The 144,179-nt window shown below is 34.5% G+C and overlaps 6 protein-coding genes and 1 long non-coding RNA gene across 10 annotated transcripts; 3 read left to right on the top strand and 4 right to left on the bottom strand.

Annotated features, from left to right (window-relative positions):
- Positions 1-12,403: 12,403 nt before the first annotated feature.
- LOC109815342 (uncharacterized) lies at positions 12,404-13,522 on the bottom strand. Its single transcript, XM_083064245.1, has 2 exons — positions 13,107-13,522; positions 12,404-13,037 (listed from the first exon to the last, which is right to left on the bottom strand). Exons 1-2 carry the CDS (start codon positions 13,520-13,522, stop codon positions 12,404-12,406), a joined length of 1,050 nt encoding a protein of 349 aa, XP_082920371.1.
- A 19,076-nt stretch (positions 13,523-32,598) lies between these two features.
- Positions 32,599-41,432, bottom strand: TRS120 (transport protein TRS120). Of its 2 annotated transcripts, none has more exons than XM_020380035.3 (10): positions 40,953-41,432; positions 39,794-40,000; positions 39,458-39,640; positions 38,407-38,510; positions 38,187-38,246; positions 37,539-37,830; positions 36,534-36,829; positions 34,987-35,864; positions 33,175-34,128; positions 32,599-33,095 (listed from the first exon to the last, which is right to left on the bottom strand). In XM_020380035.3, exons 1-10 carry the CDS (start codon positions 41,361-41,363, stop codon positions 32,875-32,877), a joined length of 3,606 nt encoding a protein of 1,201 aa, XP_020235624.2. In that variant the 5' UTR covers positions 41,364-41,432; the 3' UTR covers positions 32,599-32,874. The 2 variants fall into 2 exon arrangements, with proteins under 2 accessions (XP_020235624.2, XP_020235625.2); XM_020380036.3 differs by having other exon boundaries at positions 37,539-37,827.
- A 29,869-nt stretch (positions 41,433-71,301) lies between these two features.
- ALF4 (aberrant root formation protein) lies at positions 71,302-77,830 on the top strand. Its single transcript, XM_020380060.3, has 14 exons — positions 71,302-71,450; positions 71,696-71,872; positions 72,321-72,470; positions 73,281-73,353; positions 75,049-75,218; positions 75,328-75,387; positions 75,578-75,728; positions 75,831-75,890; positions 75,997-76,268; positions 76,385-76,456; positions 76,617-76,694; positions 76,786-76,989; positions 77,149-77,200; positions 77,505-77,830. The coding sequence occupies exons 1-14, from the start codon at positions 71,361-71,363 to the stop codon at positions 77,723-77,725; spliced, it is 1,830 nt and encodes a 609-aa protein (XP_020235649.1). The 5' UTR covers positions 71,302-71,360; the 3' UTR covers positions 77,726-77,830.
- Positions 77,831-98,468: 20,638 nt separating this feature from the next.
- Positions 98,469-103,460, top strand: LOC114916978 (uncharacterized). Its single transcript, XR_003805673.2, has 6 exons — positions 98,469-100,524; positions 100,925-100,976; positions 101,075-101,732; positions 101,893-101,954; positions 102,050-102,272; positions 102,473-103,460. It is a non-coding gene; the product is annotated as an uncharacterized LOC114916978 (long non-coding RNA).
- A 9,106-nt stretch (positions 103,461-112,566) lies between these two features.
- Positions 112,567-112,932, bottom strand: LOC145952024 (uncharacterized). The gene has a single exon (XM_083064244.1). It carries the CDS (start codon positions 112,930-112,932, stop codon positions 112,567-112,569), a length of 366 nt encoding a protein of 121 aa, XP_082920370.1.
- An 8,225-nt stretch (positions 112,933-121,157) lies between these two features.
- LOC109815341 (putative receptor-like protein kinase At1g80640) lies at positions 121,158-128,494 on the top strand. Its single transcript, XM_020380051.3, has 10 exons — positions 121,158-121,455; positions 121,911-122,081; positions 122,435-122,685; positions 122,777-122,909; positions 123,043-123,106; positions 123,494-123,590; positions 123,711-123,813; positions 124,634-124,752; positions 124,828-124,917; positions 128,004-128,494. The coding sequence occupies exons 1-10, from the start codon at positions 121,314-121,316 to the stop codon at positions 128,187-128,189; spliced, it is 1,356 nt and encodes a 451-aa protein (XP_020235640.1). The 5' UTR covers positions 121,158-121,313; the 3' UTR covers positions 128,190-128,494.
- Positions 128,495-128,939: 445 nt separating this feature from the next.
- Positions 128,940-133,497, bottom strand: ASP5 (aspartate aminotransferase 5). 3 transcript variants are annotated; one of them, XM_020380054.3, is made up of 12 exons: positions 133,359-133,497; positions 133,161-133,235; positions 133,023-133,091; positions 131,915-132,109; positions 131,728-131,766; positions 131,550-131,639; positions 131,310-131,418; positions 131,112-131,221; positions 130,574-130,717; positions 130,259-130,425; positions 129,544-129,808; positions 128,940-129,380 (listed from the first exon to the last, which is right to left on the bottom strand). In XM_020380054.3, exons 2-12 carry the CDS (start codon positions 133,233-133,235, stop codon positions 129,249-129,251), a joined length of 1,395 nt encoding a protein of 464 aa, XP_020235643.1. In that variant the 5' UTR covers positions 133,359-133,497; the 3' UTR covers positions 128,940-129,248. The 3 variants fall into 3 exon arrangements, with proteins under 3 accessions (XP_020235643.1, XP_020235645.1, XP_020235644.1); XM_020380056.3 differs by having other exon boundaries at positions 133,429-133,489; XM_020380055.3 differs by lacking the exon at positions 133,359-133,497 and adding an exon at positions 133,340-133,358.
- Between the last annotated feature and the right edge of the window lie 10,682 nt (positions 133,498-144,179).

The raw sequence follows: 144,179 nt of genomic DNA, 5'->3' as shown, positions 1-144,179 counted from the left end.
CTTTGTGATGATACGTATGAATGTTTGAATATGATATGACATGCGTATATGTTCATATGAGTATGATTGTTGATCATGATGGTGGGCAGACCATTATGATGTATGATGCATTATTGCATGTGATGTCTTATGACATGTGTATGATTGTTGATCATGATGGTGGGCAGACCATTATGATGTATGATGCATGATTGCATGTGATGCCTATGGCATGAGTCTAGCCTAGGACTTGAGGAGAGGAAAAATATTTTCGAACTGGAAGAGCTCACATAGAGTCTCTTGAGAGTGGTGCTTGGATAGACCACTGATATATGAGAGTGGTGCTCTGGGAGGCCACTGGATTTGGGAGAGTGGTGCTCAGATAGGCCACTGGGTTGGGTGAGTCTCCTCTAAGTCCTTAGCTAGTGTTGGAGCGGGGTATGAGGTCGAGGGTTATTCCCTTAACCAAGTACTCGGGAAGGTGCGTGGATCCTTGCGGATAGTCGGTGGGCGAACTCCACAATTGACTTGGTTAATGCATGCCAAGGTCGTGGTAAGCCCGTACCCAGCTGTGCTATACCTGACGGTGGATCTGGACTTCCAATTGTGTAAGTGACATCATCCGAGTAAACCCGAGGGAGGATTATATATCCTGTTTAGCTGTGACCGAGCGGGCGCATTGGGCGTGAAAACGGTTGGGGTGGTTTCGGTAGGATGGAATGTCACTTATACAGCTCTATTGTTGTGGAGATCTCCTAGGTGTATGCGTGACGACGCATTAGATGATTGATATGCATTGATATCTGTCATGAGATGCATTTATTGTATGATTATTAATATGATGAAGTGTGGTGTTTGACTTCATGATTGGTGGATTGTATTTTATGCATGAGTAGTATTGGATAGAGTGTATGGTGTGACTCTATGAATACGATTGTGTAATATAGATTATTATGATTCATTTGTGAATTCTAGCTTACCCTTCTGTTTCCATGTGGTGGAACTGCGATGATCATACTTGGTATGGGAGCAGATCAGGGCTAGCTTGGAGTCGAGGTGACCGCTGCAAGACGGGGAGTTTGATCCTCGTGTTAGGGTTACCATTTTGGGTAACGATTTTTGTCTGTTTGACCGGCACTAGGAAATATTATTTTTGGGATGACTGTACATATATGGCATTTTATTTTGTATTTAAAGAATTTGGTTATTTTTATTCTTATCTATACCTGTATGTATGAGTTATCCAATTTAATATTTTCCTTAGTTCACTAGTAGTAATGCGATTCCACTAAGTGTAGAGACCATGGCGGGTCGTTACACTACTATCCCAAGTAGCTCAACAACAAAACAACCATAAAGGAACATCCGCTCCGCCGGTCCGCTGAAGACTCACCACTAGACACCCACCTATCCCTGCTCTGCTCCCATACATAGTATGATCATTGCAGTTCAAACATCATGGAAACAACAAAGGGTAAGCTAGTGTAATTAAAAATCAACATACAATTATATAGCAATATAATATACACCAGCTACACTTATTAGCACACCTATACAGCTTATACCTCCTAACAATATCAGCACCGCAATGCGGCAATATCAGCAATGCTAAGCAGCAATCACAGCACCACTCAAGTGGCTATAACAGCACCGTAAAGCGGCAACAACAGCACCGACTTAGCGGCTATAACAGCACCACCTATGTGGCTAGTAACAGCACCGCCTTAGCGGCTAAAATTAAAACTAAAATTAGATAATAGTAACATGACTATTTAATATATATATATATATATATATATATATATATATATATTATATGTATGTGTGTGTTTTAATATTGAATATTAAAATATGATATAATAACAAATATTATTTTATTTCTCTTAATAACTAAAAATTCTCACATTATATAAAAAAAATAGAGAAGTATTAATAATATATCATCTAATGCATCACGATACATTTTAATTATTGGTTAAAATTTAGTAAAACTATAAAATCACAAATAAACTATATTGAATGAGAAATGAGACATACATAATTTTTAAACTTTTAATAAATTTTACTTAACAGTAAATAATAATTTAAAAAAAATGTATTAGATAATACTCTATCCAGTTCTTATTATAAGACATTAATATAAATAGTTAACTTAACCAAATTACATAAAATAATAAATTTTAATTGAATCACGCAGATTAATATAAGTAATTGTCTTAATTGAATTTATAAAATAAAATAATAATTTTTTAATTTTATCATTTTCTTATTATTAAATTTTCATAAAAGAGATGAAAATATTGATATCTTATATCAAAATTTATACACTATTACCAATAAAAATGATAAATATGAATTGAAAAAAGTTTAAGAAATGAAAGAGAAAAATATATATATTTACAATTTTTAATAGAAACAAACAAACAAAAATTAATATTTTCTAAAAATTATAAGATATATTATAAAAAAGAATTAAAAATTATTTTAAATTATGTTTTATAATAAGAACATAAAAGAGTATGTTACTAATATTTTTCTTCAAAATAAAAAAGAATAAATCTCATCCCTATAAGTCAAATGAATTTATAATTAAGATTAAATCGATTAAAACAATCTCATTAATTAACAAGATAAATATAATTAACTTAAGCTATTGGTGATAAGGTGAAAAAACACTAAAATCATGTTAATTGCTCATTCTTATTAATTAATTGAGATAAATTTAACTATTGAGAAATACCAAGTAGGATGACAAAAATATTTTTGACATGCATATAGAAAATCTTCGGATTTTTAAATATAAATTTTTTTTATAATTAAGAGAAAGAATGAGAAAAAGAAAGGATAAGTGATTGATGGAAATAAAAGGAGAGGGTTTGTAGTTTCGTGGAGCAACCGCTATCGATGTTTGAGTAACCCAACCAATTGTCATTCGTTAGATGGGACCACACGTTTTACACGACCAAACACTAAACTTTTTCCAACTCTTTTATTCTTTTTTATTTTAACATTTTTTTTCCTAATCATTAAAGTAACTAATGGCTTGTGGTGAATAAATAATGCTTTCACTTTCTCTTTCTTCTTTTTTCTATTTTTTTTAAATTAATTATTCTTCATTATATCACTTATTTTAAAATTTAATGATTATACAGTGTAAAACTGTTATATACTATTAACTAATGACAAATTGTGGTTTTAACAAGTCAATAAAGTTTTTATATATATAAGTAGGGATGACAAAAATACCCGCACCCACAGGTATTTGTGGGTAAAATTTACAACGAATAATAAATGAATAGGCTAATTGGGTACCCGCAGATAATAGAGACGAATGATTTTTTACCCGTTTATAAACGGAGCGGGAGCGAGTATGATGATATTCATACCTGCGGGTATCCGTTTAATAATATTTCTTAATTATCGTTGTACCACATAACCCTGAAAATACACTCTCTCATCTTATTTTCTTTCCATAGTCGCACAGTCCACACATTAGTCATCACAATAAAATTTATGTATTTTAAATTGTTTACTTTCGTTTGGAATTATGAGATTGAATTATTGTAGCTTTTTGATATGAGACTTTCACTTGTAAGATTGATGTATTTTAAGTTATTGATTATCTTTCATTTTTATTATTATTTCAACAAAATTAACGTTAAATACAAGTTCAAAATTAACATTGAATTTTTATTTTTAATATTTCAATGACATTAAATATAAACTTAAAATTATTTCTAATATAATTTTTTTAATTTCTTAAAAAATTTATAAATATCCATGGATATCTATGAATATCTGTGGGTATTCAAGAAATTTATGGATACTCGCTTAATGAATACCCGCATGGATATGAGGTGGGTATGGGGTCAATTTTTATCATGCGGGACGGGGACGAGTTTACTATTATCCGCCTCCATAGAGCCCCATTGTCATCCCTAATGACAAGTTAGGATTAAACGTGGGTGTAATTTTATTTATATTGTCGGTGAAATAAGTGATTTTGTATTTTTCTTGAGTAAATTGTTTGATGTTAATGACTATACATTTTATTTTATATTATCGATTAATAAAAAATTAGGATATATATATATATATGATTTTTAAGTAATTTTTGTAAAGTTTAATAAATTTATTATATATGATAATTTACTATTAAAAGATAAGATAAATATCTTTTATATTTTAATATATAGACTATTTTTCTTAAATTATGAGTATATTTGATAATATATTTAAATAATTTATAAATTTCTTTGACCAATTTATAAAGTCGTTTAATAAAAATAAATTTGTTTAGTATGATAATTTATAGAAATTTATTTTAAGAGTTTATAGTTCGTTCTTATAAATTAATTGAAGTAACTTAATTTATATATTTTTAGTTTTTTTTTCCTTCTTTCTCACTTATTATTTTTATTAATTTACTTAAAGTATTTTTATTTTTTTTAATTTACAAACTATTTTTTCTATCATATCATTCTCTTACTCTTAATGTAAAATTCATTTTTTCATTTTATATTTATCAAATAACTTTACAAAATACTTTCAATTAGTATGAAAAAAAAATCATTTTCTAATATAATTTATGATTGGTTAAAATCATATAAAGTAATTTTTTTATATTATCAATGTATTGTAATTAAATTAATTAAAATATATTTTAATCATATGACGACGTTTAATTAACTTTATATTAATATAATTTAAAATATTAATATAAATATAATAAATTAACATCATGATATAACATGTTACAAACAAATGCTTATAGTATTTAAAAGGTTAAAATCCTAATTTGGTTCCTTATAATATTTTAAAGTTTTAATTTAGTCCCACTTTAATTTTTAGGTTCAATTTAGTCTCATCTATCAAAAATGCTTGTAATGTTTGCCTTTTGGCTAAATTTCTCACACGTCGTTTAGGAGTATCCATGTGAAAAATAATTAATTTTGTGATTATTTAGGTTATTTTCAATGTGGATTTCCAACATGGATTAACTTCTTCCTTTCCCAAAATCACGAGAGAGAAGTGTTGTTGTTGTTAGGTCTTGGAAGAAGAAGAAGCCACATTCGTTCACGATTGATGTGAAGAGAAAGAAGTCGCGTTTGGGTCGTGTTCAAATATGGTAATTGTTGAGTTTAGGGTTTTTTGGGTTTGCATTTGATTGAAGGGTCTTATTGGGGTGAGTGTGGGGTTAGGGTTGAGAGTGGGTCTGGGGTACGAGTTACATTTTGATGTTTACTAGATAGATTTTACTTTTTGTGTGGTCCCAAATAATGGATTCCTGACATTTTGTGGTGTGTTTTGGTTACCGTGTGAACTTTCGATGTTATTTTGTGGCCCCAAAGAATGTATGATACACTTTGTCAGTTAAATAAAGTAAAAAAAAATGGTTGTGTGTTGTGCATATATTAGCCCCCCACTGACTTGTACATTGTTGACTCACGTATACATGCATATGTTGCCCCATTGATACAGTGATACATTGATCCTAATTTATTTGCATATGTTGGCCTAATAATCTTCCTTTTTTTACTATGTTGGTCCATTGGTGTGTTGGTTGTTATGTATGTATGTTATGAATGTGTTACGAATATTTAACGGTTTCTATTAATTAATTATGTTTGTATTAATTTTTAACTAATTATTTTTTATAATTACAAATATGCATTACAATAGGTTAATATTAAAATATGTGCGTTTTGGATTTTATAGGAGTTACTTGATATGGATGAGTATATTTTGAGGTAGTTGTCCATCATGGGGGAAGTTTATGAATAAAGGGAAGTTAGATCATGTAGGTCATGATTCCACATGGTTCTGTCAGGCCACCCAACCCTCTTAGCCCATCCAACAAGTCCAACCATCTCACCCGATCCAGCAAACCCAACCATCTTAAGCATCTTAGGCAGGCTAGCCATCTCATACATCTAAGGGAAAAAAAATAACAAAGTCATTAGTGTCAAAGACATATAAGGGACGAAATTAAGGTTTTAACCTATTTAAAACAATAATTTCATTGTTATCAAATAAAAATTATGTTTGTGAAAATAATTATACACTTTTTTGATATCATGTTATTGATGTAAAGTATCTATCAACTTTATTAATGATTAATCTTTATTAAAAAATTAACTTTAACGAAATTTCAACTCTTAACTATTTTCCTCCGACCATAACTTTTTTATGTTTTCTCTTTTGTTTCAATTGTTTTTTTTGTTGATATTTTATAATTTCAAGTAATATTAATTATTTTTTTTCATATACCCCTATTTAAGAATTGTTTTACGTACTTCAACATAATTTTTGTTAAAGATATTAAATAAGAATATTTTGAATTCAATATATATATATATATATATATATATATATATATATATATATATATATATTAGTATTAAATATTCTTAAAAGATGTGTAAAAATCTTAAACATAAATTTATGATCTAGATGGAGTATTTTTTTTTCATCCAGAAGATTCAACCACAAAACTTAACAAAAGAAATCTAAATATATTTCATCAAATTGACTACTTGTTTGCAACAAGTATACACTTATCTCTTATAATTACTACAATTTAAAGATAATAATAAATATATTATTTTTTGTATAATTTTACTAAAATATTTCACTATCAATAAATATATTATTTTTAATTATAGTAGTTAAATAATTTATGAAATACTCCTTCCAAACTCATATATAAACACAAATATCTAAATTCATACATATTAAAAAAAGTTGTTAAGTTTATTTAATTTTTTTATTTTATATAAAAACTAAATTTTACTTTCTAAACCGCTCTTAATGATATTTATTGAAAATAAAAATCATATGTATTTTAAGGAGTATTTTTGAAATGATCGTAACATTAAATGAGGTTAAATTAATTACTATATAACTACTTTTTTTTTATTTACATCATTCATAATAATTTTTAGAAAATAATTCTATGTAAAATAACTTAATTAAGATTATGGTACGGAAGGATGAAGTATTAGTTATAATTTTATTTAAATGTTTTGATAAACATGATAAAAAAAAATATTCGTTGCTATGTGTCTAAAGTAAATAAGTGATTGATTATGATTAGGTTGATGATTCCAATAAATTTTAAAATAACAATAATGAGCGTGTCTTCGTGTCTGAAGGATTGGGTTCATCAATTGTTAATCTCATTCGTAGGGCTCCACCAACGCACAAGACGTAATTGAATTTCATTTAATTTTTTTTATTAAAACAAAATGTCACTATCTAATGAGGTTTATCCTTGCACCACGGCCTTATTTTAAATTTTAAGTGGGACCGCTCTTCATCTTCCAATTAATTGCATGGTTATATGTAATGATGACAAAAATACTCGCACCCGCAGTACTGCGGGTAAAATTTGATACGGATAATAAATGAATAGGTTAATTGAGTACCCGTAGATAATGGAGACGGATAATCTTTTACTCGTTTATAAATGGGGCGGGGGCGGGTATGATGATATCCATACCCGCGGATACCCGTTTAATAATATTTCTTAAATATCCTAATTATCCTTGTACCACATAATCCTAAAACTATACTCTCTCATCTTATTTTCTTACAAAAGTGAGGCTGATGAAGTTACTAACATGTGTTAAGCATGTTATATAATTATGTTGGATGTAATTTGATTGGACCAATAAGATTTATGTATTTTAAGTTATTTACTTTCATTTGAAATTATGAGATTGAATTATTGTAACTTTGTGATGAGACTTTAACTTACTTGTGAAATTGATGTATTTTAAGTCATTAATTATCTTGTATTTTTATTATTATTTCAAAAAAATTAATGTTACATATAAGTTCAAAATTAACACTGAATTTTTATTTTTAATATTTTAATGACATTAAATATAAACTTAAAATTATTTATAATATAATTTTTTTTTTAATTTCTTAAAAGATTTATAAATATCCATGGATATTCATGGATATCCGTGGGTATTTAAGAAATTAATGGATACTCGTTTAATGGATACCCGCGCGATATGGGATGGGTATGGGGCCAATTTTCATCCGGCGGGAGCGGGCCGGGTTTACTATTACCCGCCCCCATGGGGCCCCATTGTCATCCCTAGTTATCTGTGTTGTTATTATTTTTTTAATATATATACATATAGCGAGATCAAAAACTATTTTTTTTTTTGCAAAAAAATAAACAATATTTTTAAATTTTTTTTATTATATTACAATTATAATTAGGTTTTTTTCTATCTCATATTTTAATCAAGAGAATTCTTAAGAATTAAACAACTATAAATGTTTCACATTATAATAAATAATTACACATAATAAAATATTACAATTCTTTAACACAATTATATTGGGGGTGGGTATTAAACCGAGGATGGGGATGGGGACGAGTACGAGGCGAGTAAGTATATACCTGTATCCATACCCATACTCGGTTTAATATATCGGATTTTATCCGTACTCATACCCGTATCCGGTCAAATTGGGTATTTCCCGTTAAAGTCGGGATAGGTTTGGGTATTACCCACGGGTATGGGTTTATTTGTCATCCCTAGTCACAACATAGGTAAGATTAATGGAAGAGGTTGTTGTGGGTGTGAATCAATGTAACTATTGGATGTGGTGTAACCAGGCGTCTTTAATACCCTCTAATGATAATGATGAATCTTTAAACATGTCCTCATCTTCTATGGATGAATACGGAGATGATTTAAGTGATGTAGTGGAGGGAAACGGAGGTAGAGATGGACATCGGAGCAGTAACAGTTAAGAAGGTTTGAATTATGACATATTGAACAATACACAATGGTCCGATGGACGTGGCTATGTTGTCACGTAGTAGGGCGGCTGATGGAAAACAAGTCGAAAAGGAGAGTCATATTTGCAAAACGATACGACAAAACTTAAATGGGTCGACGGTGGGTTCATAGGATGTTGGCTTTACAGAATGGAACAAGGACTATGAAGCTCTGGTTGGAATTGGGGATGACAAGGACTTGTCGAAGAAAGCTGTCGGTGGGGAAAATGGAGCATTAAATGCAATGAGAACATAGGATGTAGGTAATGGTCACCTTGTAGTGGTAGGGGAGGCAACATTGAGTAAGGATGATAAGGTGGATCGGGCTCATAAAAACCTTAATGGGCTGGATACTTGTGACACAATGGGCATGTTAAAGGAAGGCCTAATGTGCCATGTGGAGATGGTGCAACATAACAGCCCAACACATTAATTTGACTGATGGCCCAATCCATGATAAGGAAAATAGGTTGAATAAAGACTCTCTTGTGGTAGACTTAGGTTGTGAACTTCACATCTTACACGGGCTTGATGTGCCACCCATATGCAATCTCGATCGTGGAAACAACTCATTTGTGCAACGCTCCTCTCCAATCAATAGTACAGACATTTCAATGATCAAGGGCTTTCATGTGACAGAGGAGTAACTAAAGACGATGGACCTAGAGCAAGAATGCCTTGATGAAGATAAAGGTGTGCCCCAACTCGAGGTACGTGCGCTAGTCCAAAGTGATGGACACGCCCAAAGAATGTACCCAAAGCTAAGGGGTTCAAATAATGTGGGTGCAAAGATGCTAACGGGTGACAATGAAGACATGATGATCATGAGCAAGGAATGTACCCGCACATCATGTACTATTGTTGTCAAAACCCATAGCAGAGCCTGTGATACTCAATCGAAGGAAGTGGAGTGAAGAAGGCATTCTTATATTCCCCGTAACAAGGGGAAAGGGAATTTTATGAAACCAGCTGGGAGAAAACAGGCCAGGTGTCCTCCATTTTCCTCTAGTAATTCAATCTCTGGTGGAGACATTAGAAATTGCAATAGAGCTTTTTGGCTAAAAAATGAGGTGACAGAGGCAAAGAGAATTTGGGAATTTGGAAAGGCCATAGGAGTGACTCACAACTCTGTGGAGGAACACATTTTTGACAATTTGATTGAGCTAGAAAAAAAGAGATAAAAAAGAAAAGGAAGTGGTAATTAAAAATGCTCAGATGGGTATCAATGATGGTGGTCTATGAAGATGCTAACATTCAACGTCAAGGGCTTAGGGGGAAAGATTAAACGAAGATACATTATGAAATTGGTGGGTGACGAAGATATCGATTTGTTGTGTGTTCAAGAAACTAAAAGAGAGGATATCTCCAATTGGGTTTGCCATGCTATGTGGGGTGGAATGGACTGTGAGTGGAAGTCAACCCCAACCATAAACATGGGGGGCAGCTTATTAAGCATATGGAAAAAGGACAAGTTCGAGTTGATATCTCATTTTAGAGGGTTTGCATACTTAGGTCTTGATGGAGTATGGAAAGAAAATGGAGAGAGGGTAGTTATTATCAATGTGTACGCACCATGTAATCGGGCTTAGAAGAATGCGGTATGGGAGGATTTGATTGAAAAGAAGGCAAACAGTAATGTTGGGCTATGGTGTCTAGTTGGAGACTTTAATAATATCAGGTATTCATCAAAAAGAGTTAGCACAAACAATGAGAATTTTAGTCCTGTGGATACTTAAAGGATGCTTGAAGGAGTGGAGTTCTAAGGGCATCTCCAATGGAAGCAACTCATTTGAGTTGCTTCATGCATTGGAAACTGAAAAAAGTGGTCCCTAGTGTGCCATGTCAGCATTAAGCAACTCAAACAGAAATTTATTCCAACGGTAAGAAACTTTAAGAAATTCAACTTTTAGAATTTTTTTTCAAATCATTTATGAACCAAATTAAAATTTTTATTAAAAAGGACAATTGCACTACAATAAAAGAAAATAAATTATGATAAAAAATACACAATAAATAGATATTAAAAATAAAATAAAGCAATAATAAATACATAAACATTATACGAAATTAATTTTCATCATTATTATTTTCGAAACATTCCCAAATATGTTCAATAAGATCTGCTTGAAGTTGGCGGTGTATTCGTTTGTCATGAACGTCTGCTCTCCTATGAAGGTATGTTGTTCTAAAATTGGGATGAGCACCTATAGATATTTCAGATCTTGACATGTCATCATCTACACCATCATAATCAATATAATTTTGATAGGTGTCTCGCTCGTCCTCGACAATCATGTTATGCAATATGATACATGCATAAATTATATTTTTCATTATTGCGGCATCCCAAAAACGTGTCGGACCTCGTATGATTGCGAATTGAGATTGAAGCACTTCAAATGCACGTTTTACATCCTTTCTCGTTGATTCTTGTCGTTGGGCAAATAATTTCCTTTTTTTCCCCTGTGGCATGGAGATGGTCTTGACAAATGTAGCAAAGTCTGGATATATTCCATCTGCTAGATAGTAACCCATATTATATTGGGTTCTATTCACGGTGTATTGCACTGTCGGAGCAGTTCCTAAAAGAATTTCGTTAAATACATTAGATGCATTTAACACAGTAATATCATTATTCGAACCTCCAGTTCCAAAAAATACGTGCCAAATCCACAAGTCTTGTGATGCAACAGCTTCAAGAATGATTGTTGGGTTGGCATGATCACCTCGACAAAATTGACCTTTCCACGCAACTGGACAATTCTTCCATTCCCAATGCATACAGTCAATTGAACCGAGCATTCCAGGAAACCCACGTGCCTCTCCGATCCGTAGTAGTCGTTAAATGTCTTCGTTATTAGGGCGTCTCAGATACTCACCCCTAAATATTTCACAAATTCCTTTCACGAATCTTTGTAAGCATTTCACTGCAGTGGTTTCACCAATTCTAATATACTCGTCCACAAAGTTAGAAGGTGTTCCATAAGCCAACATACGAAGAGCAGCTGTGCACTTTTGCAACAGTGATAGGCCCCTTCTACGTGTTACATCGAGCCTCATTCGAAAGTACTCATCATGATTGCTTATGGCATCTACAACTCGGAGAAACACATGTCGTCGCATGCGAAACCGTCTTCGAAATTGAGTTTCTGTGTATACTGAATTTTTAGAGAAATAGTCATTGAACAATCGTTCATGACCTTCCTCACGATTTCGATGAACTACCCTCCTTGTTTGGTTTGACCTTGTGGTGTTGGGAAGTTGTTGTTGATAGGTTTGTATCATCAACTAGATCAATTATTCATCGTTGTTGTCGTGTAGTTCCTCATCTATGAATTGATCCAAAAGATCATCTAAATTGATGTTTGGATCATCTAAATTGTTGTTTCGATCCATCACGTATCAATATAAAAATCGAAGAAGAATAGATGAGGATTTTGTGTGAGAGAAGATGTGAGAATGAGTAGGATTAGATGACAAAGTCTACATATAAATAGTTTTACAACGGCTAGTTTTACAACAACTAGTTTCATAACAACAAAATTTGAATTACAATAATAAAATAAATTAAAACTCAAATACTTCCCTAAACCCTAAAAGAAATTAAAACCCATATTGTTATTTAAGATAATTACAATACTTTTCATGAGCTTCATGTTGAGTCTCATTCATGTTGGAAGTATCCTTCATTATGGTTTCATATGCCAAACGTCTTTCTTGTGCCTCCTTCAACTCAATTAGTCTTGATGCATAGGCATTTTTCTCCTTTATTGCATTTTCTATGCCAGAAAAATCAACAACATTAGTATTGGAAGTTTCTTTTCCTTTGGCCTTCCTTTTGGCTGCCTTTTGTCCTATCAGACGGGATGTTGGCGTTGGTATCTCATATTCATCAAGTTCAATGGGTGTCTCTATGTTGGAAGACGAAGAGTAACCACATGTAGACGTTACCTTCCCTCTTTTTGAATTGTGTTGCACGAAATCAAATTGCCATTTAGGTTCATCTCTCAAAATGACCCATGCATGCTCCATATCAAATATTTTACCTGTATCTTGAGTGTAAATCTTATGTGCGAATGCCATGACATCTTTCTCCGAACTCCCGTTTTTCTTTTGACTAATTGCTTGTTTGTAGCAACCAATAAATTTTTGAACTGCAGGATGAATTCGATTCCAACGTGCTTTTAGTTGAGTCGATTCTCTCTCTCTGAACTCGCCACGGTCTTCATCGTTGTTGTATGCTTCTGTGATTCTTGACCAATATTATCGTAACGTTTGATCAACTCCTATGATTTGATCCTTCAACGTATTGACCCATGACCTCACGAGAATAATATCTTCTTCAACTGTGAATGGAACACAATTTTTTTTTGTTGACGAATTCTCTGCACTTCCATCTAGTTGAATTCCATCGAGACCAATTGGTGATTGAGGTTCACTATTAGGAGTGTCAATATTGTGTACAGGAGAAGGCCTATAACATGCATTTGGGTTGGTGAGAGGTGGTGGTTGACTAAAAAATTGTGGTCCTTGAGAATTATCACCACTAGGTGGATGTGTTGGAAACATATAATATTGTGGTGTTGACCAATAAGGTGGTGGATTTTGAGAATTTTCACTAAAATAAGATGGTGGATACATAACATATTGCGGAGGAATTTGAGAATTTGCACTCGTCGGTGGTGGTTGGTTTTGGAAAGAATTTAAAAAATTTTGATGATTGTATTGAGGATCCATTTTTGAGAGCAAAACAAACAAGATAAAAGAAGTAGAAGAGAGTTAAAGAGGTCCAAATTTTTTAATTGAGTTGATGCCTATTTATAATGATTTTTTTTCTTTTTTTTAAAAAAAAAAAAATGCCAACGGCTACTTCAAGTCTTCAACGGAACTTTCAAGGTATTTTTTATTTTATATTTTATTTTTTTATTTTTTAAATTTTTAAATTTTTAAATTTTTAATTCTTATTTCTTATTTTTTTAAACGCTCGTTTTCTTCTTCTTCTCTTCGTAAAGGGTTTTTTCATTTTTTCTCCCCCTTTCCTTTTCTTCCAACTCCACCTTCAAACACCATCTACCACCGCAGCTGCCGCTGCCGCGCGCAGGTCCAGCCAGAACGTTCACCGGCGCGCCTCCGCTGTCCACCAGCGCGCCTCCGCTTTCCACCGGCGGCAGAATGTCCACCTCCGTTGTCCATCTGCAGCAGAACGTCCACCTCCGCTGTCCACCGGCGCGCTGCCACCGTCCACCGGCGCGCTGTCGCCGTCCAACGGCGCGCCTCCGCCGTCCTCCGTCGCGCCTCCTTCAGTTTACAAAAGTAAGCAATCGTTGCTTAGTGAAGCAACCCTCTCTCCTCTGCAAGAGACTCTTGCTGCCACCTCAGCCTTCTCCAATGGTAAGAAACTCATGTTGGAGTTGCTTGATGAGCCAAGCAACTCCCATTAGAGTTGCTCTGATATCTTCCTAAATTCGCAAGTAGTTCAACAGCGGATAATCACTAACTTGAACAAGCTTGATAAAAAGGATGAGGAATATGGATTGACTGAAGAAGAGTGTAAGAATAGATCGGATTTACAGAATGAATTTTGGAAGGTACTAGTGAGGAATGAATCTATCATGGCCCAAAAAGCTAGGGTATCTTGGCTAAAAGAAGGGGACCTAAGCACAAAATTCTTCCATTTTATGGTTAATTGGAGAAGGAGAAAGAATGCCTTGAAAGGTCTATTTATTGATGGGGCATGGTCTGAAGAACCTAGGAGGATAAAAAAACATGTTAAGGAGTTATTTCAGCATAGGTTTGAGGAGCAATGTGTGGATAGGCCTACGTTGGATGGTACACAGTTCCAAACAATTATACAGGGGCATGATGATATGCTTACAACTCAATTTTCTGATCTTGAGATACATTATGCAGTATGGGAGTGTGGCAGCTCTAAGTGTCCAGGGCCCGATGGAATTAATTTCAAGTTTATAAAGGCATTTTGGGATACATTGAGTGGTGATATATGTCACTTCATTAGGGAATTTCATGGTAACAGGAAATAATCGAGGGGATCAAACTCAATGGTCATAACTTTAATCCCTAAGAAAAAAGTTCCTCAAGGCCTCAATGACTATAGACCTATTTCCTTGGTTGGTTGCATGTATAAGATATTGTCCAAAATATTGGATAACAGGTTGAAAAAAGTGCTTCCATATGTTATTAACAACAGACAAAACACCTTTTTGGATGGTAGGAATATGTTGCATAGTGTGGTGATAGCGAACAAAGTCATCAATGAGGCAAAGAGATTGAAGAAGCCAACAATCATCTTCAAAGTGGACTATAAGAAGGCATATGATTCTATATGTTCGAAGTATCTACTAGACATGTTACATAGATTGGGATTCAGTGGTAAATAGGTGAAGTGGATTGAACAGTGTTTAATAACATCTAGGGTATCCGTTTTGGTCAATGGTAGCCCATCGGAAGAATTCTCACCTAAGAGAGGATTGAGGCAAGGTGATCCATTGGCCCTTTTTCTTTTCATTGTGGCTGCAGAAGGGTTGCAGAAGGGTTGTTAGGGATGATGAGGGAAACGGAATGAAGTAATAGGTTCTCTGATGTGAAGGTGGGCACCCAACATGTCTTTGTTAGTATTGCTCAGTACGTTGATGATACTATATTTTTTGGTGAGGCAAGTTTGGAGAATGTGGTCGCCATAAAAAGTATTCTTAGATTTTTGAGCTAGTCTTTTGGGCTGAAGGTTAACTTTGTTAAGAGCAAGTTTGGTGCAATTGGTATTGAGCGGTCATTTGTCATCAACTACACTAATTTGTTAAATTGCATATTTCTTCCTATATTGTTTTCCTACTTAGGCATTCTGATTGGTGCTAACCCAAGGAAAAAAGAGACTTGGGCACCTGTTGTTGATAAAATAAGGAAGAAATTATCATCATGGAAGTGTAGAGTATTATCCATGGCCAGAATGGTGTGTCTTATAAACTCTGTCTTAACCTCGCTCCCCCTATACTACATGTCCTTTTTTAAGGTTCCAAGGGTGATTAATAGAGTGATAACCTTTATGCAAAGACGGTTCTTCTGGGGGTCTAAGAATGAGCAACGGAAGATTTGTTGGATAAAGTGAGATAGGGTGACCCTTCCTAAAAATAATGGTGGGTTGGGCGTGAAAGACATTGATAATTTCAACAAGGCATTACTAGCAAAATGGAGGTGGAACATTTTACATCAGCATAATTCAGGATGGAGCACGTTGTTATAGTTTAGGTATGGTGGCGGGTACAATATGTGTGCACAATCAGCAACAAGCAAGGATTCTATTTGGTGGAGGGACCTTATTTCAGTATGTGGTGGTGTGGAAGTCGAAAGTTGGTTTGACAAAGTTGTCAAATGGAAAATAGGGGTGGGGGATAAGGTGAGATTCTGGCTCGACAACTGGGCCAGACTCGTTAGCTTTGCAGTCACATTTCCAAGGTTATTCACCAACTCTATGCAGCTGTAGGAATCGATATCTGAAATGGGTGGGTGCGTGGATGGTAGATGGGAATGGCAGTTGAGGTGGAGAAGGAACAGATTCGAGTGGGAGGTCTCACAAGAGCATTAGCTACTTCAACCGATTGAGAATACTGACTTTCAAAGAGATCGGGTGGACTCATGGAGTTGGGAATGCGAACCTTCTGGCATGTTCTCAATCAAATTAGCCTATACAACTATATATGCTAGCTCATTGTTGGTGGGTGAAACTAATGCTCCATACTTCTTTTGGTCTATCCCTGCTCCACCGAAGGTTCATTATTTCATGTGGAGATTGGTTAACTCTGGTATCCCAATCGTTGGCAATCTAGTTAGAAGAAACATCACACTTGAGCCCCAACAAACTCTATGCTCGTTTTGCAAGTCTGATGCGAAAATAGTATCTCACATTTTCTACACATGCCCTCTTAGTGATAATGTATGGAAGCAATGCCTCTCTTGGATTAATTGTCCTTCACCACTTTCTATGCAGGTTATTCAGCATTTGAGTTTTCTACCTGGAATGTTACACTCACGAGATAAGGTGGAAAAGTGGTACATATTGTGGATGGCCACAACCTAGACTTTATGGAGGCATAGAAACAAATGCATATTTCAAGGAGGGACTTTCAATCATGATGATATAATGAGGGATATTTTGATGTGCAGCTGGAGGTTGTTGTCATCTCTCAAAAAATCATTTGGCTTCACTTTCACCCAGTGGTGTTGCAACCCTGGTCCGTGTATTTGTTTATCAGGGTACTGATTGGGGCTTGCAATCTCAAGGAAGTGTCACAACCTGTTGCCATGAAGCATGAAATGACAATACTGTCATGAAATCGTTGGAAAAACATTCAATACAGGGTCATAGGGTCGTATATCAACTGGGGTAATATGGGTATTGGTAATCTAATGTGGGGAATATGCAGTTGGTGGATTATACCAATTCTAATAGTCATATAATTTTGTATATAGGTCATGGTACCCTGTGTACCAATATAATATATATTTTATTTGCTGTTAAAAAAAAACTCATTTTCTATGTTAAATTTTAATGATTCAACCGTTAAATTAAAAAAATTTAATGGATAAATTAAGTTTTTAAATTTAAAAAAAAATTAAAAATTATTTGAAACTTTGTTTCATCAATTTAAATTAATAGATAACCATACAAATATTTTATATGTTAATTTGAATTAAAGAAATGAAATATCAATTTTTTTATAAACTAAAATCAAGTGAATATTGACTAATAATATATTTATTATTATTATTTTTAATAGTATTTGATACATAATGTCATTTTTTTAAAAATATTTAGTTACTTTTAAATTTTTATTATATTTTTAATTAATATTATTTTATAATTTTTTAATTTTTAAAATGAGACATCTTATAAATACTTAAATAATAATATATTTAAATATTTTAAAATTATATAAATATTTACCAACATGTATATTTAAACGTAATAATTTAATTAAAATTTTATTTAATATTCTCATATAATAAAAACTTATATTATAAGTACTTAAAATTCAATAAATTATTATATTTAAATATATATAATGACAAACACTTATATAAATTAAAAACACTTAGATATATTTTTATTTAACCACTTTAAGATTTAATTATTTAATTAATTCAAACACGACACTGATAAAATTGAAAATACATGTCGTAATATAAATTTTATTAACTAAAATATACAACTTAGATATTCAATACTTATATAATATATTTTATTAATACATTACGTGTAATTTTTTTTGGTAGTAATACAACTAATATATATAATATATTTTTTTTTATATTAGTAGTAATAATTTACGTATAATTTTAGTTTCGAGTCAATATATATTATAGATTTTTTTATATATTAAATAAATTTATTGTTTAATAGTTAAATGTTATTAGACTGTGTAAAAGTTCAATTTTCATATTCTATATTTTAACAACTTATTAGTATTTCCATGACATATCATCGTGCCATATTTCATCCATATATGTATCATTCGTCTAATTAAGTGACATTTTACTTGAAAGTATCATGTGAACAATATTTAACATTTAATATTGACTTAATCTTAAATAAAATTGTCTTCGATATTAAAATATAAGAGTTTGATTCAATATTTATATATATATATATATATATATATATATATATATATATATATATATATATATATATATATCAAAAGGTACATTAATTAGTTTTTGGAATTAAAAAATATTGTCATATTAGTTTCTAAAATAAGTTTTTAAAAGTGTAAATATACACTCATGTTATTCCAAAATTATATTGATAAATTAGTGTCAAATAAATAAAACATTATGCACTCATATATTGTGGGTACAATCTATTTAAGAAGAAATCTTACATTAAATTTTTACTTTGTGTAAAAATCCTTCGTACCAACAATAATCACATACAATCATGATTAATTTATAATCGAGTGACTTAATTAAATAATATTATTAGCATGTGTATAAGGACTAAAATGTTAGTGAATAATTAAATTAAAGTCATATTTAATATTTATTTGATATATTTTTTTAAATTTATTTAACATTTTTAAATTTCAAAAAATAATATAATAATTTTAAAAATTCAAAAACTAAAATGAGCGATTATTCATTCATTCTAGTTTTCACACCACCAAAGTACGTGCTATGCCAAAAGTAGTTGCCTAATTTCGTGGATGTGGGGCATGCAATGTTTTCTTTTGTTGAAAGGGTCCAATGTAGGAATTAGGTAGGGATCAATCTCGAATTCTCATTCTTTTTACCCAAACCCTTGTGTTGTGTGTGGACTCCACTTTTGACAACTATCAATATTCTGCTTCTGCATTATTAAAGGCTCTTCAACAAAAATATTTCATACACAGGCATTTAAATCGGATCTGCTAGCAGTGCCCTAAAGTAATGTCTTAAAGTTTTTTTTTTTTTTTTTTGAAGCATGTAGTGTACCCTTTAATTCATTGAGGAGCTATAAATTATTTTATTTTATTTCATATTTAAATTATTTTTAAATATTTAATAAGTGATATCAAAACTCATTTTTCTTGTACAGAAAAGAGTTTCATTTCATTGATATTCTATGTTTTACAGAGAATTGATAGTTTACTAGAGAGTATATAATATATATATCCTAAAGGGTAGACCTTAGGAGGAATACGGAATTCTAACACTTGGTATTTAATTAGAAGAGATCAAGAGTGTAGAAGTTACAAAATATGTTCGAACTTTCTATGACCTATTTATATTATCTCGTATATATGCATCATTAAAGTCGTCAAATTCAAGGTATTTTCACCTTGCTGCTCATTGAATTGTGTCAGTTTTATTTTTAAAAATATATTTTGGTGGGTTAAAAAAAAAAAAAAAGTGTTTATAAATTATCAAATTAGTATAAAGGAAACATTTTACACATGTTAAAAAAGACATTCTACATCAGTAATTGTAGATGTTGACATCGTAAAATATATATTTGATTTTTCGAAGTATAGAAAGAAAATTCATTGTAGCAACGTATATCTCTACAACACCTCCTCTCCCCTATTCCTTTGTCTCCCCCGGTAGTCCCTTGCATGTGCTTCCCTTGCCTTACTCCACAGCCACCCATGACCTCTTCCCACTAACCACGAACCTCATCTCCGCCACCCCATCTACACCTTCCTCTCTCCCCCACCCCTACCTCAAATGATGCTCAATAGAGATCGAATATGTTCAAAAGAGAGAAAAAGCCTAACAAGGAGTAAAGTGCAAAGAGAAAACTCATGAGCATTCTTATAAACAATTTTACATTGGGTGTTGTTAACCTTATGTTAAATATCAGTTAAATCAACAATCAATGTAAAATGTGATATTTACCATTTGGTGAATGACATTTGATATATTAAGGTTGACAATATTTATAAAATTGCCATCGTGTTTCTTATTGTATTAGTTGTAAAATAACTAATGTAAAGGTTTGATGTAACGTATAATTTTTGCATTGGTATTGGTGTTGATTTCTAAGTTAAGCAAGACTTTTTGACATATATATCTAAATAAAAGTGACTCTTATGATTTTTATTGTGTGTGTTTGTTTAATGTTTAACAAGTTGATGTTAGAAATACAAGATTTTTAACCAATCTTTTTGGTTTGAGTTTTATGGACCAACTACTAAATTTAATGGTATTGACCAATGTTTTGACTTCTAATTTCTCTTTAATATGGATCTAAATCCTTTAGAGAGGAATTTAGAACAATATCTTTTTGTGTATATAAAAATACATTAATTAATAATTAATATATATAAATAACATTAGATATGACTACGCTTTTGGAAATATATATGTTTTGAAGAATTTTTTACACATTAATGGTCAATTTAAATGCTTGTGATAAGTAATTCCTTGCTAAATTCTTTTTGACCATTTCCAAAATAGATTGTGACCAAATGTTCCAATTAGATATTATATCCAAACGCCTGGTTGTGGAGCCAATAATTCACTCATATACTAGTCCAAAATTATTTTTGTAATTTTGCTATATCAAATACCCTTTGAGTCAAATTAAAACATTATCTCTAAGTCATATATCAAGACTAATTAACCAAAGCTGAAAATATAGCATGTACTCGAAGCATGACCAAACCCAATTTCAAGTTATGAGCCAATCACAAAAATGCCTTAACCTTTTCTACTTCTACATCATGGGGTGAAGGGATTGGACATATAGAGACCATAGATGGCAATATTATAGAGAGACAAATAGTTGTAATCACAAACTTTACGCACTGTTTGAAAGGAACCCTAATTTTCCACAAAGTGTGTGTGCCTATGGATTTGACAATGGAGTTTGGAAGTGTCTAATTCAAGTTTACGCGTGATAATGGAAGTGCCCCCACTCAAAGGATGTGATTGCCTTATCCAAACTTGGACCGTCTTTGGATCTATCCATATTTTTCGTTTTAAAGACCATACATTATTACATACTACTTGTTTTTGCACCCATTTCGGTGTATATGCTTTTTGAGGTGCACTTTGTCGTTGAAAATGATCGTGTAGATCAAAGCAAAATGGTATCTATGTTATCGGTATGGTGCAATTATGAAGAGGGGAATATGGCTCCTTGTGGGGTAAAAAATATGACGTGCATGTGTTGTTCTTATAATAGAAGACCAAGTATTAATTGAAGATGCACTATATGCTCCATAGTTCGATCATATGTATATATATGTCTTATCATTTTAGACGAATTCATGGGAATCATAAATTAATATGAAGGGTTGGTCTTTTCCGATATTTTTTTTAATACATGTACAGATATAAGAATCCCTAATTATATGCTAAAATTATATAGTTATCTTAATTTCAACTATATATTATACCGCGTTAGCAATCTTATATCCTATTTATATGCCTTGCACATCAAAACAAATATTGATGACTTAAATAGAGATAAAGAAAATGAATTTTATTTATCTTTTTTTATTAATTGGAGGGTCATAATGATATGTCGCATTTTTTTTTTCATGTCAATAAACTATTATTTTTTTCTTTTGTAACGAAGGGGGGCAATTTATTTATTTTTTTTAAAGAAAGGAGGAGTACTTGATTCAAGCAATAATACATATCCTAATTATTTTTGAAAATTTTAAATTCCAATTTTTTATAGAGAAAAAAGAACATGATAGATAAAAATGACCCTACAATATACTACAAATATTTTTTAGTTGACCAAATTTATTTATTTAAGGTGAACCCAATATATTTCCTAACATAAAGGTTAAAATTAACCTATCAAAATATGGAATTTTGTTAAAATTTATTTATAGAGTTAACCTATCTCACCAATTATTACTATTTATTTATTTATATAAATGATATCGATATATATACATGAGGTAAAAAAACGTTTTTTTTTTTTGTTTCTATTTTGGGGTTAGAGGTTGAAAGATGAAAACCAAGACACGCTCCTTTGTTCTCTTGCCACCAATTAATGTCTCTTAATTTTGAGTTGCCTCCAAAATAGGCTTTCCTGAACTCTAGGACCACACAAGCACTTATGAGAGCACTCTATCGTTTTCTTTCAGGACCACTTAACCACTACTCTACTATCTTCTAGCCCTTGACCTCTACCTCCAACTTTTTCTTTTTTTGGGTGCTACGCATTAATTAGCATGGATAATTCATCATCCAAATTTTATCATGTGAAGAACCTCAAGAACATAAGTATTAATACCATACCCTCTTCCTATGAAACACAATATTCGTATTCAGGTTTATTGTTTGTTTGTATAAAACTTTCATAAGCACTTCTAGAAAAGAGAAAATAAGAAGGAAAAAAATGAAATAAAGTTTTTCATAAATTCAAATTATCTTTTTTTTTTTATAAGTTAAAAATTAGATTTTTAAAAAAAATATATAAAAATTTTTTAGAGTTAATTTATGTATAAGTTAATTTTGATTTTTGTAAAAATTTATTTCATTTTTTTCTTCATATTTTCTTGTCTTAAAAGTGTTTATAAAAAAATTTATATGAACACTTATCGTATTCTTTGGACAACTATTATTTTTCTCTTTCTATTATATTACACCACTTATAATATTTGTATTTTTTTTTTCCTTTGAAGTGTTGAATAGAGTTTGGTGTTACCAAACTTTTCTCTTTCAACACGTACACAACACTCATATTCTCATGTAGATGTAGCTAATGTAAAAAAATATAGAACAGGCATCACTATATTAATTAAATATAAACAACATAACTAAATTTCTAAATTGATGATCACCAAGTGTTTTTTCTTGTGTATTAACCTTCTTATGTAATGAGCCCTACCGAAACATGCTACAATACATCGTTTTTATTTTAATATTTACAATGTATTTTAAACTGAATTTATTAAATATTTGAAAAAATTATAAATTTTCTTGTAATCTTAATTAGTGTCTTTAAAGGACTCGCTTATATAAAAATTGACACTTTAAGTTTAGAATTGAAGAAGAAAAAAACTCCTTAGACACCCGATTGTTATTTACACTCAAATAAAGAAAAAGATCAACACTGTACTCTTTATGAGGATCGATTTGATAGAAATGAATTGTAGAGAAAAGATAGAAACTAAAACGGTGTTGAATAGTGTAGTATCTACAACTGAAGAAGAGTTGGTAAGAATAATTAATAAATACAAAAAATTTTATACTAGTTCAACTTAACCACTAAGACTACATTTAATTCTTAAATTTAACCAGATTGAATTTCACTAACTTTTAGCAAATTTACAAGTATTCTTTTACCAAGTCATTTATGACTCAAACAAGTGATCTTTGACTAATCTTTTCAAACAATACTCAAATATTCTTTTACAAACAAATTTCTCTAAGCTCAATCCAAAATATCCTTTTACAGTCAAGTCTCCCTAGACTCTAGCTTATAACCATGGTTATGAAGGTATTACAAGGTTACAGTTGTCGTCTCTTTTAGACGTGATTACAACAAATCGTTTAAGTACAAAATGGACTCTTGAAGAAGATATTCTAAGATATGTGTATTGTATCTCAAAATTTTTCTATATTTACACTTCTATTTTCTATCTTCTCTTGAGTTCCAAAACTTCTTATATAGTGGCTTTGAGAGAGATGACGGTCATAATTTCTTAAGTCTAATTCATAGAACTATTTCGTTATAATCATTCGTCTAATCTAGAGAGAGGAGAATTATTTATTGGTGTATTAAATGTTTCAATTAATGTCTTTTGCCTAAACATACTCCTCATCTTTTTGATAAATTAAGTTACTTATAAGATTAGAGTAGTAAAGCGGGAACAATAGGAAGCAAAGTCAGTGTACAACTAGGATGCAATCCTTTTTTCAAAGCCTTTTTCGTAAAATCCAATATCTTTGTCCTTTGTTCTGATACTCTACATGCTTTTATACACTTTTAATAGAATGTGAGTTCCAAAACAACTTCTTTCGATCTATTAAGGTATAAAACATTTATTTAAAAATTTAAAAACATCAATCACAATAAATAATGATCGTTAAGAATAGTTTATATGTTTCTTACAGATACTACTTCGTCTTACAAAGTCTGAAACACTAACTTATACAAAATATTTTCTTACTAAAAGATAATGTTTATTATTATTAAAACTTATAAAACATGAAGGATCTAATATCATTTTTTGACTTAGCATGAATTAATATCTCTTTATGCAAAAAAAAATAATAAGACAAGAAATAGAAGAGAAAAAATGTAAATGTAATAAATATTGAGCTTATTTTAGGTTTCTTTTCTTAAAAAATGTATATTTTCAATAAAGTAAGTAATTTTTTAATTCTAAACTTTAAACTATTTTTTAAAAGAAAAAAAAACAATTTCCTATTTTTTTCAGGATACAATTCCGGATCTACTTCTTAAAAAAATACTTAAAATCAGTTTTTTATTTTATTTAAACAAACTGGCCCATTGTTTTTTTTATTCAGAAACTGGTCATTGTTCACGGAATATTTACTTTACATCGAGTGTCTATGCATTTACTCTATAAATATCTCATCTCAAGCGTCTAAGTTAATAAAAACAACTTTTTAAGCAAATAATTAAGTGTCTATATTATAGAATACTCATTTTAGTTAAACAAGATATCATATTAATCTCTAAAACTAAGAAATTATCAAATAATTTTTAAATTTAATTATTTATTTTTATTTTTATCATTATATATATATTATTAATTTAACCATGCAATTTTTTGAGTTTTGGATTAATATAATTGTTAATTTATATTTTTAAAGACTCTAATTTTGACCATTTCTTAATTTTAAGAATTAATATGACAATATCTAATAAATTTATGGGTTAAGATAAGTATTTTCTTGTGTGTGTTTATCGAAATTCTAAGAAGTGTTTGAATGTATAATTCGTGACCTCATACCTCCAATTTATAGTGTGTGGTTGGAGAGAAGTGAAGGGAAAAGTAATAGATTCTTATAAATTTTTCTTGTTTAATCTAATTATTAGAAAGAAAAGAGAAAAGAGAAATAAAAAGGAACAAAACTCTTTCTTATTTAATTATAGTTCCCCTCAAATATATTAGAGAATGTCTAAATCTTCTTTCTTGTATTCTTAAATTCAAAATTATAAAATAAAAAGATAAATTAATTTTTAAAATCTCTTTTATCTCTTCTTGTTATAAATCAATCAAAAAATAATTACCTCTTCTTTTTTTTCCATTAAAATCTATTCATTCCACTTCTATCAACCAAACAAAATTTCTATTTCTAATTTGAAATCCTTTCACCTCCCTCTCATTTCCTCTCATTACATTTATATGCTTCTCTCCCTTCCTTTGATATCATAGACCTACCCCCACACAACCACAAGGAATTGTGAAGACACGCTCCAATAGAAGGCGCGTGAGAAAGCATGGCACATTTGAGGTGAATTGGTACATATAAGTTGGAACAGTAACAGCAACCAGAATAAGTAAGAGGGACCATGTGCCCCCACCAAGGCAACGTGGGTGATATGATAGATCAGGAAAAACAAAGCATCACCCAAATGCACACATTTTTAATCATATAATATATAGGACCAAGCATGCTATGCTTCATGCTTCATGCTTCTCTCTTTTATTTTCTTCCTTTAAATTTTACTTTTAACTGTTTTCGTTACTATATGCTCATTTTTGGCTCTATTGTTCTATGTGCAATTTCATATATTGTCACACCAATTTCATGTGCATTTTTGGTTACTATTGTTTGCTTTGGTAGGTTGTTGGTTTCTTGATTAAGGAAACTCACAAGTCAGAAAGAATCAACCAAATACATAAACATTATTATATGGCAGCAAGTGTTGTAAAATATTTACATCGTGTATAAAAAAAATTTGATACAAAATTATTTCAACTTAATCAGTGATCTTGAGTTTGAATTTATGTATATAATTGTTTTAAGTACTCTTAATGAGAGTGTTACCCAATAATTATATTCGATTCAAATATGGTTATATTTAGTAAATGATATATGTGATTTGTAAAAAAAAATAAATTAACATTAATAATCAAACAAAGGGTATGGCAGCATTTTACAAAATAAAAAAAAACCATGAATTTGACAATTCAAAGCCATGAAAGGACACTGGCGAGTCAATTTTGCATAGGGGGGCTTGTTTGTTTACTAAGACAAGGAAAGAATATTGGCATAGTATTGTTTTTGTTTTCTAGAGAAAATTAATGACAAAAATATATGATTCTTTGACGACTATTCAGGTATTCATGGACATATTTGTGTATGTGAATAAGAAAATACGTAAGGAGTTTGTTTAAACTATTATGGCCTTTCGATCTTTCATACGACAAAAACAGTGTGATTCTTGACTATCAATAGCATCCGTGTGAATGAATCTGGTCAATGTTGAAAAAACATGAAAGGAAGAACACCTAGGGTGTATGAAATGGAGCCAAGTGGCTAAAGTAAAGTTTAATTATATAATAATAATATTGTAGTTCATTTCATCTTAGAAAAAGCAAGCAGTATTAAGTTAAAACAAGAGGAACTTTACACTAGTCTTAAAGCTTGTTAACTCACTTAAATTTTCATGAATAAAAAACTTTAGTCTTGAAACTTGTCCATTAATTTATATAAAAGCAACTAGGGACCAGAAAAGGAACAAATTGATGGTTATGGAAACCGTTTGAATCCTTTATATTATGCAGAGAGCTAGGGCCAATTGGGCATTAAATGATTTTAAAGTGTTTGGCAAAGTAGCAATATTTTATAGGGTCACTGTCCTTATGTCCATTTAGGTAACAATGTCCTGTTTCCCCTTCTCCCAACCTGTAACACCAAGAGGGTGACCTAATTCTGAATGCCATCTACCCCTACAACCTAGCTCTCCTATACTTGACCACAAATTTAACCTCACATCACATGTCAATGTTATAATAATAATAATAATAATATAAAAAGAACAAGAGAATACCAACCCTTTCCAAATGCATTCTATGTAAACATCAAAGGATTATCCCCAAAAACAAATAAAAAATAAAAATCAAGGTAAAAGTGTATAACAAAAAAAAATCACACATAAGATAATAAGTTTTCATAATCAAAACTTTAATACTAAGTTTTTTTTATTTTTGTTTCCATAAACCGCATGTTTCATCTACGTGAGAAAATCTCGTTTGAATAATGTGAATGAGATAAAATGAGTACTTTTTTAATTTTGATATTATTTTTTTATTAAATTAAATTTTATCTCACTAATGCATGCTAATATTTAATGTTTGACTTTTTTTTTTTTTTTTAATCTACAAGAATCTAATTCAGTATAAAGACATAGGACCTTACGATAAATCAAGCATAGTATTCGACCAACTGAGTTATTCTTTTTAATGTTGACTTTTATTACTCGAATTACTATAAGGTGGAAATATAATTTTGATAACATATTATTTTTGTCTTTTTCTTAATTCCAAGTCATATTTATTTTTTCTTCTTCTCATTTTTTGTAGTCACTGGCCATTGGCGTGGGAATGAATTTATCTCCCCCTTGGGCTGAAACCAACCATATGAGGCCCAAATTAGTTAATCTAGACTACCAACAACATTATGTAAAAATAATAATAATAATAATTTAAAAAAAAAAAAAAGAAGGAAAAACTTCGAAATTTTCTGTATTTTCTTTTAGACAAATGGAATATTTCTGTTTAAGCAATAGTTTTGAAGTCCACACTATCAATGTCCAACAACAAGTACAGGCTTCAAAGCAATGAAAATGAACAATCATATCATTCAATCACATACCTTGATATCAACGTTGATATATTAGAAAATGAAAGTGGGAACACATATCAACTTTAAATTGTTATACATGTTAGATTTCCATGAGTTATAACGTTACACTCACAATGCTTTTCTTTGTTTAGTACGTAATTTTAAAGTCACAAAGAACAGAAACTTTTCTCACATGCTACTACACATTGAAATAGAAACCATATCAATTAATTATTATGCATTTTAATTATGCTTGATTACAAATGTTTCCTCCACCCGAAACTTTTCTACCTAGCTAGGGTCAAATCCCAATGATAATTGTATTTCTTCAAAGTAATGATTAACAACTGAGAAAGCAATTGAGAGATTGATTAGGTCAGATGAAAAAACATTGCACAATTACAAATTTTCTCCATGTCTAATATTAATTAATAATAAAGCTCCATGCATGGAGTACCTTATCATTATTAGCTTTAACATCAGCATCATTATTTATGCTTTTAAAAAAAGGGTATAATTGTTTCTAGAAATCCAAAATCTTCACCGGAAAAGGAAGGAAAAATTAAGGTTACGAAGTTTAGTGATGTGGAAATGTGAGCTTGTATGTATGGTGAGAGTTATTGTATATAAAATTATATATTCTCATAAAATTTTGAGATGTATCTTTTTCATAGTAACTTGTTTGTAAAATTAAGTTTTGATACTTATATGTAACATTAATTTTTTATTTATTTAATCCTATATGTAAAATAAACAAATTATTATGTACAAGATAAGGTTGATAGGTGGCAAAAATTAAAGCATGGATTAAGAACTTGTAATCATTTTATATTTTCTAATATAAAATTTGTGATTGAGATTAATTTGGACACAAATTTTAATTATATTCGATGATTAAGATTAACTAACATATTTCTTATCTATTAAAATTATAATAATAATAATAATAATTGGGTTTAAATTAAAACAAACAGCTTTTAATGTCTTTTGTGGGGAGTTTGATAGATGATCAAACTATCTTGATCATAAATATTGTAAAAGATTATTTTAGTGTAGTGAAGAAGAGGGGACTTTCTTGCATAAATTATGTACATTATTAATTAAATTTCAAACATATTTTAGCACGCTAAACGATGGATTTGATAAATAAATTGTTTATAATGGAAGAAGTACAATATATATTTTAAATATATAGGTTTAGGAAATTATATATTAAGGAATCTTAAAATTGGTACAAGGTCTAAGACTAGTATTGGTTGAATAATGTTGAATGATGTACCACAAAAAAAAAAAAATTGTATTCAGGTACTTATCATATTGACTAAATGTAAGAACATATTGAGTTCTTATAATGTTTTGACAATCTTTTTCCTTGAGTTATTTTACATATTAAGTTAGGTCAAATTCATTTGCTTTTCTAATATAGAAACATAGTCTACTTTATTCAAAAGATAAATAAACTAAAAAATATTTTATCCTAATTTACACTTTAAATGTCTAATCCAGAGTTTGATGGAGTGTATTAAATTTTCACATTACTCAAGTAAATGGTCAAAGTATTCCTTATAATGATTACCTTCTTGAACTAACTTTGAAATTAAATTCAACTTGATTTATTTTCAATTCTAATAGAAAACATACTAGCTAGGTTGATAGTAAGAAAGGATAACCTATTTGATTGAATAAGATTTTCATTACCAACATGAGCATATAATTTTGAGTGGCATGATTATGTTATTTAGAGGTTAATTTTGTAAAACGTTTTGGAGTTTTAATACATATATATTATGTTATTTTGATTGAAGATTAATGTTTTAGTCATATAATGAAAAATCTAATGTCTTTTAGTAAAATAGTATCCCTTAGACCATGATGTTTTATATACAAAACAATTATAAATTCTCTTACATCATTACTAATTTTGCTTTCGATGAGTATTGATGTTAGTTCAAATATTTTTAAAAATGGTTACAAATATAAGAAATAATCCAAATTATTTTCCAAGAATCTTTAGTGAAGTTCAATCAAATAAAGAGAGTTTAAAAAGGGATTTCTAGTTTTTAAAATTAAAATGTCAATCAAGAAGTAGAAAAATTCAATTAATACATGAATCAACTCAACAGATCAACTTGAATTTGTGCTAGATCTATCATAGACCACAAATTATCTCTAATTATGTATCAAACTTCATTGAATGGTTATCCTTTATCAACTTAAAATATCTACAATGAATTCCAATTCATTACAAGAAAATCACCTAAAATTTAACTAGCAAATGACACATAAATTTGCAACCACACAATTGATGTTTAAATATAAGTTTGTTTAGAAGATGAACTAAGGAATTTTATTAAATATCTTTAATGTCAAATCTTTTAATGATGAATTGAGATAAATCAACCAACATTAATCACATTCTCATCCAAATAAAAATCAAATTAAATCATACAGAATAACAAACCACTTATCATTCAATTTTAGACGAATGTTAAAAAAAGTGAATTTAATTAAAATTCAAAACCAAATTAATTAGAGGAAATTTCAAGAATAAAAACCATTCATCTAAAGAATTCTTTGATTATAAAACTCGAGACTTCCATAACTATCACCAGAGTAGGGAAAATTTCAATAGGGAAAGCCTAGAAAATTAGGGAATGAAAAAGTAAGAAATTTGAATTTTTTTTATTATCATCACAATTTAAATAAAAAACAAAAAACAAAAAAACAAAACAATCTCAAGACTAGAATTATTTCTTATCCTACCTTAAAAAAAAAAAGTTGTCTTCCTTTATACTTATAATCGATAATCTATTTTGCCTAATTTAAACTTGGAATGAAAAATTATGCCCAAAATTATATTTTCACCTCTCACGAGTCACGAGTCACGACCCGACTATCAACTTCGTGAGTCATGACCAGACTGTTAAAATGGGATTTTTTAAAACTTTGATTTGATCCCAATTTTTTTCCCCCCAATTTGTTAGGTCAATCTAACTTCCGTTGACTAAGTTGTAGCCCAATATGTTGTTCCACTGGTAAAGTTTCAAAACCCATTCTAATTGCACCTCTTACTTTTCTTTACGTACCTTTTTTTACACGAAAATTAGTTTTCAAAATATAAAAATACATTCTAGAAACTAGTTGTAATGCATATAAATAAATAAATAAGTGGAGGGAGGGGGGGAATGCATAGAGGAAAAGAGGAGAATGTAAATAGAATTCTCCAAGTTCCAATGTTAGCAATTAATGTTATTTTAGATTCTAAGTCTTTGGAATCTAAATTGTAAATATGAGGTTATTGACCAATATAACTATATAAGTGATTAACATGCATATGTCTTACAAAATAATAATAATAATAATAATAATAATAATAATAATAATAATAATATTATAAGTTATTAACCATCACACATGTCAAGTGTTAATTATATATATATATATATATATATATATATATATATATATATATATATATATATATATATATATATATATATATATTCAACTTTATTTTTTGAATAATTAAAATAAATAAATGTTGAATTAAGAATATTATGGATCATTGAAATGTCTAATAATAATTAATTTTATTCATTAGTAAGTAATGAATATTATTGAAATTAGTAGGATTAAGATATTTCGTGCTTCTATATTAAATTAATTGATGTTATATTTAATTTTTAAATCTTAAGGTCTTACGTTCAAGTTTTATATTTATAAAAATAATTAATTTTAATATTTTTTTTTATCATTTAATAAATTTAAAATAAAATTTTCTAAAAAATATATACACCCAAGTTATCATCTTTATATATACCATAAATTATAGATATTTAATAGTAGTTAATCATTTAAAAATAAATTTAATCATATTTATATGTTCGATTATACATATGCACACAGTGAATACAATATATAAAATCATTATATGTAAATGTATGATAAACATTACTTACAATTACAATCACGAACCTGTATGTAATTGTTCTAACTTTTAAACATTGTTATCACAATCCTGGAAACAAGGGAAAATAAAGGTCGACAAAATGTCAGAACACTTGCATGTTATTATTTTCAACCTACAAAGGTTTTTTTGATGGTAACGTCGTCCAATATGTAATTAGTTACAAAAATTTCAATCAAATTTTGCTTCACGTGAAAGTTACTTTGCTACGTGAGACTTTTGAGAACAGTTACTTTACTATAAAGAAGCCGCTAAAACATGAAATTTAAGCAAGAAAAATTTCCAAGTATTTTTCCAACATCTTAATAATATTATATCTGTTAAATATAGAAGTTACTGAACATTTTCTGTTTTCAAAACGCTAAATACATTTACTTTTTTATTTATTACTTTTCAATATAAAGTCTTTAAGAAGATTTGTTAATGATGACCAATGTCTAATTAATTAGTGTATGTCTAATAACTTTTGCAAGTCTGATACTCACTATTGATCAATTTGTAAAATAGTCAACTACCAAAAGCTGTATAAGGAATACGTACAACAACAGAAAAAAGCTCTCAGAAGTTAGAACAAGAACCAGTATTGACATAAATAAACAAAATTTCCAAAACCTCTATCTTATCAAAGTATATTCGACTTGATATACAAATAAAATGCCAGGTCTTTCAATGAATTCTTAATTTGTTGGAAAGTACACTTCCAAGAAATTTCAAGCAGAAGCGTCACCTTGTGTATAACTCAAGTGCATCATTCTTGATAACCAAGGGAAAACCTCATCAGTGTAAATCGTGAAATCTGGAAAACTTCCCAAGTTTCACCTCAGATTTATGGACAAAAACATCATGCAGACCCAAGGACACGTACATGATATGGTGGTCCACGACAGAAAATCGGCTCAGAAGCCGAAGTGGTCTTGGCACGGGCACGAAGAATGTCAGTTGCATCATCAATCACTGCAGCAGCAAGTAACGTATACTCTCCGGGTACAAGAAAATGTAGGCAGAAAGAGTGTCTAATTTGTTGAAGTGGGGGAATTTCAGTAGTTATATCACTCAGAACACCTGATGCAAGACGATACAACATTAGAAACCGATGTGAATGCAATCTGGTTAGAACAAGCAAACAAAAATAAAAAATTACCAGTCCATAGAACAGTTGATTTGGTACCATCTACACAATTTTCCCCAGCTACATCTCTGCATGTAATATTAAGACTCATTTTGATCATATCCTTGGTGTTATTACGAACCAGAACTTCCATTGGTGTCATTTCATGTGCAAGCACTGAACCTTTGGAAGCACGAGATTCAACTGAATCAGATTCTTTATCAGTACAAGGTTTTCCTGATTCAGAACCATTTCTAACTAGCGTGAAGCCAAACGTCAATGGATCCGGCAATAAAACATCCATGACTGACGTTTGGAGTGCTGCCTGAATAGCTTCCTTGATATTTAACTCTCCAGAGCTATTGCGACCTGAATGCCATTGAACCTTGATCCTAGATATAAGGTTCTTGATACAAGCATTGAGTTCAGCTTTGGTGTTCTTTTCAGAGAAGGACGCATTTTTCACTCCACCATTCCCATCTGCATGGGTGTCCTTCATAAAAAAGGAATCGTCAAGAACGGGTAATTTAAAATGCTCAAGAGGCACTAGAACCCTCGCTGAGCATTCTCTATCAATTCTTGTTTTAGGATAGACATATTCTGTAGTATCCTGATCAGGAAAATGATTGTCCTCATTGCTAGAGTTGTCCAGTTTGACAGAGACATTGATTTCAAACACAACATCTGTTGGATTAGATAACTCAAGTTCAAGAAATCGCAGTCCCCAACTTCCTCTGAAAGGATCTATTTTCACCAATCTGTCCATATTTGTCTCGGAGTCATGATGTCCTCCATTAGACTTGTTATTTACATCATCCAACTTCGGAAGATTTTCACCAACATGCGCAGGAAACTCCATTGAAAGAAGCTGAGCCTTCACAAAAGACAAACCCTGCAAAACACAAATCTGAAGGGGAACAACAAGGCGTCTACCAGGGGGCACAGTAGATCCATTTGTTGAAGTATCTTCAGAGGTTATCATTGGACCTGAAACAAATGTGGAAAAAGTATTGGTACCAGATATAAAAGAATTAGCACAAGCTAATAATGGTCCTCAGCAGCACCAGAAGCCACCAAATGAGAAAATAACCCCAAAAAAATCATTAAAAAAACATGTATCTGCACAATACTTAATTCCAATGAGCCATGAGATGGGAGCTACATGAGGAAACTGACCAAAACCACATATTTCAATTGTTCATTACAGGATCATGCAAGTGAACAATGTGATAAACACCCAAGAACTTGAGGGATCCTCCCTTAAAAGCTAGTTGTTAAGGGGGGAGAACCAAGCACTTAATTACTTTGCTAAGCATCCCATACTACTCGATGTGGGACTTGGGCACCCCATAATACCCAACTCCCTATCATAGCACCACCCTGAGAGCCATCGTCCCAACGGCTGACACTCTAGGTCACTTCACTCAGCCTTTCTAGTAAGCCCCTCCATAGGTAGTTCTTTCGAGACACCGACAACTAGCTTTGATACCAATAGATAGCACCCAAGCAGCAAGCACTTGGGGAACCCTCCCTTAAAAGTAACTAGCTGTTGAGGGGGAGAACCAAAAGCACTTAAATACTCCACTGAGCATCCCATACTACTTGGTGTGGAACTTAGGCACCCCATAATATGCAAGTCCCTATCACAATGATATGATGTAACAAAACAGGGAAAGGATGAAAACATGGAAAATTTGAAAAAGAAGCCAAATTATGCTTGCTAATTGGAATCCACAAATAAAATGTTTGATCTGAATGTATTCCAGTGCAAGGATTGCACATTGAACTTCTATGTTCATCAAGAAGAAAGCAAGAAACTTTACTGATTGTGTCTGAAGACAATACCAGCATAGTGGATCAACAGTGACGGGCTGCTTCCATCTTTGGAATGCCTCATATTGTTCCCAGAGAGAGTCTTTCCTGCACCAGCATCAGCATCCCCCAAGCCAACTTGCCAGGCTCTCAAGGTCACAGGGAATGTAACTTCAGCTCCAGGCCTTAGAGGGAGGCAAGATTTTAAAGTCTCAGAAGAATATGAAATTACAGAATCTTGATTTTTCCCTGACAGTGAAATATGGGCCTGCTCAATTGGAACAGTACCTGCATTAGCCAGGCGTATCCACACATCACGAATTTCGCCTTCATACAAAATGATGGCACCATCACCTCCAACAACATGTGATACCAACAATGGAAGTGGTTGTACTACAGAAATATTAGGAACAGATACATTTTTCAACTTGGGAGATCCACAGCATCGAAAAGGGTCAGAAAGGACCAGCCCTTGTGAAGCCCCAAGAAGCAGATTGTCAACCTCTTTAAACAGATGTTCAGTAATAACACCAAAACAATGAACAATGCACCCAGGAATTGTAACTGGCCCCACTGATGTTGGAATGCCAGACAAGGTGATCACTTTTGAAGAATTTGGTAGAAGGCTTACACTCATGGGGAAAGCATCAAAATTTCCAGAATGCACAGATAGATAAATGCTATCGACCCTTAAATCAAAGCCACATGGGTTTGCCAATTCCACCACAACTTCTACAGGCTCTCCAACAATCCAAATAAGCTCTTGCTTCTTGACATTACTAGTCTCTCCTTTATTGAATGGTGTATAAATGAAAGGACCTGAAGGAGCAGCACCAGCCCACCAGTCTTCTCTAGCTGGACTACGTTTTACTATGTCCATTTGTGATGGGTGGAGAGGAAAGGAATGCAGCCTGAAAGCAATTAATGATCAAATTGCTACTTTTGTTAGTTCTCAAACAATTGTGATAGATGAAATTAGCATTTGAAAAACATAATGATCCCAAAGCAGGGAGAGATGATTGGGATTTCCCACAGGAAAAAAAAAATCCATTTCTGGGAACTTCCCAAACATAAGGAGCTGAAAACCCAGTTCTTATTGTGATATGCTTCTTTTTAATGCTATAACAATCAGTTAGTTTATTCAAGAAAACAAATTGATCCTTCTAAAACACCTATTTGATATGACAATGTAAAAAAAAAAAAAAAAAAACATTTATGGTATATGCAACATTGCATGAGTCAGCAGACTAATTTTAGAAGTTGAATGAGTCAAAATAAAGTAAAAAGGAATGAAGCTGAAGTTTTGATAGGTAATATTTAGAAATAGGTAGTTAGAAGTCACTTATGCTAATAAGCATCACTCATCATTAACTCTAGCTTCATTTTGCTAAAGAACAAATTAACTCACATTAAAAGGATTATGAATTTATGACACAATATGACTTAGTCGTGATATACCCCACCTAATCCTAAAAGACTTGGTGGTTGTTGCTATCATCATCATCATCATTGTTATTGTTGTTGTATGACTTAAACATGATATCAGTTGTGGGAAAAGAAATATTTAACTAAGTAAATACCTCACAAAGGGTAAAGCAGGATCAGCACACCGAGTCCCTGGTGGCAGCCTCTCAGCTGAATTAGAAAGTGCATTAGCAAGGCCATTTTGCCCAGCAGGTGTTATCAGAGGATAGTAGGATCTAAGAAGTCGAGCTGCTGCACTCCATGCAGTAAGAGGGTCACCAGCACGGACGGCTGAGAGCAGAATTTCTCTCAATACAACCATCTGGAGGGTACTCCATTGAGACTCAAATAGTGAGACTGCTGATTGATGATATGTTTTTCCACTATCAGCATTATTTGATACAATTCCCTTCTGCAAAGAAGCAGCAGTTTAAATTGTAATTTTATAAATGCAAGAGTTTGTTAATAATAAAAGTTCTCTAAACTAACAAATTTGTTAGAGATAAGTTTCCATTGAGATGTTAGACATTTGCTCTCCAAACAATAAATGCAACAACAGAGCACTATATTTGCTTTGACTATAAATTACAAAGCTTAAAACATTGATCTCAAGTGAAACTTAAATACTGTATTATATTTAGTTTCATTATTCTAATCCTGACTTGTAATTTTTCATTCCTCACTATTAGAGCAGAAACCTAAGAATAATAATGCCAGTATCATTTTTGAAGCACATGCCAAATTTTTAGTATAAAGTTGAGCAATGACTCCAAGAGTTGACCAGAAAATATTCATGAGCAGTAACAAACTAAACTAGAGGTACAGTTAGAATTAAGTTTGAAGCTCAAACCAACTATAGAAAGGAGTCCACAGCATTTTAAGCAAAGAAAACCAAAACATCAGACAAGCAGCTACAGCAAGAGGAATTCTGTCTCCATTATAACCACCAATAATTTATAGTCTCAACGCAAATATGCCAAATCAATCAAAACTTTCTGCCGAATGCCAAAATTGATTATACATCCTAAGTAACAAAAGCACAAGCATGGCTTATATATAATTAGGCATATCAATCGTCAAACAAAATTCAGTATTCTGATTGGTTAGGCTTGTGAACTCACATTGTGCAAAGAATGATTGGAGATTGATGATCTACTTTGAACATGATAAGCTTTTGTTGTCATTGCCAAAACTTGCATAGCACTAATTGCAGCCAGTCTATTTTCTTGCTGCAGATACAACTGTGCAACCTGCCTGGAGAAGAATGCTGCTTTTCTCTGGTATCCAAGACTTCCATACAGACGAGCTATTTCAATATATAATATGAGCCTATCACTTGCATCAATTAAAGATTTAGCACCATCTGTAGCAGTGGTCAACAACTCCACCACCTCCTTGGCCAGCTCTCTCCTGCTGATTGAAAGAATTTAGATAAATTGTTTTAAAATGACAGAAAAATATTACTTAAAATAGTACTGCCTCTCAAATTTCTTTAAAATTTGCAAACACACTGGTAAAGATATTCAGATATATAATATCAACTGTTTTGATTAATCAGAAGCATTGCTTTTGCAAATTTAATTTATGAAGCATAAACCTAAATGTTGGTCCAGCTTGTGGAAGCCAAACTAGTGAAACGCAAAATTCATGACATGACAGCATGGTAATAGTGCATCATCTTTATTTGAGAATACCAAAGTTAGTTGCACTTCATATTCACAACACAGAAACAATACATTCACACAGTAAAAGCTCAGTAAAGAACATACCTGCAAAGAAACCTTGCTAATTTTAAAGTAGCTTCAAGTTCAAAAGTTAGGGGAGAAACCCTGCAACAAAAGATTAAAAAAGACTTGGGATTGACAACTAGTAATTGGAAAAATCTGGAAGAGGTAAAATTACAGCCAAGTAATATAATTAGAGAAAGCACAATTATGGAATGGACATTAGACAGATCAGTTAATGAAATATCAAAGCAGAGCTTTTTACCGCTGAGCATTATCTTGGGACTTCTTGTAATGCAAGATGACACTATTATAACGATACCTAACTTCGTCTTCCAGGATTGAATCTGTCTGGCCCATACGGTCAATCTGGTATGATAAAATAAATAGATATGTCAATGAAGGCAAGAATCATCAGGATAAGTCGTGGTCATAATATTATCTACAATCCTATTCTTTTCGTTGCACAGCCAATACCTCATTTAATTAAATCTATTAAAAAAAAATTTAAGTCAAGGCCATAGGTACCATGTGAGCCATGCAGTAGTAGCTCCTGAAACAAAAGTAACAACTAATTTTCCCTATAGATTCATGAGAATTGCAACAGTAAAGAATGTAGCTATAACCAAATCATATCTGACATACAACATCTCCAAGTTCAACTAATTTTGGCCTTAACCTCAGACCCTTACAATATAACCATAATCCACAGCAAAAAACAAAATATGGAAAATATTCATATGATTGCCTTCTGCACATGTAATCTTTCTCTTTCAAGGACAAAGATCTTATTTCATTGAAGTACTAATGAGAAGATAGAGACTTTAGTCATTAGATCCTTTTCTTTGGCTCTATGACCTAATAGTTGATAATTTCTAAATAGTATACAAAATGAATACTTCTGTTCTTCAAACATTGTGTGCAAGTAGATAAGCAATAAAACATTAGTAACATGCAGTTAACTCAAGTAGGTAGATCAGCAATAAAGCACTAGTAACATAGCGCATGGTCTTCAATCAGTTTTCAACTAGCAAAACTAATCACAGAAAACTCTCAATTTCAAAAAACAGTCATTTATTGAACAGAGATGGGGTTCACAAAACCCAAATGAAGAGAAGTCCATGGATTGCATGTACCATAGTAGTCAATCCCGGATAGTGGAGCTACGTGGCCAACCCCAAAAGTGGGATTACATGTACCTTCTCAGTGCTATACTCAGTCCAATAAAAGACACAACACATAGATTGCATAATCATGCAGGCTATAATATTTAATTTTAAATAAAAATAATAATGAAAGGGGAAGAAGAAAAATACCAGCAAGGCACAAACACTGCCTTCCAATGCTCCAGCATACCAGAAGAAATCACCAGTTAACCTGGAAAGTTCCAATGCAGTAGAATAATGAGCATTGGCATCTACTGGGGACCCTGCCAGCAAACAGTAATCACCAATGGTCTTCTGAGCACGCCCAAGCCTTCTCTTTTTGGCCTTGATAACCTGCATTCCAACCAACACACTCAAACATGAACCTACCAAACTCAACCATGGCGAAAAAACAACGGATCAAACACCAAAAACAAAGAATTTTCACATAAAACTGCTAAAAATGCAAAAAGTTAAAATAAAATCAGGACACCTAAACATGAACACCTCCTCTGAGCTGAGACTAGCTTGAGAATCTAAGGGCGTCTTAAGAATGGTTCCGGAAGATTCCGCCTGAAGCACCCATTTCTCAAACTCCATAAGCAACGAAGCAGCAATCTCTTGCATCATAGTGTTCAAGTGGAACTCCAACGTTGGCCGATCTGCAGGAGGAAACAACCTCAAATTCCCCCCTTTCCTACTTCCATCCTCAAGCTACAAAACCGATGAAGAACAAAACCCTTATAAGACCGTTTCATTTCAATTCATTTCTTCAATAAATTGCCAAACACAGAAATTAAAGAAAAAAGCTGTAAGACTTTCTTTCCAATCCATTTCTTCAGTCAATTGCCAAAAACAGAGAAAATTAAAGACAAAAAACCTACAAAACATATTTACAATCGATTTCATCACTAAATTGCCAAAAACAGAGAAATTAAAAAAAAAAAAAAAAAAACTACAAAGACCGCTTCTTTTCAATTCATTTCTTCACTAAATTGCAAAACCCAGAGAAAAAGGCTACAAACCTTTGTTTCAATTGATTTCTTCACTAAATTTCCAACAAACAATGAAATTAAAGAAAACAAACCTACAGGCCTTTTTTTCCCAATCCATTTCTTTACTAAATTGTCAAAACAGAGTAAAGTAAAGAAAAAAACTACAACACTCTTTCTTTTCAATTCACTCCTTCACTAAATTACCAAAAACAGAGGAAACTAAATAAAAACCAATAAGCCTGCCTGTTTCATAATTTATACTATATTTCCAAAACAGAGGAAATTAAAGAGAAAAAAAAAAAAAACAAGACTCTTTCCTTTCGATCCATTCCTTCACTAAATTACCCAATACAGAGGAAATAAAAGAGAAAAACTATAAGACTGCTTCATTTTTTATACTGAATTACCAAAACAGAGGAAGTTAAAGAAAAAAAAAACTACAAGACTGTTTCCTTTTGATCCAGTCCTCCACTAGGAAATTAAATTAAATAAAATAAAATAAAAAAAAACCTAACACATTGTTACAATTTTTATCCATTTCTTCACTAAACTGTCATAAACATAACAAATCGAATTAAACGAAAAACGTATTACATTATTTCAGTACATATCCACCTATTGCTGAATTCTCGTAATCACGCGCAATTGAATTAACAAATATGAAAGAGGACCTGCGAATCGTCAGGGCAGAAGGCGAAGCAGCGATCGACGAGGGAAGAGGGGAAGGACTTGCAGGCAATGGAGAAGTAGTCGACGGCGGCGTCGAGATCTGGCGAGGAAGGGCAGTGGACGACGCCGACGACGGCGAGGGTTTTGCGGTGCGACTGGAAGTCCTCCCAGGGGCTGGGCGGAGCGCCGCCGAGGACGAACTTGAAGCGGAGGGAACCAGTGTCCCAGGGCTGGACCGCGAACGGAGACTTCTGGTGCTCCGTGTAGAAGGAGCTGATAGCGGAGAGCGGGATCGTGTGCAGCGGGAGCAGCATGGAGTAGTAGTCCCGCAGCAGGTTCGACGGCACTGGTCCGATCGGAACCACCGCCACCTGGATCATCGCCGATCCCTCGATGCTCACTTCCGGCTCCATTGCTTTGTTTCGGAACAAAGCTCACTACTCTGCTTATACCGTAACCAAGATGGAGATCTCCGAAAACTTAAATTACTTCTATGTCCTCTCTCAAATATTCCTACTGTCTTACATATTTTGCCTTCGTTTATGAAATTTTTAGTTGTAAAGTCAATTGCATTAGTTTGAAATTATAAAATAATATGATTTAGTTAATAATAATAATAATATATAAAGTAAAGAGATATGAGGACTATATTTCTATTATTCAATATTCATTATTAAAATAAGATCTTAGTAAATATATATAACCTATGATCACATCCTTACACTTAATCTAATTAATTTGTAATCTAATAAATAAGTTATTAAGTTTAATTTCCTCTACTTCTATATTTATCTACTCGATATAAATATGAGTTTTGTATAATTATATACATCTACGTACAATAATTTATTACTATCCCTTTAAGTTGAGGCATAAAAGTTTTGAATGTTTAAGTTGTAAAGAAAATAATTAAATTTAGGTTTGTTCAGTACTTTGTGTAAAAATATGTGTTAGTTGTGTGTGAGTAGAAACATAAGATAATTATATATTATCTTTTAATACTTCATTTTTAATAATATAATAATCAATTTTAATGTGTTTAGTTCACTTGTGATTTCTTAACTATCACAATAAAATTGAGTTAGAGTAGAGTGCATTATACTTGGATTGGGCAAAATCTCTTTCAACCATTCAATTCACAAATAAATGTGGTAGAGTTAGTTTATTGAATAACTTATTGTTTATATTGAATTTTAACAATCAAACCATTAAGTTAAATGTTTTTAATGAATAAATTAAGTATACAAATTTTTACAAAATTTTAAAATTATTTAATACTTCGTTACACCAATTTAAATTGATGTATAATATGCTTTGTAAATAAATGTCAATTTGAATTTATGTAATAAAGTATCAAATAATTTTCAAACTTTGTAAATAGTTGGATTGTTAAAATAATATAAATTACAAATTAATTATATATTAAAAAATTTAATTCAACGATTAAATTATAATGTGAAATATATGTTATTAAGTAAAATAAATATAGTAAGACTTACTAAGACTTACTTTTAGAGGGTGTTTGGTATGGAGAATGTTTTTATTGAAAATTTTGGTTTCCCAAGAACCATTTTTGTCCCACTTTTACACGAAAATATTCCCATGAGGGAGTAAAAATCCAATTTTCTTTGGGGACAAATTTTATGTATGTAAAAGGATCATAATATCCCTTTTTAAAATATAAAATATTTCTCCTTCTATTTCTCTTTCTTTCTCACTCCATTCTCACTCCCCCTCTCTTTCTCTTTCTCCCTTTCCCTCTCTCTCCTTCTATTTTTCTTTCTCACTCTCACTCCCCCCTCTCTCTCTTTCTTTATATCTCTCCCTTTCTTTCTTGCACTCTCCCTCTATCTCTCTCCTTCTATTTCTTTTTCCCACTCTCTCCGTGTCACTGTCAATGTCACTCTCACTCTCACTCCCCCTCTTTCTCTTTCTTTATCTCTCTCTCTTTCTCTCCTGCACTCTCCCTCTCTCTCTTTCCTTTTATTTCTCTTTCTTACCCTCTCCCTATCATTGTCATTATCACTCCCACTCCCTCTTTCTTCCTCTCTCCCTCTCTCACATATCTCTATTTCTCTCATTTTATCTTATTATTTGTTAACCTTGTCAATTTTAATATTATTATTAGTGTCTATTTTGTTGCGGGTTGCATCAATTGTCCCGTGGCGGAGGCTAGGTGGGCCAAGTCACTGTCGAATCATGGCGCTTGGGCTGCTGCGCTCTTAAGTAAAAAGAGTTGCGCTCTGACTATCAGCTATAGCTTTTGGCCTAGTGGTAAGCGCTCGATCCAACAATTGGTATCAGAGCCAAGGTCATGAGTTTGATACCCAGCGGGGCAATTGCTGAGGGGGAGATTGTTGCGGATTGCATCAAATGTCCCGTGGCGGAGGTTAGGTGGGCCAAGTCATTGTCGAATCATGGCGCTTGGGCTGCTGCGCTCTTAAGTAAAAAGAGTTGCGCCTTGACTATCAGCTATAGCTTTTGGCCTATTGGTAAGCGCTCGATCCAACATATTTTATTTCTACAATTTACTGGTATTTGTTAACACTTATTTATTTTTTTGCTTTATTGGAATGAAATGAAATAATATATTTTTAATCCTTCTTATTTATTATGTAACATTTTTATTTATTTATTTATTTTGTTGTATTTAGTAATTAAATAATTTTAACTATACGTTTTCAACTTTTAAAAATAATTTAATGTCATGTTTGTAATAAGTTTTAAGTAAATAAATATATTTAATGAGATTATTTTAATAAATAATATTTTTATAAAAAAATATTTATATACCAATAATATACTATTGTAATCAAACATAAAAATATTTAATTTTTTATATTTCTTTATGAATATTCCCATGAGACTTTATGAGTAACCAATTAAATTTTAGTTATTCTTAGAAATCTATGATTCTCAAAATTTGTAATTTTTGTAAATCATGATTCGTAGATATGAAAAAATTTCTCTCATATCAAACACTCCCTTAGAGTAAATATATTTTTCCTTTCTCTTTGTATATGTAATTTTTTTTTTATCCCATTCTCACATTTTTCTCTTTTTGAATTCAAAGAAAATATTCTTTATGAGTTTCTTTTGATATTGTAATGATCTTTTGGAGAGCCAACTTTACTTTTAGTAGGATATTTGTTTATGATTCTGGAACTTTGTTTTTAACTTGATGTGCTTTATGTGAGCCTTTTTATGTTGTTTATAATTAAAGTCTTTTATCTAGTTAATTTCTATTGTATTCATTGTTTATTAGAGTAAATTGCACTTTTCTCTTATGAGATATAAATATTACACTTTCTTCTTTCTTAAGTTAAAAATTATAGTCCGCTTACAAATTTCAATATACAATATTTTATTTATTTTTAAAAAAAAATCATTAAAGTTGTAACGATATGATAAGTCACTACATTTAGTATAACATAATTACTACGCAACGAAAATACTAACCTTATTCAACTACCCTATGATTCTCATGCAATAGTTCCTAATCATTTATGCAATTTGATACATGTATAGGGGCAAAAAATAAAGCAATTCTTGCATATATGTGTGAAATTATAAATCCCTTTATGGGATTATATTTATACCGTGTACATATATTCAATCAACGTAAACTACACAATTGTATACAAAAATAACTTTAATTATTGATCAAATAATCTATATAATAACCATGCTACATTAGAGTAGCATCACCAAAACTGGGCCACTACCAGCATGACCCTCCACTAGCTAACCAAGTTATCCTTCTTATCTTGTTCTATACTCATATCAAGTATGATTATTACAGTTTTAACCACAAGGAAAATAAAGAATAAGCTTGTGAAAGAATCAACTCAAGATATTTCAACAAAATAATTAGCTCAAATAAAAGCTTCAACTCAAATCATTCACCAATGATTTATAGAAATAACTGAATAAAATCAACCAACAACTAATTATCACATAAACACCTTATAATGGTTGATAACAACTAATTAACTTCAAACATGTTTTAATACCTTCACAACTTCAAACACAATAGAGCAACAATAGCTAACAATTAAGCAATTATTATACAACTAATAACAATTGTTAAACAACTTAATAATAGATGCGTTGTTACGCATAACAACTAATGGAGATCTTTTATAACAATGGGGAGTAGTCTAAGTTGGTTGACCCTAATGAATCAAAACAACTGGTATAAAAAAAAATAAAATGGTTGACATGGTGACCAGAAACAATGATTCATATAAAACTAAAAACAACGGTTAACATAGATGCTAGATTAGTTTCTAATGTTTTGCTACTTAAATTATAAAAGTCTAATACTATTGTCAAGATAGAGTGACTTAGGTATGAGCCTATTACAGCCTTAGCATGCATAACTAATCCTCCTATGCACCCTTGAACACTCACACTTGACGCCTCTTATTACCATGTTGGTGTGACCAAGTTAGAGAGCTCCTAATTGACCCACGCTTGACGCTATCAATCATACGCTACCAATCATGCATTTGATGTGGTTAGGGTAGAGCTCCAAACTTGAGTCACGTTCAACGTAATGAAGGTGTGCCTAACACAATAATAATCTCCACATATAATAGAATCATCCAATGGTTCAAACCTATGGTTCAAACTAGCCCAAACAACATGAAAAATAATTTTTAACATGCACTCAACACATGTAATGCATATTTAGTAACAAACAACACATGCAATCATCAAACACCAAATTCACCATTATCTTATAATGCATCTTCAAGAACAATTTTAAAAACAACTCCATCTACTCAGATTCAATTTGTACAACCACCAAAATAGAAGATTTTATTCAATAACTAGAAATCATCAAATACTCTATAACTTAAGGGAGTATAATGTAATTTACTCTATTAATTATGATTGATAATTAGTAGGGTAGAGAATCTCCCAATTATAAATTTTAATATTCAAATTTTTATCCCTAATTTATTTTTAATTCCTTAATTGACTGTAACGACCCGTCATGGTCTCTACACTTAGTAGAATCGCACTACTACTAGTGAACTAAGAGAAATATTAAAATTAGACAACTCATACATACAGACGCATATATATATATATATATATTATCAAGCTGTGACTTGTTAGGTTTATGGAGGATTGTCTTGAGCTTTTCAAGATATTCATCTCTTTCATGGGGATCTTGAATGGACTTTAAGACATCAAGAAGAAGATTTTGCTCATCATTGTGGATAACATTGATGAGAGGAGAGTCAGAGCTTTCGTCACTAGAGGAGGAAAGGTCATCATCAGCTTGAATATCTTCGGAGGAAGACATAGGTGTATCAACATCTTCATTGCTACTATCAGAGGAGTTGATGGAATCCACCAGTATGAATTCGTAAAATCTCCTTGTCTTGATAAGACTAAGGGGTTTGAAAAGAAAACCTGGTGGAAGGATTTTTTCGCAAATCTTGTTTGGATTTGGATCCCAAAACTCGGGTTCCATTTGGATTGTAGGATAAAACCTTCCTTCTTTTGGTAGATAGGAAGATGGTTGTTTTTGGGCAACTGGCTGAGGCTGCTCAACCAAGTCTTCTGATTTGGAAATTTTTGAAATAATTGATTTCAGATATGGGTCAGGTTCTTCTGCAAGAATCTGTTTCCAGGCCTTGGGAGGTTGTTTTTGGGTGATTGGTTGAGGCTGCTCGACCAATTCTTTTGGATGTAAAGTTACCTTTGATTTGGAAATTTCTGAAATAATTGATTTCAGGTTTTGATCCCAGAAGAGGTCATTAGGTTCTTCTGAAAAAATTTGTTTCCAGGATTTGGAAGGGAGGTTGGTTAACCCACAATCCTGAAGGGCTAGAAGGGTTGGAAGTGCCATGGCATAGTCCGATGGCTTGGTTTGATGGGTAGATGACCCTGCTTTGGTTTGCTGAGTAGATGACCCAGCGATTGGTTTGTTTTGCTGAGATGACCCAGCTCGGGTTAATGACCCTTTGTCTGAGGTTTCTGAGGAAACCTTGATTGATTTGTCATCCTCAATTGAGGATGCTGATTTTGCTGGGCGATTTGGTTTGCCCAGAACGATTCCCTTTTCCCTTCCCCTAGAAGAGGATGATCGCGGCCTTAATTTAGGCGTCATTGCATTCTGTCTTTCCCTGTAGAAATTCACGGGTAAGATAGTCAGGTAAAGTGTTTGAGGTGCCTTTGATATATTCAATGTCAAAATCAAAAACACTTAAAATTGCTTGCCAGCGGGCAAAGATTTGTTTTGATGCTAAATTTTTAACATCTTTTTGCAAAATATCTTTGGCTGATTTACAATCAACACGGACTAAAAAATTTTGATTCAACAAATCAGATTGAAATTTTGAAATACATAGTACAATGGCCAAAACTTCTTTTTTAACAGTAGAATAATTTTGTTGGGCCTTGTTCCAATGTTTTGATGTGAAAGCAATGCAATTTTCAGAATCATGCATGGCTTGTTTGAGAACACCTCCATAACCAATATCAGAGGCATCAGTTTCGACAATTTTTGGGAGATTGGGGTTGGGTAGGTATAGACAGGGTAAAACTTTAACCTGCTGTTTGATCTGTCTGACCACATTGGTATGGACAGTAGTCCATGGAGGGGGAGATTTCTTGAGCCTTTCATGAAGAGGTTTAATTATGTTACTGAGTTGAGGAAAAAAATCAGAAACATAGTTTAAACAACCAAGAAATCTTTGAAGTTGTGTCTTCTCAAGAATCTGATTGGGAAACTTATCAGCAAACTCTATGACTCTACATATTGGTCGGATAGTTCCCTGAAAGATTTCATGACCAAGAAACTTGATCTTTGTCTGAAAAAGACAGATTTTGGTTTTAGAAACAGCAAGGCCATTTCGTTTAATTACCTTGAAAAATATTTCAAGATGTTTGAAGTGCTGATCAATGGATGAGGAGAAGATAAGAACATCATCAATATAGACAATGCAGAAATTTGAGTATGGATTGAAAATATCATTCATGATATTTTGGAACTCCGAAGGGGCATTCTTAAGACCAAAGGGCATCACGTTCCATTCGTATTGCCCAAACGGGACAGTGAAGGCTGTCTTGTAGCGATCACTGGGATTGATTTGGATTTGCCAAAATCCAGATTTCATGTCGAATTTAGAAAAGATCTTTGCCGAATATAATCGGGAAAGAAGATCTTTCTTGTTAGGAATTGGATATCTAATCCATTGAAGGGCTTGATTAAGTGGTTTATAGTTGATGACCAACCTAGGAGCACCACGCTCGATTTCAGAAGCCTTGTTGACATAAAAGGCTGCACAAGACCAGGGACTCTTGCTCTTCCGGATTAAACCTTTGGAAATAAGATCGTTGATCTCCTTTTGACAGTGGATGACAAGTTCATGACTCATCTGGATTGGCCTGGCTTTGGTTGGGATTTGCCTATCAATAAAATCCTTTTCATAAGGAAGGCTGACCATATGTTTCTTTCTATCCCAAAAAGCATTAGGAAGATCGGAACAAACATGACATTGAAAACGATCATGAAGACTCATAATCTTTTGTTTGATATGGGATTGAGAAAGCTGACTTTCGATATGTTTGAAAGAGATTTCCTCCTTAAGGAAATTGATTTGATTAAGCTTTCTATCAACCTGATTGATGTTACGAAAGAGGGGTTTATTCAGAAATTTGAACATGATTGTTTTTCCTAGATATTGGGTAGATATACCTTCATCAGATATCTTAATAGGGAAAATGGATTTAATGAATGGTGTTCCAAGGATTACATCATTCTTAAGATTTTTTACCAGGAGAAATGGAGTTTCAACCTGGAGATTATCATTTTGAATGATTGCAGAAGGGAGCTTATACTGGATTTCTAGTCGAGAACCACTAGCAGTCCTAAGTTTCTCGGAGGTTTTGTGGAAGTATTTGGTTGGAATGAGTCCTTCCAGAATACAATTAGAATCAGCTCCAGTGTCAAACAGAGCGATTGTTTTTAAGACAAAATCTTCGACTGAAATAGTAACATCAATATAGAATTTTTGAATGCTACAATGATTGATCAGAGCGTTGAAGAGGGTATCATCATCAGTGGAGACATGGTCAGATTCATGGCCATCACTGGGATTGTCATGGTCATGCCGAACCACGTTATCGGAAAAAGCTTCAGTTATTTGAGATATGAAAGTTTCATGTAACTGTTGCTTCTTTTTGAGGTCACGAACCTCAGATTTAAGAGAACTGATTTCAATCTGTAGGTCTTGAATTGTAACTGGCTTAGCTGCAGATTTTTCAAGGCGTTTGAGGGTTTGAGTAAGATCAAACTTATTGTTAACAAACCTATTATCAAGCTGTGACTTGTTAGGTTTATGGAGGATTGTCTTGAGCTTTTCAAGATATTCATCTCTTTCATGGGGATCTTGAATGGACTTTAAGACATCAAGAAGAAGATTTTGCTCATCATTGTGGATAACATTGATGAGAGGAGAGTCAGAGCTTTCGTCACTAGAGGAGGAAAGGTCATCATCAGCTTGAATATCTTCGGAGGAAGACATAGGTGTATCAACATCTTCATTGCTACTATCAGAGGAGTTGATTAGAAGGTTGTTAAGCTGATCCTGGATGGTAGAATCAAGATTAAGTTCTCTAACTTTAGAGGAGATTCTGCAGAATTTTGCTAAGTGACCTTTACGGCCACATTTGAAACAAGTCCTAGTTTCCCTAGGGTTTGTGGTAGGATTGAAGCCCCGAGGGGTGGGTTTAACCACAGGAGGCCTACTGGTTGTGTTAGTGATTTGTCTAGACTTAAATCTAGGGGTTCTTTTACCAGGCTTGTGAGAATTACTCAATTGGAGCCTAGAGGATTTTCTGCGTTTGGTGGGTTTACCAGAATCCTTAGAACAAGGAAGACCAAACTGCTGGCAAAAATTTCCCAAATCTTTGCGGTTTTGGGCCTTCTCTTTGGCCAATTGTTTCTGGATTTTGTCATCTTGACAGATTTTGAGGGCTACCTTTTGGACGTAAGCTATGAGGTTGCCATAACTTAACTGGCCGTAAGGGATGTCACCATTAAACTGGGATCTGATCTTCTCCCTAACTTTATCTCCTAAAGATTTTGGGAGACCAGCTAAGAATTTTTCTTTCCAGAATGGTTGATTACTATCATCCCGGGTGTAGACTCTTATATATATATATATATATATATATATATATATATATATATATAAGTAAAATAATTGAGTTTCTATGTACAAAATATAACATCATATATGTACAGTCATCCAAAATAACATCACCCTAGTGTCGATCATGCACAACCAACAACTACCTAAGAAGGTAACTCAGACACTAAGACCAAACTCCTCAACTCGCAACGATCACCTCAACTCCAAGCTAGCCCTGATCTACTTCCATACAAAGTATGATCATTGCAGTCCAACCACATGGAAACAGAAGGGTAAGCTAGAGTTTAAAAAGCGATCATACAAGTATAGAATGAGATCTATACTACACATGTATCCAAATCAAGTCCCAAAGGAACTTTGTTGAGATTTCCATTGACATTAACTTTTGTTCTTATCATAAATCGTTTTAACTCTAACAACGGACTCAAACACGGCAAGTATACTGGTCGTTCAAGTAGTAAATTTAAATCGTATCCACAGGGACTAGTAGGTAAAATAAGCATTTAATGACTATTTGTGACTAAAGAATAATTCCAATTTTTCATAGGTTGTCATGCAATTCAAATAAAAGTTACGACTATTGGAATGTTAAAACCTATAAAACTATTGTTGTTTGTGTGTGGAAGGGATAGAAATGGTATTGTGATTTTGTAGGATTGTGGGGTCAGATATCACCGAACTTTACACTGATGAATCTTTGTTCTCTTGTTACATTCATTGCCTAGTCAACCCATAAGTTTACTCAAACTTAATCCCTTAGAGCAAGAGCCTAGGTGCAGATAGTGAATATCAATTCCTTGAGTATCCAATACATACACCTGCATTACGGGTTAGGATTTAAGACTACTAATGGACCAAACTCCATTCCTAGATACATTTCCCACTAGGTATTTGTTTCAGAGCTAGTTCAAAAGGCTATTTTCCAACACCCAATGGACTCTATATCAAGCAAAGGAGAATCAATCCAAAGCAAGCATTAAGAATAGAAACATACACAACAATGAATGAAACAACATATATATCATTAATAAAGTGAAGATTACAAAAGAGTTTCATTGGTTACATCTAACCCCACAAAACAATGGGTAAAATTGCTCAAAATAATGAGGGTAAAACAAAAATAGAGATGGAAGAACCGAAGGAAAGACCCACACACGAACGGTCCCAAGCACCGGGAATCCCTTCCACAGCTCCTAGAAGTCGCCCAATGTGTGAATGAGGAAAAAATCCTCGAAGATTTAATCAAATACGAGCTGGGGGAGATAGGATAGGGTTTACACGCCCGACGCGTTATACTTCACGCTCGACGCAGGGTCTTCCAGAGAGGTAATTACTCTTTTTCTCGAATCACGCCCGGTGAGGATGTGTTTACGCCCAACGCAATGTCTTCCAGAGAGTTTTCAGTGCTCTCTGTTTTGAATTGCGCCCGTCGTGGATGCTCTTGCGCTCGGTGCAATGCTGAAGTGCAAAGGTGATGCTCTGTGTTTCTCAAGCCCGGTGCGGGTAGTCTGCGCCCGGCGCAGGTACTCTTCTCCTGCTCCTTAGCTCCTTAAATTTTCAATCCTATGGGTCTTCAACCTTAACTCTCTAACTCAATACCTGCACAAAAATGAGGTGTATCAAGGTATTGTTAAATAAATTTTGGGTTAGCTATATCTGCACAAAAATTGAATCAAAAAGAGAACAATTATATTGCAAGAGTGCATGGGGTGAGTTGAATTGTTCAATAATTCCTATCTAAACACATGTATAAATGAGACTTAACAAACTTCCATCTCAATCAATCATCCATTCATCAAACATGAAGTCAAACACCATACACTTCATCATCATAACAATCATGCAATAACATGCAACTCATGACAGATATCAATACATATCAATCATCTAATGCATCGTCACGCATACACCTAGGAGATCTCCCTAACAGTAGAGCAGTATAAGTGACATCCCAATCCTACCGAAACCACCCCAACCATTTTTACACCTAATGCGCCCGCTCGGTCACAACTAAACAGGATATAAATCCTCACTCGGGTTTACTCGAATGATGTCACTTACATAATTGGAAGTCCGGTTCCACTATCAGGTATAACACAACTGGGTACAAGCTTACCACGACCTTGTCATGCATTACCAAGTCACTTGTGGAGTTCGCCCACCAACTATCCGCAAGGAACCACGCACCTTCCCCAGTACTTGGTTAAGGGAATAACCCTCGACCTCGTACTCCGCTCCAACACTAGCTAAGGACTTTAGAGGAGACTCACCCAAACCAGTGGCCTACTTGAGCACCACTCTCACCCAAAACCAGTGGCCTATCTAAGCACCACTCTCATTCATATCAGTGGCCTATCCAAGAACCACTCTTAAGAGACCATGTGAGCTCTTCCAGTTCGAAAATGTTTCCCTCTCCTCAAGTCTTAGGCTAGACACATGCTATAAGGCATTACATGCAATAATGCATCATTCATCATACATGGCCAGTCTACCATCATGATCAATATCATTCTCATATGAACATATACACATGTCATATCATATTTAAACATTCATACATACCATTGCCAAGCATACATATGAATCATACACCACCATACATCATATATCATACATACATGATCCAACTTTCAACTTCAAACATGCAAGAGCATCATATTCAATCAAAATCATTAAGCAGACTCACACCCGACGCATTCATCTTGCGCTCGGCGCAAACTCAAACAGAGAGTTCCAAGACTCTCCCACGCCCGATGCACTCAACCTGCGCCTGGCCTAAACCCAACCAGAGAGTTCTAAAACTCATCCACGCTCGGTGGGGAGTTCCCACGCCCGACGTCCCTAAGACAGAGACTCATAAGAGTTTCTGCTTCGACGTAGCCTCCGTGCGCTCAACGCCATCCAAACGAAGACCTATAGAGGTCTCCACGCCCAGAGCGTCAACCTTGCGCTCGGCGCCACATCAGTAAAACTCCACACTCAGCCACTATTTGATATCGCGCCCGGCGTGTTTCCTCTCACGCCTGACGCAAACCCATCCAGAGACCTCCATTTCAATTCATGCCCGGCGTGACTAGCCTCGCGTCCGGCGTGAGTTTGAAATGGTTGCCTCTGATGAAGGCACGCCCGACGCCAAAAACTGCGCCTGGTGCAAATCTAAACAGTAGCCTCCAAAACTTTGAAAATTTCCTCCAACACCTGAAAATCAGCAAATCCAGCCACATGCAACCAAGGAAACATAATGCATAGGCTCCATACAACACAAAAACAAACTCAGAATCAACATGCACCCATCTGATGCATCAAAATCACCAAAAACCCCTATTTTTCTCAAAACCCCTATTTTTCCCAAAACCCCAAAAAATGAGCAAATTCTCCAATCCAGCCATGGATTCTCGACTTTAATGCATCAATTGAGTTTCTAAACTCACATGCAACTAAACAACAAACTTTCTAGCTTTCCGCACTTGAAGATTGGCTCAGAAAGCCAAGAACTGAGAAGAAGCAAAGAAAATCCTCCAAAGCTTAACCCAAGAACTTCAATCCTCCAAAAGCAAGCATTCTAGTCTGTAATTCAAGAGAAAATAGAAGGAGTTAGTGATCTAGAAGAGAAGAAGAACCATACAGAGAAATTTGGGAGAGAAAGGAGCTCACCGTCCAGAGTCCTTCTCTCTAAAACTTCTCTCTAAGTTTCTTTGAGAATGAACTTATGATGCTCCCTTCACAGAGAAACCTTTATATACTCTTCTCCCTAGAGTCAACTAAACTCTAAAATCTACTCACTACGTTACACTGACTATTGATAAATAGTAATTAAATATTCATGTAAGAGTATCAAAACCTAAGTTAAATTGTAAAAAAATGTATTAATTACTAAATACTTTAACAAATCGTATATATTGATATCCTTTAAAAAAAAGTTAGATACATGATAAATTCCTACTAAGTTTTATTGCTAGACTCCTTTCTTGCATATTAGTAGTTAAATTTTAATTATATTTATGAAAAAAATTGTATTTTAAATAATTTTAAATTGTTTTTATTCAAATTATTAAACAACAATAATAAATATTTATTTATTTTCAATAAGTTATAATTTAAATATTAAAATTATAACTTATTAAAATTTTAACTTTTTCAAATTATAACTAATTAAAATTATAACTTATTAAAATTATTATATTTACAAATCATTAAATTTATTAAAATTATTAAAAAATATATTTTTATAATACATTTTTAATATTTAATATATATATATATATATATATTGTGACGACCCGGCCGGTCACTACACACTGCTCAACAAAACCAGCTACCACTCAGAAGGAACAAGTATATATATGTAAACATCTAAAATATATACACAAGGTCCAAATTTGGGGCTTGAACAAAACAGAATACAAAATACAGCCCAAAGTAGCCAAACTAGTGGCTAAAACATCAAAACATCAAAAGAGTCAGCTCTATCTACCAGCTGCAGACCTGCCACAATCACCATCCTAACCCTGCTCTGCTCCCATACAAAGTATGATCATCGCAGTCCAAACACATGGAAACAACAAAGGGTAAGCTAGTGAAAAGAATCAGCATATAAAACATATATAAGAAATATGAACAGCTACAGCTATCAACACAACATCAGCATACATCTCATCAGCTATACAACATAAACAGCAATAAGCACACAATGCGTCGTCACGCATATCAGTTCAGAGATCTCCTACAACAGCTCAGCCTATCGGCCTACAACAGCTCAGCCTTTCAGCCTACAACAGCTCAGCCTTACGGCCTACAACAGCTCAGCCTTACGACCTACAACAGCTCAGCCTTACGGCCTACAACAGCTCAGCCTTACGCCCTACAACAGTTTATATCAGCATACATCACAGCACAACTTATAGCAATATCAACTTATGGCACGACTAAACAGCTTACAGCACAACATTATCGTCTTACAGCACATCTAAACAACTTACAACAATATACATCAAATACAGTTCAACATCATAATTCAGCATTATTAACTAATCATCACACCATATTCATCAATTACAGCTCATACTCAGCATAAAACAACATTTTATCAACATATAGTTAAACATCACCTCCGCGCCCGGTGCACTCCTGGTCGCCCCCGGTGCACTCCTGGTCGCGCCCAGCGTGGCACAACCAGAGAGCACTAGGGGCTAGTGCGCCCGGCGCAAGAGTGCCCATGCCCGGTGTGACCCAGCAAGAGATCCCAAGGCTCACACGCGCCTGGCGCAATACCAATTGCGCCCAGCGCAATACCAGGCAGAGACTCTAAGGAGTCTCACGCGCCTCGAGTGCCCTAACCCGCGTCCAGCGCGGGAAAGGCAGAGACCTCCCAAGGTCTCGCGCCCAGCGCAATTCGTATTGTGCCCGGCGCCCCCATGGTAGAGACTCCCAAGGAGTCGCCGCGCCCAGCGAGACAAATCGCGCCCAACGCAGCACCAGAAAACCCAAAACATGTCACAACTGATATTGCGCCCAGCGGTCCAAGTCACGCCCGGCGTGGGCCATCCAGAGGCTCACATTCTCAAGCTTGCCCGGCGCACACACCTTTGCGCCCGGCGGGCTTGCCTAAATGGAGCCCCCTGGTGGTCACGCGCCCGGCACGAAGAACGGTGCCTGGCGGGGGTACCTAGTAGCAACTCCCCAAGTTCAAAAATCTTGCCCAAAACCTGCAAAACTTCACATTTCCAGCACATGCAAACCAGCCAAAAGCTCACATTTTCATCCAAGAGTTCAAAAATATAATCTTTTCACACATGCAATCATCAAACAAGAAAAACCCAAATTTTCCTCCAAAACCCCGAAAACCCCAAAACTCCATTTTCAGCAATCTCAACCAAGAACCATCAAACATCAACCAACAAATGAGTTTCTAGAACTCATTTATATCCAAGATCAGCAAGACCTAGCTTCCCTTACCTCGGTGCGAAAATCCGAGCTTCCGGGAAGAGAAACGGAGAAGAATAGAGAAAGAATGAGAAGCTCCGCACGACACGGCTCTGGAAGAAACAATCACCTACTCAGCACCTTCAATCCAAAATTACCACAAGGAAAATGAGAGCATAGCCAGCAAAATGGAAGAAAAGAGTGTGAGTGAGGAGAATTGAGAGTGAGTGAGAATAGCGAGTCGGGGAGAGAAAAGGAAAAAAGGGTCTCACAACCTCCCCAACAACAAGAGTTTTCGTCCCCGAAAATAGACTTACTTGGGAAAAGAAACGGATATCGCTCCCTGGACTGCTGCTCCACCTCCCAAGTAGCCTCACCAGTAGTTGCATCTCACAACACCTTCACCAGAGCAATGGACTTGCCCCTCAGCTCCTTCAGCTTATGATCAACCACAGCTACTGGCAACTTCTCAAACGTTAGGTTCTCCTTCATCCGCACATCATCCAGCTCCACCACATGACTAGGGTCATGAATATACTTCCTTAGTTGGGATACATGAAATACATTGTGTAGGTTTGAAAGAGACGGTGGCAAAGCCAACCGATAAGCAACCGGACCCACACGCTGTATGATCTGATAGGGACCAATAAACCTCGGTGTCAACTTCCTTGCCTTCAATGCTCTACCCACACCAGAAGTCGGAGTCACCTTCAGAAACACATGCTCCCCTTCAGCAAACTCCAAAGGCTTACGCCTTTTGTCAGCATATGACTTTTGCCTACTCTGAGCAGTCTTCATCCTTTCCTGAATCAGATTCACCTTCTCAGTAGTATGTAGGATCAGCTCTGGTCCCACAACCACTGATTCACCATCTTGATACCAGCACAGAGGAGTCCTACATCTTCTGCCATACGAGGCTTCAAACGACGCCATCCCAATACTAGCATGAAAGCTATTATTGTAAGTGAACTCAACCAGCGGTAGAACCTCCTCCCAGCTTCCCAAGAGGTCTAACACACAAGCCCTCAGAAAATCCTCCAAGGACTGGATTGTCCTCTCTGACTGACCATCCATCTGCGGATGATAAGCAGAACTCAGCTTCAGCTTCATGCCTAAGGCTTGATGTAGACTCTGCCAAAATCTAGAAGTGAACCTCAGATCTTTGTCTAAAATAATACTGGAAGGCACCCCGTGCAACCGTGCTATTTCTCTCACATATAAATGCGTCAGCTTCTCCAAGGACCACTTGATGTTGATAGGCAAGAAATGTGCACACTTGGTCAACCGATCAACAATTACCCATATAGCATCACTATTCCTAGCCAACCTAGGCAACCCGACGATGAAGTCCATAGTGATACTATCCCACTTCCATTATGGAATCTTCATCTGCTGCATCAACCCACTCGGCTTCTGATGCTCAACCTTTGCCTTCTGACAGGTCAGATAGGCCACCACATATTCAGCTATCTCCCTCTTCATACCAGACCACCAGAAAGTCTTCTTGAGGTCTTGGTACATCTTAGTCATACCAGGATGTATGCTAAGTCTGCTTTTGTGGCCTTCATCCATAACAACTCTCTTCAGCTCAGCATCCTAAGGTAGGCAAATTCTGCCCTTGAACCTCAAGATTCCATCTTCGCCCAGCTCAAAACCAACAGCCTTCTCGGTACCCAGCAAACCAAGAAGCTTCACCAGATCAACGTCTTGCAACTACTTAAGTCCAACCTGCCTCAAGAACTCACTAGTTATGGTAATCATCCACAACTAATGTGATCTTGAGCTAACTCCACACAGAGATTCAGATCTCTGAACTCCTCAACCAGCTCCAGCTCCTTCACCATCATACTAGACATGTGGATGGATTTCCTACTCAGCACATCCGCCACAACATTGGCCTTGCCAGGATGATACATGAACTGGAAATCATAATCCTTCAGAAACTCCATCCACCGCCTCTGCCTCATGTTCAACTCCTTCTTATCAAATAGGTACTTCAGACTCTTGTGATCACTGAAGACGCTGAACTGAGCACCATACAAATAATGTCTCCATATCTTCAAGGCGAACACCACAACTGCTAACTCCAAGTCGTGAGTGGGATAATTTCTCTCATGGTTCTTCAGTTGCCTTGAAGCATATGCCACCACTTTCCTGTTCTGCATCAGCACACACCCCAGACCCTGATGGGAAGCATCGCAGTACACATCAAATGGTTCACCAGAGTCCGACAACACCAGCACAGGAGAAGTAGTCAACCTCTTCTTCAGCTCATCAAAGCTCCGCTCACAAGCATCTATCTAAATGAACGGCTGCTCCTTCCTCATCAGTTGGGTTAGAGGCGCTACTATCTTGGAGAATCCCTCAATGAACCTCCTATAGTAACCTGCCAAACCCACAAAACTCTGAATATCAATGACAGTTCTTGGACACTCCCATTGCAACACCGACTCCACTTTAGCCGGATCAATAGCAATCCCCTTAGCTGAGATCACATGGCCCAAGAACTTCACTTCATCCAACCAGAACTCACATTTTGAAAGCTTAGCGTACAGCTGCTTCGCTTTCAAAATCTCCAGCACCATCCTCAAGTGCTCACCATGCTCCTCCGGGGTCCTTGAATAGATAAGGATGTCGTCAATGAACACCACCACAAATTTATCCAAGAAAGGCCGGAAGATCCTGTTCATGTAATCCATGAACACTGCAGGGGCGTTGGTCACAACGGAATCACAACATATTCATAGTGACCATACCTAGTCCTGAAAGCAGTCTTCGGTATGTCACCCTCCTTCACCCTAATTTGGTGATAACCTGACCTCAAGTCAATCTTCGAGAAAATGGATGCTCCCCTCAGTTGATCCATTAAGTCATCTATCCGGGGAAGTGGATATTTTTTCTTAATGGTCAACTTATTCAACTGCCGGTAATCAACACACAGTCGACTACCTCCATCCTTCTTCTTCACCAACAACACAGGAGCACACCACAGCAAAATACTCGGCCGCACCAACTGCTTCTCCAACAGGTCCTCCAACTGACCTTTCAGCTCAACCAGCTCAGCAGGAGCCATCCTATTAGGAGCCACCGACACTGGCCCCGCACCTGGAACCAAGTCAATGCTAAACTCCATCTCCCTAACAGAAGGCAACCTAGGCACCTCATCAGGGAACACCTCAGCAAAATCTCTCACCACGTCTATCTCCGCAATGACCCTCTCGGTCTCCACACTCATAGCAGCAAGCAGAAGACAACACTCTGCTCCATCCCTCAGCAATGATTCAGCTTGGCCAGCTGAAATCAACAGCTCCTCCTCCATCTGAGGAAATATCAACCTCCTATTGGCACAATCTATAAGAATACGATTGGCAGACAACCAATCCATCCCTAAGATTATGTCAATATCAACCAAAGGCAAACAAATCAAGTTTACCTTATACCTCTTCCCATTCACAACAATAGGGCAGCCAACACACAGCTCAGAAATAACTGCCAAAGCAGAAGCGGGAGTCGACACTAGCAGTCTCAACCCCAAATCACACACAGGCACACCCAACATAGCAACACAAGCATAGGAAATAAACGAATGAGAAGCCCTAGAGTCAAACAAGAACATCACATCCTTACCAGCAGCTTTGCCCTTCCCCTTCACAAGATTAGAAGAAGTCGAAGCCTCAGCTCTCGTCAAGGCGAATACCCTACCAGCTGTAGTGGGTCTATCACCCCTCTAGGCATCACCTCTCTGCACATCACTCCTCTAAGAACTCCTCTCTGGTCTGTTTCTGGTGGGGTAGTTGAACGACTCATGGCCCATCTACTGACACCTGAAATACCAGCTCTCTGTGTGTGGACAATCTCTAATCAAATGGGGCCCAGCACACCTGTAGCATCTAAGGGCAACACCTCCACCCTGTCTCCCTCCTCTGGCAGCATCAGCAGACTGCCTAATGACAAGACCCCCTTGCTGTTGTTGGGGCCTATCATATGGCTTCCTCTGATTTTCTCCTTTCTTGGACCTAGCTGGTGCCTCAGCAGCCTTCACCATACGGTTGCCACCTTCCAACCTCTCCACTACCTTCGCCTTCTCCACTAAGGCCGGAAACTCGGTGATGGCCATAGGCACCACCACCCTCTTCAGTTCATATTTCAGACCCTCCGCAAACTTCCTGCATTTCTAGGCCTCAGATATAGCTTGCGAATAGAAACGAGCCAAGTACTCGAATCTCATTGCATACTCAGAAACTGTCATCCCTCCTTGGTGCAACCACATGAATTTAGCTTCCTTGGCGTGTCTCACGCTCTCCGGGAAGTACTTCTCCAAGAACATTGCCCTGAAGCACTCTCAGTCAACAACTACTCCTCTAGCAGTAAGCATGTTGTGAGTACCCCTCCACCAATGCTCAGCCTCTCCTACCAGCATGTAAACAACATATGCCAACCTCCTCTCCTGAGAACATCCTAGCACAGTGAAGATCTTCTCTAGCTCACAGATCCAGTGGTCAGCTACCTCCGGATCTGCATCTCCCTTGAAATGTGCGATCCTGAGTGCGATTGCTGGATGCACTCAGGAGACACTAGTGAAGAAGAAGATAGTGAATCAGACAGTGACTACAGTGACGATGAGGAGTGGAATACACCCTGTAAGTCACCACCTCAACCTAACAGGAGGTCAAATTCACAAAACAAGCCTTTTTTCAACAGACAGCCCAATCAACAAAGTAGATCTTCTTTCAGCATGATCTCACCAAGGTGTTCAGATGAGGTGAAAAGGTTTTCTCCTCCAACACCTAAACCAGCACCATGCTTCATGTTTTCTGAAGCAAACAAAGATGTAGAATTTCCTCCTTTGGAGAGGAAAATAAATCCCAACACACGGTACTCCACCAAACCCACCATCATTCCTTCCGAGATTGGTACTGACGAAAAACCGAAGGTACTCAGTCAGGCAGAAGAAGTTCACAATTGGAAAACAGAAAATGCTCAAGCACAGAACTCCCTGCTGAAGAAGATTGATGACAAGGTTACAAAAATGTCAAGCAGTATGAAAAAATCAGAAGACAAGCTGGACTATCTCTCATCAAAGATGAAGAAATATTACCAGCAATTGACTGCTGACATTTCCAGACTAGAGAATGAAATAAGGAACACTCCTTTTGGTGCAGCAATAAACGAAAAGGATCGAGAAATCAGGAGTCTAAAAGCTCAACTCTTCCAACTGGAAGAACAAATAGAGCAAAAGAAGAAGGCTTTGCAGCCTCAGCCAGTTCCTAACGATCCATACGCATTCTTACACCCTCCTGCACCCGTGTCTCATTCTCTGTTCAAACCATCATCCGTCTCTTGGTCTAAACCTGAAAGACCACATTACAACTTACCCACCGCCTCTGCAAATTGGCAATGGCGAAAGACGGAATCCAGATCGCGAAAAATCTCCAAATCAATAAAAGATGACTCTAAATCTTCTACCCCTGCTTCATCCCCAAAAAGGCATGATTCTGGAAAAGGCCATTACTTCCAGGATTCTCAAGATCCTTACTCTCAGATGCCTATTAGCCAATACTTTGGTACTGACAAAAGGGATAAACAGTACGCCACCTCAGAATCATCTGAAGACACCAGATCTGAAGATGATCTTCTCACAGATATATCTGTTGAAAATTCCATTACTACAGCTTCATCAGAAGCACAGTTAGCAGATCTCTCTATTTTAATGGCATCATCTACCGAACAAGATCCTATTTATGAATCCCCTAACGAGAGTCCCAGACAGAGCATTAGAAATAGGAGTGGAACTGCCAAACCAACTAGGGGCCCTTGGTTCACTCTTGATGATGTTGATCCAAGCCAATGGAGATCTCGACTGATTGAATTTGGAGCTTGGCTAGATACCCGATTCATGAAAGGAGATACTGAGTCATACAAGATCATTGAAGAATTCGGATGTAGGATGACTGGAATCCTAAAGGAATGGTACGCCAACTTGGGACCAGTTGGCCAGAATACATTTCATGAACTAGGAAATATATCTGCAGTCCTAGGTGCACTCCATGAAGAATTCATAGGAGATGGAGCCCTTACAGACAGAAAGATCAGACAAGAATTCTTTGAGATGAAGTGTTGTTCACTTAAAATGAAAGATCTTGATAAGCATTATCTCAGAATGCTTAAAAGATTCTATCTTCTTAATGGTCTTAATGATCCAAGTCTGAAGAGCACTTATGTCAGTTCACTTCCTGTAGAAATTCAGCCAGAATTAGCCAGAATGGCTGCTGCCATGAACAAAGACTTTACAGGATTAACGATGGGTCGAATTCACCAGATGACCCAAGAAGCCGTAGACAAGCTTTGTCGACAACATGAATACTTCTCAAACATGCTGAAAGATAAAGGGAAGTATGCCAAAGCTTGTAGAAAACCTTTTTTAGAGATTAAATGCAAAGACAAGGACAGGTGCCATTGTCCAAAGAAAACATTCAAGGGAAAGAAGTTTAAATCTCACTACAAGAAGAAGAAGTATAAAAAACTTTATAGGTGTTTTAAAAAGAAAGAGACTCGTGGGAAAACTCTAGCTCAAAGATGCTAAATCTATGGCAAAAAAGGACATTTTGCTAAGAACTGCCCAAACAAAGCTCAAAAGGCCACAAAGATGATTACGTCGTTACATCTAAATGACCAAGATGATGTAGAGTCTCTTTACTCAGAACAGAGTTCTACAGATGAAGATACTGCATTTGCCCTACAAGATTCTTTCTCAGATGACTCTAACAGTGATACAGATGACTATAGTCAAGAGGAAGAACCAGTTCCTATCTTCGCTGTCGAACAATCCGATAGTATGACAACCGTTGTTCCTTCACACCCCAATGTGGAAATTGAAATCCTACCATCTAAGTATGAGAAGCCTATCAAAGTCATAGGTTTCTTTGACACAGGTGCCTCGAAGACTATGATGAATCCAGAAATCTTGCCACCTCATTTCTGGAGGAAGGAAGATACCTTCTTCATAGCAGCTGATGGAAAGACCTTCAGAACAGAAGTCATTTCACGAGCACCAATAGGCATTCGTCTCTTCAAAGACTGCATAATTTGGTCTAAAGTCGTTGGAACTCAGTTGCCTAACAAAGATATCTTAATTGGAATGGATGTCTTCACTCAAGCACACAAGTTACTCATTCATCCAAGTGGACTCAGATTCAAAGGAGAATTTAAGCCTTTCGTGCCAACCAGTAAGCTATATTCCCTTTCTGAAGCTCCACCAGAATTGGAAGAAATCAAGATACAATTGAGGTCTTTATGTTCTGATAATCATAAAGATTTCACTCATCCAAAACCACTTTGGAAGAATCCTGATTTCTTTATACAATTGCCATTCAAGCTAAATGAGGACATAAATCCCACAAAAGCATCCCATCCAGGCATGTCTCCATCTGATCTTAAGCTTGCCAAACAAGAATGTCAAGAACTGCTCAGACAAGGTCTCATTGAACATACGACATCAAATTGGGCGTGCCCAGCTTTCTATGTAGAAAAAAGATCAGAAAGACTCAGAGGAAAGAAAAGATTAGTCGTTGACTACAAGCCTCTCAACCATTTCTTGAAAGATGACAAGTTTCCACTACCCAAGACATCCACCCTGCCTATCTTGCTAAAAGAATCAAAAATCTTCTCTAAATTTGACCTCAAATCCGGATTCTGGCAGTTAGGAATTGATCCCAGTGAAAGGCACAAGACAGCTTTCTGCATACCCAATGCACAGTATCAATGGACTGTCCTACCTTTTGGCTTGAAGGTAGCACCATCACTATTCCAGAAAGCAATAACAAAGATACTTGAACCGCTCTTAGATAATACTATCATCTACATAGATGATATTCTCTTATTCTCCAAAGACATGGAGAGTCACAAAAAGCTTTTAAGCCAATTCCTGAAAAGAGAAAACTTGTATGGTATCATGTTTTCAGAAAAGAAGATACAGTTAGCCCAACAGGAAATTGACTTCCTGGGGATGAAGTTCTCTCAAGGAACTTACCAACCTCAACGTCATATTGCTGAAGAGTTGCTCAACTTTCCTGAAGAAAATCTATCTGTCAAACAGATTCAACAATTCCTTGGAATCATAAACTACATCAGAGATTTCATTCCGAAGGTTGCTAGATACACAAGCCCTCTCTAAAATATGTTGAAGAAAGATCCCCCTCCATGGGGACCAGAAAAAACCCAGGTTGTCCAAGAAATAAAAAAGATTGCACAAAATCCTCCTGCATTAAAGATCCCAGGAGATGGAAAAAGAATCCTCCAGACAGATGCAAGTGATCATTACTGGGGTGCTATTTTCATTGAAGAAGTAAACGGAAAAAAAATTCTATTGTGGACATGCTAGTGGACAATTCAAAAAAGCAGAAAAGCATTATCACACCACCTACAAGGAAGCACTGGCTGTAAAGAATGGAATCAAGAAGTTTGATTTTCACCTGCGAGGATATCATTTTGAAGTTCAAATGGATAATTCCTCTTTCCCCAAAATTCTGGATTTCAAAAACAAATTGCCACCTGAACGTCAGATCCTAAGACTGAAAGATTGGTTTTCCAGGTATGACTTCACTGTTAAACATATCAAAGGAAAACACAACCTCATTCCTGATTTCCTGTCGAGACCTCAAAACCCAGTCATAATCATATCATCCACCTATAGCTTTCCATTAATTTTCATGGTGAAACCATTACCTAATACTGCAAAAACAAGAAAGCTATATCCTCCTGGTTTTAAACCTAATAGTCCTGAAGAAATTATCCAATTCGCTAAAGCTCATTATTTTTATTATCTTCATGAGACTTTAAAGTTTAAAATCGTCCCTCCATCCATGTTTGATCTAACAGAAGACCATCCTGGAATTTTTGAATTATTCTGTGAAACTGGTTGGGATCTATGTGAACCAACTCTCTGGGCCTTATGGTGTAAAACTGTCTAACATCCAATTGCAATTGCCCTGGGGACGCAATTAGCTTACAATATTATGATAAATCTAGACAAGGCAGAATTTTTATTCTGGACTTTATTAGAATGGTTTTTACCTCTCCCATGGTGGAGAATTGAGTTAAAAAAGGTTCTTGATTTTCAAAAGAATCAAATGGGGAAAAGCAAAAAACAATGTGAGTCTTTGACTTCCATAGCCATCATCAGTCGCCCTTATTTCCAGAAACCAACAGGACAACTGTGGTGTAAAAATGAAGCTTATTTCTGGGGAACTTTTGAGACATATCCACCAGATCAGAGTTACAGGACACAGTTGATCAACCATCTCAAGGAAGCAAAAATCCAACAAAAGAGCCAAGGAGAAGCCAACTCATCACAAAGTCGGTTCATTCCTACCCAGTCAAGCCATCAGGGTATCAATACTTTCATGAGCAAAACTGAGTATTACGTGCCCGATGAACAGTTCCAGACAGCTAATGATCTAGGAGAAAACAACGAAGATGATTACTATGCTGAATTAATGATAGACAACTGTTCCGATTCAGATGCATCAGATCCAAATCTCCCTCCTAGTAACGAGCCCATTATCAAAAGGGGCTAATAATGAGAATCTACTTTTAGTACTGTCTGCCCTCATGTCTGCCATCAGTGTGTAATAAGTGTATGACACCTTGTATTTTATATGAGTCATGACCATGTAGGTCCTCTGTTTGTACCCATTCTTATCGTCTGAGTCATAATAGTTTGTCTAGTTGTATGAGTCACACCCCACGAGGGTCCTTTACTATATTTAGCTTTTAGTGAGCCAATCAGGATTGGCCCATGTGAAAAATGCTTGTTGTTTGTAAGCCTCATGAGATCCCCTCTGAGTCTATATAAGGAGGCTCTCTTTCAGTTTGTAACCAAGTCGAGTTTACAATAAAATTCTCTTGTGTGTTTATCACTCATGGATTGCTAAACCTCTCTTCCTCTCTTTCGAAAACTCTTGATCCTATTATAGTATTATGCTCTCAGTGGTACATGTTTGAGCAAGTATGCTCTGTACTCGTCTCTTTAAGAGGATCTTGTATAACAGAACACTATGAACCATTGATCCAGTATTTTCTGATCCTTAGGATTTATGATTAATTTGTTAAATATAAAACAGAGGCTGAAAAGAGTAGGCGAAGGATGCCGAATAAGTAAGCAAGTTCTTATATTTTGATAAATGAGTCATAAGTTTCTAAGGCTCTCGGCCATATTGGTATCAGAGCCTACAATCTCGGCAAACTGAGGCCATAATACTATTTTAGAGGATAGAGTGAGTAGAAGAGAGACTTTACTACCATGGAAAATCCTACCTCAGAAACTCAACCCGCCTTCCTAAATACCTATTTATCTTTACCTAACCATGTCTCTAGAACTCTAGCACCAAAGATTGAAAACCTAGTTGAATTTTCCTATGTCCCTGAAGATTTAAAACCTTTCCCAATTTGATGTCGTATGTTCAATGAGACCTTGTCTGAGCAGTTCTTGACATTCTTGTTTGGCAAGCTTAAGATCAGATGGAGACATGCCTGGATGGGATGCTTTTGTGGGATTTATGTCCTCATTTAGCTTGAATGGCAATCGTATAAAGAAATCAGGATTCTTCCAAAGTGGTTTTGGATGAGTGAAATCTTTATGATTATCAGAACATAAAGACCTCAATTGTATCTTGATTTCTTCCAATTCTGGTGGAGCTTCAGAAAGGGAATATAGCTTACTGGTTGGCACGAAAGGCTTAAATTCTCCTTTGAATTTGAGTCCACTTGGATGAATGAGTAACCTGTGTGCTTGAGTGAAGACATCCATTCCAATTAAGATATCTTTGTTAGGCAACTGAGTTCCAACGAATTTAGACAAAATTATGCAGTCTTTGAAGAGACGAATGCCTATTGGTGCTCGTGAAATGACTTCTGTTCTGAAGGTCTTTCCGTCAGCTGCTATGAAGAAGGTATCTTCCTTCCTCCAGAAATGAGGTGGCAAGATTTCTGGATTCATCATAGTCTTTGAGGCACCTGTGTCAAAGAAACCTATGACTTTGATAGGCTTCTCATACTTAGATGGTAGGATTTCAATTTCCACATTGGGGTGTGAAGGAACAACGGTTGTCATACTATCGGATTGTTCGACAGCGAAGATAGGAACTGGTTCTTCCTCTTGACTATAGTCATCTGTATCACTGCTAGAGTCATCTGAGAAAGAATCTTGTAGGGCAAATGCAGTATCTTCATCTGTAGAACTCTGTTCTGAGTAAAGAGACTCTACATCATCTTGGTCATTTAGATGTAACGACGTAATCATCTTTATGGCCTTTTGAGCTTTGTTTGGGCAGTTCTTAGCAAAATGTCCTTTTTTGCCACAGATGTAGCATCTTTGACCTAGAGTTTTCCCATGAGTCTCTTTCTTTTTAAAAAACCTATAAGGTTTTTTATACTTCTTCTTCTTGTAGTGAGATTTAAACTTCTTGCCCTTGAATGTTTTCTTTGGACAATAACACCTATCCTTGTCTTTGCATTTAATCTCTAAAAAAGGTTTTCTACAAGCTTTGGCATACTTCCCTTTATCTTTCAGCATGTTTGAGAAGTATTCATGTTGTCGACAAAGCTTGTCTACGGCTTCTTGGGTCATCTGGTGAATTCGACCCATCGTTAATCCTGTAAAGTCTTTGTTCATGGCAGCAGCCATTCTGGCTAATTCTGGCTGAATTTCTACAGGAAGTGAACTGACATAAGTGCTCTTCAGACTTGGATCATTAAGACCATTAAGAAGATAGAATCTTTTAAGCATTCTGAGATAATGCTTATCAAGATCTTTCATTTTAAGTGAACAACACTTCATCTCAAAGAATTCTTGTCTGATCTTTCTGTCTGTAAGGGCTCCATCTCCTATGAATTCTTCATGGAGCGCACCTAGGACTGCAGATATATTTCCTAGTTCATGAAATGTATTCTGGCCAACTGGTCCCAAGTTGGCGTACCATTCCTTTAGGATTCCAGTCATCCTACATCCGAATTCTTCAATGATCTTGTATGACTCAGTATCTCCTTTCATGAATCGGGTATCTAGCCAAGCTCCAAATTCAATCAGTCGAGATCTCCATTGGCTTGGATCAACATCATCAAGAGTGAACCAAGGGCCCCTAGTTGGTTTGGCAGTTCCACTCCTATTTCTAATGCTCTGTCTGGGACTCTCGTTAGGGGATTCATAAATAGGATCTTGTTCGGTAGATGATGCCATTAAAATAGAGAGATCTGCTAACTGTGCTTCTGATGAAGCTGTAGTAATGGAATTTTCAACAGATATATCTGTGAGAAGATCATCTTCAGATCTGGTGTCTTCAGATGATTCTGAGGTGGCGTACTGTTTATCCCTTTTGTCAGTACCAAAGTATTGGCTAATAGGCATCTGAGAGTAAGGATCTTGAGAATCCTGGAAGTAATGGCCTTTTCCAGAATCATGCCTTTTTGGGGATGAAGCAGGGGTAGAAGATTTAGAGTCATCTTCTATTGATTTGGAGATTTTTCGCGATCTGGATTCCGTCTTTCGCCATTGCCAATTTGCAGAGGCGGTGGGTAAGTTGTAATGTGGTCTTTCAGGTTTAGACCAAGAGACGGATGATGGTTTGAACAGAGAATGAGACACGGGAGCAGGAGGGTGTAAGAATGCGTATGGATCGTTAGGAACTGGCTGAGGCTGCAAAGCCTTCTTCTTTTGCTCTATCTGTTCTTCCAGTTGGAAGAGTTGAGCTTTTAGACTCCTGATTTCTCGATCCTTTTCGTTTATTGCTGCACCAAAAGGAGTGTTCCTTATTTCATTCTCTAGTCTGGAAATGTCAACAGTCAATTGCTGGTAATATTTCTTCATCTTTGATGAGAGATAGTCCAGCTTGTCTTTTGATTTTTTCATACTGCTTGACATTTTTGTAACCTTGTCACCAATCTTCTTCAGCAGGGAGTTCTGTGCTTGAGCATTTTCTGTTTGCCAATTGTGAACTTCTTCTGCCTGACTGAGTACCTTTGGTTTTTCGTCAGTACCAATCTCGGAAGGAATGATGGTGGGTTTGGTGGAGTACCGTGTGTTGGGATTTATTTTCCTCTCCAAAGGAGGAAATTCTACATCTTTGTTTGCTTCAGAAAACATGAAGCATGGTGCTGGTTTAGGTGTTGGAGGAGAAAACCTTTTCACCTCATCTGAACACCTTGGTGAGATCATGCTGAAAGAAGATCTACTTTGTTGATTGGGCTGTCTGTTGAAAAAAGGCTTATTTTGTGAATCTGACCTCCTGTTAGGTTGAGGTGGTGACTTACAGGGTGTATTCCACTCCTCATCGTCACTGTAGTCACTGTCTGATTCACTATCTTCTTCTTCACTAGTGTCTCCTGAGTGCATCCATAAATCGCACTCAGGATCGCACATTTCTGGGGCAACATCCCAGATGAAGTGACCGTCGATTCGGTCGGTATAGATCTCTCTCCCATTTGCATGTACTGCAAAGATGGGAATTCTTTTTTCCTTGACGAAGGGTTCTAACATCATTGTTTGAAAAATTGGACCTGAGGCTTTCTCAGGTTGTTGAAAGATTGTTCTGACCGTTCCGTCGACGGATCTTCTGAAAGTTGCTTGATCCATTTGGATTGGCTTTCCATGGTGCTTATGGAGATTCTCATAATTTGTCACCCATTGTAATGGGATGAGCTCCTTCAACTGTTCCCTGGAGATATTCCTGGGAACCTGGACGATCGATGGACTTTTTTCTGCCTGGTTTGCAAGAACAAACAAGGCACTATCATTGCTGCTGGGTAAGGCCAAACTGACCGCATGAGTCTGTAGCCTATATATGATTTGGTAGTGGAGAGTAGCACAAACAGCATCGGCGGTCTGGGCAGCTCTGGTTATCTGGACTTGTACCTTTAGTCTTTCTGGTACAATGGGGTCTCTTAAGCTAACATTGTAATTGGGAAACAATGTTAAGACAACACTTCCAGCATGGAGTGTAGTCAAGATCGTTCCTATGACAACATTTTCGTAGTGCAGGTAACTGGTATCTAGCAAGGAGATCCTTGAAGAGACAGGAAGTCCTCGTCTCCCATGTAAAGTGAGCATAAGCCTGATGGCCCCATAGTGGAGATGGGTGTAGCCATCTGTTCTCCAATGTCGGATGAGTTCCCTTGGGATCTCAATAGTAACGTACTGCTCTTCAGAAGTAGCCATTAAAGAACACTGTTCCATCTTAGAAGATTGAACGTATTCCTTTTCATGTGGACGAGAGGTTCTGACCAACGGCCTAATAGATCTAAGAGTAGATCTTTGGCGTTTGAATATATTATATGGACTTAGAAGGGGGGCAGTGCTCTCAGAGATCTGAGCATCTTCAGGGACATAGGAAAATTCAACTAGGTTTTCAATCTTTGGTGCTAGAGTTCTAGAGACATGGTTAGGTAAAGATAAAGAGGTACTTAGGAAGGCGGGTTGAGGAAAAAAAGAAAAAAACTTAACTTTTAATAAAGTTAGTTTCTATTACATATGTTATAATGAATCTTTGCATGTTAGAAGAAAGACTCTTTATATTAACAAAATCGAGCTCATCAGATCTAATCTAAGCTTTGAAAAGAAAACAACATATTAATTTTCTTCACGAAATGGTTAAAAAAAATGATTTTCAATTATGTAGTACTTATCTTTTATTATTATTATTATTTTTTATTTTATAAAAGACTCTTACCATCTATAACAATGAAAGTTAAAGTTTATTTGATAATTTATAGAAAAATAAATATTAAGTTACATATGTTCTTAATCTCTACAAGTAGCGAAACAAATATATACAATCGAGTAATTTTATTTTAATTTCTTATTTTTATCTTTAAAATTTTAAAATTATTATTTTAATTATTATTATTATATATATATATATTAACTATTTATTTATTTATTATAAAATTAAATAATTATTTCAAATATTACTTACAATATTTGTGACACGAAGTTACGTGTGATGTTTTTAGTTTCTTCTATAAATTTTTAGAATAATTATTGTTTATTCATTTTTAAATGATTGCTAAAACTAAAAAAGAATGATATGGTATTTTAGAAAAGAATATTAATTTTTTACGGTTTAAAATATCAAAATTTACACATTTTATAAAAGTAAAAATAATGTTCACAATTTTTTTAAAATCAATATTTACAAAATTATGAAAATAAAGAAAATAATTGGCTTCTCGAATCATAAATGACTGTTTTGCCCTCGTTTTGTACTTTAAGGGGTTCCCCGTTTAGGTGTACACTCTCTTTGGTTTTTCATTTTCACACTCATGTCGGTGTCTGTAGAGCGCGAAATTGTGTCGTTTCGGGATTCTGACACTCGGAGCAATCTTCGAAGAATTCTTGAGTCATGCTCTAAAGTAAGATCAATCACTTTTTGCTTCCTAACTGTTATTTTTGATTTTATAGAATTTCATTTATGTGTTTTTTTATTTATTTATTTATTTAAATAACTTTGATTAGTGGTGATTATTAACTATGGTGAGGAAATAGGACAACGAAAAAAAAAGTTAAAAAATGAATGCTTATGCTTGTGTTGTTATGAGTTGAAAGCTTAGTATTTACTAACATGCTATGGTTGTGATGGTTGAATTATACTTGGTAGTTGGCAGAGGCTGGAGATTTTCATGAGTCTGAAAAGTCAGTTTCAGAGCTTATTAAGTTTCTTGATTCTTTGCTGGATGCTGCTGGGTCTGACCCAGACAGTGATAATGCAGAGAATGTTGCATTTGAAGCTATCTCTGAGATCCATAGATATGTTTGTTCTCCTTCTCTTGACCAGGTGGGTTAACTTTAACATTTCAATCATGTTTCACATTCAGGATTTTTAAGTGTTCCATAATATAGACTTGGAAATAAAAAATAAATAGAGGCATGTTAACAGAAAAAAATCTCTACAGTCAACTTTTCCATGCATTTTGCCAAGTTTGAACTATTGGATGAAGATCAAATGACTCGTACTTTAGCTCAATAAATTGGACTTAAAACACTAATTTGAGATTTGAGTCATCTGATCTTCATTCAATATGCGTGGAAACAGCTGCGCCAAATTCAGTTACATTGGGGGCATCTAGTTTTACTTTATACAAAAACCTTTTATGGGACTAGAAAGGGGAGTTTAATAATTTTATACTGAAACATATTCTTTCAAGCTCACAGTTTAGGGTAAAAGAGAGATAGAGATAGAGTAACACCAAGAGTGATGTATTGATTGTTTGGTGATGTGGCAGGAAGTTGTTGATGCCCTTTCCTTTGAACTGCCAAAGGCTATTTCAAAGTTTGTGGTGGTTTCAAGTAAATTTTTGGACATGGCAATTAGCATCATCGATCAGTTTATTGAGAAATGTGGTCCAAGGGATATGCTCTCGATTCTCTGTAACGTGAGTTTGCCTTTATTGTGAGTAAATGTATATTAGCACTTCAAAGACGCGCACACTGTCACCTTAATTCTCCATTAACCAAAGGCATCAAATTGGTCCGTAAGTGACCAATTTGATGGCATAAATTGACAAGTAAGGATCGAGTTGATGTATTTCATAATGTGAGCCAGCCTGATGATACGTATATCTTTGAGGACAAAATAGATATGTTCTGCTCTATTTAATATATGTTACTTGTTGTTTACATCTTTTAATATCTGCTTACCACTTTGGCTGAGTTGAAGTAGATAATTTGACTAAGTGAAATCATGCATTAATGTGTATATACAAATGGATTCTTTGGTAACTTTTGTTATGCCCCCTCCTCATGAGTTGGCAATACTAATGACTATTGGATGCTTGTTGAACAAACCTCAATGTAGAATCCAATTAGTCAAATGATGCCAAAAGCACAGGTACCATAGGAACCTCCATATTTACAGATGTACCTACTTCGCATTTTGAATTTCGCATTTATTCTTGACTTGTGATCCATTTCCTTCCACCTTATGCAAACCCATCATTTAACCCCACACCTCCTACACATGTATTTCTCACTTTCACTTCCTGCTATGTTGTTATCCTTGCTCACTCTGAAATATTCACTTTCTATCAAATGGTCTTCTATATATAAAAAAGAAAAACTCATTTTCTCATAATTATATCATAATTGTCATGCAAAGAACTACAAGTCAGTGACAGTTTGGATTTTAATTTATTTAATTTTGGTTAATATGTTGATCCATATGCTTCTGTTAATTTATTGAACAGACATTAGGTTACTCAAGTAAGATGACCAAGGCTTCCAGTTACATTCTCCCTCCTTTATCGGGGCTTTCTAAGGGTAATAATTCATTGCGCTGACCTTTTTAATCAATGGATAGATAGAATATAAAACTGTAATCTCTGTTCAGTGAAAGAAAGATGGCAGTAATTGCCTAGTTAATCACTTCAATGTAGGGCATGTGAATCACTTGACTGGATTCAATTTATGAACTTATTTTCGGTTTTCTTCAGGGTTTTAAATATAGTGTATAGTTGTGTAGCAGTGTCTAGCACCCCCTGCATGCTATAGGGCGGCTGTAGTGGGGTGGTTTATTGTAGCAAATCAAATAGCGGCTGTAGCAGACGCTATAGCAGTGATATGTTTTGATTCTGAAAAATTCCTCTGAACAGAGACATTAAAACTTTTTTGGAGGTTATTTTTTGGGATTTAACAAAAAAATGAAATCGATAGATTTAATAATAGTGAAAATGATAAAGAAGACTTGGATTTAGAAGATGACAATGATGGATGGTTACTATCTTGGAAACTTGTTTTTGACTTTTGTTGACTTGTATGTTTACTCAAGACACCTATGATTTTTTTTATTGTTAAATCATAAATGTCATAAATTTTGAGTGTCTTTTTTTTTATCATTTTTGAGAATTTATATGTATATAGTATAACATTATAAAAACTATATAAAAGATTTCAAAATGATGGGTATCCCAATATATGCTATCTTGCTATACTGTTTTTGGGGCCAGCTACTGCGCTCCACTATCAGGATTTAAAACATTGGTTTTCTTGAATCTTAGTTGCTTTGGGCTTGATATGAAGAGAACCCACTCCTTAGTCATTACCCTCTCTTGCCTTTAAATTATAATCCAGGCTTATTTTCTTGTTCACAGCCTGAGTTTAATCAGATTTATGTAATGACTATACTATGTTAATGTTGAGAAAATTGAATATGATATTTATTTTATGGATACTTGTTATGTTAAGATATATATTGAGGTTATTTATAATTTTTTCACCACTCTTACACTAAGCAAATAGGATCAATTTAAAAGAGATGTTTCTATTGGATTTTGGTCACATGTATAAATAAAGGATGGAACCAGAGAAACTATTCCTGAACACTAACAGGACAGTATGCTTTTGCTTCAGTATTTTGAATGGTTCTTATGTGGATAAATTTTTTAGGTTTAACACAGTGACTTGAACTAGAGTTTAACAGGATTCATAACAATCAAATCTGAGACAGTTTTCCTTTGGGTTAAGGGACATGATATGGATGAGAAAGAACTATATTGCTTTCTTTCAGTGAAGAAATTATATTTCTCTGGACGATATTGAAGCAATTTTTGGATTGAATAATGGAGAGCATTGGTGAAATATAATTTTTTTTTTATGCTGTGAGGTTTAAATGATTCATATTTGAAATTTGGACTTTTGTACCTAATCACAAATAAAATAAGTATCCCTAAGGTCCTTAGCTTCAGCTTGACATTAAAACACCTAGTCTTGTTAGCTGCCTATTGTATTGCAGATTTTATTAGACTAATTTTTGTTTTAGCATGAAGACCAATGGAGAATTTATCTTACCACATAGCCATTATGTTAATGTTGAAGGTTATCTTTGTTGATGATTCATGAAATGCAAAACCTATATGCTAGTTTTGGGCTGAGCAGTTATGTTTCATTTTGTCTCTGTCAATTATTTGAAGCTGCAATGTTTCAAGTTTTTTTTTTTTTCCATACTTGTCTTTTCAGTCTTTATTTCAATTCAGAGACGTCAGTTTGAGCATATAAAAGAAGCTGTTCCTATAATTCTGAATGTATTGAAGGCTGTGTCATTGGAGTCAGAAGATGATGAACTTGAGGATGTGTTTGACAGAGCTGTTGATATTGCAAATTCTATATATGAAGTTTGTAATAAGTTGGTCCGTCAATTTCAAACAATTATCTTCTTCTTTGTTAGAAAAGCTTAAATGACTGATTTATTTTCAATTATTTTGTTGACGTTATTTTCCCTTTCCATTTTGACAATAGGAGAGGGATGCAAAAGAGAAACTCCGAGATCTTCTTGGCCTATATGTCCTGCAATGCATGGTAGATTTTTTTTTTTGTTTTTTTTTTTTTGCTGAATGCAATGCATGGTAGATGTCTCTGTACTGCATTAAAAACTTTATTATTCTTATTTGTATTTCTCTTCTAACTACTTGTAGTAAAATTGATTACTTATGACATGGCTTTATGATCCACTCTAATATGATTTAATATGTTACCATGCACTATTCAGGCTCTTGTTTCAGCTGGCATAAGCTATAAAGCTTCCAGTTGCCCTTCTTTGGTATTACAATTGTCACAAATTTCTTCATATTGTGGTTTATCATATCTCAGTCTATTAACAACTTATGATGTAGAGACTGTTGCTGGCTCTGTGTTTGGAGGTAGTACTCTTAATTTACTGTGTGTCTACTGTTAATTTATATCAATGCTAATGTAAGCACTATTTACACTGCTTTACGTTTTTTTTCCCCTCAATTTTCCAGAAGATAAAGATCACTGTACTGGTTGTTTATCCCACGTCAAACATGGTGCTGCTCTTTCAGGTTTGTGTTCGGATAATTACTATTTTCTGTAATTGAATCCTTGCCTTTTCTTTTGTGTTACTCTTTCACTAACCCATCAAACTGCATTCTTTTCTTTTTGTCCCAGTAATTTGGGGGCATGTCTCAGAGGGGGTTGCTCATACTGCTAAAGAGGATTTGATTGCCATCCAGGATGAACTTCGTAATAACCAAACAAAAAGGTGGCAAGCAATAGGAACATTAAAGCATGTACTTTCCTTTGTAAATCTCCCATGGGAGTTAAAGAAACATGCTACCGACTTCTTGCTTTGCATCACAGATGGAGATGTCTCTGGAAACTACAATGAAGAACATTCTGAATGGTCATCTTATATGCCAAGTCTTTTCTCGGCTTTGCAGGTTATGTTTACTGCTGTTTTTGATGTCTGTTTATCATTTGCTCATTCTTTTACTTTCTCAATGAAGAAAGAAAATGCTGATATATGTTTCTCTTATGTTACTCATTAACCTTACAGGCTGTAAAAATGGTTATCATGTATGCCCCAGAGCCAGAACTTAGAAAAAAATCCTTTGCTGTGTTAAAAGGAGTGAGTTCCTAATACTAGACAGCACCTCTTTTCTAGTTATGTATGCAACATGAAATGAGCATTTTTTGAAATTGAGATATACGATGTTTGTTAATCCCTATCTTGGGCATGTTTTTGTTGAGATTTTTATTGGTACTATGCTGGTTTTTACTCAAACTAGGTACTTGCTGATATTCCAATTTCTGAAAGATTTGACATTTTGAAAGCGTTGATTACAAATACCGACTCTTCCTCAATGGTAATCCCTTGAGTAGAATTTGTTTATCTTTGTTCTTTATTTTGCTGTCAAAAGTTAAATCATCTAATGGTAGTCTTGTGTCTTTTTGAAGATCGCCATTTTCATCGATCTTGTCAGGAAGGAAATGCATACAACAATCTGCAGTAGTAGATCAATAGTAAAAACTGCCCAGCAGATAGATAACAAAGCGTTTCCAGATACATCATTTTGGAATCCAAGTGTCCTTGAGTTGGTGGAGTTGGTTCTAAGACCTCCACAGGGTGGACCTCCTTCCCTGCCTGAGCAGAGTGATGCGGTATTCTTTCTATTTCATCTGTTCTTTGTAATTTTATGTATTCCTGATTTCCTGAAATGCATATATTTGAAGTAGCATTTGGTGTTATTGTCATTTCTTTTCGAGTTATGAACTGATGAAAAAGTTTTAATTAATGGCATTATGTGTTATGATCCACAGGTGTTGTCAGCCCTCAACCTATACAGATTTGTATTGATGACAGAATCTGCAGGTATGTAGCATCAATTAATTATCAATTAAACCAATCAAAAAAGGGGAAAACTACACAACAAGTGTTCTTGATAAAAATATATCCAATGTCAAGCAGTGGTTAATGAGTTACAGTTTGAGTTAATGAACCACTTGAATGGTTAATTGTTCCTAAACAGAATTGCTTTTACCTGGAATTTTCATTTTCCAATTTTCTGAAAAATTTGAGATTATGTTACATCTTTGTGGTTTGATAATTTGTGATTGTCAAACACAATCTATATGAAGTCTAATTAGGAAAGATTTGACAATTTCATTGGTAACAGAAAAGACAAACCACACTGGAGTGCTGTCAAGGAACAGTTTAGTGAAGGCCTACGATGAATGGTTGCTACCTTTGCGTACCTTAGTGACAGGCATAATGGCAGAGAGCAAGAGTGATTATGATGAGTTTGCAGTTGACATTGAATGCACCCTAAATCCACTTGAGTTGGTGATGTACCGGTGCATTGAACTTGTAGAAGAGAAGCTAAAGCAATCCACATAAGCTTCCCCATTAGCCATAGGATTTTTGAAAAAAAATTGGTACATGTTATTTTTGAAATGTTGATCATCTAAAGCAAGTTTATCGAATTGCAATTCAAATCGTGAATCGTCAAGCCAATTTTTGAATCGTGATTCATAATAATAAACTATATCGATTCGTTCGATTTAGAAACAGATAAAACAGCTAAAACAGCTTCAGATACATCATATAAATGATGTAATGCATTGGAATAGCCAAATACAATGCAATTGCAGAGTTAGTGACAATGCAATTGCAGAGTTAGTGACAATGCGAATTGCGAAACCCCTTTCAAAAGAATGAAAATAAAGCATATGAATCATAAAATAGGCTGTGTTTAATTGGTGTTTCTTTAGTTCCTTTTTTGTTTAATCATTAAGCTTATCAGACTTTTCAATTTCTTTGATAAGAAATGGTAAAATGAAATTAAAAAAAATATGAAAACACATTCACGCATCCCCATGAGATATGGAGACACTTGGCTAGAAGCTTTTAGTTAACATTCTAAAACATGATACGACTCAAATAACTAGATGTTGGATCTTATAAACACTTTGGAAAACTTGTTGCTGGTTATTTTATTTCTTTAATTTGTAGTAGTTTTAGTCTAATTTTCTTGCTTCAATAATTTGCAATAGTGGACTAAAATAATAACTTGAATTACAACAAATTAAAGAAATAAAATGTTGAGTCTTGAAGACGATGTTTTCTTAAAATAATAACTTGAATAAACATTTTATCTATTTTAGTGACAAATTTGAGTTAAATGAAATGTTATGTATGTTACTTCCTCAATCTCTCAAGTGTCAACCACTTACATGTTCCCACATTTGACATTTTTTACAAAAGAAAAAGAGTAATATTAACAACATTTTCTTAGATACTATCTTATTAATACTTGTTTTTACTACCTTCACTTTATAGTCATTGTTATCACAAGCAAAGAAACTCACAACAAAATATATAGAGAAAGAAAATTGAAAAAAGTCTTATAGCCTATCATACAAAATATATAGAGAAAGAAAATTGAAAAAAGTCTTATAGCCTATCATTTTTGAGTATGTGTGAACCAATGAAGTATGACTTTATAGACAAGACGAGATCCTTCATAAACTCATAAATGTAATTGTCTCTTTAATTTAATTACTCCATTAAAAACTAATAATGTAAAAAATTTAAAAATTGTAACAATTATATTAATTTTGATTATGAGCCATTTAAGGTTTATATTTTAACACACTTGACTCATATATTATTAATGACAATCTTTATTTGACAATCAAATGTCAACTTAAATTTGATATTGTCACTAAAAATAGTTACATACAAATCATGACAATTATATTTTAGGTTAAACATTTATTTTCATATATTACAACGCGTGATCTTTTTTTAGTAAAATATTAGGTCCTAACTTTATTGATATAATGTGAATATGTTCATGACTAACTTTAATGTGCGCAATGTCATATAAAAGGAAGGACAAGTATTATTATAAACTTGTAAGACTCATTTGAATTACATGATTTTTAAACACTTTAGCTTAAAATCTTTTTTTTAATGGATCAACTATCATGGATTCTATGTCTATGTACTTTATAAAGATTAATACTCTCTTGACTCAAACTACCATAAACTTAATATCTATATCAGCTCCCACTCTTATTATTGGCTGAAAAGAATATTGCAGTCAAATTGTCACAAAAACATGTTTAATGGTCTTTCAACAAAGTTTACAACTTTAAGATCAGAAACAAAGTTCTTAAACCATCTAGTCAATGATGTAGCTTTGTAGTAACAGATGAATTTCACTTCAATAGTAGATGATTCAACAATTGTTTGTTTTTTGCTTCTCCAAGAGATAACACCTTCATCTAAAAAGAATATATAGTTTGAAGTGGACTTTTTAGAGTTTATGCATCCAACAAAATTGAAATATGTGTATCTTTTTTTATGTCCAAATCAACAATATATTTGCAGGTCAACTTATAATCAATAGTTCCTTGAAGGTATCTCATAACCCCTTTGTTGCCTTCCAATGCTTCATGCTTGGATTACTTTGATATCTTTCCAACATTCCTATTGTGAAGGCAATATCATGTCCAGTGTTGACTTGAGCATATATAAGACTACCTACTACTAAAGCATAAAGAATTATTTTCATCTCCCTGTTTCAATGTTGTTTGGGGACTTTGATTGAGGCTAAATTTTCCCCTTTAACTATAGGTGTAATAATTGATGAACAATTTTGCACATTAAATCTTTTCAAAACTCTTTCTATGTAGGACTTTTAAGATAATCTCAATGTCCTTAGAGATCTATCTTTGTGAATTTCTTTGCCAATGACATAGGAGGTTTCACCCATATCCTTCATATCAAAGTTCTGAGAGAAAAAATTTAGTATCATGTAAAAGACCAAGTCACTACTTGCAAGCAAGGTTGTCAGTAAGGTTATATGGCAGATGGCGACAAGGACCTTTAAGTGCCATACTGCCATGGCGGATAAAAAATAAAAATAAAAATAATATATATATATATATATATAATATGATGCAAAAATAGAAAAATAACAAACACATATATTAAAACCAACAATATAACAATCTAAAATTCATGGCATTCATAAACTAGTGATAGTCATCATAAAAAGACATAAATTTCTAACCAACAAAAGGATTAAATGTTGGTCCCTACGGTTAGAATCTAGAAGGGGGGGTTGAATAGATTCTATGTTATTTTTCCTTTTCTTCTTTGCTTTCTAAATCTTTACCAAACAAATCTTGATTTAAAACAAACCTTTAAACAAAAAAGGTAATTCAGAGTTATAAATGCACAGCTTATCCAACAAGATTTGAATAACAAGATATGTAAAGATTGAATTTATCAATTACCAAGAATCTTTAAAGTTCAGTTTCTGCAGATAATGTTTTTCTTCATACAACATTAATCATGAAACTTATACAGAATGTAAAGAGTGTAAGAGTTAAGAAAATCATGCACCAAGATATATACTGGTTCAGCCATCCAAAGGCCTACATCCAGTTTCAGATTTAGATACACCTCTAAATCCAGTCAAATCCACTATTGATATTCTTTACATGCACCCTGCACAAGCAATATCCAATCAATGAATTTAACAAGCAAATCTTGACACCTACAAGATTAACAAACCATTTCTTGACTCCACAAGAAACATATAACCCAAGAATATTGATCCCACAATATCCTACTTGAGAAAAACCTATCTCAAGATTTCTCTTTACACAACTCTTCCAGAGATTCTCTAATCTCAATAGTTAAAACCATTCAAACAATAACAAAAGATCAGAAACGAGTACACCTGTTCGTGTAGATATGATCTTCAACAATGTAAACCAGTTTAGAATGAATTTTCTATATGAACTTCATCTTCTTGAATTGATCTTGCACACTTCTTTTTCCAAAAGTTGATTTTCAGCAGATATGTTCTTTCTTTCTTTTTCAGAAAATCTTTTTCTCTTTTGCAGTAATGTGTATTCTAAAAAAAAGTCTCTCTTGTTCGTGTAAGTATTTCTCTTCTTTCCGTGTGTGAAAATTCTCTTTTAAAAGCTTCAGTTTTAATCTTATTTAAAGATAATTTTCATGTGCAAGGAAACAGTTATTTCAGTTATATTCATAACGGAGATAATCTATTACCTGTGATGGTAATCTATTACCACGAGTTAGAATAACTGAACTAATTGTTTCAGCTCCTGTTTTAATCTATTACCTAACATGGTAATCGATTAACACGATGCCAAAATAACACAAAACTCACATTTGGAACAGAGGTAATCGATTACTTTAAAGAGGTAATCGATTAACACGATCCTTTTTCCTCTTGAAATCATCAGAATCAGTTTGGTAATCTATTACCACACATGGTAATCGATTATTCCAGTATCAATCAGTTTTTCAACATGAGTCAGGTAATCTATTACCAGTTCAGGTAATCTATTCCTTAACTCAGAAAATTTCTGATGTTTTCAAGTTTTCATTTAAAGTCTCAAACACTCAGTAAATTAATACTTCATGTTCTCAACAATGAATGAAATAAGAAAAATGAGTATTATGATATTTTCACCTTCATGTTAATTACTAATTTTTAACACATAACAAACAAACACATACAAGCCTAATCTTTTAAACAAACAATACATTATCCTTTTGACATAGGCTTAAAATAAAAAGCAACATGAGCAAAACATCAAAACTAAAACTTCTAGGGAACATCTTCCAGATGTAGATTCTTCAATCTTCAACAATCTCCCCCTTTTTGGTTTTGATGAGCCAAACTCTTCATGTTGACTTTCACGATCATCATGTTGTTTTGTTTCACTTGTTTGTTTGAAATTTGAACTTGAATTTGAACCTGCATATGTCTAGAACAAAAACTTCCATACAAAGCATTATGCAGTTCTATTTCCATTTCTTTCTTATACAATACATAAACAACCATATAAACATTTAATCAGTTTCTCATGAATTTCTCCCCCTGTTTGGCTTAACCAAACCAAAAAAAACAGAGTAAACAGAGAAATAACATGATACTTATGCAACAAAAACAACAAGCACTTAATAAGACTTTCATCATATAAGCATTAAAAATGTTCAGAAGCATACAAATACTACAACTATTACAAACTTTAAGTCTGAAATATAAATCAAAGTATTTATGCAGAACAAATTAAAATGCAGTGCCTAAAATGTAATGCATAACTAAAGTTCTTCAGGGTAGGGTATGTTCATCGCATCCAGTCGTTCAGATATAGATTCAAAACAAGCCTTCAGCTCTTGATAATCTCTTCTCTGAGTTTCTCTGATGTCATCTAGCTTTGCCAGAACAGATAGCTCAAAAGTAGAAAGAGGCTTGGGCTCTTCAGCACCTTCCTCTTCTTCAGTTTGAACTTCAGGTTGAGACGGCTCTGTAGTCTCAGCAGTAGGAACATCTTCCTTTGCTATCCAACCAGCATCTGTTTTCACTAGCTTCATCATTTTCAGAGCTCTATCCTTGATATAATGAACATCTCTGGTGACCTCTCTTGCTTCACCAGTTAAGGGAACTTTATAGAACACCAATACCTTGCTTATGAACACAGCATATGGACACTTGCAGTCCATTAACCTCCTTGTCTTTAGCATTATGTCTTCTACCACATATACCCAATCAACTTGAATGTTGTTCTTAAAAGCTGCGAGCAGTGCCATATCTTCTTCACTGATTTGTGCGTGATTGCTCCCCCTTGCTGCCAGAATCCAGACAATTACATAATGTAGGAGTCTATCTTCCATTCGTAGACCTCCAGCATTATATGTAATTTTCCTCTTTTCTTTTCTTTTGTATTCTTTATTAGCCTCCCAGGCTGAAACATCCCTCAGCATACTCATAAAAAACGTATCTTTATCTATTGAGAAATTTTTCATCTTTAATTCATTGAAGGTAGGTTTAATACCATTTCTGGTTAATCCACCAATCTTCAAAAATACATCAGCAGATAGAGTAACTTTTATTCCTTTAACTTCTGAAACCAAAGCACCATTTTCATCTCTTCCCAAATTTGAGTAAAAGACCCTAACAAGATCAGGGTAGTACAGTCCACTTAACCCAACAAATTTGCTAACTCCTTGACTAGATAACAGAGTAGGAAATGTAAAACCTTGCTCTATAAGCCAAGACGAGTAGAGTACCTTTGGAGCCACAATGTCTTTGCAAGCAAAAGACTCATTGAAAGTTTCCTCTTGAGACTTCCTTGTGAACCACGAATGAGAATATTCTTCTTCAGGTTCTGGACGAGAGGACTCTTGTTTCTTCTTTTTAGATGTACCTTGACCTTGAGTAGTAGGACGAGGGTAATCTCTGTTGGCTATGTGCTTTACACGCTTTCCTTTGCCAAGACTTTCCATGAATGGGGCTTAGGGTTAGGTTTTGAAATAGATTTTGAGATAGAAAAGGGAACCAGGGGTTTCGTTCGTTTTAGTTTGAAGTAAAAATGGAGAGAGTTTTGAATTAATTTGAATTCGAAACAGATTTAAAGAGGGTTTTTGAGTACAAAAAAAAACAGGGGTTCGCGTCAGGTAATCGATTAACCCAGTTGGTAATCGATTATCTCGCAACTGAAACAGGGTAATTATGCAAGTGAGTGAGTGGTAATCGATTAACCCGATAGGTAATCGATTATCACAGTGAAATGTGTGCAGATACAGGGCATACTGTGTTTTGTGTGATTTCCTATTATGAGTGCACATACATCAAGTTTAAACCTATAAGTGCTTAGCAATTTCATGCATATTCACACAATCATACTTTAATTATGAGATTTAGGATAGATTGGACTCACTAATGATACCAAGATTGGTTCTTAGCTTGAAAAATCTTTCCTTTGGTAGAGGCTTTGTAAAGATGTCAGCAAGTTGATCTTCTGACATTATGAATTTGATGTCACAGTCTCCTTTCTCTACATGATCTCTGATAAAGTGATGTCTAAAGAATATCTTTTGATTTTCTCTTTATGAAAAGAGTTTTATCAACATTACCTCTTTGAAAGTCATGAGTTAGTAGAAACTTACTTAGCCTTTCATACCATTTCCTTGGAGCTTGTTTCAGTCCATACAAAGCTTTCTTGAGCTTGTAATCATGCTTAGGTAATTTGCAGTCAACAAAACCAGGTGGTTGAGCTACATAAACTTCTTCATCAATTAGACCATTTAAAAATGCACTTTTCACATCCATTTGATATAGTTTGAAATCAAACACACAAGCAAATGCAAGTAAAAGCCTAACAGCTTCTAATCTAGCAACTGGAGCATATGTTTCACCAAAGTCTATACCTTCCTGTTGATTGTATCCTTTGGCTACTAATCTAGCTTTATTTTTAACTATAACACCTTCTTCATTTAGTTTGTTTCTGAAAACCCATTTTGTACCAATGACATTCATATTCTTATTGAAAGGAACTAAAATCCAAACATCATTTCTTTTGAATTGATTCAGTTCATCATGCATGGCCATTATCCAGAATTCATCTTTTAATGCATGTTCCACACATAATGGTTCAATTTGAAAAACAAATGCCATATCATCACTTAGAAGATTAAAAGAGTGTCTAGTAGAAACTCCCTTATTTATATCTCCAAGAATGTTATCCAGAGATAGATCTTTGGGTTTCCTCCATTCTTTGGGTAGTGATGTGTCTTCAGATGGTGTTTTCTGCTGTAGTTCCAGTTTTTCTTCTTCTTGTGTAATACTGTCACCTATCTCATCTTCATCATTAAGAGATTTTCCTTTTTCAAGGATGTTAGTTTCATCAAAGGTAACATGTATAGATTCTTCAACAGATAAGGTACTTTTGTTAAAGACTCTATATGCTTTGCTAATTGCAGAATATCCAATAAAAACTCCTTCATCAGCCTTAGCATCAAATTTTCCAAGAGTGTCTTTTCCATTATTCAGAACAAAACACTTACAGCCAAACACTTTAAAATGTGAAATGTCAGGCTTTCTTCCTTTGTAAAGCTCATATGGTGTTTTCTTTAAAATAGGTCTAATCAAGATTCTATTTAGAACATAGCATGCAGTGTTTACTGCATCAACCCAAAAGTATTTTGGTAAACCATTTTCATTTAACATGGCTCTTGCTAGCTCTATTAGAGATCTATTTTTCCTCTCTACAACTCCATTTTGTTGAGGAGTTCTAGGGACAGAAAAATTGTGATTAATACCATTTTCTTCACAAAAAGTTTGAAAAGATTCATTTTGAAATTCACCACCATGATCACTTCGCAAAGATTTAATTTTCAAGTCCTTTTCATTCTGAATTCTTTTTGAAATGATTCTAAAGGCTTTAAAAGCATTGTCTTTATGGGATATAAATGCAACCCATGTGAATCTGGAGTAGTCATCAATGAGAACTAAAGCATAAGTGTTTCCACCTAGACTTTTGGTTCTTGATGGTCCAAAGAGATCCATGTGCAAAAGTTCCAGCGGTCTAGAGGTTGACATAACTTTCTTTGATTTAAAAGAAGCTCTAGTCTGCTTTCCCTTTTGACATGCATCACAAAGTCCTTGTTTAGAGAACTTGATCTTTGGAAGACCACTAACAAGATCTTTAGATGCAAGTCTATTTAACTGATCTGCATTTATATGTGCAATGCGTCTATGCCATAACCATGTTACATTATCATGTGATGTGAGACAAGAATTGGATGATGAATGCTCTAAGTCTAAGATGTATATGTTATTGACTCTTTTTCCTATAAGCAGGACTTCATTTGATTCCTTATCACAAACCATACAGCATTGATTATTAAAAGAGATGTTGTAATTTTTGTCACAAAGCTGGCTAATACTAAGCAGGTTATATTTGAGACCTTCTACATACAGGACATTTTCAATGAGAGTATTGGAATTGTTACCAACACTGCCTGAGCCTAGTATTCTGCCTTTGTTGTTATCTCCATATGTTACAGATCCTCCTTCTTTTTCCTGTAATGAGATAAATTTGCTTTTATCTCCTGTCATGTGTCTTGAGCAGCCGCTGTCTAAGTACCACATTGATTGCTTTGCTCTCAAGCACACCTGCAGCACAAGTTATTCAATTTGATTTTGGTACCCAATGGATCTTGGGTCCTGGAGAATCAGTGAGTACATAATCTAATTTCTTAATCCATTTATATTTTCCACTAGGAATGCTAAATTTCCTTATCATGCATCTGTAGTAGTTATGACCAGATTTCATACAATAGTTACATGAGTGGGAATTAATGGATTTCATAACATTAACATTCTGTTTTTCTTTATCCTTTGCTTTTAATGCAGCATACAATGTTTCACAGTTCTCACATGGTGACTTTAGTTTAGAGATATCTGAAAGTAGTTTCCTGTTATCATTCTCTAAATCAGAAATTTTATCTCTCATGTGTGTCATTTTCTTTTTGTAAACATTATTTGATTTTTCTAATTTCTTTGCTTCAGCATACAGTTCAGCAAATGCATTTTGCAATTCATCATACGAGTCAATAGTTGAGTCAGAATCATATACCTCATAATCTGAATTATGTTTGGTCATGAGACAGAGATTTGCTTCCTGATCCTCATCACTATCACTTGAAGTTGTTGAGGCATTATCTTCCCATGCTATGTATGCTTTCTTTTTCTTTGATCTGAACTTTTGTTTCGTCTCCTCATTCTTTTTCAGGCTTGGACAGTCAGCTCTCATGTGTCCAGCTTTTCCACATTCAAAACATTTGAACTTTGGAGATGAGTTTTCATTCTTCTTGAAGGATTTCTTCTGACTGGAGAATCTATTATTGTTGTTCTTCCTTCTCATGAATTTTCTGAAATTCTTCACCATTAGATTTAATTCTTCTTGTTCAGAACTTTCATTGCTGCTATCCTCTTCATCACTTGAGGATTCTTTTACCTTTAAGGCCAGACCTTTTGCCTTTTTATCTTTTTGTTCTTCATCAGCAATCCTTGACAGATCCATCTCATATTCTCTTAGCTTTCCAAATAACTCAGCACTTGTCATCTGAGCTAAGTTCTTTGACTCTGTAATTGCTGTGACAGTTGGTTGCCATCTTCTGTTTAGTGACTTCAGGATTTTGACATTTACTTCTTCTTCCACGAAGTCTTTCCCTAATCCTTTTAGGTGATTTATTATGTGAATGAACCTCTTTTGCATATCCATGACAGTTTCACCTTGATTCATTCTGAAGGTTTCATATTCCTGAATGAGTGTGTTCTTTCTAGCTCTTCTCACTTCTGGAGTTCCTTCATGTGTTACTTGGATTAAATCCCAAGCTTCCTTTGCTGTAGAACAAACTGAAATTCTAAAAAATTCATCAGAATTTAGTGCAGAATGTATGATATTTAAAGCTTTTGCATCATTCTCTGCTCTTCTAATTTCACTTTGATCCCAGCTATCATATGGTTTCTCAATTTCTTTTCCTCCCTCTATCTTAGTGGGTATTTTGTAATCTGTGATTACAGCCTGCCAAATATTTCTATGAACAGATTCCATGAAAATTTTCATTCTAACTTTCCAAAAGGGATAGTTATCTCCACAAAACAATGGGGGTCTGTTTATAGAAGCACCTTCAGCAAACGGTAATTGATTACCAGCCATCTAACCTTTCTAAAGATCTAGTCTTGAATGTTTTACAAGATACAGCTCTGGTACCAATTGTTGGTCCCTACGGTTAGAATCTAGAAGGGGGGGTTGAATAGATTCTATGTTATTTTTCCTTTTCTTCTTTGCTTTCTAAATCTTTACCAAACAAATCTTGATTTAAAACAAACCTTTAAACAAAAAAGGTAATTCAGAGTTATAAATGCACAGCTTATCCAACAAGATTTGAATAACAAGATATGTAAAGATTGAATTTATCAATTACCAAGAATCTTTAAAGTTCAGTTTCTGCAGATAATGTTTTTCTTCATACAACATTAATCATGAAACTTATACAGAATGTAAAGAGTGTAAGAGTTAAGAAAATCATGCACCAAGATATATACTGGTTCAGCCATCCAAAGGCCTACATCCAGTTTCAGATTTAGATACACCTCTAAATCTAGTCAAATCCACTATTGATATTCTTTACATGCACCCTGCACAAGCAATATCCAATCAATGAATTTAACAAGCAAATCTTGACACCTACAAGATTAACAAACCATTTCTTGACTCCACAAGAAACATATAACCCAAGAATATTGATCCCACAATATCCTACTTGAGAAAAACCTATCTCAAGATTTCTCTTTACACAACTCTTCCAGAGATTCTCTAATCTCAAGAGTTAAAACCATTCAAACAATAACAAAAGATCAGAAACGAGTACACCTGTTCGTGTAGATATGATCTTCAACAATGTAAACCAGTTTAGAATGAATTTTCTATATGAACTTCATCTTCTTGAATTGATCTTGCACACTTCTTTTTCCAAAAGTTGATTTTCAGCAGATATGTTCTTTCTTTCTTTTTCAGAAAATCTTTTTCTCTTTTGCAGTAATGTGTATTCTAAAAAAAAGTCTCTCTTGTTCGTGTAAGTATTTCTCTTCTTTCCGTGTGTGAAAATTCTCTTTTAAAAGCTTCAGTTTTAATCTTATTTAAAGATAATTTTCATGTGCAAGGAAACAGTTATTTCAGTTATATTCATAACGGAGATAATCTATTACCTGTGATGGTAATCTATTACCACGAGTTAGAATAACTGAACTAATTGTTTCAGCTCCTGTTTTAATCTATTACCTAACATGGTAATCGATTAACACGATGCCAAAATAACACAAAACTCACATTTGGAACAGAGGTAATCGATTACTTTAAAGAGGTAATCGATTAACACGATCCTTTTTCCTCTTGAAATCATCAGAATCAGTTTGGTAATCTATTACCACACATGGTAATCGATTATTCCAGTATCAATCAGTTTTTCAACATGAGTCAGGTAATCTATTACCAGTTCAGGTAATCTATTCCTTAACTCAGAAAATTTCTGATGTTTTCAAGTTTTCATTTAAAGTCTCAAACACTCAGTAAATTAATACTTCATGTTCTCAACAATGAATGAAATAAGAAAAATGAGTATTATGATATTTTCACCTTCATGTTAATTACTAATTTTTAACACATAACAAACAAACACATACAAGCCTAATCTTTTAAACAAACAATACATTATCCTTTTGACATAGGCTTAAAATAAAAAGCAACATGAGCAAAACATCAAAACTAAAACTTCTAGGGAACATCTTCCAGATGTAGATTCTTCAATCTTCAACATTAAATAGCCATCAAAACAAAGAAATAATGTTAAAAAATAGCAAAACACAATGACAATTCCTAAAATTATTTTGTTTAATCCTCTTCATCCCTATCAATGTCTACATAATTAATTTCCACATGATGATGTTGCTCATTTAAAAATCCTTCAGCTTCTTCTCCATTTGAATGTATGAAATTAGCATTTGGCACTAATTCCTCCTCCTCACTTCTAGAATCTTCTGATGCCTCAACTTCTTCAACCTTTTTCCCCTTATTCTTTGAAGCTACTCCTTTGGCTCTTTTAGAAGGATTAGTAGATGTTCCTGTTGAGCTTAGGAGAGCTGAAAAAGAGTTTTGATGATCACAACAGCCGGAGACAACAAGTGTGCAACAACAACATTGAACACAAAAACAAAGTCAAGGAAGTTCAAGAAAAATGCTTTGAAGTATAGCTATGTAATAGTGTTTAGGAAATAAAGTGTTAAAAGAATTGTTATATTTGTGCTTGTGTGTGTGCTTTGTGCATTAAGCAAATCTTGTCTAAAATCAAGTAGGGAGTAGATGATGATGAGTTGAGAACATTGGAAAATTATTTTGAGACTTAAAATGAAGTTTTAAGAACTGACTCAAAATAATCGATTATTGTTAAATATAATCGATTTTTTCAGCAAATGGGCTAAGTGGAATGCCTTGCTGTAATAATCGATTATTTGCCAAAATAATCGATTATTTCAGAAACAACTCTCTGGAATAATCGATTATCCAGCTAAATAATCGATTAAATTGTTCTTGGTTGATTTCCAGAAATCTGAAGAACAAAATAATCGATTATTCTTTAAAATAATCGATTATCTAGGTTTGAACTTTTATAAATAGACTTGAACTATTTTGAAACATAAGACAATTGAGTGAGAACTGATAATCAACTTCTAAAAGCACTTTAGAGAGTCTGTGTGACATCTTGGAAAGGTTTCTTTGTGAAATTCCAAGAAGAAAAACATTTGTGAAAGAACTTGTGAAAATCATCATCATCATCATACTCTTGAAAGAGAAGGACAAAGAATTGTTCAAGAATTCCAGGTGAATTCGTTTCATTTTTGTTTCTTTGTGAATCTTTGTGGAAAATCTTGAGAAGGGTTTCTCAAGTGATTAAGGTTCTTGTAGTGGGATCTACAAGGGGTACTTTCTTGGGGTCAAGAAAGTGATTATCTTTTAGTAGTGAAGTATATGCATGTGTGTTTGCTTGTAAACCTTCTTGCTTAAAGATAGTGGAAAAATCTTAATCAGGTGGTGATTAAGGACTGGATGTAGGTCACATGTGGAGTGGCTGAACCAGTATAAAAGACTTGTGCAATCTTCTTCAACCTTATCTCTTGTTGTGTAATTTCTTGATTGAGTTTTAAGGAAGATAAAATTTGATTAACAAGTGAATGTAATTCTTGATGTTTTAAATCTGTAAATTGAACATTGTTGATGAACCTCATGATGTTGTAATCAAGTTAGCATATTGCATTCATATTATCATAACAAGTCTTGAGAAGTGCTTCAAGTGAGAATTCTGTCATAGAAAAGTTTGTAATTGAAAGTGAAGATCCAAAAACTCTGATAAATTTTTAAAGGGTCATTGAATCCAATTCACCCCCCCTCTTGGATTTGGCCATTCTTTTCTAACAGTTCCTACTTGCCCCTCTCAGCTTGCCCCTCTCCTTTTGTGACGCCTAGTGTATTGTTTAGGCTCATCAAGTCCTGAAGCTTGATAAACTTGTCTCCAAGTAAGGTCATCATCTCCTTCATGAACCCTTTCATCTTCACCTTCTTCCCTATCCATCTCTCCAATTAGCCACTCATTGCAATCATCAATCCCATTGAGACTAATTGGATCCATTTCATCCTTAAGGTTATACATTCGATGGAGTGCTTGATTATTACTTGAAAAATACCAAGTCATGTAGTCTTTTATGCTCGAGTCCATAGGTCCCTTCCTAGTATCCTTCAATTTGAAATCACCAACAGGAGGTAGTCGAGCATTAGAACTTTCAATTTCCATAAATCCTTCTCCACATTATGCTTTAATCTCTTGCATTGCCTTCTTCAATGCTTCATTTTGCTTCTGCTTCTTACCATCCATAGCTGCCCTTAATATCTCAACCTTGACAGCTTTAGGAGCTATCAAACAAGCTGTAACATTGCATGCCTTTCCAATCAAATGTTGTTTCACCCTTGTGATACCTCCTTTCATAACCTTTCGACAATAGTTACAAAAAATCTCATTTGTATCATTCTCTCACTAGTGTATAGTACTTCCAGGCAACATTAGTCCTCTTTAGAATTAATGGAATTGGAAGATGACACTGTTAGTGACTCGGTGTTTGATTCTACCTCCCTTAACATTGTCATAGACTATGGTGGTCACATCGGAGGCGGCAATAGAACACAAAGGAGGAGGCGCACAGAGGGAGAAGGTGAAAAATTGTGTGCAGAGGGAGAAGGAAAGAATCACAGGCGGAGGGAGAAGGTGCAGAATCACGTGCGGAGGGAGAAGGAGAGAATCGCACGCAGAGGGAAAAGGAGCGGAGCCGAGCAAAATAGCGCGCAGAGAGAGAAGGAGCGAATCGCGCATGGAGGGAGAAGCAACACAAAATTGTTCACGTGGTGGTGATCGCATTGGAGGCGATGACGGTCGCAAAACTCGCCAAACGAGGCGCGCCGTTGACATTGCATGTAGGAGACAATTTTTAGAACTTTAGAGTTAGGTTTCGCCGCGAACCTATTCAGGAAAATGGAATGCCCAAACTCGAAAAAAAAACTGGGCCCAAACCTAAAAAAATGAAAAAAAAAAGAGCCTAAAACAGGCGCTATGACTGCCGTAAACCGTCATGTCATTACCGCCATAATGGTTGCCATACGCAAAATGGCAGACCCGCACCATACTGAGGCTAAATGGCCATAATGGCCATATCATTAAAATTGATGTAATTTTTTCACTTCCATTATCCGATTTATGAGTTTTGCATTTGCATATAATAAAACATTAAAATAAGAAATATTGAAGATTTATAATAATATTTGCTTTTAATTATTTTTGTGTTCACTTTGAAAGTAATGTCAATTGCAACAAAATTCGATGACAATGAAGAGAGTTTAGCAGTAATATTCTTCTTATTTTGGTGGTTCAAAAAACTTATAGTTGTAATTGGGTTACCTTTGCCTTCTAAAATGATACACGATTTCTCTTGAAGAAGAACAACTTTTTATTTGCACAATTACAATATGAAAAAAGTCAGGAAGCCAACTCATGAACACATATCTATCCTTGTATGTGATGTATATTATAAATTGTAAAGAAAACATATGGTAATATTATTGTTTGTAGGTATGCATTATTGTGTATGACTGATATTCATATATAATGGGCCGACAAATGTTGAAGTAGAGCAGATTGGACTTGGGTCATTTATTTGTTTGATTACAAACTAGTTGTGCATAAGTGTCCATGGTTTTGAATGACTCATATTCATAATGGGCAGACACATATTAGACTAGAGCAATTTTGATTTAGTCCACCTATTTGTTTAATTCTAAACTAATTGGGATGAGAGTGTAGAATTATGGCCTCAAACTTTATACATACTTGATGTAACTCTATTTATAATGTATAATAAAGAAGCATCTATGTTGTTGATAAAAGATACTAAGAAAAATTCTTCAAGTTGTGAACTATTTAATGTCTTCAACCATTTAATATGTTTTGAAGTAAACAACACATGCTCTTTCTAGAGTTATTTTACCATCTCCTATCAGCAAACCCCTTCCAAATACAAAATCACTTGGGTCTTCTATTGAATTTTGTCCTTGAACTACGTCAAAACCTATTGAATTTTTATTTTGGCCCAAAATATTGATCAAATAAATCTACAAATGAAAAATAACATGTTAAAATGAATATTTAATAATTTTATTTAAAAATATGTTTTTGAAAAATTATATTCATTTAATTACCTTATAATAGGATTGCCCATAAACAAAATTGAAATCCATTTTGCCTTGAAATTAGTGGTGTCTCATTGCATCAAATATGGTATACACCTTTTTCAATTTTATACTTTAGGATGTTTAAGGTGAAACAACTTAGAAATCCTAAATTTACTAAAAAATAAAATTTTATTAAAAAATATCAATACAAACTATTTTCTACAAAGAATTACTTGACTCTGATTCTCCATTATACATGTAGAAGTAAGAAATCATTCCCATCGAGTCAAAGAATAAAAAATTAATATTTGTCTTTTTTTTTCATGATAATAATTTTTATTTTCATTAAAATAATATAAAATCATTTTTAAATAAATAACATAAGAGTATATAAAATACTATTTTATTTTATTGGATGTATTTGAATTGTGAATTGAGTGTTTATTTTCTCCCTTTTTAATAATATATATGCAACGACCCGGAGATGTAGGCACAATTAGCTAATTTTTTTTATATTAATTTTTTGTGTTATTATTTCACATTTATTTTGTTTCTTAGAAATTTTATTTCAGGAATATTTGTGTAATTTCTTAACAATTGGTATCAAGAGCTCTAATGGTGATTTCTATCAATTCTCAAAAATGTTATAAAAGATCCGGAAGAAGTCAAATTTGAGTGGAAGAAATGGTTGTAGATGAAGGAAAGGTGAAAATTGAAAAGTTCAATGGTTCAAACTTTAACTTTTAGAAGATGCAAATCATAGATTATCTGTTCCATCCATTGGTGAGAAGCAATACTTCATGACTTTTATTGATGATCACTCTAGGAAGGTATGAGTATTCTTTCTAAGACATAAGTCTAAAGAATTTGATGCTTTCAAGATTTGGAAAGCCATAAAATGAGACAAGATTGAAGATCAAAAAGCTAAAACTAACAATGATGGTGAATATAAAGATGTCAAATTTAATAAGTTTTGTTATAAGCATGAGATCAAAATGGAGAGGATTGTGCCATGTTTTCTTCAACATAATGGTGTAGCTGAGCGTATATGAATTGAATTGTTGATTGAAAGAGTCAAAAGCTTGCATTTGTAGTCAGGCTTCCTAAAGTATTTTCAATCAACACAGTAGCTTACGTAAACAATCAAGGTTCATTGGTACCATTGGAGCATAAAATACCAAGAGATGTACGAAACAAAAAAGAGGTAAAACTCTCACATCTTAGAGTTTTTGGTTATGTATCATATGTGCACATTAGTGATCAAGGCAAGAATAAGCTTGATCCTAAATTGAAGAAGTGCAATTTCATGATTTCATCGATTATTATGAGGATGAGTTTGGCTACCCCCTATGGCATAATGAAAAAAAAAAAAAAGATGATTCATAGTAGAGATGTGATCTTCAATGAAAAAGTGATGTACAAGGACAATGACAACATGTACACTAGCAACTTAGAATAAGTAGGCCAATGAATGTAGAAGTGGATGGTGTCCCAAAAACTTCTATAATTGAGACTCCTCAACCAGAAGGATCAATTGAAAATAACAACACCAATAACTTAACACATTAGAGCCTTCTAGTCCAGCTTTTATTTTGAGAAGGTCTTATTTGTCTCATATGCCTAATATGGAATACCTGAATTATATATTGTTAGCTGATGAAGGAGAGCTTGAAAACTATGAGGAAGCATGTCAAACTACAGATGCTAGTAATTGGAAGCTTTCCATGAAAGATGAGATGAAGTCTTTAATATCCAATCAAACATAGGAACTAGTAGCATTACTTATTGCAAAGAAGACACTTCACAACAAATGGGTGTATTAGGTGAAGGAGGATTATGATGGCTCCAAGAGATATAAAGCTTCATTAGTTGTTAAAGGATTTTAACAAAAGGAAGGATTTGATTACACTAAAATCTTTGCTCCAATTATGAAGCTTAATACTATCAGATCAATCTTAAGTATCATTGCTAGTGAAAGGCTCTACCTTGAACAAATAGATGTGAAGACTGCATTTCATCATAGAGACATAGATGAAGAGATTTATGTGCCTCAACCTAAAGGTTTCAAAAAAAAAAAGGGAAAAAGAATATGGTGTATGGATTGAAGAAAAGTTTGTATGGCTTGAAACAAGCTCCAAGACAGTGGTACAAGAAGTTCAAAAGCTTCATACACAAGGAAAGTTTTTCAGAAGTGCAACAATGAAAACTATTGTTTCTTCAAGAGATATAAGTCTAGTCATATCATTGTGCTACTTTATGTTGATGATATGTTAGTAGCTAGTTTAGATATGGATGGGATTAGAAACTTAAAGCAGCAATTGTCAACAAAATTTGACACGAAAGACTTGGGTCTAACAAAAAGGATCCTCAAAATAAAAATCAAGAGAGATAATAAAAAAGGTATTTTGCAATTATCTCAGGCAGAGTATATCAATCATATTTTGCAAAGATTTAACATGGGTGATGCCAAGTCGGTCATCACACCTTTGGCCAATCATTTTCGCTTATCTAAGGATTAGTCCCCTCAGATAGAGGAGGAGAAAGAGTTAATGGCTAAGATTTCGTATGCTTTAGCCATCGAAAGTTTGATGTATTCGATGGTTTGTATGAGGTCAAACATTGGCCATGTAGTGGGAGTTGTTAGTAGGTTTATGTCAAATCTAGGTAAAGCTCATTGAGAATCAGTTAAGTGGATTTTGAGGTACCTGGGAGACACTATAAAGAAATGTTTCTACTTTAGTAAAGGAGAATTAAAAGTACAACACTATGTACATGTAGACTTTGGAGGTGAAGTCGAACACCAAAGAAGTACTGTAAGTTACATTTTCACTATTAGTACTACAATTGTTAGTTGGATGTCACAAATATAGAATATTGTTACTTTATCCACTATAGAAACTAAGTATGTAATTGTAATAGAAACCAATAAAGAATGGGTATGACTTTAGGGACTATTAATAAAGTTGAGATTCATCTAGGATAAGAGTGTTTTGCATAGTGATAGTTAAAGTGTGATACATTTGGCAAATAATTTAGCATTTCATTCTAGAACAAAGCACATTGGCCTCTATTATCACCTCATCAGATCTTTTATTAAAGATGAGGTGCTAACATTGACAAAGATTCTGGTAAGTAAGAACCTACCAAAAAGGTTAACAAAGGTAGTAACCATTGAAAATTTGAAGTTGTGCTAACTTTAGTTGACCTACTAGAATAAAAGACAAGATAAGCTTGCTACATTGATCGAGATGTGAAGACATACTGAAATCAGTCTTCAAGTGGGAGATTGTTGGATTTAGTCATGCAAATAAAAGAGATGTGAAGCACATATTCCTTTATTGAGAAAAAAATATGAAAACAATAGGTTTAAAGGAATGCATAAGAGAACAAAAATGAGAGGAATAAAAACCTTGCATGAATGTTTAAATAACACTATCCTATAACGATAAAATGCAATTCCAATTACTATAAAGAAAAAGGGAGAGAAAAGATGAGTTTAAAAAATAATATTTTGTTTTTTTTGGTCAATTTGGATTGTGAGTTGAGTATTTGCAACTATTATTTATATTTTTGCCTTTTCAATAATATACATGTAGCGACCTGGAAACATAGGCATAATTAGCCAAACTTTATTATCAATTTTTTGTGTTATTATTTCGTATTTATTTTTTTTCACACAAATATGATTACAATAAATTTTGCTTAATTTCTCAACATTTATGATGGGTATTATAGAGTGTTAATACTTTCTCTACACACAAATCGACTCTCGAGCTCAAAATGTTTTCGTAGATCATTTTCTATTTTACAGTTTTTCTAATGTTTTTCCTTAAAATAAACATAGATTACTACTTCTTATCTTTTAATAAGTTTTCGTCATCCCATTTCATTTTTGCAATTGCAACATGTTGTAATCCCATTAAGAGACTTTATGTTTTCAAAGTTGATATGGACAAGGATTATTTTAAGTTTACTTATTGCATTTATATTTGGGTACTACTTGTATGAGAATCCTAGGTTAGATGATGGTTATGTTTTTCGTTGCTTAATTGATGTGATGTAGTAAATGTAGAGACTTGTTAGGTCATTACAAACTCATTAAATGTTTAATTATTCAAGATTATGATGACAAATTACTCATATGGTTGTGAATCGGGCCAATTTAATCCAATTCAATCTACCTTCAACTCACTGAATATTGAGTTAGGTTGGACTTATTTCTTCATTGGTTCAAAAATTCCAACTGAACCCAACCCAATGAGTTTGTGAATTGGGTTGGATTGACCCCTTAATTCATTAAAAAAATTATAAACTATTTTAATTTTATTTATTTTAATTTTTTTCTTCAAATTGTATTATCAAATATAACTAAAAAAGAAATAAAAATTATTATAAAATGTAGTAATGAATCAAATGTTCAATGGGAAACCATGTACTTAATATGTTTATTGTTAGGTCTAAAAACGATCTTGGATCCTCAAATTATAAGTTTTAGTGATAACAAACATAGACATTTTTCTAGAGAAAAGTTTTTCACATCATTTAATAAGACAAATGCATTAAGATGATCAGTTAGTTATCTTGATAAAAAAAAAAGTCTAACAGACGAAACACTTCATTTGTAAGACATTTATTTTGAATTCATATCATTTAGGTTAAAACCCTTATTTGGTCCCTTATAATATTTTTTTTGTTTCAATTTAGTCCCACTTTAATTTTTGGTTTCAATTTGGTACCCAATAATTTAAATTATTTCAATTTGGGACTTCCGTCCAAATGATTTAAACAGAGTTAACTGTTGGTCACGTGGATGTCACGTAGATGCATAGGTGGATGCCAAATTTCACGAATACACCTGGAACCAGAACGGTCCGTTCTGAAACCAGAACAGCCCGTTCTGCATGCACATGTCATGTGTTAATTTTGCAATTGGAACAGGCCGTTCTGAAACCAAAACGTCCCGTTCTAAAATCAGAACGTCCCGTTCTGAAGCCAGAACATCCCGTTCTGGTGTTAGAAAGGGCCGTTCTAGGTTCAGAACGGCCCATTCCAGATTCCAAATTTACACACCAATAGTGTAACCAGAACGGGTCATTCTAGTTCCAGGTGTATTCGAGGAATTTGGCATCCATCTACATGGAATCTACGTGGCATCCACCTAGCATCCACATGGCCAACAGTTAACTCCGTTTAAATCATTTGGACGGAAGTACCAAATTGCAATAATTTAAATTATTAGGGACCAAATTGAAACCAAAAATTAAAGTGGGACTAAATTGAAACAAAAAAATATTATAAGGGACCAAATAAGGGTTTTAACCTATCATTTAAGATGTATGATAACTAAAACCAGTCTTTGTGTACATGATTCCTTAAAAAATTGAAGTAAATTAGCTTCCTTAGTATCGACGATGATAAAAGAACAAGAATACATGTTTTATGTCAGAAAAAGACAAGCAAATCTCTTAAATGACAAAAATCCTTAGAGAAAAGTTATTTTTGAACTAACATATGCATGACTTCACCTGTTTAGTACCTTAAAGGTAATAAGTAACTTTCTTGACCAGATAAAAAGTAACAATTTGGTGAAATACATTTAATGCAAGTAATTAATGCACTAACAGACACTTTTCTCTACAAGGAATGATAATTTAAGATATATTAAGTAAGCCTTTGAGAGACATTTAAGGATTTGTAATGATTATCTTCATTGAAGCACCTAGATAAGAAACTTGAAGAGTTAAAAAACATAGAGAAGAGAAACACATATTTTAAAAGTATATTCATTCTTTCTATGTATAAGTCTTCTACTTAATATTGTTATATCACGTCTTGAAAGTAAGACGACTAACATAATTATCTTACCTAATTTTAACTCAGTGTTATTGCGTTGAGCTTGGAAAAATTTGTCTGTAAAAAAAATATTTGTTTGTTATTTGTAAAAGAATAACTATTTCTTTGAACCTAGAGAGACTTATTAGTAAAAGAATACTTGGGTGTTTGAAGCCTAAAGAGGCTTTGTGTCAAGGAATACTTAGGTAATTACTTGAAGAGGTAAGTCAAAGAATAATTAGGTTAAGTCATAAATGATTTGTAAAAGAATACTTGTATCTTGGTAAAAGATAATGAAATTATATTAAATTTGATCAAGAATTGGATATAGTCTCAATAGTTGAGACATAGTATAAAATTATTTTGTGTTCTTCTGACGTACTTGTTTATCTGCATTCTTACAATTTTGTTACTACTTCACTATTTCAAAAAAAATATGAACTTTTGATTGACACTATTTAACTCACCTGTTTAATGTCTTTCTTTTCTCCACAACCACAAATAAGTTCATCAACAACAATAAATACACAATAAAATACCATTACAAATAAATCTTAATAAACGAAATAAATCTTAATAAATGAAATAAATCACTAATAAAATACCATGAGCCAATGTTAATATATAAAAGTTAACAAAAATATAAGTCGATCAAATAAATAGGGCAATGCAACTCAACTTAACCTAACGTCACTACAAAAAATTAATTAATTTGTAGCGTTTTTTTTGCGGTTTCAATAAACTACCAAAACGTGTTGTATTTCTAGCGATTATTATAACCGCCACAAAATATTTTAATTTTCGGCAGTTTAAAACCGCCACAATGTTTAAAATACCTATTTATGTCGTTGCTAGCTCTTCGTGCAGCCACGTGACCAATTCAATTAAAATATTTTTTATTATTGTTAAAAGAATAAAAATAAAAATGTTAAGTTAAATTCAAAATATCAAAGGCACGTTCGAACTTCTTTTTCATCTTTTTCGCTCAAAATTTTACATGCTATTGCCATGAGCGTGAGCATTCAATTCACATAGACGTTACATAGATTCGTTGTCGGAGAGCGGCAGACTCGACGATTTCAGTTTGAAAAGTTGTGCGTTCGAGCTTGGGTGTATTCAGAGGCAACGTTGTGATTATTACTTCGATTCGCTCGTCGATTGTGATAATCTGGCATTCAAATGATGAATCTACAGGTATTTTGTGTTGGAAACTTTGACTCTGTTAAGGCTATTGATGATTTGCTAATTACAAGGACAAATGGTTTGGGGCTTAGGGTTTGGAACCATATTTTGATATTCTGTTAAGGCTATTGATGATTCTGTTAAGACAGTTTTAATTTTACTTTTAGCTCAGCCATTGTCAATTGGAGATTAAAGATGGATCAGTGTTTTGGAAAGATACACAATTATATATATATAAGCCATATCATGTCTATGATACTCCAGTATACTATATTGGATGAAATGGAAATTAAATAATGATGCGCAAGTACCATATATAGAATAGCCTATGAAATCCCAACCATAGTTCATTTGTTAATCTCTTTTTGACATCTTATTTATCACATTGTTGACTTTATTTTATCTTTCATAGGGACTTCACAAACCCAAATCTCCCTACAGAGTAGAAAGGCAGGCCTTCACAAGTATGTTATGTTGGTTCTTTATTTATCTATTAATGAATCAAATATTTATGAAGTTCATTCTAATATATATACTTTTCCTTTTGTCTATTGTTAAGCAGCCTGGATATGGTGATGGAGGAAACATGTATGCTGCTCAAGGTTCTGGAGCCAGGACATGTGATAACTATTTTAAACTGCTTTGGTTGGTCTGGTTTGTTTGTCATATTTTGTCATTTGTTAATGTACTAATGTTTGTCCTATTTTCCTCTTTCCAACTGGATTTCCGCGGGTGGGTATTTTTCACATCAAGTTGAAGTCCCAATTAGATATTATATTCTTGTATAGTTAAATATAAGAAGTTATCATCATTTTTTAATGTACTAATGTTTGTCCCGTTTTCTTCTTTTGAAAGCTGGCTTTCGCTTTAAAGTTGGTTTTTCTTTCCAAATTGGGGTTTAATTGGGAGAGGGGAGGAGCTTGTGTGTTGGGTTTTGGCTTCTTGAACTATGAGATCTCTTTCCACTTTGAGATAAATGACATGATAATATGAACATATAATTTTATCTTTTAATTTTTAGTAAAATGACAACAAAAATGCATGAAATGGAGATGCTTTCTTTCTTTTTGAAAAAACAAAACAACTTATTTATTATTATTTTTCAATTATAGATGGGAAATTCTGCAGCCATTGTAGCTGCCTTTGGGGGAGGTTTGCCTCCTGGAATAACTGGGACAAATGACAGGTGTCCAATTCTTGTATCAAATCTGAATCCTGATGTAAGCATTTTGTTAAGCTTCTTCTAGAAAGTTCTCTCCATATCTCAGCTCATTTAGCTTGAAATTTGCTTATTTAAGATAATTGACGAGGATAAACTATTCAACTTGTTCTCTGTTTATGGGAATATTGTGAGAATTAAACTTCTGCGAAATAAACCAGATCATGCACTTGTTCAGATGGGAGATGGTTTTCAAGCTGAATTAGCTGTACACTTTCTGAAGGTGTGTTTCATATCTATATCTTGTTGTTTGTATATTATGATACTACATTTTTTGTGTGATATCTTTACTCAAGCAATAAGTTATTGTTGTTCCAGGTTATGTATCTTTCTGACATTCCTTCATGGAGAAGCAAACGTGGTGGAAAAGTTCTTCTGAATATTGATAGCTTTGGTGATGCTGGAGATGGAGAATCTGCCACCTTTAATGGCGAAGCTAAACACATTTAGAGACATGTACAAGGAAGATGAGATTAGGGGGATCTTGGGTGAATTAGGGACTGACATTACCAATGAAATTGATTTTGAAGCCTTCATAAAGGTTAGTAGTTTGGCATCTTTGACTCTTTCTTTTTCAATTTTATTAGATTAGATAACTTTTCCATGTTGTGAAGTTATAATAAAGGATGTTACGTTGAAATTAGTTGTAGAAATGAAACAGATCATGTGCTATATAATATTAAATATAATGTATGTTACTTAATGTAGGTAACCTTCCAATTAATTAGATTTTTCATGCAGGCATATTTGAATTTGCGAACCCAAGCTACAACAGAACAAGGTGGTAGGAGGCACTCTTCATCATTCCTCAAGGATTCCATAACCACCCTTCTTCACACAATCAGTGAATCAGAAAAAGCCTGCTATGTTGCCCATATAAACAACTACCTTGGTGATGATCCATTTTTGAAGCATTATCTTCCATTGGACCCAGCTACAAATGATATTTTTGATCTTGCAAAAGATGGCATTCTTCTGTGGTATATATATATATAAGCAAGGTATGTTGATTGTTGCACTTTAATTGTTTGTATGAGCCTTTAATATATATTGGATTTGATATATGTCGTGTTGATTGCAATAAGCTTATCCTTGTTACATGTCATGGTTACTTACACACGAAACTTTCTCATATAATTCTCCGGATTTGATAAATACCATCAGTGGTATCCTGGATGAGATGTCTCAGTTGGAGGATTCAAAGAAATTTTGTTTCTTTATATGGGAAGGTGATACTCTGTCTTTCAATAAATAAATACTGATATTGTATGTGTGTAGTTTCTGATTAATAGTCCTAGTTGTAATCACTTCAATCTCTGATATTTGTTGTAAGCGTGGGTTTCTTATGGGCAAATGACTGTCATTGTTCTGGAGCATATGATAAGTAAATCATTAGTCAAATTGATTTTGATATTCTCTCTCATAGGATGAAATCACTTTTGCACTTGATGAAGTTATGTGCGTGTACCATTTCAGTACTCTCATTCATTTGTGGCGGTTTAAAACCGTCACAAATTTTGTATCAAGCAAATTTTAGATTGATTTTGTGGCGGTTTTAAACCGCCACAAACTGTAAATCAAGTAACATTAAAATGCATTTTGTAGCGTTTTAAAACTGCCACAAAGTGATTGAATTTTCTGGCGACCAAAACTAGCGTTTACAAAATCTACGCTACAAACCGTTTTTGGCTATTGTGGACCCGGTAGTTATTAATGACGCTTGTAATGCCATTTGTGGCGGTTTTTAACCGCCATAAACCACCAAAATAACCGCCACAAATCACACATTTTTTTTTGTAGTGGTTTATCTCATTGGATTGGCAGGTTGTACCATTTTAATTAATTGAAAAGTTGAAAAGGGAAATTCAATTTAACACGTTTTGGTCTATGGGAGTCGATCTGCTCAATTAAATCGATTTTAACATCCCTAATTATTCAAATATTTTTTGTTTAAAAAAATAATGCTTATTGTATGAAAATTGTTCTACGTACAAAGCCACCACGTTGACTTATTCGATAATGTTTAAAGCAATATGATTTGGATGATCGTTACATCTCAAATTATATGCCCTACATATCTAACTGGAATGCATATTTCTCTTGTTAAAATTTCAGTCTTTTCTCTCTTTAATTGCTCTGCCTGTATTTTCATTTGTATTTTTCTGTTATAGGTATGAAAGCTGAGGAATCTTAATGATTTATTATGTGATATGAGAACAGGGTATAAAAAAAAACCACTAAATATATAAAACCATTCATTCATTCACAATGAACAGTTTTCTCTCCAAAAATGTATGATAAATAAGTAATGATTAGCATTATATTGAAAATGTGTTTCCAATGCATGCATGAGAGTTGAGGCTCTACCATTTTTTTCCTATTGCATTATTATCATTGGGCAAAGAAAATTAAGGACCGGTAGGTTTGTAAAAGAATGCTTTCTGTTTTTATTTTTTTGTTTTCACTATATTTGCTATTTTTAAAAAAAAATTAATACAGAAAAAGGTGAAAAAAATGAAAGGAAACAATAAAAGTTGTTTTTGTACTATTTTATCTTGAATCTTTTGAAAACAATAAACAAAGTAAAAATGAAAATGAAAATATAATATATTTTCTCAAACTAAATGTCTTCTTATGTTTTAATTGATTATTATATTACTACACCATACATTTTTTTCAATCTTATTTCTCCGCATTTTATCCCAAGAATTGTATCATAAGACTTTTTTATTGATATACCTATAACAATATATAAAAAGAAAATACACTTTTTTGTGTTCACTTTTTAAAATTGTTCCGGTCCAAGGGTGGACTAGGGTTTTTTACTAGGTTAAGCTTTAGAGCCAGAGCATTCAAAAATGTAATCTGCCATCTTAACTCTAGGGTTTTAGGTTTTATAGTTTCCTCTTCGTGGGCCTCATGGGCCCCGAGAGTATAGGGATCCTTTTTACCGTTTTTCTTCTATATGAGAGATCTTTAGCGAATAAAGGCAGGATTTTTTCCTTTCCCTCGGGCAGCTTCTTTATGGGATACCAGATCGGCCTCTGACCGAACAGGCCCACACAGAGGGGGCCAATCGGGGCTTAGTCGAGTACTTGCTTATATGTGAGTGGAATCGGCATGTGACCGACCTGGTCTATGTGGACAAGCCGAGCCGAGTGACACTCTAGAGAGGGGGGGTCGGCTCAAGCTATGGCTGACTTGTCCCACGTAGGGGACCTAAGTCGGATTCCGACCTGGACCGTACACTAGCCCTCCAGCGTTGAGCCTATTAGGCGGAAGGGCTTAGCCAACCAGGGGGTCGACTTAGGTATAGCCGACCTGTCCTACGTAGAGAGCTTAGGTCGGATTTCGGCCTAGACCGTACACAAGCCCTCCAGCGCTGAGCCTATTAGGTGGAAGGGCTTAGCCAACAAGGGGGTCAGTTTAGGTATAGCCGACCTGTCCCACGTAGAGAGCTTAGGTCAGATTCTGGCCTAGACCGTACACTAGCCCTCCAGCGCTAAGCCTATTAGGCGGAAGGGCTTAGCCAACCAAGGGGTCGGCTTAGGTATAGCCGACCTGTCCCCCATAGAGATCTCAAATTAGATTCTAGCCGAACACGCTTTCCTGGCTAGACCAAAGGACGGACCGAGGGGATTTATGCACTCATTACCTCGATTCGTGGCTCCTCGAAATCTGGTAAGAGATGTCTCTTAAACTTACCAAAGAAGGGACACACATTTATTACGTCGCAGGCGTTTGCAGGGTGATGAGTAATGACACTGCCACGTAGCAGTGTCTGTTAATAAAGTTGGAAAGGTGGGACCCCCTGTGGTCAGGAGTTGCAACTTCCACTCGCGTAGTGACCCTTGGGTTTCACTCTTCACGCGCGGCCCCTCATCCCTATAAATATGGGTTGCATTTGCAACTTAACATTTCCTTTTTGCCTTCTGTTTCACGCCTCTTTGTCTCTGGTGGCCTTCTTCTCCGTCGTAACCTGCGGTGGTCCACGGTGGTTCTGAGACTGTGTTTAGAGTGGGTGAAGTTTGGAGTGAGAACCCTTAGGTACGCGTATCTACTCTAATCCTCTGGTAGTTTTTTCTTGCAAACCCTCAAGTTGTAGGTTAATTTAGGATTATTTAACCAATGGCCGCCGTAAGTTATGGGGAGTTGTATAAATGGGTTAGGGATGATGTATTAAAGTGTGAGTCTTTGATAAGTTCTTGGGACGCCATTGATAGTTTCTGTAGGGATCATGTGGTGTGCTCTAACGGCGATAATGTAGTTGTTTGTGAACCATGCGTAGATAGGGAACCCGTGTGCATTAGCACAACTTCTGCGGAGCGTTTTACATTTTGCTATATGACCTTGATTTCAAAGCTTAAGGTGAGGTGGCCCCTTTCCGAGTGTGAGAAAGGGGTGCTCCGGGCGTTAAATGTGGCTCTCACTCAATTGCACCCAAATAGTTGGGCGTTCGTACACGAGTTTGAAGTTTTGTGTTTAGGTCTCGGAATAATCCCGACCACGAGCAAGTTCTTTTATTTTTTTGAGGGTCGAGTAACCAAACGTAGCAGCTGGGTGTCAGTTAGTGGGGTGACCGGTCGGGGTTTGTTGTCCCTATTCCAATCTTCGTATAAGGATTTCAAGAAATCATATTTTCGGATACATTGTACACCGGGCAATGAAAGCCTATTAGAAGGGTACCCTTTATTTTGGAATGAGAAACCGATAGCTTTCGGAGGGTTAGATGCTGAGACAATGTCAGAGAATGACCGAGAAGATGTTAAAAAACTTGAGGAACTCAATACCAGTTTCAACACGGCTAAGCTCCTAGACTTAGAAAATAGGCCCCATGAACTGAAAGTGTATATAGGTATTTGGTCTTATCCTAATGAGGTTGGCATTGTCCACCTTTTCTGATACTTGTGTTGTTTTGAACTAAATTTTGACGCTATTTGGGTGTTTTTTCAGAAAATATGGCGAGCCTGAGTAATCGGGAATTGAGGAAGTTATGGAAGTAGCAGGAGGCCTCCAAAGGTGTTGGGACTGAAAACCCAACAATTGAGAAGGCTAAAGAAGGTGGGGCCCTAGTTCAGAAGGAGGGACTCGGTGAAAGCTCTCTCAAACGTCGGCGTGAGTCCGAGAGACCTATATCACTTGTGAATTTAGAGACCGAGGTAGGAATCGGCGTAACCGAGAAGGATGATGAAGTTCAGTCGGCTGAGAGGACATTGAGCATGTGTGTCGTTGAGAATTGGGATCCTATCGACCGCGTGGCCGATCAGAGCAAAGCTGCTTCTTTTTGGGACGAGAAGTTTAATCATTCAGCTCATATCCGTCAAACAGATTTGCTTGACAGGGACAAAGACGATCTGGAGAAGATGAGTGCTTTCTCCATAGCGAAAGGAGTCGAGTCTTTGACCAACCGACTATCCGCACTCTCCCTTATTAACGAGGACAAGATTCGTGGCCTGGTGAGGGAGATTAAAATTCAAGGGAAGAAAATCAATACTCTTGAAGAAAATTTAAATAAAGGGAAGGCCGATCTGAGGTGGGTAGCTGCTGAGCGAGACAAGTTGCTTGAAGGTCGTCGTGCCTTTGATGAAGAGAAGAAATCTTGGGCCATGGAGAAGTCGGCGATGGAGAAAGAACTCGAAGAAGCTCGCTTGGCTCGTGATGAAAATGCTTATGCTGCCCATGTGTTCGAGAGTGAGGTGTCTTTGTTAAAGGCTGAAGTCGAGAAGCTTCAGGTTGATCTCCAAGCGACAAAGATGGAGGCACTGAATAAATTTGTGGGGGGCTTTGATGCGGCTACCTCGCAAATAAGACTCCTTCATGCTGACCTTGACCTCGGGGGCATCGGATACTTCAAGGATATTGTGGGTGGCGTGCTTGTGGATCCTCCAGAAGATGACTGATAACGTTGATGATCATTTGTAGTTTCTTTTTCTTTGTTATGAACTTTATAGTATTGTATGTTTTTCTTCCAATGAACTATTCAAGTTTGTTCATTTTCTGTTGATTTTCGTTTCCTTTTAACGGTGCCAATAATGGGTGGAAAATTTTCTGAGTAAAAATAAAATTTGACAAGCAAATCGTCTAAATAATGAGTGGAAAATTTTGTAAGTTAAAAACGAAATTTGACCAGTGAATCGCCTATATGACGACTCAAATAATGCGTGGAAAATTCTGTTAAAAACGAAATTTGACCAGTGAATCGCCTAAATGCCGACTCCAAATAATGAGTGGAAAATTTTGTAAGTTAAAAACGAAATTTGACCAGTGAATCGCCTATATGCCGACTCAAATAATGCGTGGAAAATTCTAAGTTAAAAACGAAATTTGACCAGTGAATCGCCTAAATGCCGACTCAAAATATGAGTGGAAAATTTTGAATTAAAAACGAAATTTGACAAGCAAATCAGCTAAATGCCGACTCCAAATAATGAGTGGAAAATTTTCAAGTTAAAAATGAAATTTGATAGGTAAATCGGCTAAATGCCGACTCCTATAATGAAAGATACTTCTGATTTGCCCGCTTTTCGATGCATAAGCGAAAAAAATGATAAGCTAAAAACGATTAGATTTTTAAGTCATTAACTCGTCCGTATGTCGATTGACATACCTATAATGTAAGATAAACAGTCATTCTGAAGAACGAATATTTGCCTAATTTGCGATTGACGAAGCTATAACAATATTCTAAAAAATTGGGGTTCTCAAACCAAAGGTAATCCCCCAAAATGCCCAGCCCAAAAACATGAGATAAATATTTCCGTTAAAACTTGATGTTGAACAATGTGATCATCCAAACTCCGATCTCGCGGGAGGATTCAAATTAAACGTAGCTGAGATATCTTTCCATAAAGCACTCGTCTTAAATCTGATCTTTTTTTTTTTTTTGGGAATCGAAGAATAATAGGTTGTTTAAAACCTCAGACTTACATGATGTGGTCGCCCAAATACCGATTGCCATAACCACCGATGATGGCAGTCGCCTAAATTCCGATTGTCAGAACCATTAAGGAAAAAATATACTAAGTTAAAAATTGGGTTTTTAAATCATAGGTAATCGCCAAAATTCTGATTTTATTACCAACGAGGATGGCAGTCGCCCAAATTCTGATTGCCATAACCACCGATGAGAGCAGTCGCCCAAATTCTGATTGTCAGAACCAATGAGGAAAAAATATACTAAGTTTAAAAATTTGGTTTTTAAATCACAGTAGTCGCCCAATTACCGATGGAAATATTTGATGAGACAATAAACCAAGTTTTGGATTCAAAATGCAAGATGTCGTCCATACGCCAATCTGCTCAACCCTTGAAAAATAATCCACGTTAAGAAGTTAATATCAAAACGGAATATGATCCCCCAAATCCTGACTCTTTGGTGAGGAAAATGGCCAAATTGCAGCGTTTAATGAGTTATTTATACTCGCACAGTCAGAATTTTACCGATCTATCACAAGTTTGTTCTTCGAGTTATTTATACTCGCCCAGTCAGAATTTTACCGATCAATCACGAGTTTTTTCTTCGAGTTATTTATACTCGCCCAGTCGGAATTTGACCGATCAATCACGAGTTTTGTCTTCGAGTTATTTATACTCGCCTAGTCAGAATTTTACCGATCAATCACGAGTTTGATCTTCGAGTTATTTATACTCGCCCAGTCGAAATTTTACCGATCAATCACGAGTTTTGTCTTCTAGTTATTTATACTCGTCCAGTCAGAATTTTACCGATCAATCACGAGTTTTGTCTTCGAGTTGTTTATACTCGCCCAGTCGGATTTTTACCGATCAATCACGAGTTTGGTGCCTTTAAGATAACACGTGTCAAAAATCATCAAAGAAAAGTAGGAGACGATATTTATTAAAATGAGAAAATATTGGTTTGTGGTGCCTCGTTAAAAACCTTCTCAGCAAAAAACCCCCCTCATTTTTATGGGGAAAAAATACTGAGGTAGGAAAAGAGTGCACCTGATACAAATGAAAAGACTAACTATAATAGAAACGTAAGTAAACGTCATTCCCGAGAGCACAACCTTGTTGTCCGACTCCGCTTGGCCATTAGATTGGGGATGTTCGACGGAAGTAAACGTCATTCAGATACCAATCTCCCGACAGAAATCACGGACTCTCCCACTCGCAAATTGTGTCCCGTTATCTGATACAAGCACTTGAGGAACACCATATCTGCATATCACATTCTTCCACAGAAATGTCCTTACCTTCTCTACCAAAATGATTGTTACTGGCTCCGCCTCGATCCATTTGCTGAAGTAGTCTACAGCCACTATCAAGAACTTCAACTATCTTACTGCAATCGGAAATGGACCGAGGATATCAATACCCCACTTGTTGAATGGCCAAGGAGACAAGATTGAATGAAGTCGTTCAGCTGGGGAATGGTGTAAGGTTGCGTGTCTTTGACATCCGTCACACTTTTGGACCCAATTGACGCAGTCGTTTCTCAAAGTCGGCCAAAAGTACCCTGCCCGCGTGACTTTTTATACTAGAGCTTGTCCTCCAATATGACTCCCACACATGCCGCCATGCACTTCGTCCATCACTCTCTGCGCTTGTGACGTGGTCAAACATTTCAAAAGGGGAGTGCTGAAACCCCTTCGATACAACCTTTCATTGATGACTACAAACCTGGATGACTCCCTTTGTACCAATGACGCCTCCCTTTTGTCCTCTAGCAACTCCCCCCGTGTCAGGTATGCAATATATGGTCCCATCCACGAATCGAGTTCTTCTTGGATGAAGAGAACACTCTCTTGTGGCTCGTTGATACTCGGCTGAGCTAGCGTTTCTTGGATAACTGACCGAGTGGCCCTTGGCTTCTTTGTGCTTGCTAACTTAGAGAGGAGATCAGCTCACGAATTCTGCTCCCTAGGGACATGGTTCAGTGAGAACTTGGTGAAGTCGGCCGACATGACCTTTACTTTTTCCAGGTACTTCGCTAGTTGGGGATCTTTTGCCTGGAAAGTTCCTGCCACTTGCCCCGTCACAAGTTGTGAGTCACTCCTAGCCGATAGGTTTATTGCACCCATTTCCTTTGTCAGGGTCATCCCTGCCAACAGTGCTTCATACTCTGCCTGATTATTGCTAGCCTGAAACTCGAATCGTAGCGACTGTTCCAAGAGTATGCCTCCGGGACCTTCGAGGATGATCCCGGCCCCGCTGCCGCCCAAGTTCGAGGCTCCGTCGACAGACAGGATCCATTCACTTTCTCCAGAGAAATCCTCTTCGGCAGGTGAGGTCAATTCTACTAGGAAGTCGGCCAACGCTTGAGCTTTGATGGCTCCCCTCGACTCGTATCTGATCACGAATTCTGATAACTCGATTGACCACTTCATCATCCTTCCAGCCAGGTCAGGCTTTTGCAAAACCTGCCTGATCAGGTAGTCCGTCCGAATTATTATTTCATAGCTTTGAAAATAGTGCCTGAGCTTTCTTGCCGTTACCAATATGGTGAACGCCAACTTCTCAATCTTCTGATAACGAACCTTTGCCCCTTGCAACACCCTGCTGACAAAATAAACAGGCATTTGAGAGTTACCTTTTTCTTGAACCAAAACCGCGCTGACGGCACTGTCAGATTCCGACAAGTACACCAACAAAGGAGAATTAGTTAGCGGTTTGGTGAGGATCGGCGGTGAGGTGAGGGTCTTCTTGAGTTCGCCGAACGCACTTTCACACTCGTCTGCCCATGAAAAGCGATTGTTCTTCCTTAAACATTGGAATAAGGGTAACGATTTATCTGCTGCATTCGAAAGGAAACGAGAAAGGGAGGCCATCCTCCCCGCCAGCTGTTGGACCTCTTTCACTATCGTCAGGCTTCTCATATTGATTATCGCGGAGCACTTATCAGGATTCGCTTCAATACCATGATGAGTCAATAAGAAACCACGAAATTTCCCTGCTTGGACGCCGAAAGAGCACTTTGCGGGATTTAACTTGAGCTGGTAACGCGCTAGAGTGTCGAATGATTCTTGCAAGTCAGAGAAATTCCGAGCAACACTAGCCGACTTGACCACCATGTCGTCTACGTATGCCTCCACATTTCTTCCTAGCTGATCTGCCAAAACCTTGTCCATAAGCCACTGGTACGTCGCCCCCGCGTTCTTCAACCCGAAAGGCATGACCTTGTAACAGTATGTGGCCTGATCGTCTATGAACGCCGTTTTGTCCTCATCGACGGGATGCATCTTGATTTGGTTGTAACCCGAGTATGCGTCCATGAAGTTGAGCAACTCGTACCCCGACGCGTTGTCGACTAGGCAATCTATGTTGGGCAACGGGTACGAGTCTTTTGGACAAGCTTTATTTAGGTCAGTAAAGTTTGTGCACATCCTCCAGTTTCCATTGCTCTTTCGTACCATTACCATATTTGCTAGCCACGTCGGGTATTGGATTTCCCAAATGTGATCGGCCATCATCAACTTTTTTGTCTCCTTAGTTATAGCTTTCCTTTTATCCTCTCCGAACTTTCGCCTTTTTTGGATCACAAGCTTCGCCTTGGGGTCGACCATGAGGTCGTGACATAGGAAATCCGGATCAATACCTAGCATGTCACTGGCACTCCACGCAAAGGTCGATATGTTGTTTTTCAACACGGTCACCAACCCCTCCTCGTCTCCTTTAGCTAGAGACACACCAATCTTTACTATTTTTCCTTCCGCTAGGCTAACTTCCCTCACGTCCTCCGTCGGGGCTGGTCGGGAATCAAAATGAATCATCCTCGGATCTAACTCAATGGATTGGACGCCCCGGTCAACCTGTGTCACATATAGGTGTCTTCTCGCCCTCAAGCTGTCCTCGTAACATTTCCTTGCGACTTCCTAATCCACACAAAGGACTCCGACCTTTTCACTGGGCAAAGGATACTTCAACTTCAGGTGGGGTGTGGAGACGATCGCACCCAACTTATTCAATGTGGGTTGGCCGACTAGTATGCTGTAAGACGACTGGGCGTTCACCACCAGGTATCGGACAGAGATAGTCTTCATGTGATCTCCCTGCCCAAAGGTTGTCTCCAGATCGACGTATCCCCTGGCCGTCACCTGATCACCTGCAAAACCAACCAAAGTACTTGCATATGGCATAAGGCGATCAGTCAAAATTTTCATCTCGACGAATGCCTCCCAGAACATAATGTCCGCCGAGCTGCCCTGATCCACCAACACGCGTTTCACATTATAGCCCATGACTATCGCGAAAACGACTATAAGGTCGTCCTCGTGGGGAGACACCCCTTCAAAGTCGGCGTCCGAGAACGTGATGGCTGGCCGAGTTGGTCTCGCCCACTCTGAGACTGATAGCACCGAGCGGGAGTATCTCTTCCGCGTTGCTGACGTCGGGCCTCCTCTCGTAAATCCCCCGGCTATGGTGTTAAAATCTCCATATGGATGGCCTGTTGATGAGTCTCCGAACTTTTCTCCGGGATATCTCTAGGGGGAGATCTCCCTTTGTGCCTTCCACCTTTCGTATCCTCCCCTTCAGGTCTACGTCGTCTGTTAGACGAGCCTTCATCATGCTTTCTTGCTACAAACTTCTTCAAAAGACCCTCCTTGATAAGGCGCTCAATTTGCCTACCGAGGACGAAACAATTCTCGGTAGTGTGCCCATGGGTCCTATGAAACTCACACCAGTCGGTTTTGAAAGGACCCAACTATCGATCAGTCGCTGCCGGGAATTCAAACAGTGACGCATTGTTGACGTCATGGAGTATTTGTCTCCTAGGGACATTGAGTCGGATGAACTTCTCCTGTTCGTTGTTTCGTGCCCATTCGCCTCTCGCCCGACCACCATAGTCTGCCTGCCTGCGATTTCCCTCCTTCGCGTTATAGTGATCACGACGCTTATTCCAATCCGAGCGTACACGGAGATGCTTGTTATCTTCCTTATTACTGCCCCCTACTTCACGGATTTCTACCGCCCGCTTATTGATCTGTCCTTCCTCCATCTTGATGTGACTCAGAGCAAAAGCTCTCACCTCAGACATCGTTTGACAATTCGCTATCTCTAGCGCGATGTCAAAAGCTCCAGATCTTAGACCCTTCTGGAATGCGATGACCGCCAACTTTTCATCCAAGGATGCTATCCTCAAGGCGACCTCATTAAACCTTTGTAGAAAGTCCTTCAACGACTCCTCGCGTTGCTGTTTGAGATCGAACAAATTCGACGTGATCGGCGGTTTCTTCTTGTTAGCTGCCAATTGTGCCATGAAGAGTCGACTGAAGACATCAAAGTCGGTGATATCGGTCAGGGAGACCACTAAACCAATCAAGTGCTGCCTTTTTGAGCGTACCCATGATCAGCTTGCAGCAATTTCCATGCTCCCCCCACAAATCAACATTTGAGCTTGGAAATCCGTCAAGTGCTGACCAGGATCCTGAGTTCCGTCGAAAGGCTCAATTGGGGAACCCGATGATCCCTCGGGATAGTCTCGGCCTCGATAGCTTCTGAGAATGGTCGGAAGTCCCGAGGGACTTCCATCATGACATTTTCCTCCACCGTCCTAGTGCTGGCCGCTATCATGGCCTGCATCTCATCTGCTCGCCTCCTGATCTCTTCATTCTCTCGTTGAATTGCCTCCTCTCTCTCCCTGGATCGTGCATTCTCCTCCCTTAAGCCATTGATCAATGCCATCATCTCCTCCATGGTAGGATGTTGTGAGTCGTTGTTTGATGTGCCGCCTCTTGCCATGGTAAAGTGCAGGTTCTTCTGTATTGCTTGGGGCGTGGGAAAAGTTTCACCGTAACCCCACGGTGAGCGCCAAAATGTTTCGGCCCAAGGGTGGATTAGGGTTTTTTCCTAGGTTAAGCCTTAGAGTCAGAGCATTCAAAAGTGTAATCTGCCATCTTAACTCTAGGATTTTAGGTTTTATAGTTTCCTCTTTGTGGGCCTCATGGGCCCCGAGAGTATAAGGATCCTTTTTACCGTTTTTCTTCTATATGAGAGATCTTTAGCGAATAAAGGCGGGATTTTTTCCTTTCCCTCGGGCAACTTCTTTATGGGATACCGGATCGGCCTTCGACCGAACAGGCCCACACAGAGGGGGCCAATCGGGGCTTAGCCGAGTACTTGCTTATATGTGAGTGGAATCAGCATGTGACCGACCTGGTCTACGTGGACAAGCCGAGCCGAGTGACACTCTAGAGAGGGGGGGTCGGCTCAAGCTGTGGCCGACCTGTCCCATGTAGGGGACCTAAGTCGGATTTCGACCTGGACCGTACAGAAACAAATCTATACCTCTATTTTATATTCTAATTTTTCTAACAAATGTGTTTTTTTAAAGGTAAAATATGAATATATATATATATATATATATATATATATATATATATATATATATAATAACTGCTCACTTAAGTAACTATTCGTTTTTTTAGAGTTACAAGTGCTTTTTTCACAGCTAATATTAATAATTTCAATAAATATTAAGCAAAGCAATGCTTTCCAACTCAATGAAAATTAGGACTGCAGCAAATATTATGGTAAAGTGAAAAGCGACCTGATGCCTGTTCCCTAATTTTTTAGTCCATTTTAGTAAGCAAAATGTTAACACTGTATTTTCTAACAAACTTTTTATTTTTAAGAAATAATGTGCTAATTTTTTTTAAGAATGTTTTATAATCAATATTTGACATTTTTTTTAAGAATATTTGAATATATTTATAATCTCTAAAATTATTAGGATTCTTTTGTTTTATATTTTATTAATCTTTATATTCAATTTTACTCTTTATATTTTTTATTAAAAAAAACGATTTACCTTTTAGTTCTTATTAACTATACATGTTTTTAGTCTCTAGTGGGGACTATCTAAAAACAAAACCATTTTATTAAATATAGACTAAATATGAATAAAAATTGAATAGTAAAAAAAATCATAATATTTTCAAAGCAATAATGATTTTCTGATTAAGAATTAAAATGTGATTGAGAGAAAATACACTACTAAAGAAATATGTGTAGAAAATAGTGACTGACAGAACCTATAGATGTTTTGCATTTACAACATACATGGTGGAGAAAAAAAAACCCTAATATTTTAAGAGACAAAATATCATATTTAATGATATTCTTCAAAGAATCTTTTACTTTTTGAGTGATTCCAGCCATGGTCGTTGAGACTTGTTTTGTTCTTCGAATACTTATTTGGAGTTGGTTCATTTGAGCTTTAATTGTAGCAAGAAGCAATGAGTGAGTTCTTATGGTATTGGAAATTGGATCCTTACAAACATGAGAGACAATTTTCTTGATTAGTATCCGAGTCTCGTCACAAAGTATTGTTTTTTCTTACCTACATAACATTAATAAACCATTTGCTTATCAAAAAAAAAAAAAAAAACCATTTTGTGTTATTAAAAAAAGAGAAAGGGGCATGCATGTAGTATATACAATATAATACTGTAGGAGTAACGTGAACCATCACAAAATTCAAACCCATAATCGACCTAACACGTGACGAGTATTATTTTTCTACCGATAAATATTCAAAGCTCGAACCTGTTGTACCTTATTCATATGTATCCATTAATGTAACCTTCCAACTCAGGTAATTCTTAATGTCTAGGTTGGTTACTACCATTTGCCCTATACGGAATTGGCCTATTCACCCTTTCTGGCATTTAAAACGCTGATCAATGATATCGAGGTCAATTTCTCGATATGAAACTGTGTTAAAATCATAGTTTCAAAAACCGGACCGGTCATCCAACCGGTTAAGGTACTGGATCAGTGGGTCAAAGGTTGAACCGGTGGGTCACTAGTTGAACTGCATGACTCGATTTTTATTAAAAAATATTTATATTAAATATATTTTATACTTATAAATTTTAATAAATTCATATCTTATTTTAAATTTCAATTTTTCTATCTTATTTAAAATTACTTTTATTTTTATTTTGTAAAAAAATACATAAAAAAATTACATGTTAAACTGTATATTAATACAAATTAAAAATATAAATAATATGTACATATATAATATGCTTGCAATTAATATCACAAAATAATATATGTAATATTTACATAGATATTGCATTATTAAATATATAATTTAAAATTAATAATATACTATAAAAGTTATTTAAATTGTATATATTACAAACAAATATATTAGAACAAGTAGTCATTGTTATATTTAATAAGACTCCTTGCTTTTTCATTAAGAGATTCAATTATTATTATTATTTTTGTGATTTATGGTCCCTTAAAAAATTTAAAAAAAAATAAGAAAAAAAAGTGGTTGAACCGGTTTGACCCATCGGTTCACCGGTTGAACCGGAAAATTGACCGGTTCAATCCGATTTGAAACGGGTCGATTGCATAACCAATCCAACTTCAGATTCGAACCGGCTGGACCACCGGTTCCCGGTCCAACCGGCCGGGTCGGTCCGGGTTTTAAAACACTGGTTAAAATGTTAAATAGAATGAAAACTTTGTTCTATATGCTAATTTTTATATATCAATAATGTTTCGTCAGTCATAATGTTAAATAGAATGAAAACTTTGTTCTATATGCTAATTTTTATATATCAATAATGCTTCGTCAGTCATATTTCGTAAGTGTAAATTGATTTTTAGTTATTATTTTTAAGACATTACATAAATCATATATATATATATATATAATTTATACAAAAAATAAAATATTTTAAGTTACTATTTTAATAAATAATTCTTTAAAAAAATACTTTATAAAACACTATCTTTTTATTTCACAAGGAAATATAACTTCCCACAAGTCTTTAGTTATAAGGATACATTGATATGATCCACTTGTGACGTCATTATTATAACAAGATGTGTTTTTAGCGACATTAGTAAAATGTTGCTAAATTATAAATAAATATTGTTAATAAAATTTTGTAACTTTTATCAAATGTATAACATAAAACTTATGTTACTAAAGTTTTATAGCAACATTTTTACATATTAATGATAACATTTTAAAAATGTCACCAAAGTGATATTTTATGATATTTTAATAATGTTATTAAGTTTTTGTAAGTTTTATAAAATGGTAATTAGTTTTAATATAAGTGGTGTTGTCATTTATACTTTAGGGCTCCTATCTACAAGTCTTTTAAGATTGGAGACATCTTAAGTTTAGTCACTACCAAATTTAGATCAAATATCAAAGTTGATTCATATTATGTTTCATTTTATGGTTATATTCCTTATATATCATTTACTTACTTGATGTAAGACTTTGATATTGTGAAGTAATTAAATATTAGAGAAATATATTATTTATGTGTCATTCTTAATTTTACTCAATACTGGACTTTAATTATTTTTTGGTTCGTTCCTAGAGTATCCACCGCCAATAGTAGTGACTAATCTCCTTGCTACGTTAGAAACACCTCAAAGGGTAGGATAGTTGACCCAAAATTTAACACGGCTGCATACACAAGATAAGATTCGAATTCCTGAATACTGGACTTTAATTTTAAGAAACAATTAGAAAAAATAATATTAAAATAAAAAATGTTACTTATCTATAATAATATTTTCTTGAAAAATAATAATTAATGCAATAAACTACTAACCTAATTTATAGTAATATTTTAATAAATATAAGTAAGCAAATATTAATAAAGAAGTTAAATACAATAGTGAATAATCTATATATTAATTTAATCTATAGTAACATCTTAATAAATATAAGTAAGAAAATATTGTTAAAAAAGTTAAATAAAGTAATGTCCTATTTAAATCGAGATCGAATCTCATTTCTTAATTAAGAAATATAAGTGTTCAACTACTTATGTTATGGGAATAAATTTTGGTATAAAACACATGTAATGAATGCATTTTTTTTTTATATTTTTATTCATACATGGTTTTCTAACATTTTGGTTTACGGATAATAAAATGTTAGTAGGTGGAGAAATAATATGCTTTAATTAGCAATTATTTGTTTGCAGTTATTAATTTTTCTATTAGAATTTAGCCAGCAATGATTCGCTGTGGCATTTTGCTTTTAAGACATTTTGGTGGCTTTGCTTATCCATGAGCTTTGACAATGACGTTTGTGATTGTGAGTATTAACTGTTAGAGCTTCCAACCAAATGAAAAAAAGGAAAATGTAAAGAGAAAGATTACCACGCAATTCACTTAATTAGATTCGAGATATCAATGGTTATATTTTTTTTTCCCTTGAAAGATTTCCATAATAAACACTCTAAAAACAATTCATGTATATACAGACAAAGGATAAAAATCTAATGTAATTCACACAAGGTATCGTAATCTTCAAGAGATGTATAGTTGTTTACTTGCATTCAAGGATTAGGAACATGGAAAGTAAAGAGTTGGAGAGTGTCTCATAAAACTTATTTATTGAATTCGATGTTTGCATGTTACAATACATTATGTATGGTTCAGAATTTTTTTCTCAAATAATATTTTTAAAAAAAATTACTAAAAAAATATCTATTACACATTATTTACCCAAATAGATCTCTTTACTGTTCACACTCAGAATTTGGTTCCCTAGGAACTGAATTCTGAGCACTGTCATTTTTTTTTTGGGCTCTGAATTCGGTTCCTGGAGAACCGAATTCTGAGTAGTGTTTAAATTTTTTTTTTTGGCTCAAGAATGTGTCAATTTTATAACTGGAACAAGCCGTTCTCCTTAAAGAACGACTCGTTCTGCTTGGAGAATGACTCGTTCTGCTTGGAGAACGACTCGTTTTGCTTGGAGAACGGCCCGTTCCGCTTGAAACGGCCTGTTCTGATCCATTCATCATGTGTATATTTTTTATCTAGAACAGGTTGTTCTGATTGCAGCACAACTCGTTCTGAATCCAGTTTTTCTCTTTTTCAGAACTAAAACGCATAAAAAAAAATAACAATGCTAAGAATTTTTTTCTCAAATAATATTTAAAAAAAAAATTTACCAAAAAAATATCTATTACACATTATTTACCCAAATAGACCACTTTACTATTCACACTCAGAATTCGGTTCCCGGAAAATCGAATTTTGAGCAGTGTTATTTATTTATTTATCTTTTTGCGTTTTAGTTTCTGAGGAAGAGGAAAACTGGATTCAGAACGGGCCGTTCTGCAATCAAAACGGCCCGTTCCATATAAAAAATATACACATGATGAATAGATCAAAACGGGCCGTTCCAAGCAGAACGGGCCGTTTTCCAAGGAAAACGGCTCGTTCCAGTTATAAAATTGACGTATTCCTAAGCCCAAAACGAAAAAAAAAAATTTAAACACTACTCAGAATTCGGTTTCTCGGGAACCGAATTCTAAGCACAAAAAAGAAATTACACTACTCAGAATTCGATTTTCCGGAAATCGAATTCTGAGTGTGAACAGTAAAAAAGTCTATTTGAGTAAATAATGTGTAATAGATACTTTTTTGGTAATTTTTTTTTAAAAAATATTATTTGAGAAAAAAATTCTAAACATTACATACGGGTTCAATCCTTCAACCCTTCGAGATCGCTTGATTCGTTAGTACACAAAAGTTGACATGTGTGTTCTTTAATAAATGATTTAGATCTTTTTGTAGTGTAGAGTTGCAATCGTAATTATGTTAACATGGTGGGAGGGAGCTAAAAAAAAATACTTCATTTTTTTACTCAAACTTTATATTTTTTAATTAATTTATAGGATTTATTATTTATTAACTTAAATAACTAATTCAATAAATAATTTTGAATACAAAAGATTATGAATAGATTTATCTTGATGATGACCAGAGTAAGGATAGGCCAACAAAATCCTAATTTTAGATCCCTTTAAAAAAACGTATTTTATATTAATATTTATATGATTTTTTTGAAGATTTTATAACTTAAAATCACCTTTTGTTAAAATAATATATGATTAGTAGAAGTCACATCTTGTTAATATAAATTAGTTCTTAATTATCATCTTTATGATAATAAAAAAATAAATATTTTTTTTTAAGATTTTATAATTTAAAAATCACTTTTACATTTTTAAAAATTTATTTTAAAAGGTCTATTTTTAAAAGATAAGAATATAATTATTTTTTCAAATCTCATCTCTACAATATTTTATTTTATATTAAAAAAATGTTATTATAAATTTTAAAAAGAATCATTTTAAAATCTATTTTGGACGAAGAGCTAAACTTGATGAACATGTTTTTCTTCCTTTCTTTCAACTTTTCCCTTTGGTGATTTTGGGTGAAATGCAAATGCTTAAACCGAAACAATGCATGAGTGCACGTGATTGTCGTACAGTTGCCCCCACCTTAAAATTAAATTTCATCTATCCATTGTTGTCTCCCTTTTTCTTCTGCAGAGAAAGTGGGAGAGAAAGACAGTTAAATAAAGAAGAAGATTAAAAAAAACGAGAAAGAGAATGCTCATAAAAAGGTTCAAAAAAGATATAACTAAAAGCAAATATTGTTTTTTGGAAGTTTAAAAAAGGAGGTCAAGCCTCAAAGATCCAAAACACACATTCACTTTCATTCAGTGAGTGTGTTGTGTGTTGTGTGTTTGTGTGTGTTTTCCTTTTCAGGCACAAAAGCCTTACCTCCACACATCTATTATATCTATATCTTCATGTTTTCTTAGAAAGAAACAATGAATACGAAGCTTCTTCTTATGCTTCTCATGCTCCTCCTTATTCTCCCCAAACCCTTTTGGATTCTTGCATCATCATACCCTCTTGCTCCCTCACCTCAATTTCCACCCTTTTCCACTTCAATGTCTGCTTCCTCTCCAGGTTCTTCTCTTTGTGTGTCTTTATTTTTTCTTCTTACAAATATTTTCATTCAAGGCAATCTTGTTCGAGGTATTGTCAGACACTAAATGTGGAAACTTTTCTCGGTGATTCAAACCGAAGACAATTGTGTGTGTCCATGTCATTACCTATGTTTCTGATGCATTTGTTGTCTCTATCACTGTCTGTTTCTTTCTCATGATGGAGTTGGTACTCAACAGTAACAAATTTAAATTTGAAAATCATGACTAGCACTTAATGCATATAATAATATATAGTAACTATCTTTTTAATTCAATTCTGGTCTTGGTCTAATATGATTTATTATGTGGATTTGAATGCTACCCTTTTGCTTAAACTATGTTAACTAGTCATTTATGGTTTGAAATTTGAATAAATAAGACATTTTTTCCCCATGTTTTTGATGCTGACTGTTATATAAGCCGCATTTTGATCAGGAATTGTGATGGGGGGTGAACAGCAACAAATGGATTCACACAAGAAAATGGTAACTGCCATTGCCGTAACCAGCACTTCACTTGGTGCAGTCATTTTGTGTGTGTTGTGTGTCTGGATTTACTACTGCAAGTACCCTTCAAAACCCAACACCAAAAAGGGTCAAAGATCAGGTTTTTATTTTACCCTTTTTTCAATATTCCATTTTTTAGAATCTCATAGGCATTTGGTCTGAGAAAACGTTTTCTGTTTACCTTTTCTGCTCTCACTTTGTTTCCTACTTTCTGAAGTTTATAGCGAAAAAAGTGAAAACAGGAAACAATTTTTTTTTTTTTATTTCCTATATAAATTTTTTAAAACAAAAATAAAACATATTTTCTCAGGCCAAATGACCTTTTAGGTTGCTGATTTGCTTCACAAATCACAATTTTGAGATGTCAATAAAGTTTGACATTTAATTTACTTCCTTGGTATTTTCTGAAATTTGTTTTGTTTTTTCTCCTTATTCTGTATTTTGAATCCGAAGATGCTGAGAAAGGGCTAGGTTCAGCACCACTTTTGAGTAAATTCAGCTCTATAAAGCTGGTTGGTAAGAAAGGATTTTGTCCAGTAATTGATTATAAGCAAATAGAAAAAGCCACGGGCAATTTCAAGGAAATTAACATCTTGGGTGAGGGTGGTTTTGGATGTGTTTACAAGGCTCATTTGGATGATAATTTGGATGTTGCCGTTAAGAAATTGCACTGTGAAAATCAACATGCAGAGCAAGAATATGAGGTAATTCCTATTAATAATTTATCCATTTTTCTGCCTTCTTATTTTATTTTTGAATAATATATTGAATAGTTGGACTTCGATGAATTTGCAGAACGAGGTGGATTTGTTAAGTAAAATTCAACATCCAAATGTAATTTCTCTACTGGGTTGTAGCAGTAATGATGATACGAGAATTATTGTCTATGAATTGATGCATAATGGATCATTGGAAACTCAATTACATGGTAAAACATCGTTTTATATGCTTTATTACCTAGTAAAAGACTAATGAGGTCAATCATAAAATCATTAATCTATTCTATTTGTTATAAAAACAATACTAATCTTTTTCATTTTCCAAAAAATGATCATGTGAAGGACCTTCTCATGGCTTAGCATTGACTTGGCATTTGAGGATGAAGATTGCTCTTGACACAGCAAGGTAAGTAGGTGACCTTCCCAAATCTGTTTTCTATCTATCTACCTATTTGTTTTGGAGCAACATCAGCAACATTTTTTTTCAAACATGTATCCTTTGTTATTGACTAAAATATATTAAGGGTCACAAAATAATAACAAAAATCATATTTTTCAAATATATGTTAATTTTTAATTATTAATTTTGAAATATTATGTAAATCGTGTACATTAAAAAAAAAGTCATAAAATAATGAGTCACACCCTTTATTTAATAAGTCTTACTTATAATTTCATTAAACTCAATAAATTTCAACATATAACAAAGTGTATTAGAGATTTTATTGTAAACAATTTTTTTATTTGGTTTATTGTCTATTTGCTAACATGCAATTTAATTAATGTCAAGCAGGGGATTAAAATATCTGCATGAGCACTGTTATCCTGCGGTGATCCATAGAGATCTGAAATCTTCTAATATTCTTTTAGATACAAAGTTCAATGCCAAGGTAAAAACAAAAAGACCATGCTCAATTTGCTGCATATATTATTATTATTATTATTTCTACCACACATTTATTGTGTTCACCAAAGTTTTTTTTTCTGTGTGCGCCTACTGGTGGATTCAGCTTTCTGATTTTGGTCTTGCCATAACAAATGGGTCCCAAGATAAGAATAACATCAAGCTTTCAGGCACGTTGGGGTACGTAGCCCCGGAGTATCTTTTAGATGGTATGCCAACTGAACTTGACATTATTTCATGGCATATGCAATGGTCTGACAAGTTGTTATACTATATGTTTAATGTGTCCTTAAGGTTTCAACAAACCAGATCCAAGATAACGGTCTTTTTGGACCCTTGATGCATTAATTATGTAAAGGGTGGACTTGAAAATGTGATCTATACCAGAAATTATTATATGGTTCAGGACTATCATAGTTTCAAATAATCTAATGTGATATATAATCGAGTTTTATTAATCTTATTTTTGTAAATTATAACATTTGTTTGCTTGTTACGTGGAGATTAGTTGAGTCGGAACATATCTATAGTGGTTATGAACTATGTAATAATTTTTTTATTTATTCACCTTCACCTTGTGCTTCTATTGGGAAAGTACCTGCCCAACTGATCTGGCAAGTTATGTAGATTTATTAAATTAATATGTTGTCAGTTACACGTTACAATCTCATATGCCCAGTTTGCTCCAGTTGCTTCTTGTCAGTGATAAAAAAATAATAATGATAATAATAAATGCCCTGAGGGTGGGAACTAAACTTGTTCTTAGCTAGTTGAGTTGATTCTTGTCTGAAAGATGGGAAACATTGGAAGTATAGCTTTGTATTATTCAGTTGAAAACTTTGATCATTTGGCAGGGATTGCTATTTTATTTTAATAATTAAGAGACTGTGAATTTAAGTACTAGATATTAATCATGAGGTATAAATTAAATGGATCACTTCTCCATGGATTTTCTTGAAACATGGCGAGATAGATATCGAAAATTTTGAATTATTTAGTAAGGAAGTTTCATGTTAATTATTTTTACAGGTAAATTGACTGATAAAAGTGATGTGTATGCTTTTGGAGTCGTGCTTCTGGAGCTTCTATTGGGAAAGAAGCCTGTGGAAAAACTAGCACCAGCTCAATGCCAATCTATTGTCACATGGGTACTGTTTGGTTCTTGATAAAAATTAATTGGGTTGGTGTGGGAAATGACATCTTGCTATTTATGATGTATGCAGGCCATGCCACAGCTCACAGACAGATCTAAGCTTCCAAACATTGTGGATCCTGTAATTAAGAATACAATGGACCTCAAGCACTTATACCAGGTTTGTTTGAGTGCCTCCGAGTCAGAACTCACGTGTTTTCCAGTTTATTACTTACCCTTTTTGGCAATCATAAGTCATGAGAGTTAGCTATATAGGAGTACCGTCTTACAAGATTTTTCTTAATACTCCTAAATCCTAAATTCCTATTGATATATGAAGAATGTATCAAGTGAAAACTAAATACGTATAATAACATCTTGAAAACATAAATAATATAAATATTTTCTGCATTTTCAAAATAAGATTAATAGAAAGATACTATATAGAATTATCTAGTCATTAGAGATTCCTGATGAATTATGATATGATACCCTGTCCCTCTTCAATCCATTTGTTACATAGAAATGATAACAACACAGCTTCTGAGAGGCATTCTTTTCAATGATCTTTTCAAACTTTAATCCTCTCCAGCCTCTACAGCTACACAGAAGAGAGGAAAAAAAACACATAGGATAAGGTGTGACCCACCAAATAAATGGATCTCACTTGAATTCTGTATTTCTTTCCTCACTGAATGGTGCGACTAGGATGCTGTGTCTTTCTCTTTTTACTACACGGTGCAGCTACTGAAGATACTAGAAATGGGATCCATACATTTTCCTAATTAGTAGAACCCACGTGAGTTTGAAAAGAGTAATAAAAGAAAAGTGTGTCAAGTTATTGGCATTTTTCCCTTTAACATTAAACTTAATGGCAACTTTTATCACACAACTTTTTGAATTTGATCATTTGATCATTTTATAAGTTAAGGGGTGTATTGAATTAGGATTTTAAAGGACTTTTTTAGTTAAAAAAAATCCTGCGGATTTTAAAAGACTTTGCAGGATTTTCATGACTTTTAAGATTTTGCAGGATTCTACAAGACTTAAAATCAGGATTTTAATGTATTCTGCAAGACTTTTAAATCAGGATTTTAATGGATTCTGTGGGATTTTGTAGAATTTTCGTGGGTTTTTGACATTTGATAAGATTTCAAAAAAAATTTCATACATTCAAATTTAAAAAGAGTCAAAGACAAAAATAATAAAAAATAATAATATCTAGATAAATAATAATAATAATAATTCTCCATAATATCTTATCCTCTTAAATAGCATTCACCCACATATATATCTATAACTATACTATTCCTCCAAGCATTAGCGTCTTTTCGCTCTTGCTTCTGGGTTTGAATAATAGATTCAAAAGTATGATCTTCATTAACTGGTAACGTTGAAGATGAAGGTTTATCCACCACTTCAATTAGAAATTCATCAGAACGACATTCTTTACGTAAAAAATTATGTAGTGTTGCACATACTAACACAAGTTCTACTTGTGTCTTAAATAAAAATGGAAGTGCTGACTTAAAAATTGTGAACCTTGATTTAAAAATACCAAATATTTTCTCGATCACATTCCTTAAAGATGCATGACGAAGATTGAACAATTTTTTCTCATTTTCAGGGTCATTACCCTGACCTGCAAAATATTGTAGATGATATCTTACACCTCGAAATGGAGCTAAAAATTGACGTCGATTAGGAAATCTACAATCCACCAAAAAAATATTTACCTAATTACATATGCAATATATATAATATTAGTATAATAATTATTATTATTATATATAATTATTATTATTATTTAAAGAATAAGCATTTAGATATATAGAATATATATATATATATATATATATATATATATTATTTTAGTTATATATTATATGATAATTTTTAACAATATTTATAAATGTAAATTATTCTAACAAATATTTTAACAATATTTCCTCTTTTAAAAAATAAGCCTAAACCCTAAAAAATTAGATACTGCAATATCTTATGTTAATTTTCTTTTTTTAAAATATAAAAAGTCCCAATTTTACAATATAAAAATAAAAAGAAAAATTCATAGTAAAAAAAATAAAATAATTGTTGAGTCGTAAAAGAAGGGGGATAAGAGTAACAAACTTAAGCGAAGGAGAGAAATTGCAATTTTTATGCTGAGAGGGTTCTTCCCCCAACTAAGATTCATTTTCATCTCATTCTACTCACAGAAACCCTAACAAATTCATCTTATATATTATATATTGTAGAGATTATGATATCAATTTTATCTTTCACCTTTTTCTTTTCTTGACGTGTGTTATAAAAAAAATTATCACTTAAAAGTTAAAATTTCAAGCATTTTTTTTTGTGTTATATAAAGGAACAAATTCAACTACATAGAATAAAATAAAATAAAGCAAGTCAATTAAAGAGAATGAACAGAAAAATAGAGCAAATCAATGACACTATCATTTACATATCGGAGTTTCACAAAATAGGGGAATGAGATGAGAACAATACTACAATATTATATATGAGCAATGAATAATAGTGCAGTATTATTACCAGAGAAAAAATGGAGAAGATAAGAGCATAAAAAAAAAGATGAAAAACTCACTTGAAAATTCTTGAAAAGTCACTTCAAATAATCCTTCAAAATCCGATGGGTTTGGATGAGATTGTTTTATGAATTTGGTATTTATAGATAACACTAGAAAGTCCTTCAAAATCCCCCTCGCACAACAATCCTTTAAAATCCTTATATTTTTGAATACCAATGGATTGTTTTTAAGTTGTAAAAAATCTCAAATGAATACCAATGAATTTTAATGGACTCTTTAAAAAATCTTGAAAATCCAGATTGAATACCACTGAATTATTTTTAAGTGACATAAAATCTTGATCGAATACCAATGGATTTTTTTACTCCAAAAAAGTCTTTTAAAATCCTATAAAATCCTAATTAATTATTGGTATAACACATTGATTATTGACATGAAACGTAAACAATTGATATGTAACATATAAATAATATTATGTTATAATGTGTAACATCAGCAATCAATATGTCATGTAATAGTCAACTATTGACATCAAATGTCAATTAACTAGGTGAAAAAATGTGTGAATTTTATTTAAAAAAATTAGGCAATAAAATGTGCAAATTCAGAAATTTGGTTGCAATTAGCGAAATTGTGAAACATGAATGACAAAAATACGATTAAGTATTGTATTATGATAATATTCTGAACTGTGCAACCTTGATTTTGTACTTTGTAGGTTGCTGCTGTGGCCGTTCTATGCGTGCAACCAGAGCCAAGTTACCGTCCATTGATTGCAGATGTTCTCCACTCACTCATCCCTCTTGTGCCTGTAGAGCTTGGAGGAACACTCAGAGTTCCACAACAGTCACAGCAAGTCTTACCCGTTGACTCACCTGTGGATCCTAGTCAACAATCAGTTTGAGACAACATCACGCTGTGAGAATCCATGCAGGACATGTTTTTGTGATGCTAAACCGAACTAGTGAGGCTTTACCAGGGCTCCAAATTATACTGTAATAAACGCACGCAGCCCTGGAGTGATTGAGAGGACTTAGAAACAGAGAATTTGAGGACAGAGTAGGCATAAGTGGTGTAGAGGACCATTGGATTGTTAATGATAAATGCGAGGAAATTGATTTCACTATTGTGTATAGAGTGGTGATATTGTGGAACATTGAATTGTTCAGAGAGGATCTCATTGTCTTTCCTTCCCTCCTTTATCAGCAATCAGCAAATCGTATTTAGCAAACCAGACTACAACAAATTCGTACGTAAATTTTAGAAAAATACAAGCAATGCGTTCCAGTATACACTATCGATGATTGAAACTTTATTGAACTCGCATAATAACGTGACTTTCACTGGTTATAAATTAGTTTCACTTATGATTTTGCATTTTCTAATAAACTTCAGCTAACAACACAGTAAATTTAAAAGAATATGTCAGACTAATTTGTATTTGGCTATTCTTGCCTTTATTTTATTGGTTCAAGTTGGCAAACCATATATATATAGTCAAATATTTTACGTTCTTGGTTCTTCTGAAGTACAATAAATGACAAGGGTGCACTCTCATGGTTTATTTTATCAATATAAATGATGCGACCACATTGGAAGCGCGATTTAATAAAAGGAAAAAAAAATACTGACCAACCACTGAAGCACGTACAAGTACAGCCAACAAAAATATTGTTACCATGTTTTATTCAACCTTACCCACATAAAATGAGAAACATACTCACTGTGCATCAATACTTTGGTTCGACTAGCTTTAAGTCTGAGAAGCTGACTCGTTATGCCTCTGATACATTTTGAGTTTATTTGATTCAAAGGTTACAAAATTTCCTAAGGGACTGAGGTACATATGTATGACAATTAATGCATACATAAATTAATTATTTTCATCTATGCCAATCACTCCGATTGGGTATAATACTCGCCAAAAATATAATATTGGCTCTTCAGCATATCTCATTGAGTTTCAGCTGACATTATGGTATGAATCAATAATAGCATCCGCAAGGTATTCACATTTGGCCAACGACAATCCTGCCAAGGAAATCCTTCCATCCTTTGTCATGTATACATGCCACTTATTTGTCATGTTGTCACTCTGATCAGACACAAGATATCATTTAAGAACAACACAGTCAATATTGCAATACAGTAAAATCAATATTATATAGGTAGAGTCGATGTAATAGGGCTCAACAAAGTGTATACAAGCCACAAGTTGATCATATGCAAGAAGTCATGACAGGAGTCAATTTAATTACCTGGTTCTTGTTCAAGCCGGTGAATGAGAACATGCCTATCTGCCTAAGTATGAATGACCAATCTTTTCCACTCTTGTCTTTTGAAGTAATGCTATCATATAGCTGCTGCCTGACATTCTTTATCCTTCCGGCCATCATTTCCATCTCTGCTTTCCATTCATTAAAGAGAGCAGGGTTCCCAACAACATCAGCAACAATCCTAGCTCCATGTACAGGTGGATTAGAGTACATTGGTCGTGCAAGCCTTTTCAACTGGCTCTTTACCCTGAAATGCACGGTTACCACATTGTTAATCAAGACACAACTTTTACTGAGACATATATTACACTGAATCCCTTATCAAGTTGAATCTAAGATGTCATCTTTCTTCTTTTTCCAGTACGCAATGGTGGCAATGAAGATAGAATTAAGTCCTCATGTATCTACTCCAATCCCCTATCACCACTAGGCCAACTTTAGTGGTTCAAATGCCTTATTTCTTAAAACAGAACTTGAGCTTTTTGTCACGATGTTAGTTAAGACTTAAGACAGTGTCATTAATATAGTATCGGATTGCAACTATTTCCCACTATATGTACTTAATAAAATGATCCGTCTCTTTTCTTCAAAAGGAATAAAAATGCACAGGAAGGAAGCAGACAGATTCAATCTTTTTCTCAGACTTGTCCATTCAACTTAAGATATCAGAAATAATGGAAGACTTAATTTACCATACCTTGCTGCAGATTCTGGCGATGATGAAATCACATTGATTGCTCCAATCCTTTCAGCATAGAGACCAAGGTTTTTGCTGTATGACTGAGCCACTAGAACCTCCATGCCACATGCCACAAACAGTCTCACAGAAGCTGCATCTTCATCAAGGCTTCCACTAGCAAACCCCTAAAATTAATGAGGAGTTCAGCATGTTGCAAAATAGGTTCCAGGTCTTCAAAGATTATGTCATGATTCCAAATATGTTAATGGTTTTTTAAATAAGCTATTTCAGAAATTTACTAAAAAAATAGCTCATTTACCCAAAGATTGGTACCTGGTAAGCAACATCAAAAAAGGGAATGTGGTTCTTTTCTTGAATTACATCAGCTATTTTTTCCCACTGTTCAGGTGTTGGATCAATACCAGTAGGGTTATGAGCACATCCATGAAGTACCACAAAAGATCCTTCTGGAGCTGACTGTAAAAACATAGAAATGTAAAATTAGGCAGAGTTGAATCTTATATTGAGTTGAAGTAATCTTTAAACTAAATAAAAATTTATGTTTCTACAGGTATTCCTTTGTATAACAAGACACAAATTTACAATCACCAAATCAATTAAGCTTTGAGAATATCATCACACTGCAATGGCATGTTACTCAAAACAAATTGCATTTCAAGTGAAATATATTTTTGAAAACATGCACTTTGAGAAAAGTTAACTAGTGTTGAGACCAACAATGAAAGGTCAAGAGGAAAAATACCAAAATAAAAACATTCTTGCATATTGGTTTCTAGTTCAAAAAAAGCAGTTAAACACAACACTGTTCATAGATCATTTCACTTTTTTAAATTCTGAATCAAGATGTAACCTTTATATCTTCAATCATGCCCTCAAAATCCAAGCCAACTGTCTTGGGATCGTAATATCGGTACTCAGACCATGGGACTCTAGCATCATTGAAAATATTCTTGTGGTTACCTGTAAGACAATAGTGTCACCCAGGTTACATGATCTCCCCAACAAATATCACAACAAATTTAAACAGAGTAAGCGGTAAAATGCACACCCCAGGTAGGAGCTGATATCAAAACTTTTGCCCCAGGAAAATATCGTTCTATCAGAGCTGCACCTAGTCGCAGAGATCCAGTTCCAGAAAGACCTTGGACAGTGGCAACCTGGGTGCAACTGAATAATGTAAGTAGAAAAAAAATAACTTTCCATTTGTTGTTTCTACTTTCTACTCAATCATGATCAATAAAACATAAAGTTCTTCAAAACATCTATATTTTTTAAATCAACTACATACTCTTTGCTGTTTGATTGCTGGGTTGTCTGCTCCGAGTAACAACTCTGCAGTTGCCTTATTAAAGGCAGCCAAACCCTCAATAGGGAGATACTGCACTTATAAGTTAAATCACAGTCAATATCCTAAAGACCAATGGCTCCACACCACACATAAAGACACATGATGTAAAGAAAATTACCTCTTTGTTATCCCCTCTCTCCAGCATAAGATTCTCTGCCTAAAAAACCAAGTATTTCATTTAAATCAACATTAACTGAATTCAAAAATAGTCTTAGGTTTGGGAACCTGAAGCAATGAGGAGAATTGAACCAAGCAAACTGGGGACACTCAAATCACAGAGAACACATCAAGTATGGAACAAAGACCTTTTTAACAACATTAAGCACATATGGCTGTAGTTCTTCCGTTCTGTATGCCCCAACTCCAAGATTGAGCTTGACATCACTTGTGTCGGCTTTAAATGCCTCGGAAACTCCAAGAATTGGATCAGGAGGAGCCATAGGAATGCCTTCAAACTGAGAAACATTAACCGCAACAGTCATAGAGATCCGACCACCAGACTGAAACAAATTTGATAGAAATCGTATTAGCACACTTGCACACACACAGTTTTTACACCCTCACACTCCTTAATCCTCATTAACTACTTTTACTTACAACTACAAAAATGTTCTTCCATCAAGTATGAAATGAAAAATGGGAATATAATTAATCATGATCTAATTTGAATTTTTATTTTAAAAAAAGTTTAATTTATATACACTCATTATAAAACATCTCTACACAGACACAAATACAATATATAGTCCTACCTGATACGAGCAAGATCGTGTTACAGTCCAACTTCTATTAGCAAGCCCAAAAGAAACATTATTAGCCTTTTATTAAAAATAAGAAATAGGAAATATGTTCTAGAATACAAGTTTGTTAGGACTTGCTGAAATCTGTTGTGCACTCTTACTAGTAGTATGTTATATATAATCATTGTATTACTCTAGTAGAAGGGATAGAGAATTAATCAAGAAAAGTAGCTTCTATTTCCCTTCTTCCTTAATTTCTTAGGAGGCTCGAAAAAGGATTCTTAACATATTGTCTCAAGTAAAGGATACCTGAGGCCAGCCGTCATCCACAGGTAAGATTTTATCTTATCACTATGCATATTAATGCATGGGATGACATGGTAAAGTAGTCAAATCTTATTGAATGTATGTATAAAGATGTTTTATACCATCATGCATATAAATTAAACTCTAAAAAATACTAGAGGTGATGTTAATTTAACAACCCAATCGAAAGTGGTTAGCGAAGAACACGAATAAGTAACGCTTAGTTTGCCACTAGTCCTACCCAATAGATCGTAAAGTAATATGAAATGAAATCACAGTGGACCCAACCAAAGGCAAAGCCAAACAAAAATAAATAAATAAATAAAATTGAAGTAAGAAAGAAGCTAAGTCATTAGAACATATATACCCTTGAATTAGAGAAGAAGTTGAGTCCTCTGTCAAATCTCAAATTGCTACCTCCAATCTTGGGCTTTCCCTGTCGGAATCAAAAAAGGGTAATCATCAAAACGCGCAAAAGAATGTGGGAAGAGGCCAAAAGAGGTACCTTGTTGAGGATTTCGCGCGTAGAAGAGGGAGAGAGAGAGTGCGAAGCTAGGGAGAGAAGAGAAGAAGAAGCCATCTGCAAGAGAAACGGTTATGAAAGAGAATTATGAGTAAAAGATTGATCAATGATTTGATTCAAAAAGAGGTTGAAATGAAAATGAATTATAGCGTAGAGAGTACGATGAGATGGAACAAGTACGTTTGGTTTGTGTGAATCACTTGGAAAGAAGGAAAGAGTGGGCGACAAGAACGAAGTGAAAGTGCCTAACCTTACTGATTTGTCACCAACGACAAATTGTCACGGCTTCGCAGGTTCATCACATGTTTTCGTCGGCTTAATTTATTGGTCTTTTTATTTTTATCAATCGTTTAATTTATAGTTTGATTCAATGTAAGATTTTTTTTTTAATTAATTAATTAAGTATATCTATTTTAAATTACTTATTACAAAAAAATCAATCAATTTATTATTCTTGTTATTATGATGTTATGGTACCAACAATTCCAACATAATTAGTATATATACATAATGATTAAGTTTCATCATCCATATGTACTAACTAGATTTCTTACTGTTATGATACACGAGTTATTTTGATAATTCATGATATATTATGTAAACTTTTTTATTATGACGGTTGTTATATAAGTTATATTAATTTTTTATATTATATAAATTAATAAAAATTATACTTAATTTAATAAATAATAGTTTTTTTTCTTTTTTTTTTTTACGAAAATCTTAAATACATTTGTTGAAGGATAAAGTCGTGCTCATTGCTTTTATGTTACAAATATATATATATATATATATATATATATATATATATATATATATTATTTTTTAATTTTAATTTTAACTTCCGGTTAATGAAATATAATATAGGATTCAATTGATAGAAAATGAATTATTACAAAATTCAATGTATTAAAGATTATACTAATTAATATTGGTTTTAAAACACATAAATATAAAAATCCCTTAACTATTAAAATATATATAACTCATAATAATACAGCATTGTTTGATTGAATTTTATTGTAACGTTCTAATCTAAATTTAAAAATACCAATTTTTAAATTATATTTAAAAATTAATATATACAAAACGTAATAATCAGTACGCTAAATTAAGAGTTTTAATTTTAGCTATAAAATCAAATATTTGTGAAAATTAATTATATATTCAATTCAATCTGATTTGATTAATTTTACTAAAAGTTTTCTTGATCTAATTTTAATTTTTATAATTTATATTTATATTTTATTTTAAATTTAATTGTTGTAACATGTCAAGTCATTATACTTAACAATCTAATTACTAACATATGACAAAAAGATTACGACAAAAATACCTAGAATTATTATTTGCAAGTCATATATGGAAATAGATACTATAATATATATGTAAGAATTTCAGTAACAAATATAGTAATAAACATTTTATACAAGTACATAAATATATATATAATTTCATATACTAAACAATAATTCTAGTTGTCGATCAATCATGTTAAACACAACTAGTCTAGCTATACTAAGGTGGCTCCAAAAAGATCAACACCATCATTACCGATATAACCTCAAAAGGACTCCACCTGTAGCTTATCCTTATTCTACTCGCATATTAAATATGATTATTATAGTCTAACCACTTGAAGACATGTAAGGGTAAACTAGTATTAAAAAAATAATCAATAATGAGTTGTATAAAAATAGGAATTTCTACACTACTAATATAAACAACTCAACAATATTATTCACACATCATCAACTATACCAAATCCTCAACATACCACACTATCAACATGACATATAATAGCACGACACATCAATCAACTTGAGTAACACAACACATAACATATGCATCACACAACTCAACAACCAAATAGGCACAATAATCAACCACATATACACAAAATTAACTACACATGTCTTCATGTATTTCAAATACAGATATCTCTTACAATATAGGTGAACAATCTAAGATATTTGACCCTACTAAACCTGTGAGACTCGTCCCTCTCTTCTCTCCCTCTCAACTCTCACTCTTTCACTCTCTTCTACCCCACTCAAACTTTCACTCTTGAACTCTCTTCTTCCCTTTGCTTGCCTTGGTCTCAATTCTCTAGACTCTTTGGGTGTGTAGGTGTTGATTCGTAGTGTTGGAAGCTAGCTGAAGTTCTCCTTCTCCGTTGATCTCCGTTCGTTCTTCTTCTTTTTCTTTTTCTCCGCTTGCCCGAAACTCAAAATTTCGTCTAACCGAGGTAAGGGAAGCTAGTTCTTGGCTGTATTGTGTGCAAAATGAGTTTAGAAACTCATTTGTGGTATGATGTTTGATGATTTTGGCTGAGATTGAAGAAACTTCATTTTTCGGGGTTTCGGGGTTTTGATGAAAATTTGGAGTTTTTGATGATTGATGGATGCATGTTGAAAAAGCTAGGATTTTTGGGGTGTTTGATGAAAATGTGATGTTTTGGGCCGATTGCATGTGCTTGGGGTGCTGATTTTTGCAGGTTTTGAAGGAAATTTTTGAACTTGGGGAGTTGTTGTTTGGTATCACGCCGGGCGCAGTTCTTGGCGCCGGGCGCGTGACCATTAGAGGGCTCCATTGGTCGAGCCCGTTGGGCGCAAGTGGTGTGCGCCGAGCGAGCTGAAGGACGGATGCCCCTAGATGGCTCACGCCGGGCGTGGTTGGACCACGATATCAAGAAGTAACTTGGCATTTTGGGATTCTGGTGTGGCACCGGGCATGACTACGTCTCGTCGGGCGTGGAGACTCTTGGGGAGTATCTGCCAGAGGTGACGCCGGGCGCAATTGGTAATTGCGCCGAGCGCGAGACCTTGGGGAGGTCTCTGCCTACCTTGTGTGCTGAGCGTGGGTTTGGCATGCCGGGCGTATGAGACCTCCTGGGGTCTCTGCCTCCTATCACGCCAGGCGCAATAGAAATTGTGCCGGGCACGTTTAAGCCCTGGTGCTCTCTGGTTGGGCCATGCCGGGCGCGACCAGGAGTGTGCCAGGCGCGGATGTGATGTTCACTTATATGCTGTTACATGCTGATTTTAGCTGAAATGTTGATATATGTTGAGCTGAGCTGTTATTGATGAATGTTGAGCTGATTTATAATATTGTTGTGCTGTAAAATGTTAAGTTGTGATATATGCTGTTATTGTTGTATGTTGTGTTGTGCTGCATGATGATATAAACTGTTGTAGGCCGTAAGGTTGAGCTGTTGTAGGCTGTAAGGCTGAGCTGTTGTAGGAGATCTCCGAGCTGATATGCGTGATGACGCATTGTTGTTTATTGCAATTATTGCTGAATGATGTAAGTTGTATATTGATGAGTTGTATGTCGATGATTGTTGAACTAGATGATGTGCTGATAAGCTGTAGTTGTTTCTAATTTGCTGTACTTATATATCTATATATGCTGATTCTTTTCACTAGCTTACCCTTTGTTGTTTCCATGTGTGTAACAGCCCAAAATCGCTGGGCCAGAGGCCCAATTGATTGCCCGGAATGGGCCGTTTCAAAAGTGAAACGGGCCGTTCCGGAATAAGAAAAATGCCCAAAATTAGAGAAGCAGAACGGGCCGTTCTGGTTTGGAGAACGGGCCGTTCTGGTGGGAGAACAGGTCGTTCTGCTGGGATTGAGAACGGGCCGTTCTGGTTTTGGAACGGGTCATTCAAGTTGAGAATTTTGCGTAGTTTTGAAGGGTCCAGAACGGCCGTTCCACTTTTGGAACGGGCCGTTCCGGTAGGTGAGCCTGAAATTCTATAAATAGCGCCCCTCACCTCTCATTTTCACACATCTCTCATTCTCTCTTCTTATTCTCTTCTGTTCTCTCTTCTTTTTCTCTTCTTTTCTCTGAAGACCAAGGGGCACTTAGAGGAGGAGACCAAGAGATCCTTGTTTTAGTTCAACTGCTGTTTATCCGGGTACGGGGGAAAAGGGAATTATTTATATGTAGAGTTACATGAGAGAATTGGGTAGAGGAAGAATCCCTTAGGATTATGAGTAATTTTATAATTATTTCTGTTTGAAGAATTATTGGTCTTATTTCATTCTGTATGTGATGAGGATTATAAATATGCTAATAATTTGTAAGAATGATGATCTGGGAGAGAGAACGAAATTATAGAAAAGTGCCTGTGAGCTAGGTTTTGGAACAATTGGGGGTTTTACTGTTTATGTTGAAATTAAATTAAATTGGTAATTTCGTGGAGTATTATATTAATTTATGAATGTTATTGCTAAAAAAATTGGTGATTTAGAAGTGAATTGCTTGAGGTGTATGAAACCCATTATTTTGGACTTATCTGATGTGTGTATGGAATTGAACTATGAGATGTTGTGTGGAATGTGAATGAGATGTGATTATGGTTCTTCACACCTATGATCAGGGGTGAGCACGGCCCGAGATTATTACATGGGTATCGTGACCTTGGTTAACATGTCAGGGGTGAGCACGGCCCTGGGTTAGGGGTAACGTGACCTTGGCACAATGTTATATCAGGGGTGAGCACGACCCGGGATTGTTACATAGGTATCGTGACCTTGGTTAACATGTCAGGGGTGAGCACGACCCTGGATTAGGAGTAACGTGACCTTGGCACAGTGTTATATCAGGGGTGAGCACGACCTTGGATTGTTACGTTGGTATCGTGACCTTAAATAACATGTCGGGGGTGAGCACGACCCTGGGCTAGATATGCTACAGGGGAATCGTGACCTTGGCACAGTGTTATATCAGGGGTGAGCACGACCTTGGATTGTTAAATGGGTAGCGTGACCTTGGCATAGTGTGAAGTGCAAGATTTGTGATGATTGGTGTGATTGAGAATTATGACGTGATGACGACGTATGATTGATTGAAATACGATATGTTGAAATATTTATGAATATTAAGCTATAATGAGATAATATGTTGTGTTTTCTTATGTGCTATATATATAGATGTTTTCTTTTATCACCGTATAACTTGTGGATGTTTTAGGTGAGGAAGATCCGGGCTATGAGTGACATCTAGAATGTCAACAGTTAATTTATGGGTATGCTCTGATATTGTGACATCGGGGCAGAGGATTTCTAGGACATGAATTGTATTTGTATATGGAGTTGAACCTATTAATTTGAAAACATTTTGTAACCTCTTATGTTTTATTTTCCAACTTTCATTTTCAGACTATTTTAGATATTGAAGAATGTTTTTAAAGGTTTTTATGTGAACCCTTTTACCTATGTAGAAAATTTTATTTCTTAGTTTATTTATATTATTACAATATATGTGTTGGGGTAGTAAGGGTGTCACAATGTGGATTTGACTGCAATGATCATACTGTGTATGAGAGCAGAGCAGAGTTAGGTTGGTGTTTTGAGGAGGGTCTGCAGCTGGCAGATGGAGTTTATACTTTTGTTGTTTTTGGCCACTAGTTTGGCTAATCTGGATGTATTTTGTACATTGAGCCTCGAGCTAGACATATTGTATATATTTTATTTTATATATGTATATTCTTGTCTGTGTGGTGCTGTATTGTGAGTAGTGTGACGGTTAGGCGGGTCGTTACAAAACTAACAACACCACTACACAAAATGATCATTAAAAGTCAATAATTGATGAAAACTTATAGTGTTACAGTAATAATTACAATTTCTATCCAAATATTTATTTTAATTTTTTTAATTTAGTCTAAATATTTTTTTTAAAAGAGTTAGTTTTCTTTTACATAAAATATATTTACTAATTATTTATAAATTATTGAGGTATTAGTTATTTTAATATATTGTGATACCCTTTATCCCACATGTCATAACACATATTATAATATGAACTGAATAATCTTGATGTAATAAATAAACTCAAAGTCGTAAGTTAAAGCAAATCACATTTTAGCATAAGTTAGACTTAGTGAAAAAAAAACAATATACGTAACCTACTTTCAATCACTTATATATGCAGATGTGTTCCAATGAGTCGGCAGTCGGCTTCTCTAATCTGCCAATGGTTATTTTAATTTATTTTCATTCTAATTCCATCTAATGTGCTTCATCCTATGGATATGCAAATTGCACTATGATTTTCTCTTCTCTTCTCTATATTTGTTTGCAGCTGTTCTCTCCCAATAACGAGTCTCTCACTCTCAATTCTAATTTGACCTTTCTCACTTGGTTAAATAATACATAAATAACTTATACATTTGCGCCTATTTTCCACATATGAAGGGGGTCCAAAACCTAAGGATGAAAATTTTCAATTAGATCAGTTTCTACTCTTATTAGTTTGCTTTTTCTATCATTCTTTACTGGGACAATAATGAGATAGATGAACCTTGTCGAATTACAAAATGATCATGGCTTCTAGATTTGGGAGAGTTTGTTTTATGTATTGCTTTTGTTTTTTAATTTTAAGAGTTGGAACATGAAAGTGTAATGATGTGCTTGTGTTATATTTTTGTATTAATTGATCCTTGATGAAGAAAACGAAAGTTGATACTTTGTGCTCTATGAGTGAGTTGGATATTGAATTTGAAGTTTGTAATGAGTGAATACAAAAAGTAAATTAGTTCTATGTATAAATGTTCATATCGTTTTTGTGATGCAGTTTGGTTGTTTCTACGTACGTATTGATAGTTATCCATGTGAGCTAAGAGATAAACATTGTGCAATTTGCTCATGGAAATTCCCCCTTCACATTTTGTTTCCTCCCAAATAAGTTTACAGAAACTTGTTCTGTTTTGTGAGTCACAACAAGAACAAACTTTGAATGTCATGTAACATATTATAGAGGGGGTAGCATTTCTGTTTTGGACTTGTTAATTCTTGAATGAACTAAGCGTGTTCATTTATGTGATAAATCTTCTGATGCATTTTGTAATGTTGAACTAGGTTCCTCTGCCAGAGTAAAATTCTTTGGTGCAAGTTATATACCAAATGTGGAAAACCTTGATCTCCAGATGTATAGACAAATGGCTGAACTCCTCATATGCAAGCTCATAATATATTCACCACCACCAACCAACAGAACTACAAGTAGGACTGATTTCTTCCCTGTAAGGTACAAGGTTTGCTTTTTATGTTAATTATGTTTTGGAAACATGATAGAAGAAGATACCAAACCCAAACTACACAAGTATCAAACTAATTTAATAAAATCAACTGAAATTCATTGAAAGAATATTTAAATTAACAATAAAAATAACATGATCTCACATGTATTAGGCTTCATCCGGAATTGCAATTATTTGTCCAGAATTTTACAATGATTGATTAATGTAATGATTATTTCCAGAATTTGCTATCTAGGGAAATATCACAGGTGGTAAAGGAGAGAATAGTAAATTTTTAAAGAGAGATGGAAAGTCTTTGAAATGTGAGGCTCTTGAAATAATCTGAAATAGTCTGTAATTCATGTGTAAAAAGAAAGGTTTTTTGCAAGGAAAAAAGTGAAAGATGATGAATTTTAACCATGAAGCTACAACTCTGTCAAAATACTGCATGGTAAAAACAAAACTGCTGATGTAGCAGTGCTATAACCTGCACTTCAAATTCAATATATTTTATATAAATTGTGACTTTTGACAAGTTCAAATGGTGGTACAATTCTTATTAAATGGTTGCTCTTGTTTTAGTTTAATATGCATTGCATACACACAACTGCTAGTTGTGGGAACTGGCTAGCATTGTGGTATATAAGAATTAACCGCAAACTCATGCATAGACTTGCTTAAAATATGTTTTTTGATATGAATTGGAATCAATTGTTTGTAGTTTAATATTTAGGAATACATAGTTTATCTTGATGTAGTGTTGTTAATCATTTTATTCTAGATTTTAATTTTCTCATGTTTATGATAGTTATATTTAGTTGCTTCAGTTAAAGTTCTTAACCTTGGGTTGACTTTGGTATTTCAGGCAAAACAGAAACTATAGGAATGCACCTACTCCTACATATTTCGAAAAGAGAAGTCATTTGAGTTATTTTTGGATGGGAAATAGAAATCCCTATGAAAATTGATAAGGAGGAGACCAGACCAACATCCTCACAAAGTCTCAAATAAAATTCAATAAATATTTGATTATTGTACCAATTAGTAAAATTAAACATAAGTCTTCAACTTCTGATGTTAGCTTCTGTTGGGTATCAGAAAGAATGAGCGGAATGCGGAAGCACTGGATCAAGTTAATTAGAGATAGAGAGAAGTAAGTAGAGAGACAAGAAAAATAAATACACACCAAGTTTACGTGGAAACTCCAAAGACGGAGAAAAAACCACGGGCGATCAAGAGCAAGATAATTCCACTATGTAGAAATAGGAGAGTACAAGAAGTTCTCTAATATCATGAGAACAAAGAGATAATCTCTCAAATATAGACTAAAAATACTCTCTTGAATCTTTCCTCTCTATGTATGATTTTTCTCAAGTGTGTAGATTGCTGAATCAATTGCAATTTGCTCCAAATGCTTGATGCCTTATATAGGCATTGAGAAGAAGCGTATGCACCCAGAATAAGGAAACCTGGAACAAAACAAGGAGCAAAAAAGAGGAAACCATGCATGGAATCATGGCCTAAAATCAAGGAAACGTGTTTTCCTTAAAACAGGAAATATGGAAGAAATTTGTGCCATAACTTTACAATCTCCACCTTGGCTCAAATTTAATAAGTTGCTCATCGCCAGATAAAGCCCCAGAGGGGCAATCATTTGTTGTAGAGACCAACCAAGCCCAAACAATGTTGAAACTTGGCATTCGGAAGTGGCTTAGTAAGCATATCTGCTGGATTCTCAGATGTATGTACCTTTTGTAGTAGAACTTCACCAATAGTAACAATATCTCGGATAAAGTGATGTTTAACATCTATGTGTTTGGTCTTGTCGTGGTAACAACTATTCTTAGTCAAATGAATGGCACTCTGACTATCACAAAATACAGTAAGAACATCTTGTGTGAGACCAAGTTCTTTGACCAAACCTCGGATCCAGAGAGCCTCTTTCACACCCTCTGTTGCTGAAACATATTCTGCTTCTGTTGTAGATAATGCTGCAATAGATTGAAGTGAAGCTTTCCAACTGATAGCAGAATTACAGAGAGTAAAAATGTAGCCAGAAAGAGATCTTCTTCTATCAAGATCACCACCATAATCCGAATCAACAAAACCTGCAACATTATTAGTTGTAGCTTTATTTCTGTCAAACACCAAGCCAATATTACTAGTACCTTTAAGATACCGAAAAATCCATTTTACAGCACTCCAGTGATCCTTTCCAGGATTATGCATGTATCGGCTCACCATGCTAACAGCATATGCTAAATCAGGTCTAGTGCACACCATAGCATACATTAAACTGCCAACTGCACTAGCATATGGAACGTGTGACATACGCTCCATCTCTTCTTTTGTTTGTGGGCAAAGGTCTGAAGATAACTTGAAATGTGCAGCAAGTGAAGTAGAAACAGGTTTACAATTATTCATATTAAATCTGTCAAGTAATCTCTCAATATATTTTTGTTGAGATAAGAATAATTTACCAACTTGTCGATCTCTATGAATCTCCATGCCAAGAATTTTCTTAGCTGCACCTAATTCCTTCATCTCAAACTCATTATTGAGTTGAGCTTTCAATTTGTTGATCAAAGACTTGTCACGTGATGCAATCAACATATCATCAACATAAAGTAACAAGTATATGAAAGTTCCATCAGGAAATTGTTGAAAATAAATACAATCATCATATTTACTCCTGGAATAACCTTGCCTAATCATAAAGGAATCAAATTTTTTATACCATTGTCTGGGTGCTTGCTTGAGGCCATATAAAGATTTCTTTAATTGACAAACAAGATGCTCCTTACTAGGAACAACAAATCCCTCAGGCTGATCCATATAAATTTCTTCTTCCAGCACTCCATGTAGAAAAGCTGTCTTTACATCAAGTTGCTCTAATTCTAAATCAAACAGAGCAACAAAAGCAAGCAAAATACGAATGGAAGTATGACGAACAACAGGTGAGAAAATCTCATTAAAGTCAATACCTTCCTTTTGATAAAAGCCTTTAACGACTAATCGCGCCTTGCATCTAGGATCTTCAACCCCTAGAATGCCATCTTTCTTCTTATAGATCCATTTACACCTTAGAGGTCGTTTGCCTTTGGGGAGCTTTGTCAAATTCCAAGTGTTGTTCTTGTGAAGACTTTCAATTTCTTCATTCATAGCCACTAGCCACTTAGCAGAATCAACACAAGAAACAGCTTCACTATAGCTGGCAGGTTCAACATCATCATTTACCTCTTGTGCAATTGACAATGCATAAGCAGTCAAATTGTCATCAGTGTATCTAGCTGGCAATTTTATCTGTCTTCTTGTCCTATCTCGTGCAATGTTATATTCTTCCTGTTGCTGAATAGGATGATCATCACCATGATCATCAATGCTAGACTCAGTGGTAGAGGAAGATGGAACATCAACATTAGGAGCTACAGATTTTAACTCTAACTCCACCTTCTCGCTAGTACCTTGCAGATTATTAGTACTGGAAGAAGACACAGATGATTGTTTTCCAGAAGATAATAATGCATCCTCATTAAAAGTCACATCTCTACTAAGAATTAATCTTCGTGACTTAGACTCAGAACACCATAAACGATAACCTTTAGATTCAGATGCATAACCAAGAAATATGCACTTAATAGCTCTAGGAGCTAATTTTCCATCATTAACATGTGCATATGCAGGACATCCAAAAATTCTTAAATTAGAATAATCAATAGGATTACCTGACCAAATTTCTTCTGGAATCTTGAAATTAAGTGAAGAGTGTGGAGATCGGTTGATCAAGTAGCAAGCTGTAGATGCTGCCTCGACCCACAACTCACGTTGATGCCATAACCCAGCATTTGAGAGCATACAACGAGCTCTCTTAAGGATAGTTCTGTTTAAACGTTCTGCAACACCATTCTGCTGGGGTTTACCTGGAATGGTTTTGTGTCTAGCAATACCATGATTTGCGCAGAACTCATTAAAGT

This window comes from Cajanus cajan, chromosome 9 (genome assembly GCF_000230855.2).
Source record: "Cajanus cajan strain Asha chromosome 9, NIPB_CcT2T_4, whole genome shotgun sequence".
NCBI classification, from domain to species: Eukaryota; Viridiplantae; Streptophyta; class Magnoliopsida; order Fabales; family Fabaceae; genus Cajanus; species Cajanus cajan.
This window is presented reverse-complemented; position numbering and strand designations above follow the sequence as displayed.

Excerpts from the sequence above, each read along its gene's own strand:
- LOC109815342 (XM_083064245.1), bottom strand. The coding sequence starts at position 13,522 with ATGGATCCTCAATACAATCATCAAAATTTTTTAAATTCTTTCCAAAAC. Across the intron at positions 13,038-13,106 it reads GAAGATATTATTCTCGTGAG|AATCACAGAAGCATACAACA; the intron begins GTCATGGGTCAA and ends ATATTGGTCAAG.
- TRS120 (XM_020380035.3), bottom strand. The coding sequence starts at position 41,363 with ATGGAGCCGGAAGTGAGCATCGAGGGATCGGCGATGATCCAGGTGGCG. Across the intron at positions 40,001-40,952 it reads TCTGCCCTGACGATTCGCAG|CTTGAGGATGGAAGTAGGAA; the intron begins GTCCTCTTTCAT and ends TCGGTTTTGTAG. Across the intron at positions 38,247-38,406 it reads TCCCAAGATAATGCTCAGCG|GGTTTCTCCCCTAACTTTTG; the intron begins GTAAAAAGCTCT and ends CTTTTGTTGCAG.
- ALF4 (XM_020380060.3), top strand. The coding sequence starts at position 71,361 with ATGTCGGTGTCTGTAGAGCGCGAAATTGTGTCGTTTCGGGATTCTGAC. Across the intron at positions 75,219-75,327 it reads ATGAAGTTTGTAATAAGTTG|GAGAGGGATGCAAAAGAGAA; the intron begins GTCCGTCAATTT and ends TTTTGACAATAG. Across the intron at positions 77,201-77,504 it reads ATTGATGACAGAATCTGCAG|AAAAGACAAACCACACTGGA; the intron begins GTATGTAGCATC and ends CATTGGTAACAG.
- LOC145952024 (XM_083064244.1), bottom strand. The coding sequence starts at position 112,932 with ATGGGCTATAATGTGAAACGCGTGTTGGTGGATCAGGGCAGCTCGGCG.
- LOC109815341 (XM_020380051.3), top strand. The coding sequence starts at position 121,314 with ATGAATACGAAGCTTCTTCTTATGCTTCTCATGCTCCTCCTTATTCTC. Across the intron at positions 123,107-123,493 it reads ATTGCTCTTGACACAGCAAG|GGGATTAAAATATCTGCATG; the intron begins GTAAGTAGGTGA and ends AATGTCAAGCAG. Across the intron at positions 124,918-128,003 it reads ACCTCAAGCACTTATACCAG|GTTGCTGCTGTGGCCGTTCT; the intron begins GTTTGTTTGAGT and ends TGTACTTTGTAG.
- ASP5 (XM_020380054.3), bottom strand. The coding sequence starts at position 133,235 with ATGGCTTCTTCTTCTCTTCTCTCCCTAGCTTCGCACTCTCTCTCTCCC. Across the intron at positions 133,092-133,160 it reads CGCGCGAAATCCTCAACAAG|GGAAAGCCCAAGATTGGAGG; the intron begins GTACCTCTTTTG and ends TGATTCCGACAG. Across the intron at positions 131,767-131,914 it reads TGCTTAATGTTGTTAAAAAG|GCAGAGAATCTTATGCTGGA; the intron begins GTCTTTGTTCCA and ends TTGGTTTTTTAG.